This window comes from Tamandua tetradactyla, chromosome 8 (assembly GCF_023851605.1).
Source record: "Tamandua tetradactyla isolate mTamTet1 chromosome 8, mTamTet1.pri, whole genome shotgun sequence".
NCBI classification, from domain to species: Eukaryota; Metazoa; Chordata; class Mammalia; order Pilosa; family Myrmecophagidae; genus Tamandua; species Tamandua tetradactyla.
In genome coordinates this window covers 1,374,967-1,517,000 of record NC_135334.1, presented here as the reverse complement: position 1 = coordinate 1,517,000, position 142,034 = coordinate 1,374,967, and the positions used below count along the sequence as shown (strand labels likewise).

The 142,034-nt window shown below is 45.3% G+C and overlaps 3 protein-coding genes across 22 annotated transcripts in view; 2 read left to right on the top strand and 1 right to left on the bottom strand.

Moving 5' to 3' along the window:
* Window positions 1–44,334, top strand: part of GLB1L3 (galactosidase beta 1 like 3) — a 45,582-nt gene extending 1,248 nt beyond the window's left edge. For 4 of the 13 annotated variants that reach the window (XM_077112379.1, XM_077112378.1, XM_077112376.1 and 1 more), the window contains exons 3-20: window positions 1–185; window positions 5,660–5,728; window positions 6,329–6,424; window positions 7,651–7,759; window positions 9,199–9,291; window positions 11,140–11,221; window positions 12,190–12,254; window positions 17,256–17,340; window positions 17,597–17,734; window positions 18,389–18,469; window positions 19,129–19,235; window positions 20,071–20,211; window positions 21,344–21,415; window positions 23,103–23,181; window positions 23,964–24,051; window positions 25,052–25,163; window positions 43,704–43,820; window positions 43,940–44,334. The exon at window positions 1–185 is cut by the window's left edge and continues 28 nt beyond it. In XM_077112379.1, coding sequence (XP_076968494.1) covers window positions 1–185; window positions 5,660–5,728; window positions 6,329–6,424; window positions 7,651–7,759; window positions 9,199–9,291; window positions 11,140–11,221; window positions 12,190–12,254; window positions 17,256–17,340; window positions 17,597–17,734; window positions 18,389–18,469; window positions 19,129–19,235; window positions 20,071–20,211; window positions 21,344–21,415; window positions 23,103–23,181; window positions 23,964–24,051; window positions 25,052–25,163; window positions 43,704–43,820; window positions 43,940–44,005 — 1,785 coding nt within the window. In that variant the 3' untranslated portion in view covers window positions 44,006–44,334. The other 9 variants (XM_077112377.1, XM_077112380.1, XM_077112381.1 and 6 more) reach the window with 9 other exon arrangements.
* Window positions 44,335–55,283: 10,949 nt separating this feature from the next.
* On the top strand, window positions 55,284–110,003 carry LOC143643992 (beta-galactosidase-1-like protein 2). 8 transcript variants are annotated; one of them, XM_077112369.1, is made up of 23 exons: window positions 55,304–55,415; window positions 58,034–58,118; window positions 58,773–58,897; window positions 67,809–67,856; window positions 68,101–68,146; window positions 68,289–68,474; window positions 70,044–70,112; window positions 70,714–70,809; window positions 72,751–72,859; window positions 73,992–74,084; window positions 86,272–86,353; window positions 97,141–97,211; window positions 100,689–100,773; window positions 102,029–102,166; window positions 102,641–102,721; window positions 103,148–103,254; window positions 104,765–104,905; window positions 105,181–105,252; window positions 105,533–105,611; window positions 107,327–107,414; window positions 107,736–107,844; window positions 108,214–108,330; window positions 108,848–110,003. In XM_077112369.1, exons 3-23 carry the CDS (start codon window positions 58,864–58,866, stop codon window positions 108,932–108,934), a joined length of 1,938 nt encoding a protein of 645 aa, XP_076968484.1. In that variant the 5' UTR covers window positions 55,304–55,415; window positions 58,034–58,118; window positions 58,773–58,863; the 3' UTR covers window positions 108,935–110,003. The 8 variants fall into 8 exon arrangements, with proteins under 8 accessions (XP_076968489.1, XP_076968484.1, XP_076968482.1 ...); XM_077112367.1 differs by having other exon boundaries at window positions 68,026–68,146; XM_077112368.1 differs by lacking the exon at window positions 58,034–58,118 and having other exon boundaries at window positions 55,324–55,415; window positions 68,026–68,146.
* A 2,714-nt stretch (window positions 110,004–112,717) lies between these two features.
* On the bottom strand, window positions 112,718–120,040 carry B3GAT1 (beta-1,3-glucuronyltransferase 1). Its single transcript, XM_077111925.1, has 6 exons — window positions 119,953–120,040; window positions 119,658–119,804; window positions 116,379–116,887; window positions 115,574–115,870; window positions 114,781–114,880; window positions 112,718–113,613 (listed from the first exon to the last, which is right to left on the bottom strand). Exons 1-5 carry the CDS (start codon window positions 119,954–119,956, stop codon window positions 114,794–114,796), a joined length of 1,044 nt encoding a protein of 347 aa, XP_076968040.1. The 5' UTR covers window positions 119,957–120,040; the 3' UTR covers window positions 112,718–113,613; window positions 114,781–114,793.
* Between the last annotated feature and the right edge of the window lie 21,994 nt (window positions 120,041–142,034).

Sequence of the window (142,034 nt, the reverse complement as noted above, 5' to 3'; positions counted from 1 at the left end):
ACCCTGAAGAACCGGTATTTGGGACTTGAGGTGAAAAGTAGATGCAAGGGTAACCCATACTTCACGCTGGAGGGTGACAAGTTCTTGATTTTCGGGGGCTCCATCCACTACTTCCGGGTGCCCAGGGAATACTGGCGGGACCGCCTGCTGAAGCTGAGGGCCTGCGGCTTCAACACGGTCACCACGTGAGTGCGGGCGGAGGGTCACCCGGCAGGGTGGGGTGGCTTGGGGTGGGGCGCAAAGTAGTAGAAGCCCAGTTTCGTCCAATAGAAGGATTTAGATGTAGATGAGCTTGTTATTTCACATGACCAAATGTGCAGTAACAGAAGGTAACATAGTTTTAGGGCTTAACCAACGGTGAGGCATTTTCTAAGCATCTTCCCAGTCACTCGACTTCATACCTGCCCTGTGAGATGGACAGACACTAGAGCACAGAGAGGTTAATGGACTTGCTCAAGAGGACATTGAGGACCACCCTTGGGGATCTGGCTGCAGATCCCCTGACCTTAGCTGCTGGACTAGGTGTCCTTCCTGTGCTTTACTCCAGATGCGGCTGTGAGCTGTGAATGAGGACAGCTGCGGGAGTTCCACTCAGAATGAGAACACATGTTCAAAGCCAAAGTCATATTTGAATGAGGACCAGGACACTTCCTTCATAACAGACCCATTTTCATTGTGGTTAACTTTAGGGGAATGATGATCCTACATTTTAGGGGGACTGCAGGGAAGATCACCCTTAGTATAGTGATTCTATCATGGTCAGAAGACAGACATTAATTTAGATGTATCCACCACTATAAAATAATACGACGAATTTTAGCTTTTCAATAGACTTTCATATAATATTTATTGCATTCCAGGAAGCCCTAAGCCCCAGATATTATTAATTTTCTCAATCCCCAGAGCAGCCTATGTGGTGAGTAGTGTAATTTATTATCCCCATTTTGCAGGTGAGAAAACTAAGACGAAGGTCAAACAATTCAGCTGTTTAAACTTTATTTAGAGATTGAGGATTGTGTTCATGGGATTTTGCAACAACTTGTAAGGTCTAAATGTCCTTTGCAAGGACATTTTATGGTGCAGAGTATTTTTTCTGTTTCTTGATTATATTTTTGTCACCAGCAATTAGAAAGGCAGTCCTTTGTTTCATTGTTTCATGGTTAAGCAGTGGAATTCTATTAATATCTGGAAAGAATAGAGGCAGTCCTGAGAACTTCAAAACTTACAACATGGGAAGAGAAAGAGCAGAAAGTATTAGCAAAACACCATGGAGCATACAATGTGATATTTTATGTTATGTTAATTCCTAAATATTTAAGTTCCTTTGCCTTTCTGGGCTAATTTAACATTGATTGTAATGGATGATACTCCTAATGTGTTGAATTTTTAAAAAATAAAACACCATCAGCTGTCCTAATAAACCTACATTTCTGAGCAGCCATGTAACAGGAGCACAGAATTGCAAAAATGGTGCACCAGCAACAGAAAGAGAAGCCTCCTTAATATCCTTCCACAGCCCTCTAGTAGCAAAGCTTAGCATCATACTCACTGTTAAGGAGGGGAACCTTAGCTGCCCATTCTGTGATTGCAGAGCAGTTAGTGAAGGGTGAATTTGAAGCTCGCAGGCAATACATCCATAGCTGTTACACCCTATATGCAAAGAGCTTAATCTCGAATGATTACTGAATTGTATTAAAGCCTATTTTCTGCATCTTTTGAGGGAAGCATGTGTCTTTTCTCCACCCTTGTTGAAGGGGTGAATTATTTGACAACTTATCTGATATTCACCCAATTTTACAGTCCTGGACAAAGCTCTATTTTTCTATGAGACATAGAAAAAGCTCTATTTTTCTATGAGACATGCACATGTTGCATACATACACACACTCAGGTGCACACACACATGTAGATTGCTAGACTTAATTTGTTAGTGTTTTCGTTCAGACACTTCTATTTTTATCTATGTTTATAAGGGAGATTGCTTTACATTTTTTATTTCTATTAGTGTTCTCGTCCAGTTTTGCTATCAATGTTATAATAGCCCAAAAGACTGATTATACTTCTTTTTCTATTCCCTGAAAAAGTTTATTGATTTTTATGTCTGTCTGGAAGTCCACACTGTTTTGAAAAGAAAGAAAAAAAGCAATAGTTTTCAAAGTGCTCTTCGACAAGTAGTTACAGGACAGATCCCAGAGTTTGTCATGGGATATCAGTCTATCATCTCAGATTTTTCCTTTTAGCTGCCCCTAAACATTGGAGGCTAGAAGGAATAAATATTTTTTTTATCATCAAAATCGACTTTTGTGAAAAATAACATATATACAAAAAAGCAATAAATTTCAAAGCACAGAACAACAATTAGTCGTAGAACAGATTTCAAAGTTTGATACAGGTTTTGCTTCTAGCTGCTCTAAGACATTGGAGCCTAAAAGAAGTATCAATATAATGATTCCACCATTATGCTCATTTATTAAACACTACCTTCTCTGTATAACTCCACCATCACCTTTAATCTTTTTCCCACTCTTTAGGGGTATTTGGGCTCTCTTTTGTTACTATTTTCAGGAAATATTCTTTTCCATCCTTTCACTTTCAGCCTAGTAGTTGAATGTAAGGTGAATCTCTTGCAAATAGACTTGCAAATATGGTTGGGTAATGCTTTTTTTTTTCCATTCTGCCAATCTCTGCTTTTTGACTGGAGAATTTAACCCTTTACCATTTGAAGTAGCAACTGATAATGCTGACTTCCTCTGCCTTTTGCTATTCAGTCTTTGTAAGTCATGCCTTTACTGTCCCTCAATTCTTCTATTAATGCCTACTTATATATACATATATTTTTTGTATGCTGTATGGTGGAGTCACATTTCTTTCTTTTCCCATGTGAGTAACCTGTTATTGCAGCATCGTTTGTTGAATTTTTTTGTTTGTTTCTTTGTCTTTTTGTTTGGGAAGTACATAGGGTGGGAATTGAATTCGGGGTTCCCACATGGCAGGCGAGAATTCCACCAATGAACTACCCCCCACCCCCTACTTTCATATTTTTAAAAATTATTTGTAGTGTATCATTTTTATTCACTTCTCATGTCCTTCTGTACATATTTTTCAGATATTTTCTTTGTGGTTACCATGGAACTTAAATTTAACACCTAAATCTATAACAATCATGTTTAATTTGATACCAGCTTAACTTCAGTAGCATACACAAATACTTCCTGTACCCCACTTTTACTATACCTAGTATTTCTTAGAAATTATATCTTTATATATTGTGTGTCCAAAACATAGACTTAACATTTTTATACACTTACATTTCAGAACCTGTAAGAAGTAAAATGTGGATTTATGTACAAAAAAACCTCAACAAAACAATACTGGAATTTATAATGATCCATGTGTTTATGTTTACTGTGGACCCTTATTTCTCTATGCCACTTCAATCCACTGTCCAGTGTCCTTTCCTTTCAGTCCATTTCAGACTCTGTAAAAAGTGGATTTATATACAAAAAAATTTAATAGCACTGGTATTTTAAATTACCCATATATTTTCTTTTACTGTGGATCTTTAGTTCTCTATGCTATTTCGATCCACTGTCTAATGTCCTTTCCTTTTCCAGTCTGAAAAATCCCTTTAGTATTGCCTGTAGGTCAGATCCAGTGAACTCCCTCAGCTTTTGTTTATTTGGGAATATTTTAATCTTTCATTTTTGAAGGGCAGTCTTGTCAGATATAAATTTCTTAATTGACGGTTACTTATTCTAGCACTTTAAATATTTTATCCCACTTCCTTCTTGCCTCCATGGTTTTGATAAGAAATTGGAAGGTAATCTTACTGGGGCTCCCTTCTCCATAACACATACTTTTTCTGTTGCATTTTTCAGAACTCTCTCCTTTTCCTTGGCATTTGATAGTTTACAATATGTGTGGTTGTGGCTCTCTGAGTTTTTTTGTGTTTGGGGTTTGTTGGGATTCTTGAATGTATATTCATGTTTTCCATTATTTGGGAACTTTTCTGCCATTAAAAAAAATTCCTTCAGACTTCCTTCTCTTTTCTTTCCTCCACATTTCCCAAAATGCTTATATTGAAATGCTTGATGTTGTTCCACAGATCTCTATATCTCTGTTCCCCCTTTCATTCATTTTCTTTATGTGCCTCACCCTGAATTATTTCAATTATTGTATGTTCTTGTGTATTGATTCTTTCTTTGCTAGCTCTAATCTGCTGTTACTGTATTCAATTTCAGTATTTCCATTTGGTTCCTCTTTAAAATTTCTACCTCTTTATTGAAATTTTCATATTCCTCATTTATTGTTTTCTTGTTATCCTTTAGTTCTTTCTCCATGTTTTTTTTCCAATTGTTTGAGTATATTGAAGACCACATTTTAAAAAAGACTTTGTGTGGGTATGTCCAAAGTCTGTCTGATATTCTTTTCTGATAGTTTCTGAAATTTATCTTCTTTATCTTGTTTTTGGATGGGCCATCATTTCCTTTTTTGGATGGGCTATCATTTCCTTTTTTCCTTGTTTGTCTTTTGCAATCTTTTTTGCACACTGTACATTTTAATATTTTAGTGTGTTATTGGCAGTCAGTCCTTGAGTTTTCTTTTCCTTAAGCTTACATCTTGCTTGTGATATGACAGAGATTTCCTTGAATACCAGGAGGTAACAAAACCAAGGAAACCAACGCAAAAAACCTCACTTTTCACAGTCTTTGCAAGTTGGCTCTGTTTTGGCTGGTGTTCTCCTTTCAGAATTCTCTCTCCTGTCAAGAAGATCAGCCTGAGGAGAAAGTGTTGTGTACTATATCTTGGGTTTGTCTTCCTGGCCTTAGGAATTCCCCTATTTATAGGAATCCAAATGCTCTCTGTATTCCCTATGAAGTAGACTCCCTCTCCCCTATTTTATGTCTTACAGCTGGTAATCCTTTGCTCCAGGATTGATTTAATTGTTTCTTACCCTGCTTTTGCTGTCCTCAGGCTACCTGCAGGTAAATTCTGGGAGCACGAGCCAAACATGCGTGTCCTGGTTCAGTCTCAGATTGCCACCAGGTGGATTGGCTCCAACATACGAGTACTCCAGTGCACAGAGAGGGGTCAATGTTCTCTTGACCAGGCCTAGAGACCCACGATAGAGGCACCATGTTGGGTGGGGGGAGAGGAGGAACTAGGGTACCACATGTTTCTCCTACTGATTTAATAGTGTGTTTTGTTGATTTGGGACTTGTTCAGCTACTGCAACCCTTTGGCTGTTTTCTGGAGTTTTGTGGAAGATAGCTCTGCCAGTTTTTGATAGTTGTTCAATGATTCTGTGATGGGACAGCATCCTGGCAAATCTTATGCCACCATCTTTGTCATCCCAAAGTTCTTTTAAAGAAAATATCCACAATTTCCAGTTTACTGAAATAAAGATGTCTATAGACATTTTTAGTCTCTAGCTATATTTATATTCTATGTTTTGTTCCTATTATTCTTTACTTGTGCCTTGTTTTCTGTGTGAATGGTTTATGTATTCATTGGTTATTTTATATAACAAGTTTAGGGGGAAGATAGAGTTTGGAGTACAGTAGTCAAAAACTTTTGTCTGGCTTAGGGTTGAGACTGATGTAGGAATTTGGAGGAAAGAAATAAGATGCTTATTCTATTTTTCTCTTCTCTAATTCAGCTATGTTCCGTGGAACCTCCATGAGCCAGAAAGAGGCAAATTCGACTTCTCTGGGAACCTGGATCTGGAGTATGTGCTGGTGCTGCTTCCTTGTTCGGACCCTGGGGTGGGAAGCGGAGGCAGCTTTCTGCTTTGAGAACCACAGAGAGATCAGAGTGTTCTGACTGTTGGCTCTCAGGACAGGCTGGAAGGCTCTGCACTCAGTCCCACACACCCCCTAGCCGTAAGCTGGCTCCTCCCTGTGGGGGCTGGACTGTCTTCTCTGTGCCCAGACTCGTCACTGCAGCTGAGAAGCTGCTCGTTCCCAGGATTCGGCCCCACCTTGAGGAGGTCCTTCTCGCGGTGGGTTAGCAAAGCCGTAGGGGTCACACTCACTGTTAGGGTGACTTGGGCACCCTCATAGACAGCCCAAAGGTCCCCGGAAGACTCCTTATGCTGGGAGTTAGTGGAAACCCAGCCCCAGGCCTCTCTGGCTTCTGACCTGTGGGCTCTCTGCCTTGTTGGTGGGAGGGCCTGCAGCTTTCCTCTCCTCACCCCAGTCTCCCTGACTGAGCGAGGAGGGTGGGGAGAAGAGCTGAGTGCCTTGCTGGGCTCCCTTCCCATGCCCGCCCTGGCTTAGCACCCTGGCCTTGGCTCTGGGCTGACACTATGGCCTTGGTCTCTCTCCAGGGCCTTCATCCTGCTGGCTGCCGAGGTTGGGCTGTGGGTGATCCTGCGTCCAGGCCCCTACATCTGCAGTGAGATCGACCTGGGGGGCCTGCCCAGGTAAGCAGGCTGAGAAGAGTCCAGAGTTGTGGTTGTAGTAAAATAGTTTTCTTTAGCTTAAGTAAAACTTCAATCTAATAAAACCAATCATCATTTATTGAGTACACCCTCCTCTTGCTTCATGCTGAGTACTTGACTCTGTCACCTGACGGAACGCTTGTGTGAATGTCCTGAGGGTGCTAACGCAGTCCTTGTCTTACAGACCAGGACCATGGATCACGGTGTTGGCATGTGGCCGTGGGTGTGAGTGGGGAGAGAAATGGCATTGCGGTGGCCTGAGTTCCTTTCTCTGCAGAGGGAGCTCTGCTTCCTTTGTTCTTCTCAAGTGGTGGAAGAAAGGGAAGCAAAGGCTTTAGAGATGGAAAGGCTTGTTCTGATGACTTCTGCTCCATTCAGTACACTTTTCTCTTTATTTTGTTAGTGGAGGGCCATGTTCTCCCTCGCACTGAGCACTCCTGGCTCCCCTTCATTCCATCCCGTCCTCTTTGTCCTATTCTCTTGTCTGTGTGCTGATTCTCAGCTCAGACTAGGTGAGCATCCATCAATCTGTTTCTATTGCCTTTCTGAACCAAGAACCCCATTCAGCCCAGACCTGACTCTGTGAAAGCACTTGGGTCCCTAGAGTCAGACCAAGGTCTTTGCTTTCCTGCAAGATGAGCTCGTCCTCCCATCCCAGTTCTGGAGCAGAGCAGAGGAGGGCCTCTCAGAGAGAAGTAGGGCCTTAGAGAAGAAGTGCCTTCCCATTGGCTTGGATGCCTCACCCTGTGCCCTCCTGGAGACATGGGCATGTGGTCACTGGCTCCAGGTTCTCTTTCCTTGAGGACATGTGACTCAGTGCCTAAAGTGCAGAGGCTATGCTCAGTGAAGATGCTTCTCATGAACTGAAGGGAGGTGTCTGATGGGACACAGCTTCCATTGATGTGGGCCTGCAGTGGAGTCAGAGCAGAAGGAAAAGCACTGCCTATCTCCTAAAGGGTCCTGGAGAGGTAAACCTGTCTTTTAAATCCCACTAGTCTGTTGGAAAGATCCAAAGAGCTTCATCCTGCTGGTTTCTAAGGTCAAGTCTCGATTTCTGTTTCAAGAATCTCATGGGACCCTGGGTCACGGCATGAGGGCAGAAGAAGTAAATCTCGGCAGGCGGGAGCTCTGCGGAGGGGCTGGCTGCTGGTCAGATCTTTGGTGCTGCCCTCCAGTCTCTAACTCTGAGTCTGCCCCTTTTCCCCCAGCTGGTTACTGCAGGACCCTACGATGAAATTGAGAACAACCCACAAGGGCTTCGTTAAAGCGGTTGATAACTATTTTGACCATCTGATTCCCAGGGTGGTCCCCCTCCAGGTAGAGTCACATTACTTTTTTCTTCTCTCTTGACATTTGCTGGAGCAAGTAGCCTGTTCTGGCTCATTTGTGGCATAGGATGTCCGACTCCATTAGAACAGAGGCTGACGTTTGCTGCTGCTTTGAATTCTAACCTCCATCTTACCACAGAAGCTTCTCTGTGTTCCAGCGTGGGGCAGGGGGTCTCATCTGCTCTGCTAGCTTAGGACTTGTTTTCATTCTTCTGGATGTGCTTGATGTGCGCGAAGCTTGCTGATCTTCATGCTGTTTAGTTCTTTTCTTAAATAGTATTTATTGTTTTAAACACTTAAAACTTGTACTTAGTAAAACCCTCAAAATGTACAAAAGAATTTATGGTGAAGTAGAAATCCTCCCTCTATCCAGTCCCAAAGCCACTCATTTGCCTTCACAGGAGGCGACCCCCTTTACCAGATTTTTGTGTGTATTTCCAGAGATTTTTCCACGCACATGGAAGCAAATTAGTTTATAATAATAATAATCACGTTAAGGTAGAAGGAGAATAACTTCTTAAAGAGATGGTGAGAGAACTGAAAAAAAGGCTATGACAGTCAGAGAGCTAGGAGGGAGCCCAGGGGAGAAATGTGACTGAGAATGAAGAGACAGGAATCCAGAAGGAGGGGACGCACTTGAGCATGGAATGATATTGGACGACCAAATTAAAAACTGAAAAGTGTTTGCTTTTTACTTTGATGCAAGTGGTGGTGTGATAGGGTAGAAGATTTACCACAGTGGGTTGAAAAATGAGTTCAAAGTGAGAAAACAGAGCCTTGTGAATAGATTGCTGATAACTATTTCAAGAAATTTGACTCTTAAAGAGGAGAGAGGAAATGTCGTGTGGTTGGAGAGGACATTCTTGGAGGAATCCTTTCCTCTCTCTCTGATTCTCTGTCTTTCTCTCTTTTTCTCAATCTCCTTGCCCCCCCCCCCCCATGGCCCCCCGATCTCTGATATGAAGGAGGTTTTGGGCAAGTTTTCTTGATGATGGAAGTCAGTCTGTCTGGGAAGAGGGGTTGAAGGTAGAGATGAGAAGGAGCTGTGGAAAAAGTCCAGTCCCTGAGCAGGGGTGAGAGGCAGTGCCCCCCACCCACAAGTGGTGACATTACTCTAAGACAGAGGGTGAAGGTGGTTCAGATAGGAAGGTGGTTGGGATGGGTATGGGAGCAGGTAGGTCTGAAGGTTTGAGGTTACATGTCTAAGGAGCTAATTAGTGTGAGAACTAGAGGAAACCTATGGGACATGCTTACCTATGAGGTCCCAGGTAAGATAGGACTCCGGCAGCCATTTAAGCCTCCGGGGAGAGAGAGTGCCAAAACGGTAAGGCAGCCACACCAAGACTGTTATTTTTAGCAGCAAATCCAGAACCTCTAGGTTTTTACCACCAGAAGGCCACTCTCAAATCCTCATGGTTTGTTTGTCAGTATCTCCAGGGCGGCCCAATCATTGCAGTGCAGGTAGAGAATGAATACGGTTCTTACAATATGGATGAAGAGTACATGCCGTATGTTCGAAAGGTAAGGAGCGTGGGGTTTGTCTCCAGATTGACATGCTGCCTTCCTCAATCCATCTCTTTTCCCAGCACACACTTTCTGGGTCCCGGCTGTTTGTGTGACGCTATGCTGAAACACTATGGAATAGGAGATCACATAGTGTCGAGCTCAGTTTCTCTGTAGCTTTGCAACATAGCTAAGGAGATGGAGATGGACTCAACTTTTTTATTATGAGACTAAATGTGGTGTTGCAAGGGTCCTCATTTCTGCTACTGTATGTTGGTGAAGGTACATCACTAGTAACTAATGCTCTGAGAACTTACTGATGAGAACTGCCATTAGCATTAATGCAGCGTCTTCCATGCCTTTTACTCCTGCACATGAGGATGTCTCTGGCCAAGGTAGACTGTGGTCCTCTTTGGCGTCCTATTGGCAGGTCAGGGGCCTCCCTGCCCCTGAGTCCCTCCTCACCAAGCCGATGAGAGTCCAAACTGAACTGGAATCCTTACTCAGGTGGCTGAGCAGGATACAGGGGCCACAATCTGGCCTGACCCCTCATGGCCTCCAGCCTGATCCACTCAACTCTGGGTTCAGTGGTCCAAAGAGCAATTGGAGGTGGTCTGCTGGGCAAGGAGTGGTTGAGTGAGAAGAGAAGGGCAGGGCTGGGCTCTGTCACCATGGCTGGATTCTCACCTGCAGCTGTGGCTTCTGGAGTGGGACAAGATCCGTGAGCCCTGAATTTTCTCTAAAACCGACACTACCCCTTTCAATCAATCTTCTTCAGCTAAGGAGTAAGCCATTTAAGTCCCCTAAGGAGAGAGAGTGCCAAAACTGTAAGGCAACTGCACCAAGATTGTTATTTTTAGCAGCAAATCAAGACTCTAGGCTGTTGCCAGCAGACCCAAACCCAGATATGGGTAAGGAGAGTTGATCCACGAACATGTAAAACATACAGACAGGCACTTCTCGCTCTCTGGTCACCTGTTGGCCACCTATGTCCTTCACAAATGCTGTTTTCAAAGCAGAAATTTCTCTACCTTCCCTGCAGCTGCGATATACTTCATTTCCTTTGATAGTTGGTGTCTGGGTTTGACCCAAGTTTTGTGCATTTTATCTCTGGTCTGTCTTTTTTCTTTTCATTGGTTATCACTTCTTCATTGTAATTACAGTGTGCCAGCAGAAGGGACAGGACCCCTGTTTAAAGTATCTAACTAAGAAGGTTCCAAGACAGATGTAGTAAGTCCTGTGACTTCTCTGTTGTCCCCACCACTAGCAAGGGGAGCATGCAGCTGCAGTGTCATTGCCCTGACATCATTTAATTGTCTCACGCATGGCTTTGATGACTTTTCTGATCTATTTGTCTTATTCTGGCCACTAGAACATTACTTGCGTTCTTCTTCCTGTTTGAAGGACTGAATGCCTTCTCTCCAGGGCATGGCTTTCCCCCTTCACCCGAGGTGGATGAGCTCATGCTATGCACATAGCTCCGTAACTTTCCCATAACTTCACAGTGTTTAAAGCTGGGAAATTGGTGGAAATGTGCTTGTTAGAAAAAATAATGGCTATTTCTTTGGTCTTTCTTATGACTGCACAGCCTCAGTCTCTCCCTTCCGAGCTCAATATGTCCTGTAAGTCTTTTTCCTCTCATGGGTTTGCTTTCCCTGGAGGCCGTGGCTGTGATTGAGCCACGCTGGGAAAGACAGAGATGGGGGATCCCCCAATGCACTAAACAACAGACAGTCAGAAGCAGGATTTAAACCTTTTTCTCTAGCACATCTGAACCCAGTTGTATTTATTTCTTAAATTCTTTATATTTCATTTTTCCCTTGGGATCGAGAGAGGCAGTTTCATTCTGTTCAGTTTTCTTAACAGGCCCTGCTGAAAAGAGGGATCCGGGAGCTGCTGTTGACCTCAGATAATGAGGACCGTGTTCTAGAAGGCCACGTCAATGGAGGTACAAATCAGGAGGGAGGATAGTTTAAATCTTAAACAAGTCTCAGAGAGAACCAAGTTGTCTCTGATGCCTGTCTCTCTCACATACCTTGAAATGGACCACAGAGATCTGACATTACAATAGATGAGGACTCAGGATCAAAACCGATAATTCACTAGTCAACCCTATCAACTTTCCCTTCTTCCCATCCTCTTTTAAAAAGGCTGTCACACCAGAGGAGTAAGAGATCTCTTCTGTCCTCAGTCTACTCTCCCATCTTCCATAATTTTCCTGTGCTCAGAATCCAGGAGGGTGCTGGGTATGACTTATAATCAGGATCATCTCTGGCGACATTATAGAGCCAGATTCAGAACTAGAGATATGGTGCTGTATGTAGGGAATCTGGCCTCAGCCACGTCTTCATCCTGGGGCCTGCAGCTTGAGAGTTAGTGTGGACATGGCAAAGATGCTAGAGAACAGAGTAGCAGAACAACTCAGAACAGGCTCGTAGTGATGACATTGAGGGAAATGACCAAGGTCATGAGTAGACGATGGGTCCAGAGGAGTGTCTGTCAGGTCATCTTTTGCCCCAGGTGAACTTCTTTTATGTACTGCTGTTCTCTGCGTTTTGGTGCCCTTTACCTGCATTAATATGGCATGGTGGAAAGTGAGCTGAATGAGGGATCAAGAAGTCTGCATTCAGTTGCTAGGCCAGCTCCAGTTATGTGACCTTGGTTTGTTCTACTTCTCTGGGCAAACTGCCTAATTTTAACTGTCCTTCTTTCTCCATGGTGTCCTAGGAAGTGTAAGATGGTGGGACAACTAGGACATCTCTATGTATAGTACAATAAGTGGGGTGTCAGTAGCATGTTATTATTTCACCTTTAAGCACACCTCCTTTCTGTGTGTGGGTGCAGGCCTCCATCCCTTCCCCTGACAACACTTGTAGCAATGCTTTATTATACAGCCTCTCTCCCTTCCCACCATAGCATTGGCCACAGTCAACATGAAGCTACTTCACAGTGATGCTTTCAAAGAGCTCAACAAAGTACAGGTAAGGACATCTTAGGGGTAAAGAGTATTTGACCTTTTGCCCGCCAAGACCTCCCTGGCCTGCACATGGTCTCTGCTGAAAACAAGGAAGTATAACAGGAAGAGGGTATCCCAGCTTCTATCACCTCATAGAGATGGCTGCTTCCCCTGCCCTGGTCTTGCTTAATGAAGGGTGGGTGAATGTTTCTTCAACCTTAAAATATACCCCACAGAGATTGTGTAGTAAAAATTCTATGTACTAAGGTTACTTTGAATAGTTTCTTTATTTTCTTTATTTTACCAACTTGATGTAGTGATAAGTTCATTCACTTAAGGTTCATTTCAGTTCTTAGGTATTGTTCTTCATTATTGTTTTAGTTTATAAGCTGTCAGAATGCAATATACCAGAAACAGAAAGGCTTTTAAAAGAGGGAATTTATTAAGCTGCAAGTTTACAGTTCTAAGGCCATGTAAATGTCCAAATTAAGGTAAGGCTATAAAAATGTTCAAATTAAGGCATCCAGGGGAAGATACCTTGGTTCAAGAAGGCCAGTGATGTTCAGGGTTTCTCCTTCAGCTGGTAAGGCACGTGGTAATGTCTGTTAGCTTTCTCTCCAGGCTTCTTCCATGGCTTCCCAGGGGCTCTATCTGTTCTGTTGATTCTGTCGGTTCTGGTGGCTCTAAAGCTTTTTCCAAAATGGTTCCCTGCTAAAGGGCTCCGGTAAGCAACCCTACCTGGAATGGGTGAGACACGTCTCCATGGAAACCACCTAATCAAAAGGTACCACCCACAATTGGGTGGGTCACATCTCCATGGGAACAATCAAGAAGATCTCACCCAGCAACACTGAATTAGGATTAAAGGAAGTGGCTTTTCTGGAGTACATAATAGCTTCAAACCAGCACAATTTTTATTTTATTTTATTATTTTAATTGAATTTAATATTATTTTTGTGTGTATGTCCTCCCAATGGTTAAGCTTTTAAATGTCTCGAGTGTCTGCTAAGGATGTATTTTGCACTATTGGTCACTGTATTCTCTGTAAGTTTTAATGTCAGTTTAGTTTATTGTGTTCTAATTTTTTATTTCCTAACTGCTTTCTTTTTTGGCTGTTCTGTCAGTCACTGAGAGAGAGTCTTCTGTCAGACCAACTGTTGTTCTTTTGAAGATAATTTTTCCCACTTTGTCTCCTATTAAGAGCTTTTCTGTCTTTGGTTTTCTGCATTTGGACTGTGACTTGTCTATGTGCGTATATCTTTTAATGTACTATTCTTGGGATTTGTTGGGCTTTTTGAATCTGTGTATTCTCAGTTAGTGTCTCTTCAAATATTGCTTCTGCCCTATTGTCTCCCTCCTCTCACTCTGGGATTCCAACTAAAGTTGTTAGACCTTCTCACATATGCTTTGTGACTCTTTAATTAGTTTGTATATTTTTGTCTCCTTGGGCTGCCTTCTGGATACGTTTTTTCTGATCTATGTACAGATTTACTGACTCTCTTTTTGGCTTTATCTAAGATGATATTATGGTTTATCTAGCTCCTTTACTTGTCTTCCATGGGCAGATTTGTCCAAATAACATAGTTCATCATTATTGGAAATCATTTGTCTCATATCTTTAGGTTTTGTTGTTGTTATTTGGTGTGTTCTTTTCAGGGATACAGGTTATGAGTAATGAGAAATTCTTTTCTCTGTCTTTCACATTTCATTCATCCAATATTCTTTCAAATCTTTTCTACTCTATATGTTTATTTCCATTTCATTTAACTTTTCACTACCTTACTTTTCATATTCTTTATGGTATGTATTTTTCCTTTAGTTGCTTCTGGTTTTAACTTAATTTGTTGAGATTGTTGTGTATGTTTTCTGCTTATTTTACAAATTCTTCCAGGTTATATTTTAGCTCCTTATGTTTTCTTACCATTTCTTCCTCAAGCCCTTTTAGTTGTGTTTTATGCTCTTCACTTATATAGGTGATTGCTTCATTGATATTTTAAATTTTGCAAAAAATATATTTAGGCCACAATTTTGACCTGTCCCAAGGAAAGTATTTGTGTGTATTTCTCCTCTATAATTTCTTTACCTGTTTTTTTTCTCCCCTTTTTCTTGTAAATACATTTTACAGACTCTGTTCTTATTCCAATCTTTGATTGAGATGCGTTCTTCTTGCCCCAGATAATTAAGAGAAGTTCATGTGTGAGAGAGCACATGTCTGTGCTTCTGAGCAGCAGTGCAACTTGGTGGCACACTCCTGATGCAGAGATGAATTCTGATTTTTCTCTGCTCACCTCCCTCCTCCTCCTCTGCTGACCCCTCTTCTGGGAAAGTTGAGATTGGCAGGAAAGCTTTGAGATGTTTCACAAGCAAACTTCTTCCTGTAGATAGTTCTAATCTATGATTCCAAGTTTCTGCTACATTGGGCAGAATGTACTTCTTTTCCCAGCCTGTGCACCCCATTCTGTAATTGCAGACTAGAAGTTGTTGGTATTACACTGTAGATTATGCTTCTTACTTGGAAGAAATCTGCGATGCTTATTTTCCTAAACTCTTCAGCATGAAACATCTTCTCTCTGCATTTTTCTATACCCCTCGTAGACTTAGTGTTCTGGTATTCCCTCCTTCTACTACTTTATATCTTGAGGTTTCAGGTGCATCTTAGATTTATGAAGGATGTTGTTTGTTCTATTTCTCATTCCTCATTTTGATGTTGAGGATTTCTGAGAGGAGAACCTCAGGCACTGACAGTATAGTGCCACTTCAAGACCAGAAGTCAGTCTTCCTTCTTAAATATAAACAGAAAACCAGGGATCAACATTCATTTAATTAAAGATACTAATGAGAAAATAATTAAACTACAAATAAAGAAGAGAAAGGAAACCAGGGAATATCGTTGAGGAAACAGAACATACTATAAAAATGCTCCTTAATATGCACAGATAGAGAATTTAAGTTGTTTATCCATGAGGTGAGCAGATTACTAAGAAAAAGCAATAAACAGAAAACCAAAAAGCACTCTTTGAAATTAAAATCTGATATTGAGATTAAAGTTAAATATAAGCGGGTGGTTCAGTGGTAGAATGCTCGCCTTCCATGTGGGAGACCTGGGTTCATTCCCGAACCATGCACCCAAGAAAAAAAATTAAATATGAGTTGGAGGGAAAAGTTGAGGAAATGTTCTAGAAATAGTACAAAAAGCTAACAAGATGTAAAAGGTGAGACAAGGAAAATGTCTTGGTGGGTCAATTCAGGAGGTCCAACATCTTATTAATAGTAGTTTCCAAAGGGGCAACAAAGAACACAGAAAAAAGAAAATTTCAAAGAGGTAACTTAAGAAAATGTGCTGCAACTGAAGACTCTCTCTAGAATGATCGAAAAGACCCACATTATGAAATTAACACCCTGTAGATAGAGAATATGATAGGCTCATATACCAAGCAATGGGTATCAGAAAGGTATAGGGTTTTAAATATCAGCACTGGATGATAGCAAATAACGGAATGTTCCTGTAACTTCCTGAGAATAAGTGAATTTCAATTTAGAATTTTATACCCTGTCTAAATATTAATCAAGTGGAGGACCAAGACATTTTCAGACTACTTAAGAACTTAGAAAATTTATTTCCTGTTCACCATTTCTTTGGAACCACGTGAAGAATGCAGGAAATGAGGGAATAAACCAAGACGAAAGATGTTGGATGCAGGGGACAATGAATCTAACCCCTTGGGTCAGCTAGGGAGAGTGCTGGAGGGGGCAGCTCTTCAGACTTACATTCAGCTGCAGGAACTTTGGGTCCCAGCAGGGTTCCAGGGGCTGAAAGAGTAGTGTTGAGAATGCCAAACAAATGCAAATTGTGGATGCCTGAGATGTCACCTTTTCCTGCAGCCTTGAAAATGCCAGGCTAGAAGTGAAATGCAGGCACCAGGCTGAATTTTAAGAGAAAGAAAGGCCTATGGCTTTAGGCAAGCCTTCATTTAGCTGTTTTGGGAAATATATTGCTTTGGTACATGTTCTTTTAGTTTTAGATAATACACCCTTTGCAAATAAGAAACAGTATGATGTGATGTTTGAGAGTATGGATTCTGAAGTGAGGGTGCCTGGTTGAACATCCCAACTCTGGCTTTTCCTGGCTTTGTGGTCTTGGACAAGTTACCGAAGTTCAATGTCTTCATTTCTAAAAAGGAGACTGATAGCACCTTCCCTGCAGGGTTTTTACACGGAGCAAATTAAATGAAGTACTTAGAACTGTGCCCAACACATAAGCATTGGTCAAGTTGAATGTGGTTGTCATTATTTTATATAAATAAAATAAGTAATCTATAAACACATGACATTTATAGATTATTTGCAAAAATATACAAGGGAAGCACCATTAGAAATAGAAAAGAAATTAATAGAAACACAACTGCAGTGGACACTCCAACACGTATGATATGGAATAAAATGAAATAGAGAAACAGAGAAAATGCAGTATATAATAGACAACTTAACCCAGTGGCTCACAGGTTAGGCTCAGACCCGGATTGAATCTTGATTCTGCCTTGACTGGGTAGACATCCTGCAGGCCTTAAATGAAGTGAGTGCCACCTGGTCCTGGAATGGGCGTGGCAAACAGAGAGATGGGGGAGAAGGCTTAGATCATGGGGTAGAGATTCCCTCATGGAGCCTTAGTTCCTGTAGAAGGAATTTCAGTGAACTTTTGAACCCAATTCTTTCAGGCCAGCCTCAGAAAGGTAAGGCTGAAATGACTGTGATGCTATCAAGGCATTCAAGGGAAGCACAAAAGCTAGGAGTCTAGAGGCCAGGCTTGTCAAGGAGGGGTGGTATAACCAGAGATATGCATGATGGCATGGAGGGAAGTGGGAGGGCGAATAACGAATTTTGGGTCAAAAGGGCAAGTGCTAAGTTGGGAAAGAGTTGGAAAGCCCATGCTCTTCAAATTCTCATTGGTTGGGTTCAGTTTTTCTGATATGTCTTTTTGTTTCTCACCTGGCTACCAGATTTAGTATTTGTTTTAATCTGTTTCTAGAAGAATATGCCTATTATGGTTATGGAATTCTGGGTCGGTTGGTTCGACACATGGGGAAGTAAGCACTTAACTAGGAAGGCGGAAGGTAAGTATTTTGCAGTTTTTGCCCTGAGATAGACCTGAGCCATGGCTCATTCACACGTTTCTCTGATAATTATCCCTGGGAAAAACCATTAAATGGAGGTTCTTGGTGTGATAGGGCTTGGCCTTCTTATATAGTTTTAGTCCCTTGCCCCCATTTCCTGGTTGGAAACAGTGGAGTTTGGATGAAAAAACAGTTGTTTGTGGGGAGGGGTTGGGAGTTTCTCCTCGTAAGTTTTAATTTTCTCCTCCTTCCACAGAGGTTGAACAAACTGTGTCTGGATTTATCAAAGCTGAGATCTCCTTCAACACATATATGTTCCATGGTGGGACCAACTTTGGTTTCATGAACGGGGCCACCCACTTTGAGAAGCACAGAGGTGTTGTCACCAGCTATGGCAAGTACTTACTGGCCATCACCTCCCTGGCACAGGTGGTATGGAGCTTTCTGGAGGAGGCTCTAGCAGCATGTTCTGGCATCTTTGGGTTCTTCACCAATGTTGCATCCTGGGGTTTGGAAGATTTTTGTATTGATTTCCCTTTCTTTTGTGAACTGGATGCCCCAGTAGCCTGCCATTTACAATACATGGGGCTGCCTAGGACATTCTGCTTTTCTCCTCTGGCACATCAGTTTCTAGTCTTGAGTTGGTCACTTTTTACATTCCAGTGGAGACAGGATATAGTGGTGATTGTGTATGGGCCCAGATTGGCACAGCTGGGCAATCCAGCTGGAGGAAAGAAGTGAGTGTGATTAGAAAGTGAAGTGAAAGGATGAGCCTGGTCTCATAGCGTCCTCAGGTCCCAGCAAGGGTTGAAGGAAGCATTCCTGGAGGGGCTTTCCAGCTTGCACCCCAACCTGGGATGCAGAATTCCCAGAAGGGAGGTGAAAGGTGGGGCTCCTTCTGGTCTAAACTGTGCCAGAAGTGCTTGTCTCCCAAGGTGTGAGGTGCTGTCCTGCTGCCCAGTTCCAGAGCTTCCCGTGGCTCTCTGCCATGGCAGGAACTGCTGTGGAGGACTGGGGGGCCAGTGACAGGTCCCTGGGTGTCTTACAGACTACGATGCTGTCCTGACAGAGGCCGGGGACTACACGCAAAAATACTTCAAGCTTCAAAAACTCCTTGGATCTGTCTTAGGTACTTGGTGGCCATGTACATGGCTCCTCAAAAGGGGTCTATGTTGCATGGAAGGGTGAGGAAAGGGGAAGATATAATAGCAGGCTTAAGAGCACAGTGACTTGAGTTCAAAGTGTTTTTCCCCCTTAAATGCTGCGTGGTTTTACATAAGTGGGATTAAGTTCTCTCAGCCTCAGTTTCTCCTGAGGCATGAAGATAATAATATGCACCTCCTAAGGTGAAAGGAAGAGTATGTTACTGTCTGCAAGATTCCAGGTACAGCATGTGATATGGCATGCAACAACAAAATCATTCTGTTTAATTTTATGTATTCAAATAAAACTAATTCACCATGTACTATGTGTTAGAAATTGGGTAAACAGAAATGTTGCCAAAAGTTATAGGGCAGAAGTTTTGCTCACGAGGAGGCCTTGTCTGTGAGTAAAACCAGCATAACCCCTTCAGGTGTCTGTCTCTCTCCGGTATCTATGGTGATGGAAAGGTACCACCTTAGTTATTGCCTGTCTGTCGTCACCCTTGGAGAGGGAGCCCTGTGTCCCAGGAGAGGCACTTTTTTCCCTTTGCTCTGGGACATGGAGTTCATGGATAGGAATGGGAGGCTTGGCGGAGAGATGGTGACTGTTTCACACACTTTTCACCCATCTCTGTTGTCATTGCAGCCCTTCCGCTGCCCGACTTGCCTCACCCTCTTCTCAAGGCTGTGTACCCTCCAGTGAAACCAGTGCTCTATCTGCCGCTGTGGGACGTCCTGCAGTCCTTAAATGAAGTGAGTGCCACCTGGGCCTGGAATGGGCATGGCAAACAGAGAGATGGGGGAGAAGGCTTAGACCATGGGGTAGAGATTCCCTCAAGAAACTTTATTGAGGAGTATGAAAACTACCCCTCTGCATTTTTGTCCATATTCAGAATGTGGGGCAAGAACTACAAGTTCTTTCAGAGTGGATGGTGAAGAGGGTTGAACTTGAAGAGTAGGTAGGGAGGTAGCAGGGCATTAGAGAAGCCCATTTCCCAGCTCAGGTAAACTGAAGCTCTACCATTGGGGTGAATGTTGTTGTGTGGGACTGAATGGTCCATGCGGAAAGGCTACTGAGCTAGGAGCCCATGAAACTGAGTTCTGTCTTCACTTCAACAACAATTGGGCCAAACCACTGAACCTCTGTTGTCTCCTGCTTCCCCTTGTCCTGTTTTGAAAAAAAAGGTGAAAATTGTCTGAAAAATGTAACTCTTGGATTCACATTGGTTTCACTTCCTCTATTACTGCTTTAGATATAGATGCTAATTAAACATTTATCTAGTGAATTGAATTATGTGTCCCTAGACTCCAGGTATCTTAGCATATGATTCATTTACTCTGTTTGCCAAGTCTCGTGATTGCAACAGTTGGTCCCCCTTCACTATTCCCTCACCATCCACCTAGTTTCCTACTTAGTTGAGACATAAAACACAGGAGCATTATTACATAACATTTGTTTTAGTATTTCCCATCCAAAGAACTCTTGGGGACCATTAAGTGGTACAATAAAAAGTGACAAGTGTTTTGGAAAGAAGATGTTGGACTTCTCATCTCTCTGTCTCCTGTTCCTGCCAATTTTCCTTTCCAGATCGTCAAATCTAATGTACCAGTCAACATGGAGAATCTTCCTATAAACCAAGGAAGTGGTCAGTCCTATGGCTTCATCCTTTATGAAACGTCCATCTGCTCTGGAGGTCTTCTCCATGTTCGTGCTCATGATACAGCCCAGGTAGGGGTCAGCAGGCTGTCTGGTGGTATGCAAAATTTTAGCCTCACTCTGCTGCTACAAAGGGTTTTTCGTAACTGGTCAACTTTATTATTTGATAGTATCTTTAAGCACTTTCTATATGCTAGCATGAGGAATACAAAGTAAGCCAAGAAGGCGTACTTTCAGATTGATCATTGCCTAAGTCTGATTGATAATCTATGTCAGTAGGCAATGCCAGTGTCCTAAGTGCTATGACAGGAAGAACTGGAGACTACGGGCACCCGAGTGAGTTCCTAACCCGAGTTCAGGGTTAGGACAGGCTTAACTTTGACATCCTGCCTCCATGGACACCTGATGATAAGCCAGAGTTGGAGAAGTGAAGAAAGCGAGGAAGCGTATTCCCAGCAGGTGAACACTGTGAAGCCTTAGCTGAAACAAAGAGCGTGGCTGGTTCATGGGCCTGGAATAAGTTGGTGGTGACTGGCACTTGGAATGCAGAGGGAAAAGGAGCTCTGGTTGAGGCTCCATGGCCAAACACATCTCAACACTGTGAGACTGGCCAATAGTCAAGGAGCCTCTGCTCATGCACTGCCAGCAAACCCATCCGTCAGTGATCATGCTCACCAACAGAAATGGCAGAAGCAGCAAAATGTAGTGCCTGCCTAACTTTTGCCTTTAAAATGCCCCACATGCCCGTCTGATGAGACAGCATGAAGTTCTGGGAAGTCTAAATGTGGTTTTCAGTACCCCAGTCTCTGCAGACACGGTGTCTCATGCTGAGGGCCAGTCCACTCCATTCATATTTCACATCATGCAGGTGGGAGTCCTAAGTGTCACACCCTTCCCCATCTGGGTCTATCTTTTATTCTTTCTTTTCTTCCTTTGTCTTTAGGGCCAGCACAGCCTTTGAACTTGAGACAGTAATCTCAGTTCCTGACCGGACTGAGTATAATGGGAAGTCAACCATTAGTCCCATCTTTGTGTTGACTTTAATGAGAGTCCATGATCATGGTCTCCTGGTCAGCCATTAGCTGTCTGCGAACACCAGGAGTAGTCACTCCCTTCTGCCTAAACCGGAACCTCCCTCCTTTCTTTCCTTGGGGAGAGAGGGAGTGGAGGGGCTATCAGTCTCAGTTTGGCTCTTCTTTTGCAGGTGTTTTTGAATGAGACAATTATAGGCGTTCTGAAGGATAATAGTAGGCTCTTGCACATTCCCAATTTCAGGGTAAGTTATTCAAGAGTCTGGGTGCTGCTCTTGACCTCTGCACAGATACATGTGCACCAGGTACTGATGTGAAAAATCCCTTTTCTCAATCACTACCCTTTTGTACAGCTCCTTATTTATGGTCTTAGCAGAAAGTGTATAGGGATATAAATGTATTGCATTCTCCAGGCCTGGGCGCATCAGGAGTTGCAAGATAGACTGAGCAGAACTTCCCCATCGGATGTTGTTCTGTTTCAACCATCATTCTCAGTTCTGGTCTGTGCTAAAAGTCTCCCTGCCTTTCCTAATAGAACAAATGGGGGTTGGGGGAGGAGGCATACAGGAACACAGACAGGTCCAGAAGAGCGCTCAAGGATTACAGGGTTCTGAAGCTTCTTAGTCCCTGTTTACTTGTCTTGCATCTTGGGATACAGAGAAAAGACTGGGTTCTATGGTTGTCTTAGTTTGCCAGGCTGCTATGATAAATACCACACAATGGGGTGGTTTAACCACAGAAATGTATTGACTCATGGTTTTGGAGACTAGAAATCTAAAATCAAGCTGTTGGTAGGTGTATTAGTTTGCTAAAGCTGCTGGAATGCAATAAACCAGAAACGAAACAGCTTTATGAAGGGAATTTAATAAGTTACAAGCTTGCAGTTCTAAGGCCATAAATATGTCTGAGAAAGACATATAAGGCATCCAGAGAAAGAGAACTTGGCTCAAGGAAGGCTGATCTGGGAAGGCATGTGGCTGGCATCTGCTGGTCCTTGTTCCCGAGTCATTACTTCCAGTTTCTGATGCCAATGATGTCATCTCTAAGTGTCGATGAGCCTTCACTTAGTTTCTCTGGATTCTGGTTTGCTTAGCACCTCATGGGAAGGTACCTGGTGACCTTTGCTGGGCTCTGCCTGAGTCTGTGTATCTGCTCTCTGTTGACATCTCCAAACATCTGTGTCTCTGTTGGCTTGGAAGCAATTGTTCTCCAGCATCTGCATCTGAGGTTTTTCCAAAATGTTTCCCCTTTTAAAGAACTCTAGTGAACTAATCAATATCCACCTTCAATGGGTGGAGTCACATCTCTACCCAATCAAAAGGCCACACCCACAATTGAGCACCTCATATCTCCATGGTAACAACCCAATCAAAAGGCCACACCCACAATTGAGCGCCTCATATCTCCATGGTAACAATCCAATCAAAAGGCCACACCCACAACTGGGCATGCCACAGCTCCTGAAGATAACCTAATCAAAAGCAAAGAAGCAGCTGCCCCCCACAAGATGGACCAGGATTAAAACACGGCTTTGCTGGGGTACATGTTAGTTTCAATCCAGCCCAGGCAGGAAATGCTTTCTCCCCACAATCTGTGGAGTTCTCATTCTGGCTGGCTGTAATCAGTGGGGTCCCTGGTCTTGCATCAGAGCGTCCTGTCATGTGGCCATCATGTGTCTGCTTTCCCAGTTTTTATTGACTTCCAGCTTCTGGCTTCATCCTCTGACTTTCTCTGACTCTTGGCTTCTGGTTTCTTCTCATATTAAGGCCCCCAGTAATCCCTAACCCTTAATTGGATTAAGGCCCACCCTCTTTCAGGTGGGCTTACACCCACAGGAATGCTGATTAAGAACATGTCTAAATTGGGGTACATAATTCAGTTCACCACAATAGACAGAGCTCTAAGTGGCCCTGACTGGTTTGTTCTGAGCAGGGCTGCCAGCTTCTGAGGATCCTGGTGGAGAATCAAGGACGTGTAAATTTTTCATGGAAAATTCAACAGCAAAGGAAAGGTGGGCTCTAGGCCTGGGAAGCAGGCTGCAACTTCTCTTCACAGTCGCTCAGACCTTTGGGCTGCTGGGGCTATGTTGTGGTTGGGAGGAAAAATAGGGCCCCTGAAGCAATGGATATCTGTGTCCTAGGACTAAAGATGCAGAAACTTTCCCTACCCTTCTTTTGCCTCCTCAGGTTCTCCAGGGCAGGAAAGTAGAGCAGTTATGTTGGGTGCTACTTTCTCAATTAAATCATTTAATTTCCTTCCCCACTAATTTTGTCATCATTTAAGTCATAGTGAAAAAGCTAGTTTTCCTTTCCTTAGAGGAAATTTGTAGCTGTATCTTTGGGGTAGGAAAGAATTGAAGGCTCAGTATCAGAATTTTTCTCCATATGCGTTATTCCTTCCATGCCAGGGGTCTGTGCACCCTGTGCTGCCCTCCTGCCTTATATAATGCTGCAGGGATATTTCCTCATGTGTACCCTCCACTCCTGTCTGCCCTCCTCTAGTGCTCTGCAATCTTTGAGAAATGGAGCCTTCTTAGACTTTTTATGCTGCATTGTCTTGGAGCAGTGCCCAGGCTCCTTTTGGGAGCTTCAAGGAAAATTCTTCCACTAAATGAAGAACTTACTTGGTAGTATGTACTCAGAGGGGACAGGCAGTATGAACCCTTGGCCATTGGTGGGACAGACTTGCATTAGCCTTGGTGGGTGACCCTTAACATGAGGTCCACTTCTTTGTCCCAACGATGGAGACAGTCCAGGACCTGCTCACTTTCTTTTTCCTACTTCCTGCCTGCAGGATTAATAGGATCTGTTCAGATCAATAATGTCACCTTGGAGGGTTTCACTATCTATCCTCTGGAGCTGAAAATGAACTTCTTTGAGAGGTATGTTCCTACTTACCCCCCAGTGGACACTTAGAGTAAATGCAGAAATCTTAAATTGGTTTAAAACCCTACAAGTGACAAATTAGGAATCCAAAGACAAAAACTTACTCAAGATGTACTTTGATGGCAGGACTTGAATACTAGAACAGGTCTCCTAATTCCTATTTTAATATGTTTAGTCTAAACATCTCACAGAAACCATGTTATGGAGCAAAACACTGATCCCTGAGAGGAAACCTGCAGTCACTACTGGGCCTAAGCCTAACCCTAACCCTAACCCTAAACCTAACCCTAACTCTAACCCTGATCAAACCCAAACCCTTAACCTGAACCTAACCCTGACCATAACCATAACTCTAAAACTATCCATAACACTAACCCTAACTCTAACCCTGTAGGTAACTGTAAGTCTAAATCTAAACCTAACCTTAACCTAGACCCTGACTTTAAACGTGACCATAACGCTAAACCTATGTGTAACCCTAACCCTAACACTAACACTATCTATCCATAACCCTAAACCTAAAGCTAACCCTAACTGTACCCATAACCCTAACCCTAACCCAACCTTACCTGAAAACCTGACCCTAACCATAACCCTAACCCTAATTCTAAATTTATATTTAACCCTAGCTCTCACCTTAAGTTATAATCCTAACCTTAACCCTATCCATAAACCTAACCCTAACCTTAACTTAAATCTAACCTTACCCTTAACCAAAACCCTAACTCTAACCTTGAACCTAACCCTAACTCTAAACCTATCCTTAACCCTAACCCTAACTCTAACCTTATCTATAATACTAACCCTACCCATAACCATGACCCTGACCATAACCCTGACCTCAGCCCTAACTCTGAAACTATCAGTAACTCTAAAATGACACTAACACTATCCATTAACCTACTTCTAAAACTAACCCTAACCCTAACCCTAACTCTAACTCTAACCCTATCCATAACCCCAATCCTAACCCTCACTGCTTGGCTCCTCTTCCAGACTCCGCTCTGCCACTTGGAGGCCAGTACCTGAGCAATATTTGGGTCCTGCCTTCTACCTTGGTACCTTGCAGGCTGGGCCGTCTCCCAGAGACACCTTTCTAAGACTACCTGTACGTGAGTTGCCCCCTCCCACTCCAGATTTCCAATGATGTCCTTGTAAAGCGCCCTGAAGCACAGCCTTAGTGTTCCTCTCAGGGACATTCTTTCTTGCCTTCCTTCCTGTATTCCTCACTTCCAACCAACCTTCTAACTTTTCTCAGTCTTCCTAAGAAGATTCGTCGTGGTTTGAAAAAGACACAGTTGGAAAAATTCAAATATCTCTAGACATAGAAAGTAAATGCTGGAAGTTCTCCACCAAACCCCGCCACCCCCCTTCCAATCCTTCCGTACTTCTTAGAGCTAAATATGCCAACAGGTTTCATGTACAAAGTTTGGCTGTGGGTTTCTAAACAGATGCACAATTAGTTTTTACACCAATACCATAAATTATATTCTGTAACATATATTTTTTGGGGGGGAGGTGAGGGAAGTGTTAGTGTTTAGCTAGTATATATTTTTATGTCTAGACAGACATAGATAATGTAAATGCATGAAATATGAATATATAGATCAATAACTTATCACCACTTGAAAACCATGTAACTACCACTAAGATAAAATAAAAACAGAATATTGTTGGCACTCCTCATAGTCACTTTCCCCTTCTCACCAAAGATAATCACTGTCTTGATTTCTAACAGTGTTCTCCATTTTGACTTAATGTAAATGGAACGATACAGCATGCATTCTTTTTTGACGTGGCTTCTTTTGTTCACTTTGTTTCTAAGAGTCATCCATTTAAGGATGTCACTGTGAATAAAATTTCATTTTATGAATATATTGTAATTTACTTAACCATTCTACTGTTGGACATTTGGATTATTTCTAGTGTTTGTCTATTATAAAAATTAAATTATAGGGCTTTTTTTAGTTCTTTTTGTTACTGAGATATCTTTCTCAAGTTTTGTACCAAGGTTTAGAGAGCTCATGAAATGATTTGTGTGAGAATGGTATTGTTTCTTCCTTAAGTATTTGGTACATTTCCTTAGTAGAAACTTCATGGGCCGGAGTTTCCTTTGTGGGATGGTTTCTGAATATGCATTTGAGTCCTTCAAGATTAAAGTACTATTCAGATTTTCAGGTTTTTGAAAAGTTAGTTTTTTTAAAAAAATACAATTTTATTGAGATATATTCACACACCGTACAATCCATACAAAGTCTGCAATCAGTGGCTCACAGTATCATCACATAGTTGTGCATCCATCACCTCAATCAATTTTAGAACATTTTCATGACTGAAAAAACAAGAAAACCCAAACATACTATACTCCTTTATTCAATGCCTGATCCACCCCCCATTTCTGACCTTTAGTATTGAAGCAGTACATTTGTTACTGTTGGGGAAAGAATATTAAGATACTACTGGTAACTATAGTGCATAGTTTGCAATAGGTACGTTTTTTTCTAGTTCATGAAAGAATTTTTAAATATTTGTACTGTTAATCACTGTCATTGTCCACTGCAAGATTCACTGTATACACATTCCCATGTTTTAAGCTCTAGTTTTCCTTCTGGTGACATATATGACTCTAAATTTCCCCTTTCAACCACATTATACACAATACAGCATGTTAATTACATTCAAAATAACATTCTATCATCACCACTATCCATTTCCAAATCTTTAAGTTCAACATAGTTAAAATCCTGCACATATTAAGCAACTGCTTTCCATTCTTTAGCCTCATTCTATCTCCTGGAAATCTATATTCTAGATTTTGTGTCTATGAGTTTATTATAGTTAGTTCCTATTAGTGAGGTCATACAATATTTGTCCTTCTGTGTCTGGCTTATTTTACTCAACACAGTATCCTCAGGGTTCATCCATATTGTCGCGTGCTTCAGGACTTCATTCCTTCTGAATAATATTCCATTGTATATACCACATTTTGTTTATCCATTCATCGGTTGATGGACACTTGGATTGTTTCCATCTTTTGGCTATTGTGAATAATGCTGCTATGAACATCAGTGTGCAAATGTCAGTTCCACATTGGCTATACTATTTTACATTTCCACCAGCAATGAGTAAGTGTTCCTATTTCTCCACATCCTCTCCAGCACTTGTAGTTTCCTGTTTGTTTAATAACAGCTATTCTAGTAGGGATGAAGTGATATCTCTTTGTGGTTTTGGTTTTCATTCCCTATTAGCTAATGAAGATGAGAATCTTTTCATGTGCTTTTTAACCATTTGTATTTCCTCTTTGGAAAAATGTCTATTCATGTCTTTTGCCCATTTCTAATTGGGCTGTCTTTTTATTGTTGAGTTAAAGGATTTCTTTATGTATTCTGGATATGAAACCCTTATCAGATATGTGGTTTCCAAATATTTTCTCCCATTGAGTCAGCTGTCTTTTCACCCCTTTGATAAAGTCCTTTGAAACACAGAAGTATTCATTTTTGAGGAGGTCCCATTTATCTTTTTTTCTTTCATTGCTCTTTGGTTGTAAGATCTAAGGAACTATTGCCTATCACTAGATCTTGAAGATGTTTCCTGCAGTTTCTTCTTGTAGTTTTATGGCACTGGCTCTTATATTTAGGTCTTTGATCAATTTTAAGTTAAACTTTATATAGAGTGTGAGTGAGGGGTCCTCTTGCATTCTTTTGGATATGGATATCCAGTTCTCACACACCATTTATGGAAGAGACTGTTCTGTCCCAGTTGAGTGGACTTGAGAACCTTGTCAAAAATTAATTGACCATAGTAAGATCTGAGGTTCTATTTCTGAACTCTCAATTTAATTTCATTGATCAATATGTTCTGTCTTTATCCCAGTACCATCCTTTTTTTGTGGCTTTATAGTAAACTTTAAAGTCAGAAACATGAATCCTTCTGCTTTATTCTTCTTTTTCAAGATATTTTTGGCTATTCGAGGCCCCTTACCCTTCAAAAGGCTAATCATCATAAAGCCTGTTTGTACAATGTGTTTAATAAAATTTATTTAAGAAAACAAACAATACACTTAGAACCCTTCAAAATAAGTTTGATTATTAGCTTTCCCACTTCTGCAAGGTTGGAATTTTTATTGGGATTGCCTTGAATCTGTAGATAAATTTGGGTTTAATTGTCATTTTAATAACATTTAGCCTTTGATCATGAACATGGGATATCTTTCCATTTATTTAGGCCTTCTTTCATTTCTCTTAGTAGTGTTTTGTTGTTTTCTGTGTATAGGTCCTTTACATCCTTGTTTAAGTTTGTTCCTAGATATTTGATTATTTTAGTTGCTAATGTAAATGTAACTTTTTTCTTGATGAATTCCTAGGATAACTCACTACTTATGTATTGAAATGCTACTGGTCTTTGCATGTTGATTTTGTACCACGACACTTTGTTGAACTCATTTATTATCTCTAGTAGCTTTGGCATAGTTTTTTTCAGGACTTTATAAATATAGGATTATGTCATTTACAGATAAAGTTTCACTTTTTCCTTTCCACTTTGGATGCCATTTAATTCTTTTTCTTGCTTAATTGCTCTGGCTAGAACTTCTTGCACAATATTGAATAAAAGTGGTGACAGTGGGCATCCTTGTCTTGTGTCTGATCTTAGAAGAAAAGCTTTCATTTTCTTACTATCAAGTATGATGTTAGCTGTGGATTTTTCACATATGCCCTTTATCATGTTGAGGAAGTTTCTTTCAATTCCCACCTCTCAAAGTGTTTTTGTCAAGAAAGGATGTTGAATTTTGTCAAATGCTTTTTCTGCATCAATAGAGATGATCATGTAGCAGTTCCCTTTTGATTTCTTAATGTGGGTGTATTACACTAATTGATTTTCTTATGTTGAACCACCCTTGCATACCTGGAATAAAACCCACAAGTCATGGTGCATTTAAATGTGCTGTTGGATTCGATTTACAAGTATTTTGTTGAGGATTTTTGCATCTATATTTATGAGAGATTGGTCTGTAGTTTTCTTTTCTTGTAGTATCTTTTTTAGAAAAAAATTATTTAAGAAAACAAACAATACACTTAGAACCACCAAAACTGGATATTTTAGTTAGCTTAACCATAGGAATATTTAAATAAAGTATCCATATCATTGTAAAGCCTGTGTTTGTGCAGTAAATTTCATAAACCAATTTAAAATTAAGGCAACAAAGAAAAAAAAAAACCCTACAAAATCAGATAGCAAAAACAAAGTTCTTAAATTTTAAGTATTAAATACTAACATGTATACCATTTGATCAGCTGTCAAAACTGTGAACGTTCTCAAAATATCAAGTAGAATAAGTTCTTACAAATGTCTGCATTGCTTAGTAATGACCTATGTTATTAAATATTTTCCTGATTTCAGGAAAATATGAAGATACATTACAATTAACATATGAAAACCTTAACCACTGAAAATGGGTATCTTAGTTAGCTTATCCATAGGCATGTTAAAAAAATATCAAGCTAATCATCATAAAGCCTGTTTGTACAATATGTTTAATAAACCAATTTAAAATTAAAACAAGGAAGGAAAAAATCTATAGATACAGATACCATAATTTTCTTAAATTCTAAATTTTAAACACTATCTTAAATACCATTTGATTAACTATCAAAACTTTGTGTGTTCTCAAAATATCAAGTAAAAAGTTATTACAAATATCGACTTTGCTATAGTAGTGAGCTATGTTACTAAATATTTTCAAATTTTTGATTTCAGGAATTTATCTAATTTTACTATAATTGTCTATAGTTTTTTTAAAACCATTTTTTGGTCATAAAATATAACATATACATACAAAGAAAAGAAAGAAAAAAGCAATAATTTTCAAAGTATACTTCAACAAGCAGCTACAGAACAGTTTCCAGTGTTTGTTATGGTGTACCAGACCCTCATCCCAGATATTTCCTTCCAAAACACTGGAGGCTTTATTGGAGTGATAATAATGGAATCATATGGTATTTGTCCTTTATTGTCTGATTTACTTCACTCAGCATCATGCCTTCAAGGTTCATCCACGTTGTCATATGTTTCGAGACCTCATTTTGTCTTACTGCTGCATAGTATTCCATTGTATGTATATACAACATTTTGTTTATCCATTTGTCTATTGATGGGCACCTGGGTTGTTTCCATCTCTTGGCAATTGTGAAAAGCGCCACTATGAATATCGGTGTGAAGATGTCTGTTTGTGTCACTGTCCTCAATTCTTCTGGGTATATTCCCAGTATACGTATTGCCAGGCCATACAGGAACTCAATATTTAGTTTTCTGAGGAATTGTCAAACTGACCTCCACAGTGGCTGGATCATTTTACATTCCCACCAATAGTGAATAAGTGTTCTAATTTCTCCACATTCTCTCCAACAGTTTCCTGTTTGTTTAATAGCAGCCATTCTTATAGGTGTGAGGTGATAAGTCATTGTTGTCTTAATTTGCATTTCCCTTATAGCCAAGGAAGAAGATCAGCTCTTGTGCTTTTTAACCATCTGTATTTGCTCTCCAGAAAAGTGCCTATTCATTTCCTCTGCCCATTTTATAGTTGGGTTGTTTGTCCTTTTGTTGTTGAGCTGTATAATTTGTTTATGTACACAGGATATCAAGCCTTTATCCAATATGTGGTTTCCAAATATTTTCTCCCATTGAGTTGGCTGCCTCTTCATCTTTTTAACAAAGTCCTTTGAGACACAGAAGCTCTTCATCTTAAGGTATTCCCATTTGTCTATTTTTTCTTTTGCAGCTTTGATTTAGCTGTAAAGTTTAAGAAGCTACCTCCTATTACTAGATCTTGAAGATGTTTCCCTACATTTTTTTTCTAGAAGTTTTATAGTACTGGCTCTAAAAGACATTTGGGTCTTTGATCCATTTTGAATTAATTTTTGTATGGGGTGTAAGGTAAGGGTACTCTTTCCTTCTTTTGGCTATTGAAATCCAATTTTCCCATGCCCATTTATTGAAAAGACTATTCTGTCCCAATTCTGTGGATTTGGGGGCCTTATTAAAGATCAAATGTCCATAAATTTGGTGGCCAGTCTTTACACTATTGATTTTATCCGACTGGTCAGTCCTTCTGTCTTTGAACCAGTACCCTGCTGTTTTGACCACTGTGGCTTTATTGTAAGCTTTAAAGTCAGGAAGTGATAGACTTCCCAGTTCACTCTCTCTTTTTTTTTTTTTAGGATATCTTTAGCTATTTGAGGTCTCTTTCCCGTCCATATAAATTTGATAACCAGCTTTTCCAAGTCTTTAAAATATGTTGTTGGGATTTTTATTGGTATTGCATTGAATCTGTAGATCAGTGTGAGTAGAATTGTCATCTTGACAATATTCAACCTTTCTATCCATGAGCATGGACTAGCTTTCCATCTATTTAAGTCATTTTTCATTTCTTTTAGCATTGTTTTGTAATTTTCTGAGTAAAAGTCCTGGTTAGGTTTATTCCTAGATACCTAATTCTTCTGGTCACTATTCTGAATGGAATTTTTTCCTTAGTTGTCACCTCAAATAGGTCATTGCTTGTGTATAGAAACATTACTGATTTTTTTTTTTTTTTTTTTAGCATTTGGGGTAGTGTTTTATTAACATATTTTTTTTTTTTAATTAACGGAAAAAAAGAAATTAACCCAACATTTAGAGATCATACCATTCTACACATGCAATCATTAATTCTTAACATCATCACATAGATGCATGATCATCATTTCTTAGTACATTTGCATTGGTTTAGAAGAACTAGCAACATAACCGAAAAAGATATAGAATGTTAATATAGAGAAAAAAATAAAAGTAATAATAGTAAAATCAAAACAAAACAAAACAAAACAAAACAAAAACCTATAGCTCAGATGCAGCTTCATTCAGTGTTTTAACATGATTACTTTACAATTAGGTATTATTGTGCTGTCCATTTTTGAGTTTTTGTATCTAGTCCTGTTGCACAGTCTGTATCCCTTCAGCTTCAATTACCCATTGTCTTACCCTGTTTCTAACTCCTGCTGAACTCTGTTACCAATGACATATTTCAAGTTTATTCTCGAATGTCTGTTCACATCAGTGGGACCATACAGTATTTGTCCTTTAGTTTTTGGCTGGATTCACTCAGCATAATATTCTCTAGGTCCATCCATGTTATTACATGGTTCATGAGTTTATCTTGTCTTAAAGCTGCATAATATTCCATCGTATGTATATACCACAGTTTGTTTAGCCACTCTTCTGTTGATGGAGATTTTGGCTGTTTCCATCTCTTTGCAATTGTAAATAATGCTGCTATAAACATTGGTGTGCAAATGTCCGTTTGTGTCTTTGCCCTTAAGTCCTTTGAGTAGATACCTAGCAATGGTATTGCTGGGTCGTATGGCAATTCTATATTCAGCTTTTTGAGGAACCGCCAAACTGCCTTCCACAGTGGTTGCACCCTTTGACATTCCCACCAACAGTGGATAAGTGTGCCTCTTTCTCCGCATCCTCTCCAGCACTTGTCATTTTCTGTTTTGTTGATAATGGCCATTCTGGTGGGTGTGAGATGATATCTCATTGTGGTTTTGATTTGCATTTCTCTAATGGCCAGGGACATTGAGCATCTCTTCATGTGCCTCTTGGCCATCCGTATTTCCTCTTCTGAGAGGTGTCTGTTCAAGTCTTTTTCCCATTTTGTAATTGGGTTGGCTGTCTTTTTGTTGTTGAGATGAACAATCTCTTTATAAATTCTGGATACTAGACCTTTATCTGATATATCATTTCCAAATATTGTCTCCCATTGTGTAGGCTGTCTTTCTACTTTCTTGATGAAGTTCTTTGATGCACAAAAGTGTTCAATTTTGAGGAGTTCCCATTTATTTATTTCCTTCTTCAGTGCTCTTGCTTTAGGTTTAAGGTCCATAAAACCGCCTCCAGTTGTAAGATCCATAAGATATCTCCCAACATTTTCCTCTAACTGTTTTATGGTCTTAGACCTAATGTTTAGATCTTTGATCCATTTTGAGTTAACTTTTGTATAGGGTGTGAGAGATGGGTCTTCTTTCATTCTTTTGCATATGGATATCCAGTTCTCTAGGCACCATTTATTGAAGAGACTGCTCTGTCCCAGGTGAGTTGGCTTGACTGCCTTATCAAAGATCAAATGTCCATAGATGAGAGGGTCTATATCTGAGCACTCTATTCGATTCCATTGGTCGATATATCTATCTTTATGCCAATACCATGCTGTTTTGACCACTGTGGCTTCATAATATGCCTTAAAGTCAGGCAGCGCGAGACCTCCAGCTTCGTTTTTTTTCCTCAAGATGTTTTTAGCAATTCGGGGCACCATGCCCTTCCAGATAAATTTGCTTATTGGTTTTTCTATTTCTGAAAAATAAGTTGTTGGGATTTTGATTGGTATTGCATTGAATCTGTAGATCAATTTAGGTAGGATTGACATCTTAACTATATTTAGTCTTCCAATCCATGAACACGGTATGCCCTTCCATCTATTTAGGTCTTCTGTGATTTCTTTTAGCAGTTTTTTGTAGTTTTCTTTATATAGGTTTTTTGTCTCTTTAGTTAAATTTATTCCTAGGTATTTTATTCTTTTAGTTGCAATTGTAAATGGGATTCGTTTCTTGATTTCCCCCTCAGCTTGTTCATTACTAGTGTATAGAAATGCTACAGATTTTTGAATGTTGATCTTGTAACCTGCTACTTTGCTGTACTCATTTATTAGCTCTAGTAGTTTTGTTGTGGATTTTTCCGGGTTTTCGACGTATAGTATCATATCGTCTGCAAACAGTGATAGTTTTACTTCTTCCTTTCCAATTTTGATGCCTTGTATTTCTTTTTCTTGTCTAATTGCTCTGGCTAGAACCTCCAACACAATGTTGAATAATAGTGGTGATAGTGGACATCCTTGTCTTGTTCCTGATCTTAGGGGGAAAGTTTTCAATTTTTCCCCATTGAGGATGATATTAGCTGTGGGTTTTTCATATATTCCCTCTATCATTTTAAGGAAGTTCCCTTGTATTCCTATCTTTTGAAGTGTTTTCAACAGGAAAGGATGTTGAATCTTGTCGAATGCCTTCTCTGCATCAATTGAGATGATCATGTGATTTTTCTGCTTTGATTTGTTGATATGGTGTATTACATTAATTGATTTTCTTATGTTGAACCATCCTTGCATACCTGGGATGAATCCTACTTGGTCATGATGTATAATTCTTTTAATGTGTTGTTGGATACGATTTGCTATTGAGGATTTTTGCATCTGTATTCATTAGAGAGATTGGTCTGTAGTTTTCTTTTTTTGTAATATCTTTGCCTGGTTTTGGTATGAGGGTGATGTTGGCTTCATAGAATGAATTAGGTAGCTTTCCCTCCACTTCGATTTTTTTGAAGAGTTTGAAGAGAATTGGTACTAATTCTTTCTGGAACGTTTGGTAGAATTCACATGTGAAGCCATCTGGTCCTGGACTTTTCTTTTTAGGAAGCTTTTGAATGACTAATTCAATTTCTTTACTTGTGATTGGTTTGTTGAGGTCATCTATGTCTTCTTGAGTCAAAGTTGGTTGTTCATGTCTTTCCAGGAACCCGTCCATTTCCTCTAAATTGTTGTATTTATTAGCGTAAAGTTGTTCATAGTATCCTGTTATTACCTCCTTTATTTCTGTGAGGTCAGTAGTTATGTCTCCTCTTCCATTTCTGATCTTATTTATTTGCATCCTCTCTCTTCTTCTTTTTTTTTTTTTTTTTTTTTTTTTTTTAAAGGAAAGACAGAGAGAAGGAAGGAAGGATAGAAGGAAGGAAAGGAGGAAGAAAGGGAAACATCTTTTAAACATTTTCTTGTTTTATTGTATTTTGTTTCTCCGTTTTTGTTACATGGGCTGGGGCCGGGAATCGAACCGAGGTCCTCCGGCATAGCAGGCAAGCACCTTGCCCGCTGAGCCACCGCGGCCCGCCCTCTTCTTCTTTTTGTCAATCTTGCTAAGGGCCCATCAATCTTATTGATTTTCTCATAGAACCAACTTCTGGCCTTATTGATTTTCTCTATTGTTTTCATGTTTTCAATTTCATTTATTTGTGCTCTAATCTTTGTTATTTCTTTCCTTTTGCTTGCTTTGGGGTTAGCTTGCTGTTCTTTCTCCAGTTCTTCCAAATGGATAGTTAATTCCTGAATTTTTGCCTTTTCTTCTTTTCTGATATAGGCATTTAGAGCAATAAATTTCCCTCTTAGCACTGCCTTTGCTGCGTCCCATAAGTTTTGATATGTTGTGTTTTCATTTTCATTCGCCTCGAGGTATTTGCTAATTTCTCTTGCAATTTCTTCTTTGACCCAGTCGTTGTTTAGGAGTGTGTTGTTGAGCCTCCACGTATTTGTGAATTTTCTGGCACTCTGCCTATTATTGATTTCCAACATCATTCCTTTATGGTCCGAGAAAGTGTTGTGTAAGATTTCAATCTTTTTAAATTTGTTAAGACTTGCTTTGTGACCCAGCATATGGTCTATCTTTGAGAATGATCCATGAGCACTTGAGAAAAAGGTGTATCCTGCTGTTGTGGGATGTAATGTCCTATAAATGTCTATTAAGTCTAGTTCATTTATAGTAATATTCAGATTCTCTATTTCTTTGTTGATCCTCTGTCTAGATGTTCTGTCCCTTGATGAGAGTGGTGAGTTGAAGTCTCCAACTATTATGGTATATGAGTCTATTTCCCTTTTCAGTGTTTGCATTATATTCCTCACGTATTTTGGGGCATTCTGATTCGGTGCGTAAATATTTATGATTGTTATGTCTTCTTGTTTAATTGTTCCTTTTATTAGTATATAGTGTCCTTCTTTGTCTCTTTTAACTGTTTTACATTTGAAGTCTAATTTGTTGGATATTAGTATAGCCACTCCTGCTCTTTTCTGGTTGTTATTTGCATGAAATATCTTTTCCCAACCTTTCACTTTCAACCTATGTTTATCTTTGGGTCTAAGATGTGTTTCCTGTAGACAGCATATAGAAGGATCCTGTTTTTTAATCCATTCTGCCAATCTATGTCTTTTGATTGGGGAATTCAGTCCATTGACATTTAGTGTTATTACTGTTTGGATAATATTTTCCTCTAACATTTTGCCTTTTGTATTATATATATCATATCTGATTTTCCTTCTTTCTACACTCTTTTCCATATCTCTCTCTTCTGTCTTTTTGTATCTGACTCTAGTGCTCCCTTTAGTATTTCTTGCAGAGCTGGTCTCTTGGTCACAAATTCTTTCAGTGACTTTTTGTCTGAGAATGTTTTAATTTCTCCCTCATTTTTGAAGGATAATTTTGCTGGATATAGGAGTCTTGGTTGGCAGTTTTTCTCTTTTAGTATTTTAAATATATCATCCCACTGTCTTCTAGCTTCCATGGTTTCTTCTGAGAAATCTACACAAAGTCTTATTGGGTTTCCCTTGTATGTAATGGATTGTTTTTCTCTTGCTGCTTTCAAGATCTTCTCTTTCTCTTTGACCTCTGACATTCTAACTAGTAAGTGTCTTGGAGAACGCCTATTTGGGTCTAATCTCTTTGGGGTGCGCTGCACTTCTTGGATCTGTAATTTTAGGTCTTTCATAAGAGTTGGGAAATTTTCAGTGATAATTTCTTCCATTAGTTTTTCTCCTCCTTTTCCCTTCTCTTCTCCTTCTGGGACACCCACAACACGTATATTTGTGCGGTTCATATTGTCCTTGAGTTCCCTGATACCCTGTTCAAATTTTTCCATTCTTTTCCCTATAGTTTCTGTTTCTTTTTGGAATTCAGATGTTCCATCCTCCAAATCACTAATTCTATCTTCTGTCTCTTTAAATCTATCATTGTAGCTATCCATTATTTTTTCTATGTTTGCTACTTTATCCTTCACTTCCATAAGTTCTGCGATTTGTTTTTTCAGTTTTTCTATTTCTTCTTTATGTTCAGCCCATGTCCTCTTCATGTCCTCCCTCAATTTATCGATTTCATTTTTGAAGAGGTTTTCCATTTCTGTTCGTATATTCAGCATTAGTTGTCTCAGCTCTTGTGTCTCATTTGAGCTATTGGTTTGTTCCTTTGACTGAGCCATATTCTCAATCTTTTGAGCGTGGACAGTTATCTTCTGCTGCTGGCGTCTGGGCATTTATTCAGATTTCTCTTGGTGTTGGACCCAGCAAGGTTGTAATATTTTTCTGTGAAATCTCTGGGTTCTGTTTTTCTTATCCTGCCCAGTAAGTGACGCTCGTGGCACACGTTTGTCTGCGGATCCCACCAGTAAAAGGTGCTGTGGGACCTTAAACTTTGGAAAACTCTCGCCGTCCTGGGGGTTCGCTAGCCGAAGCGGCTTGAGCCGGCCCGGGGTCCGAACGCAGGGAGGGTGTCCGAACGCAGGGAGGGTTGCTGGTCGCCGCAGCCAGGGAAAGAGCCCGTCCGAATTTCCTAGTCGGCCCTGGGCAACAAGCGTGGCGGGAGGGCGCCAGCGGCAGCGGCCCGCCCGAGAGAGTGCACGTTCCCCGGGAGTCACGGGGTCACCGTTCTCCGCGGCCTGGGGGTTTCCGATCCAATTCTCTCAGTTGGTCCGGGGGCTGCGCGTGGTGTGGGCGCCAGTCGCCTTGGTTTCAGGGGACCACCTCTCCAATTCTCCCAGCCGGCCCGGGAAGGGGGAAGGGAGTAACTCCGGCCGCTTCCCGCCCCGCCCTGTAAGGCCCGCGCGCCTCGGCGATCTCACCCGAGCTGCTTCTCTCAGCCAGCCAGCCGTTCCAGGATGGGGTACGCTGTCTTTTTTATCTCTGTTGTGGCTTTGGGCGCTTTCTGTATCGTTTCTACTCCCCTAGTAGGTGTCCTGGAGAAGAAACTATGATCCGCGCGTCTTACTAAGCCGCCATCTTCCAGGCAGTCCTCCATTACTGATTTTTATACATTAATCTTGTATCCTGACATTTTACTGAATTTGTTTATTAGCTCAAATAGTTTTGCTGTAGATTTCTCAGTGTCTTCTAAGTATAGGATCATGTCATCTGCAAATAATGAAAGTTTTACTTCTTTCCTATTTGGATGCCTTTTATTTCTTCCTCCTGTCTAATTGCTCCAGCAAGTAGTTCTAATACAATGTTGAATAACAGTGGTGACAATGGGCATCCATGTCCTGTTCCCCTTGAGAATGCTTTCATTCTCACCATTAAGTATAAGGCTGGCTATGGGTTTTTCATACATGCCCTTTATGTTATTGAGAAAGTTTCCTTCAGTATCTAACTTTTGAAGCGCTTTTATCAAGAAAGGATTCTGGATTTTTTTTTAAATGCTTTTTCAGCACCAATCAATATGGTCATGTGATTTTTCCGTTTTGATTTGTCAATGTGCGGTATTTCACTGATTGATTTTCTTACTTTGAATTACCCTTGCATTCCTGGTATGAATTCGACTTGATCATGATGTATAATTCTTTTAGTGTGGTGTTGGAATCGACTTGCTAGCATTTTGTTAAGAATTTTCACATCTGTGTTCAATAGGGAGATTGGTCTGTAGTTTTCTTTTCTTGTATTTTTTTTATCTGATTTTGGTATTAGAATGATGTTAGCATCATAAAATGAGTTAAGTAGTGTTCCTTTTTCTTCAAATTTTTTAAAGTGTTTAAGCAGGATTGGCAGTAGTTCTTTTTGAAATGTTTGATAAAATTATCCTGTGAAGCCATCTGGTCCTGGGCTTATTTTGTGTGGGAAAATTTTTGATGACTGATTGGATCTCTTTACTTGTGATTGGTTTGTTGAGATCTTCTATTCCTTCTCAAGTCAGTATAAGTAAGTTGTGTGTTTATAGGATTTTGTCCATTTCATCTAAGTTGCCTAATTTGTTGGCATATAGTTGTTCATAATATTTTCTTATGATTTAAAAAATTTTCTTCACAATCTGTAGTAAACCCCCCTATCATTTCTGATTTTATTTATTTGTGCTGTCTCTCTTTTCTTCCTTGTTAGTCTAGCTAGGGGACCATCAATTTTAATAATTTTCTCGAAGAACCAACTTTTAGTTTTATTGATTCTACCTCTTGTTTTATTGTTTTCCTGTTTATTTCTGATTTAGTCTTTATTATTTCTCTTCTTTTATTTGTTTTGGGCTAGTTTGCTGTTTTTTCTCTAAATTCTCAGGTGGGCAGTTAAATCCTCAAGTTTTGCTCATTCTTGTTTTTTAACATAGGCACTTAGGGCAATAAATTTCCCTCTCGGCACTGCCTTTGCTGCATCCCATAAGTTTTGATATGTTGTATTCTCATTATCTTTCATCTACAGATATTTATTGATTTCTGCAGTGATTTCTTCCTTGACCTACTGATTGTTTAAGAGTGTGTTGTTTAATCTCCATATATTTGTGAAAGCTCTGGTTCTTTGTTGATTGTTAATTTCCAACTTTATTCCATTGTGATCAGAGAAAGTGCTTTGGCTAATTTCAATCTTATTAAATTTATAGGGCAGTGCAATGGTGGTTCAGTCGCAGCATTCTCACCTGCCAAGCCAGAAACCCAGGTTCGATTCCCAGAGCCTGCCCAAGCCAAAAAAAAAAAAAATTATAGAGACTCAGTTTATGTTCCAGTAGATAATCTATCCTGGAGAGCATTCTCTGTGCACTAGAGAAGAATGTGTATCCTAGTGTTTTTGGATGTAATGATATATATATGTCTATTAGATCTAATTCATTTATCCTGTTGTTTAGGATCTCTATTTTTGTTGATCCTCTGTGTGGTTGTTCTAACTATAGTGGAGAGTGGTGTATTGTAGTCTCCCACTATTACTGTTGATGTGTCTATAGCTCCAATATGTGCCTCATGTACTTTGGAGCTCCTTGATTGGGAGCATACACACTTATGATTGTCATTTCTTTCTGGTGAATTTTTCCTTTTATTAATATGTAGTGCCCTTCTTTGCCTGTTATGTCATCTTTACATTTAAAGTCTATTTTGTCTGCTATTAGTATAGCTACTCCTGCTTTCTTTTGGTTACAGCTTGCATAGAAAATCTTTTTCCATTCTTTCACTTTCAATCTGTGCCTTGAGTCTAAGATGTGTCTCTTGTAAACAGCATATAGATGGATTATGTTTTTCTGATCCATTCTGTAGTATGTATCTTTTAATTGGTGAGTTTAGTCCATTAACATTCAAAGTAATTACTGTAAACGTGGTTCTTAACTCTACCATGTTGTCCTTTAGTTTTTATTTGTCAGATCTGTATATTATTTTCTCTCCCCCATATTCTTCAAATCTGTGCCCTCCTCCAGACCTCCCTCTCCTGTCTTTTTTTTATCAGCTGACAGGGTTCCTTTAGTATTTCTTGTAGGACTGATCTCTTTTTGACTAGTTCCCTCAGTCTTTCTTATTGTTGAAGATTTTAATCTCTTCTTTAACTTTGAAAGATAATTTGGTTGGATAAAGAATTATTGGGTGAAAGCCTTTCTGATTCAGGATTTTAAAAATATCATACCACTGCCTTCTTCATTCCATGGTGCCTGTTGAGTAGTCTGAAGTCAGTCTTATGTGTTTTTCCTTGTATGTAGTAGATTGGTTTTCTCATGCTGCTTTCAGGACTTTCAGTTTCTCTTCAACACCTGACAGTCTGATTAGTATGTGTCTTGGAGTGTGCCTGTTCAGATTTATTCTGTTTGTAGTTTGTTGGGCCTCTTTGATTTGCATATTCATGTCTTTTATAAGTGTTGGGAAATTTTCTCTGATTATATCTTCAACTAATTTTCTCAACCGTTTACTCTTCTATTCTCCTTCTGGGATACCGATAATTCTTCTATTTGTGCATCTCCTGTTGTCCATCATTTCCCTAAGATCCAGTTGCATTTTTCCATCTTTCTTGCCATTTCTTATTTTATGCACTCTAGGCTATTGTTCTGTCTTCTAGCTCACTTATTCTTCCTTCTGCTTCTTCGAAGCTGCTATCATGTGCCTCCGGTATATATTTTTATTTGGTCTACTTATCTTTCATTTATGTGAGATCTGCCATTTTTCTATTTAACCTCCCAAATTCTTCTTTATGCTATTCTAGTGTCTTCCTGATATTCTTTATTTCTTTATAAATACCTATAAGTAGTTGTTTCATTTTCTGTGTCTCCTCTGGAATTTTGATTTGGCCATTTGGCTGGGCCATTTCTGCTTGGATCTTCTTTTGTGTTCAGGGCATTTGATTATCTTGATATGGTTATTTTGCAAGTTGGCTTCCTTCACTCTTCTAAAGCTTTGTATTTACTTAGTTTTGCTGAGTGTTTTCTTTTGCACTTTGTCGGTTATTCTCTGCCAAATCAAGGTCTGGATCTCATGTAGGGGATACAATTAAACTTAAGGGTCTATTAGAAGGTAGGCTGGGGTTCATAGGTACTCCAGGGCAGAATGGTTGCACACCACCTGGGAGATCCAGCCTTGACTCCAAGCCTATGCACACACTATGCGCACACACACACACACACACACACAAAAGAATGAGGAAAGAAAAAAAAAAGATAATAATAATAATAAAGTAAAATGATAAGTAAATGATAAGTAAAATGATTAGTCCCTCTTTATTTTCAGTAATGCTTTTTGCATTTAAGTCAACTTTTTTTTTTTTTTTTTGCTAAGAATAGAGTTAGAACAACTTCCTTTTGGTTAGGGTTTCTATTTTATATCTATCCATTTTCTTTCTTTCCTTCTATTCAATTACCATATATTTTAGTTTGTTAAAGTTGTCAAAATGCAATATACCCGAAACAGAATGACTTTAAAAAAAGGAGAATTTATTAAGTTGTAAATTTACAGTTCTACGGCTGTGAAAATGTCCAAACCAAGGCATCCAGGAAAAGATACCTTGATTTAAGAAAGGCTGATGGATCCAGAACATCTCTGTTAGCTGGGAAGGGACATGGCTAGATGCCTGCTAGCTTTCTCTTCTTATTACATTAGGCTTCCCTGGGGCATTTTCCTTCTGCATTTCCAAAGGTCTCTGGCTGCATTTGCTCTGTCAGCACTGAAGTTTTTTCCCAAAATGGTTCCTTCTTAAAGGGCTCTAGTAAGCAACCCTACCTGGAATGGGTGGAGAGACATGCCCATGGAAATCACCTAAACAGAAGTTAGCACCCACAATTGAGTGGGTCACATCTTCATGGAAACAATCAAAGAGATCTCACCCAGCAATATTGAATAAGGACTAAAGGCCATGTCTTTTCTGGGGTACACAACAGATTTAAACTGGCACAGTGATGCTTCTTGCCTTAAAGACAACTTTTTTTGTAAATAATAGAATTACAGCAACTTCATTTTGGTTATGGTTTCCATTTTATATTTATCCATTCTTTTTCTTTCATTTTATTCAATTACCATATATTTTAGTTGTTTCTCTTATAGCATATAACTGCTTTTTAAGAAAAACGAAGTCTGGCAATCTTTGTCTTTTAATGAGAATATTTCAAAGATTCCAGTTTTATATGTTAGACTGTCTTGCTTTACGCCTTTTGTCTCATACTATCTTCTGTATTTCCTGTTCTTCTATTTCTTTGACTTTGTTTTGGAAATTTTCTTCTTACTTAGTATGCTGATTCTCTATTTAGCTATGTCTAATATAATATTCAAAGCATCCATTAAATTCTTAATTTCAGTGATGACATTTTTTAATTCTAGAAGTTTCATTTCATAACTACCTGACTTCGGTGTTTTTTTTGTTTGTTTGTTTTTTTACAGTTTCTATTTACCTCTTTGAATATGTTAATTTATGAAGCATAGTTATTTTAAAGACTTTATCGGATAAATCCATTATCCAGACCATCTGTGAATCTGTTTCTGTTGTCTGTCATCCCTGTAGGTTTTTAACCAAATTGTGTTTTTCTCCCTATCTGCTTATTTTTGGAATGCCAGATATTATATATGAAAAATACTCAAATTCAAGTAATTCGAGGCCTTTGCGTTGGCTTCTGGAGGTGAATAGGGACACCAGCAATCCTAGGTCACTGTAGTCCAGTGACAAGGGAGGAAATGGTTTGAAACAAGCTTTCAACCTTATGAGATTCATCTATTTCTAGTTCATTCTTCTCCTAGAGTACAGCCCCTCAGGGTCCCAACCCTGAGTGTACCATATTGAACAAGCCTCCATGCTGTACAGTTTTTTCCCCATTAACTTTGTGAGGCTCTGCAAAGTTCTGCTCTATCTTCGGCCACCTGTTCCTGAATAGGCAGATATGTCTCATGGAAGAGCTGCTCTGATGTCTCTTTGTCTCTGGATTTTCTTTGCTTAGATCTTGGTCCTATAATTATTACCTAGATTTCAAGCAGATTTTTAAAAATTGCACAGTTTTTCTAGTAATCGTCAGCAGTGAGTTCATCTCCATTACCTCGTATTAAATTCTGGAAGCTGAAGAGCTGCTTTAAAAAAAAGAGGACATTGTATATCATAGGATAGGAGCAGCGGTAGCTTCACCATTCACAGGATGGTTCCACTGGCATTTTTCTCTGTCCCTCCTAGGTCAGGGCAGTAGGATAGAACGTATAAGACACATCCCATTCTAAACGCACTTCCCCGTTCAGTGCATCTCATTCACATCGTCACTCCCGAAGTGCCTCAGGTTGTGCCTCGCCAGCATCAATCTGTTCCTACATCTCAACCCCCCGTGCCTTCCAGACCTGGAATTATGGAGTTGTATTCATCAATGGGCGTAATCTTGGGCGATATTGGCATATTGGACCTCAGCAGACGCTGTACCTTCCTGGTGTCTGGCTTCATCCAGAGGACAATGAGGTGAGCCAGCCCCACCTGCCCCGATGTCTCATGAACCTTTATGAGAATTTCATGATGCTTACCACCCTGTACTGAAAAGGCTTACTGTTCCTTCCTGTTGACTTTTCTTTTCTTCCCAGATCATTCTGTTTGAGATAATGAAGAGTGGCTTAGACATCCAAACCACAGACAAACCCAAGCTGTAAGACCCCATGCTAATACATGTCTTAGAATGTTGGAGACCATCTAAAGCTGGTTTTTTCAAGACGATTTACATCAAGAATATCAAACACAGTGCTACCTGCAATAGCAAAAATTGTGAAAATAACCTAAACAAATCAAGAGCAGGGAATTTTTTATGCAAGTTATAGTGTACCTATATGATGGCTGTTTTTGAGAGAAGCTTTAAAAATGTCTTCAGAATTTTTAATGAATGATATTTTTAATATAGCCAAAGTGTTATCTCTTACCAGGTTCTTAGTCTCTAATCAAATGCACCTTTAGGTAAATATGAATAAAACAAAATCAAACTTAATTTCTGCCTCACTATACTCAGTTGGGGAGAAGGAAAGGGTTTCCAGATAGGAGGAGAGGAAGAATTACCACCCTTTGCATCCCAAAGAGAATATTGCACATGCTGACTAGCAAACTCGGTGTGTGTCTAGGGAGGTGATGCTGGAGGGGCAACAAAACGTGTTTCTCGGCATTGCTGTGTAGCCTGTGTATCTCCTATGTGACCTGTGGGTCAGATTCAATCAGAGAAGGAACAGCAGTTTCATTGTTTGGTTTCAACATGGTCAAAACCTGGCCTAGATTGCATATTCTCTCTCTTATTACCTCTTGGTGGTCTGGGTTGTAGTCAAGGCTCTTATGCATGGACAGAGATTAGTGAATGTTTTAGTTTGCTGGGTTACCAAAAGCAGATAGCAGAAATGGGTTGGCTTTAACAATGGGAATTTTAGCTCAAAGGCTTAGTTTTGAGGCCATGAAAATGTCCAAATTAAGGCATCATCAAGATGATGATTTCTTCCCAAAGACCAGCTGCCATCAATCTTTGGTTTCTCTGCCACATGGCACACGGCAGCAGCTGCTGGTCTCTCCCTTCTCTTCCGGGTTTTGTTGATTGCAGCTTCTTGCTTCATAGTGCTCGCTCTCTCTCTCTCTCTCTCTCTCTCTCTCTCTCTCTCTCTCTCTCTCTCTCTCTCTCTCTCTCTCTCCCCCACTGTATTTATCCCATTTATAAAGGACTCCAGTAAGAGGATTAAGACCCGTCCTGATTGAGGTGGATTAAGACCCGTCCTGATTGAGGTGGGTCATAAACTGAAGTACCCTCATCAGAAGGTCCCACTCACAATGGATCCACACACATTTAAGGACATGTCTTTCTAGGCACATACAGCTCTCAAATGACACCGTTGGAAACTAACCACATTCTTCTCATTAAAATACAGTACCTGGCCTAAATAGAAACCATCGCTCTATAAGAAAATCTCATTACCTTGTAAAATATAGTGCCTAGGGCTGCAAGTAATTTAGGGAATAAACTGGTGTCCAAAGGGAGGAAGGAAACTTCCTGTTTGTGATGAGTGCAGAAGATTCAAATGATCTTCTCTCCCACTTATTTGAATGGCTGTCTCACTGAAGGAGGATTCTTTCATATACCCACAATTCCTATGTAAAACTTTATTTTCTGGAATGCTGGTTTCAAATCCGTGAATTCTGAACTCTATGGAACTGTAAAGGAAGGGAGTAAATGATCACAATAATCATAAGTATGTATTATATTTCAGATGTAACATATGCACCATTTCTAAAGTTAACAAGAACTAGGCAACATATCCATTTTATAGATGGGGAAGCCAAGGTTCAAATATGTATTTGAATACATGTCTCTTTTTTTGCTATTATGCTACAGCTCCAAACCCATGTCAGGGTTTTCCAGTGATGATTGCATCAATGCTATGCAGAGACAGCAAACTTTCAGTTTGTTTAGAGGAAAAAAAAAACTTTATCCAGCACAACTCTCTCAAGAAAAATAAAACTAAAGAAAACAAAGTATAGAACTTTCAGACAAATAAAAATCGAGAGAGTAAATCCTAAAGCATCTTTTCAACTGGGGTTTCATAAGAAAATGAAATCCCAGAGAAACTGTTTGCAGTGATTAATTTCTTACTGTGCCAATTTGCATGCATATCAGAGAAGCCAATTTGTTATGAACTAATCATGGATGCTGTAGGGCATTACAGCTTAGTTCTCTCAGAGAACCCTAGTCAATAAGAGAGAGCCTAAAGAATATATTGCAAGAAAAAAAATAAAAGAATATATTATAAGGAGAAAGAGAATGATCCTAGATGGAAGGTGTGAGATTCAAGAAGGAATGTGGAACAAAAGAAGGATGCTGACAAGTATGTGGGTAAATGTGAACAAATAGTAATTCAGTAAAAATAGTGCCAATGTCTAATTGGAGGGTAAATTAGTATAGGATTGCAAGATTAGACAAAAATGTATATTTAGGTGAGAGGTGTGTGACAGCAATAAAAGTATTCTAAACTTTCAATAGTGCTCAGATACTAACTTTAGACTTAGTTAAATATGCATGTTAATAAACGTAGCTTAACCACTAAAACAATATGGATTCCATATCTGTGAATCTGCCTACTTGCTAAAATTAATTTGTAACCCCAAATCGATACGCGCAGCACTTTTGTGGTCATTTGTGGACATGCATAGAGTGGCAAAAATTACAAGTCGCCTGAAGCACAGGTCAAACAAAGCAACACTCTGCCTTCTTGTTTTAGGTCTCGTGCTGTAAACATCTGTCCCTGTCATGGGCTATTAGTGCCATGTTTTCTATATTCTTGTGCCTTTTGTGGTTGATTTTGCTGTTTAAAATCTCCCCCAAGCAGAGTGTTGAAGTGCTTTCTACATTCTTGAGTGCAGGGATGCTGCGATGTGTGTTCTGGAGAATATGTATGTGTTAGGTGAGCTTTGTCTGGGCGTAAGTTAGAAGGGTGCTGGCTGTGAGTCTAATGTTCATGAATAACCATATATATAAGTAACAACTCTTTAAAAAGAAACATACAAACAGTAGTATGTATTGATTAGTTGGCAAAATTTTGTGACCGGAGGCTCAAAGTAACCTAACCCTATATTTCCTTGAGGAAGAAGAGTTCGGTATTCCCTATTTCAGATATCAAGGCAACTTTGTAGAAGATAACTACCGCGGATTATAAGAATTGATTGGACACAGCGCTCATATCTTTCCAAAAAGTGCGGTGGAAAATAGAAGGCGTGAAAACAACAGCATAAACCCTAACCACTACCAGGCGTAAAGGGAGTAGTTGATAGAAAACTAGAAAAATCAGTATATGTGGAAAGCACTTATAAAGACTGTAGAAATAAATATAAATATAATCAGCAAAGTCAATAAATTTATGTGGAGAAAGCCCTCTAATTAAAAGGTAAAACTTGTCCGGCTAGACTGAAAAACAAACAAACACCTAAATATATAGTTTGCAAGAGGTACATCTTTAACATAAGGGTACAAGATGATTGAAAGAATAAAAAATGTACCATGCAAATTCTTACCAAAGAAAGCTGTGGTAGCTATATTAATTTCAGGCAAATAAATTTAAAGGCAAAAGGTATTACTAAATATACAATTACTAATAGTGATAAAAGGTTCAGTTCACAAGAAGGATGTAATAATTCCAGACCTGTAGGCCTTTAACAATTCAGTCCCTAAATACATAAAGCAAGTGTTCCCAGTTCTATAAGTAGAAACAGATAAATAGATATACTTTATGTTTGAAATTTTTTTCTACTTTTAAAAATTGAGAAATAATTCATATACTATAAGACTCACTCTTTTAAAGTTTACAGAGCCCTGGTATTTAGTATATCAGTAAGATTGTGCAACCATCACCACTTTCTAATTCCAGAATAGTTTAATCGCTCCCCAAAGAAACCCTGTGCACTTCAGTAGTCACTCTCCATTCTCTTTCCCCCCCAGCCCCTGGAAACCACTAATCTTCTTTTGTCTCTATGATTTACCTACTGAACATTTCATATACATGGAATCATACAATATGTGGCCTTTTATGTCTGGTTTCTTTCATTTAGCATGTTTTAAAGGTTCATCCACCATGTTATAGCATATATCAATATATCGTTCCTTTTTTATAGCTCAATAATGTTCTATTGTATGAGTATGCCATATCTTATTTAATCATTGATGGATATTTAGGTTGTTTCTACTTTTTTGGCTATTATGAATAATGCTGCTATGAACATTCATGTACAAGTTATTTTATGCACGTATGTTTTCATTTCTCTTGTCTATATTACTAGGAGTGGAATTTCTGGGTCATATGGTGATAATTCTATGTTTTAATTTTTTGAGGAACCACAAAACTGTTTTCCAAACTATTTCAAATTCCCAATAGCGGTGTAGCGGGTTCCAATTTCTCCACATCCTCATATCAACACTTGTTGTTTTCTCTCTTTTTGATTACAGCCATCCTTGTGGTATAAACTTCTATCTCGTAGTTTTGATTAGCACTTCCTTACAAGTTTGTCCTCTTAAATATTGAATCTAGGAATATAGCAATAATGTAACTGGATTTCATGATAACAAAAGTCATCTCTGGGTTTTCATCTGCATATATATATATACACACAGCGTAGGACAGCAGTTAATTTCATCAGGCAACATGCAAGGATCACATTTCCTCTAAGGCATGTCAATGTGTTTACTTCTTCAGTAAATTCAAGCAGATAAACCATTGTTGCTTGCAAGTCCTCCTATGTTGCTACTATTCTTTGCAAATATGCAAAGTAGATGGTCAAGATCTGGAAGAAGCACGTTGAGTAAATATCATTAGCCATTTGGTATACAACAAAATATAATTCAGGAAAGAGTGTTTTAGTGACATGTTTTGTAGAAAGGAATTTTCATCTGGGATTCACAACTTTGGCAGATTTTTTAAATCCCTCAGGAGTTGGAAAAATATGGGGAAAAAGCAGGATATTGCACTCATTTTGACAAACTTTTAATTTACCCTACATAGTCTCAAAGTCAGTCCTTTCAGAGTTTCACTAATGAGAACAAAATGTGCCTAATTTTCCCCTAACACTTTCATCTTTTCATCAGGTTTTTTTAATTCTTATTTGAAAATTTGTCATAGATGCTGCTGTACATAATTTTGGATATTTTCTTCCTCTTGAAATCTTAAGGTGGCAAGAATTCCCAAACATGACTTTTTTTTTTTACAAAGATTCATATCATGAATGAAATTAAAGAATAAAACTAAATTCAGTTAAGGTGTGTTGCTTAATGTTATGAAAGATATACATCAAACAATCCTAAAAATATTAAGATTGTGATATAGCAAAATCCTTGTAAATATGCTTCAATTATTTATATTTAAAATTTTTTATTACACAAACACATAAAGCATATATATATTTAAAATATTTATATTTTTAACATTATATATTTTATATATACTTGTTGGCTCAAAAAGGATATCATATTCTTTCTAAAGTTATATAACTAGTGCACTCTTTTAATATTAGTATTCACTATCAATCTATTAATAGTTTTCATAATAATCTTTAATCACTGCTTTATTTTACTTTACTGATAAAATGACAAGTTTCACTTTATATCGTGAATGCATTGTCAATGCTGGAAGTGAATATTCAGGTATTAAGCAGTGAGTTCAGATGACATGTCTGGTTCTCATTTCTGATGTTGTTATACTGCTTATATTGAAATCAACCTAAGAGCTCTCACGGTCCCTGAGCGCTCACAAATCCAGTAATGCCCTACTTCGCCATATATGTTCTTCCCTTCTCTTCCATGGAAGATCCATTTCTTCATCTTCTCAAGGACACTGCTCCAGAAACTCTTCAGGGTCTCTCCCACTGCATTAATTTCTACTCTCTACTAGTCACCTTCAGTATACAAGCATGCTGTCGTCTCCCATCTAAAATCAAAATGGAAATAAAACACCACTCTTGACTCAACTCCTCCTGCCATAGCTTTCGTCCCAGTGAGGCCGCAACTCCCCTTCTAGCAAACCTTCAATAAGTTGCCGATATTCATCATCTTTATTCCAGTCAGCCTCCGCCTCCCAACTCCTCCCACACTGACTATGCCGAGTTTACCCATCAACTAAATCCACAGGTCAATCCTCAATCTTCCCGGAACGTGACCTGCCTGTTCACTTATCACAGTTGACCACTCAGTGCCTTTTCCCTCTTCAGTGTTTAGGACGCTGCACCTCATTAGTTTTCCTCCTTCCTTACTGGCTGCAACTTCCTAATTCACCTTGGTCTGTTCCTTTTCTTTTCTCCCCTATTCATTTCTTAGTGTTAGATCCCCCAGAGTTCATCGGTGGTCCTTTTTCTTTGTCTGCACTTCATTGGCGATCTCACTCAGGTTTATGGCTAGAAACACCAACTCTGCCAATCCCTAAACTTATATCTCTCCTGAACCCAGGCTTGGATATTCAACAGCCTCTGTGACAGCTCCACTTGGAGATGTTGGGTTCACAGATAGGTCAAACCCAACCAGACCCCCCTGAGCTCATGATCTGCCTCACAACCCAATCCACCCACAGCCTCCCCGTCTCAAGAAATGGAAACTTATAGTTTCTTATGCCCAACATGTTGGAGTCCTCTTCGACTCCTCTCTACTTCTCTCACCCTACAAACAATCCATGAATCCTAACATTCTTGATTCTGCCTGTAAAATATTCCAGAAATCCAACACTTCTCACCACCTCCTTTGCATGAACCAACACCATGTCTCCCACCAGTACATCCATAGGCTCTTCTCTGCTCTCCTTTCTCCCACTCTTGCCCACCCCCAGCTGTTCTCAGTACAGGGGCCAGAGGGATCCTTCTAAGGCATGTCAAAAGCCTGCAATGACTCCCCATTTCATTCAGGGTAAAAGCCCTGCCCTTACAGGCCCTGCTAGTTCAGACCTTTTATGTATCTGACCTCATGTCCTGAGGTTCTCACCCTTGCCCCTCTCCTGGACTTAATGATAGCCCAAGTGCTGCAAGAATAGCACAGCACCTGAGATGTGTTTTGCCGAGGGGCCAAGATGTTTGCTTTTTAAAATATGAGCAAGAGACTCCTTCATTTCCCCTTTCCAACATGTTTAATGATCTTAATCCAAAGCAGATAAAACACCCAAACCCCTGGAAAAAGGAGCCACCACTGCAGTGAACTGGTACAGTACTGATTCAAACAAAAGTGGGCCTGGCCAGGGGGCTTGGCTTGGGTTCCTGATGCACAAATGTCACAGACTGGAGTCAAGACTTCTGGTTTAGAAACAGCAAGAAATACTTTTGAAGCATGAAGTCCTGCTGTGATGATCCCTACACCCCAGTGATGTTCCTGCCTTGGGGTCTTCACTTTAGCTGTTCTCTCTTCCTGAATGACTCTTCCTCCAGATATCTTCATGCCTAATCTCTTCCAGGTCTTTGCTCAATTAACATCTCTGTGAGACCTATTTTCTGCAGCCTCACTCCAGGCATCCACCACAAATCCCAACTGTCCTTACCTTAGCTACTTTTTCTTTCTGCCACAGCACTTGTTACCTGTGAACATACTCTACAATTATCCATTGTGCAGATTTGTGTTGCTTCTCTCCCCCAGCTAAAATATAAGTTTCAGCCAATACAAGCTTGTGTGTTTTGTTCAAGCACATCGAATGTAACCCCAAGCACCTACAACACTGTGTGGCATATAGTTGGTGGTTATTTAAAATGTGTGTGTTAGTTTGTGAGCCACTGATTGTACACCATGTATGGACTGTATGTGTGAAGGTCTGTCAATAAAAATATTTTAAAAAGGACAAATCCATAATTAAAAAAATGTGTTAGCCACTTTTGAGCAAATAAAATGGTGCCGAATAGACCTTTGGTTATTCAGCCTTCCAAAGGCTGAAGCTGAAGCAGGCTATTTTTGTAGCACTACGGCCAAAGGTGCAGTTCAGCACATGGCTCCTTCCAGTTCCATTACTTCATCTTACAGGCTAAGAAGCCTTGTCTACTGCTCTTAACTTAAATCTGTTTTCCCTCTCCTTCCTCCAAGTCCAAAGTCTCCTGCTTTGATATTTTCCTTTGCCTAGGTTACTCCCATTTGTTCCCAGAAAGTCCCCCATGATCTTAATTCATTTGCTCAAAATGCCTGGCACTTGCCTTCCTAACTTGACTTTCTCTTGTAGAACTGAACAAAGGAACTGGTGAGGGGAGCCGGGGGGCGTGAATTGTAAAAGATGGCAGTCTTTGTGTGTGTGTGTGTGTGTGTATTTTCTGATTTTAATATTTTTATTGTAAAAACAGCATACAGGGCAGGCAGTGATGGCTCTGTGGCAGAGTTCTTGCCTGCCATGCGAGAGACCCGGGTTCGATTTCCTGTGCCTGCCCATGCAAAAAAAAAAAAAAAAAATATATATATATATATATATATATATATATATAAAAACATACAAACATTCTTGACATACAAACATTCCATACATGATGTACAATCAATGGCTCACAATACCATCACATAGTTGTGTATTCATCACCATGATCATTTTTTGAATATTTGCATCACTCCAGCAAAAGAAATAAAAAAGAAAAAAGAATAAACTCATACATACTGTACCCCTTACCACTCCCTCTCATTGATCACTAGTATTTCAATCTACTCAATTTATTTTAACCTTTGCCCCCCCACTTTTTGTTTATTTTTTTAGCCATATTTTTTACTCATCTGTCCATACCCTGGATAAAAGGAGCATCAGACACAAGGTTTTCACAATCACACAGTCACATTGTAAAAGCTATATTATTATACATTAATTACACTATTATTTACTAATAATTATACATATATTATAATGTATAATATATAATTATACATTATATATTATTAAGAAACAAGGCTACTGGAACACAGCTCTACAGTTTCAGGTAGTTCCCTTCAGCCACTCCCATACAATGGCAGCCTTTAAAGGGACAGTGAGGAGGGTAGTCTCACAGGGGGCCAAGTGACAGTACTATCATAAAAGTCACATTTCACATCTCATCCTCATGTCCTTCAGAGGTTTGGTCGAACACTTTCTTAAAAGTCACATATGCTATAGTTGAGGTGTTAGCACAGTGCCCTCAAAAATAAGTCATGTGAGTGAATGAACGGATAGATCAATAAACCTGTTTACATTAAAAATAAAAACGACAAATGAGGTAGTTTGTGGATTCTTGTTTCTATTGAACCCACTATACTGATCCTCAATGACTGCAGCTCCCCGCCCTCCCCACCCCGATCCCCCATGTACACCTTTGGGGACCCTTCTATTTCCCGCTGACTGCCATCTACAAGCATCCTCAAGGAGGGACCCAGCCCTCTGGGCCTGCTGGAGCTCTGACCTAGAGCAGTGGCACAAGGGTCTCAGCAGGACTTCACGCTTCAAAAGTATTTCTTGCCGTTTCTAAACCAGAAGTCTTGACCCCAGCCTGTGACATCTGTGCATCAGGAACCCAAGGCAAGCCCCTGGCCGGGCCCACTTTTGTTTGAATCAGTACTGTACCAGTTCACTGCAGTGGTGGCTCCTTTTTCCAGGGGGTTGGGTGTTTTATCTGCTTTGGATTAAGATCATTAAACATGTTGGAAAGGGGAAATGAAGGAGTCTCTTGCTCATATTTTAAAAAGCAAACATCTTGGCCCCTCGGCAAGACACATCTCAGGTGCGGTGCTATTCTTGCAGCACTTGGGCTATCATTAAGTCCAGATGAAGTGAAATTAATCTTGTTCTAAAACTGTGGGTTAAGGTTAAGGGTGATGCTTTGTTTGTTTTTTTTAACTCTGAGTTGTTTACATTTTCTCATTGAATAAAACTGAGTATCACAGGGGTGGTTAGGATTTCAGGGTTTCTATAGGCCATGGTAACAAATCTTTACTAGTACCTGAAAAAAGTGACTTGAGAATACCTGATGTTTAATAGAATCTTTCCATGCTCAGTAAATAGACCAAGGATGAGGGGGTGAATGTGGGGTGCATATCTTTGGGGGGGGTGCATATCTTTGGGATGGGCCCCTCAGGGAGAAAGAGGGCTAACCTTTAACACCTTCTCCATAAGGTCTCCTGGACTAGCTTTTATTGCAATAACACGAAATGATTTTCAGCATAATTTTAACAACCATCAAGCAGTCATGTTTCTTTGTTTTTTTAATGGAGTAAAGGTGTGGATTTTGGAATGTGCCCTCAGGGGAGCTATTGTACTGCTCTCTCAAAATGCACTCCCCCCATCCCCCAGTTAGGATTCTGCCCTTGCTCTCACCACTGTACCTGAGACCCAACCTCATCCCTCTGATTCTGGCAGTTCTCCCCCCGCCCCCCCACCTCATTTGTTTGTTTTTGCCTCTCCTTGGTTTAGCCTTTGCTACTTGACTAAATATTTGCTTAATGCTAGAAAGAGGAATCTTCAAACCAAACTCTGCAAGCCTTCTTTCTGAGCAGTAAAATCTCACCTTGTTTTTGTCAGCTTGGCAAGGTCAAAACTATGTACAAAGGCAGGAAAACAGATTCAGAGCCGCTCCGGGGGAGATTTTCTAGAATCCCTGATGCTCTGGAAAACATTTGCCTCCCTAAAGAGCTTCTTTTGGTAAAAACTGAATTTTGTTCCTGGGAGGAGCTGGGTTCGTGATTGCTAGGAAGTGTAAGTTGCTGAAGCATTACATGATGTCCCTTGGGACATATTTCTGTGCCAGAATAGGAAGCTGGCCTGTGCCGGTTCAGATTAAGACTTGCAGGCATCAAACACAGAAAAGATTTTTGGTGCCCATCACAGCAAGCCCCCTCCCTGTGCAATTCAAATACAAACTAAACAGAGCCATAAAGTTTGATGAAGGAAATCCTACAATGTCCTGACTTTTCACACCAGTCATCGCTTCGATGCGTTTTCCACTTTCTCAATTTCAATTATTTGACCTTTTGGGCAGGGAGGGGGTCCCAGATTCAGCAGGCGCCTTTAACGCAGGTTCCCCACCGCAGAGCTGAAGGCGCGACTTTCCCTGGGGGCTCGGCGTTCCACTGCCAGGTGTGCAAGGCTGGGAGCACGTGCCCAGCAGCACTGCACCTGTCTGTACATTGCGTGCAGAAAAAGCAGCTTCAGAAACTTAAGGCGCCAATCTGCGATCGCAGGGGAGGTTGAAACGCTGCGAACGCCGACCGCCGGCCAGCAGACCCGCTGCGGCAGAGCGGTCCGGGAGCAGACAGGACGCCGCTCGCGGGGCGGGGTCGACGGGGATGGGCGGGATAGGCCCTCTGGCGGGCGGGCGGGCGGGCGTCGGGACCAATGGGTGCAGGCGGAGCGGGCGGGGCCAGGGGGGCAAGGCGGAGCGGGCGGGGCCAGGGGACGCGGGCGGGGTGGGCGGGGTGGGCGGGGAGGGCGGTTGCCTGGACAACCGGCCGGGGCTGCGCGGGCCGGAGCCGGAGCCTGGTAGCTGCGCGCTCCCAGACGCGATGAGCTCGTGTAGCTGCCGGCGCAAGCCGGGCCTGAGGCTCGCTCTGCTGGTGTTGGCGATCCTGACCTTCTTGGTGCTCCGCAGGTGAGCTGACGGCGAGCGTCCCGGGTCCTCCGGACTCTGGGGATGGCGAGGGGCTCGCTCTCACTGGGGGTTTTCTCCCTTGGGGTTACCGCACTCCGGGAATTCCCGAGTTCGCGCGGGCGCAGCCCTTGGATCTCTTCCTTTCTGAGGCGTCTGGCACTCCGAGCTGTGCCGGGACGCCCCTCGGGTCCCCTGTTCCCCCAGGCGCGCGCCCATCGGCCTGCGCTCCTCGTGCCCAGAGCTTTCCCGTCTCCTCCTCGGCGCCTGGCGAGCGCCGCTAGGCGTTCCTCGTACATACCCAGGACTCTAGGGAAGGGAGCAGGTCCCCCTGGAGGTCCCATGACGGCCCCCACCCAGCTTTCCTTGTAGCGCTCCGTTCCGCACTTCCCCGGTCCCCACATTTCCTGCCTAGTCTGTTGAGACAGTTCTCTGTTCCGCAGAGGCGAAGCTGAAGTTTGGGGACCGTTCGCACCTGCTCCAGTGCCCCTAGACGGGCTTGGCCCGTCCAGCAGTCGTAGGGACGCGGGGTTCTCCAGGCTCCTCGACCCTGCATATATTGGCGGCTTGCTTCCGTTAAAATGTCTGCTCCCGAGACTTACCCTATGTTCACCAGTCACTAGCCCCCCCCACCCCCAAGCTCTCCCCCAACAAAATGCTTTTGGTGTGCAAGTCATTGGGTTCAGTGAGGAAATGATTTACCCACAACCCCGGGCGAAAGTCTTCTGTGAGCTCTCAGCCATTGTTTTTGTGAACTGTACCCGTTCATAGGATTCCAGGGCCTGATTTTTAGCTTTCCAGCCCTTTGCATATGCAAAACCTCCTCTGTTGCTGGAGCTGCAGGCCAGCAGCATCAACCACTTTGCCACTGAAAGAGTTAATGTTGAAGAATCTGAAGTCTGAGTTGTTAGACCTGGCCTCAGAATACCAACCCTCAGCTTCACCTTTTGCTTCTTTCCTACCCACCATCTTAGTTTCTTTGAACTTCCCCTAGGAGGTAGGGGCAGTTCTGATGGAGAAAAATTTTTGAACTTTTTTGCTGCCTCAAGAACACATTAAGAAATTCTTTCCACTCATGCCTTTTCTTTATTTCTGAGATAGTGCAGATGTCATATGTTGTTTCAGGGAAAGGAAGGGTGCTCGAATCACTGTGGGGCCCAGAAAACCTAATAGGCATTTCATTTCTCCAGTTGTTCCCAGGACTTCCCCATCTGGCTGTGAGTGCTAACTCAGTCCTGGTCCTGACCCTGCTAGGGTGCTCAGCCTTCCTCCTGGTCCACAGCTGATGCAAACCCTGGGCACAGAGGGTAGGAGCCCGCCTGATACAGGAGCATATAGTGTTGGATACATGTACATGTATACATGCACATATGTATACATGTACATATGTATACATGTACATATATATACATGTACACATGTATACATGTACATATACACATGTATACATGTACATATGTATACATGTACACATGTATACATGCACATATGTATACATGTACATATATACATGTACATATGTATCCATGTACATGTACATGTCTGATGAGCAGACATCAGCTATGAATCCAGAGAAAGACCAGATTTGTGCAAGCAGCATGCTATTTGTCCTTTGAGGTCAGACATATAGCAGTCCGTGCAAGGGACACAGCCTGACATCTTTATTGAAGGGGCATCGAGGAGGGTCTGGAGATCGAGCTGTTAGCCCACCCCCATTTGCTGTATTCTGTAGTGGTCCAGAGGAGAACGGGTGGGAAGGAGGCTGTGGGCTTGTTGGTGTTGTGTGGAACAGAAGATGATGTGTCAGCGTCCCCATCTTGCTGTGGGGAAACCTGCATGTCTTCTCGTATTTGGGCTCACCTTGCCCTGGCCAGGTGAGGTGGCCTCAGGAGGTGACAGCCAGGGCTGTGGGCACCCTGGGAATGGCAACAGAGAATGCTAGTTGTGACTCAGGCCTATGGAAATAATTGGCAGTACTTTAGAGAGTCACCATTTTGGCTGCTGCCCCTTTTCTAGCAGGTCAGACAGGACAGAGAAGCTCAGGACCCAGGTTCAGGGTCATCTCTTAGTGTCCTTTAGATTTCATATATTTTGGGCAACATTTTGATTGTGTTACTCTTGTGGGCAGGCAGTTTCTGTTCAGTTCTTCTGTCCAGTTTAGGCTGGATACCAGGGTTGCAGAGTTTGCTTGAACACCTCTGGAGCCCAGAGGAGAGCATGCCCTTTGCCTCTCCTTCTTCCTTCCTCACTCCAGCCTTGGGCTGGGTGATGAACTGAGTGGGAGGTGGAGGCCTCTCCCAGCTGTTTTGGGACAGCACATGTGGCCAGTGGCATGTAGGTCACACGGAAACCGGCTACTCAGGGTAGACTGAGTTGTCAGGACCAGCTCTCTTTGCGTACCCTGGAAAGCAGGTATGTGGATGGCAGTTGGGAGTGGGAGGCTGTTTGGAGGTGTTCTAGTTTACTAGCTGCCAGAATGCAACACACCACAGATGGATTGGCTTTTAATAAAAGGGGATTTATTTAGTTATAGTTCTTCAGAGGAAAGGCAGCTAACTTTCAAATGAGGTTCTTCCTTACATGGAAAGGCACAGGGTGATCTCTGCTGGCCTTCTTTCCAGGCCTATGGGTTCCAACAACTTTCCCTGGGATGATTCCTTTCTGCATCTCCAAAGGCCTGGGCTGAGCTGCTAGTGAGGAGATGAGGTAAGCTGGGCTGCTTTGGCTGTGCTATGTTGAGCTCTCTCATTTAAGCACCAGCCCATTAAATCAAACATCATTCATTACAGCAGGCATGCCTCCTAGCCTGCAGATATAATCAGCAACAGATGAGGGTCGTATGCCATTGGCTCATGTCTACAGCAATAGACCTAGGGACCTTCATTTGGCCAAGTTGACACCTGACCGTAACTACCACAGGTGGCAACCTTTCTTTTTCTCCATGAACTCTTCCTTGGGCTGATTTGTGGTCAGTCATGTCTGTTCAATCACATTGTATCTAAGAAACAAGACCTTTGGGGAAGATCTCAACCTTAGGTTTGTTTAGTTTGATCCATAGGTCTTTTCTTAAATTATTTTTAATTGAAGTATAATTGTTACATAATAAGCTGAACATATTCATAGTGTATAGTTTGATAAGTTTTGAAATATATTTCTCCCTGTGAAGCTACTGCAGTTAAGAGAGTGAAAATATTCATCACCCCAAAAAGATTCCTTTTGTCCCTCAGTAATCTCTCCCTGCTGCCCCTCTCTGCACCCCATCAGACCACTGATATGCTTTCTGCCATGCCAGATTAATTTGCATTTTCTGGAGTTTTATATAAATGTGATCCTGAAGTGTCTGTCTGGCCTCGTTCACAGCATATTATTTTGAGATCTGTGTGGTGTGTGTCAACAGGAGCCAGAAGTCTTTGAGTTAGTTGCCTCCTATCCTCTTTGCTCCTCTCAGTCCATGAACACAAGAATGCGCACTTCATGGAATCAAGGTATGATTATCCCTTGTGGTTTGACCCCTAATATGAATGCGTCACTGAGCAATACTCTAATAAATACTGTATCTCTCCTATCTGAAATTTTGCTGGCAACAGTAAGGAGAGAGAAGAGCCTCAAGAGTCACAAGTCATGTTCTGTCAAGGAAGAGTTCACTTCTCTCAGCTCAGAGGTACTCCCTGGTCTTGCACTGGCCCCACCTGCATCCCAGATCCCAACCACTGCCTTTGGGAAAGAAAAAGACATGGCTTAACAATTCTGGTTACTTTTATTTGTTCCAAATCATGGCTAGTCCTGTCTTCCAAGGTGTGATGGTTTGAAGCTGTTCTGGGCCCCAGAAAAGATCATGTTCTTAAAGCTAATCCATTCCTGTGGGTGTAGACCTGTTGTGGGTGGGACCTTTGATTAGGCTCTTTCAGTTGAGACATGCCCCAGGTGGGTCTTAGAGAAACAGGCCCAGCAACTGACAGAGAGAGAAACACACAGAAGCTCAGAAAGAAAACCACAGATGGAGCAACCAGAAGCTGAGGGTGACGACATTTGGAAGAGAAGGACCAGCAGATGTCCTTATGTGCCTTCCTTTGTGACAGGGGGCCCCAAATTGCCAGCAGCCTTTTTTCAGGTATCATCCTGTTGATGTCTTGTTTCGGATATTTTCACAGCCTTAGAATTGTAAACTTGGAAGCTAATAAATCCCCACTGTAAAAAGCCAGTCCATTTCTGGTGTATTGCATTACATCAGCATTAGCAAACTGAAACACAAGGGTATGTGGAGAGATTGTCCTTCTCGTCTTGTCCTTTGAGGCAGTTGGTTTTATGAGCTTTGCATATTCTGGGGCTACTCTACTTGAGACCTGAGTCATATTCTCTGGAATATTCAATCTCTTTGAACTCTGTACCTTTGATCTTCTCGTAGTAATGATTTCAACATCTGGGAAGGATCCCTTTCAGCAGTTAATCACCTCTGTGAGGCAAGTGGAGAAGCTAAGGCTTCTAGGCAGGGTTGTGTTGTCAGGAAGACATGGGAGTGCTGAGGCCCTCTGCACCCTGGACTGAGAAGAGGGAGTTGGCCCTGGACTTCTCATGCTGCCTTGCCAGCCCGCAAGCAAAGGAGCCCTCAGCTGCGTGGGAACAGGAGTGCTGCCATTATTGGTGCATTTGCCATGAAAGTGGCTGGATACCTGCAGCACTGGGGCAAAGAGCCACATGGTCTTGGCAGCAGAAGCAGCAGAAAGTTGACCAAAAAGATCTCTGCCCCTTGGGTTAAGGAAGTAGCAAGCAAAATAAAGCATTTAGACTCTGATGAAATGACTTTGAGTTCCATGTGTCACCTTGACTGCTCGTCCAAGGAGGAGTAAGAATGCTGGAGCTGCTGGAGGTTGGAGAGGAGTGTTCAGAACATTTAGTACTTGGAAAGGACTCAAGTCCAGCACCCTTCCCCTACGCCACCTCCGTCTCCATCATCTGGCTAGTTGTTTTGGTGTGGGGCTATTTCTTGCCTCCTCCGCATTCACTTTTAACTGTTGCCTGTTCTGGATATTAAAGGCTATATTGGGAAAGAGTCCCCATCACGCACAACTTCTCCTGGGATAGAAGGGCAGGGAGTCTTTTTAGAGGCTCATGTAACAAAGCAAAAACTTCTTGACTAGCACCTGTGCCTTCGAGTCTGTTAGCTGACACTACTTCTGTGTTGTGAACTCAGCAAGATTTAATTAGCTGGCTGTTCCCTTCAAGAACGAATTGTATTTATGTTAAAAGTTTGTGTCTCTGTGTGGGTGTGTTTATAGGTAATATATGAACATGAAGAAATTCAAACAGTACAAAGGGGAACACAGTGAAAAGGCACTCCCACACTTGACATCTCATTCCCCTCCCATACCTCCAGAGTGGCCTAACTGATGGTGCTTTCTTTCCAAGATATTCTGTGCATGCACAAGAATACGGGTATACATATTCCCCCAGCTGTCCATTAGACACGTAATTTATTTAAGCAGTCCCTACTGATGGCCATTGATTGTTTGCAATCTTCTAGCTACTGCCAGAAAGTTGCAATGACTATCTGTAGGATATATTTCTTTAAGTAGAATTGCTGATCATTAGGAATATTCATTTTAAATCTTGGATAGACATTTCCAAAATCACACATTTTGTTTTTATTGTATCTGTGCAAAGGAGATTGTGAACTCAACTCTGTAGTCTGGGGGGAGAAAAATCTGTTTAGTCTGTGGAGAGCAATATAGATTCTTTATGTTTGAATTAGCCCATCTCTTATATGTCTATATAGATAAGTCCCAGGTGGTGGATTTTAAAAAATATTGAACATTTCTTTTGTTCCTTGTTTTATTTTCGTCTCCATTCAGTTTTTACATTCTATTTTGTATCTGTATATTGCCCAGCCTATAACATAAATAGGGCATGCCCCTTTCCCACATGCCAAAAGGAAATTGCTGGGTCTGGGGGGTTGGGTGTAGCTGGTTTGTTATATTGTGGGGATTCCCATTGGAAATCCTGAAATGTGTGCATCACTGAGAAACCTCACTGAAGACTGTGGGGACTGACGCGCAGCTTACCTAGGTGGGGTTGTAGAGAGGGACTTGTGGCAACCCAGGGACCAAGTGCAGGTCAGTGACTAAGACCTGCTTCTTAATTTATTCTAGGTCAATAAAGGGCCAGTTATCATAAAAATAAAGCAAAGCTGCAAAGGCAGCATGAATTCCGGAATAAAGTGTTAATATAAGCCCCAGTAGAAAGAAGGCAGGTATACCCGGTTTCATTTTACACAGAAAGTTTCAACATGAATAAATTGCTCACTAGGAAAAGCAATTGAAATGAGCTGGGCTTCCTCAGGATTTGGTTGGTGCCGTGGTTACAAGCATAATTTAGAAGGAAAGCTCTCCAACCTTTAAAGCAACCAGGTATAACCACACCGTTTTTCTTCCTTTATGTTATTGTTAGTAAGTTTATTAGTCAGGAAATTATGTGGGTTATTATTAATATATTTGATCATGAATATTAATGGTCAATATCAATATTAATAACCATCTTCATAGTGCTTTGCTGTTTATGAAGTACTAATGTGTATCATTTCATTTTCTCACCTTGAATTCCTTTGAGAAACCTAACATTTATCATCCTTATTTTCTCAGTGAATTCTTCAGTCCATTTACTACTGTTTGGGAACATGTTTCTCTAGTAACCTCCCAAGGAAGGTAGGAAACAGTTGAATTCCCCAGAATTTGATAACAGCTTTTTTTGTTTGTTTGTTTGCAGAACTTACTCTTGGCTCTAATAAACATTGGGAAGAAATATATATATTTTTAAATCTAGGGTAGGGTATAAAGGGACAAGCAAAGAGAAGCTTTGTCAAGGAAGAGACTATATACTTGTATCAGAGGAGAAGCTCTGTGGATTAGTGTTTCTCAGATGTAAACACTAATCTGCTTAAGATGCCAATTTTAATTCCAGTGAGCTCAGGTAAGGCCTGAGCATCTGCGTCTCTAAAGCACTCCAGATGCAGATACTCTGCTGTGTGCAGACCACACCTGGCGAAGTCAACCTGGATGAGATTGCCTAATGTTGAATCATCAGTGAGGAAACTATGTTAAAATAAGGGGTCAGAGAGGCCCCCTCCAACCCCACCTGCTGTCCCCTCTACACTCGGGTGGTGGGGAGAAGATGCTCTCACAGTGTGCAGGGAAACACACAAAGAATAGTTGGGGTCTGTAATGTGTGTTTTGGTAAGGAACTGGAGTTTGTTCTTTGGAATTTCTGGTCATTGACTGTAGATTGTTACCTGGTGGAGTGATTGCTAATTTTTATCAGAACTTTAATGTTATTAAAGTTCTTTCTTTTAATAACAGTGAGATTATGTGTGTACATAATCTCATTGATGTGTGTGTGTTTTTACCACCAGACTGCCAATATACTCTGTTTTAAAGAAAGGAATGTGTCCAACCAATTATTTCTCCTATTAGCCTGGAGTGTGCGCAGAAGGTTGCCTGAAGGGGAGACCCTGGTGGGGAGGGGTATCAGGTGAGATGCGTGAGTCCTTGGAGCTGAAAGGGCTAGAGGAGGTCAGGTTGTATTCTTTGGAGCAGGTGTGTTCAAAACCAAGGGAGATACAAACTCTCCTGTGTCTAAAGTGTTGGAAACTTTAGACAGTGCAAATCAGATGGTCTCTGTTGCAGCTACTTAACTGTGCCAATGGAACTTGAAAGCAGCCATAGACAGGACATAAATGAATGAATGTGGCCCTGTGCCCATAAAACTATTTATGGATGCTGACATTTGAATTCCATAGAGTTTTCAAGTGTCACAAAATATTATTGTTTTGAATTTTTCAACCATTTACAAATGTGAAATGCTTGCGTTGCTTGCAGGCTGCATCAGAATTGGAGACAGGCTGCATTTGGTCAGCAGCTGTAGTCAGCCAGTCCCTGGCCAGAAAATGTTATTGCAAAATTTTAGTGATTGGAATAAAATAACTTGGCACAACGTCTAGCACATAAAATAGAATTAGATGGTAAGTCGAATGGGGAAAAAGAATGGAAAAGTAGGGATTATCCCTTATCAAGGACATAAAAATCCGTAAAAGTTACTTATATAAAAGCATGCTAAAATAAGTTTATTGCAGAGTGATAAGAGTCTTTAACATCACATGGAGCAGCATTCTACATTTCTTCTTAGAAAGCCACCTTTGTAGCCCCATTTTACAGATGAAGAAACTCCTGGCAGAAATCCAGCATCACTAACCCTAGGTGACACTGCTTTTGAGGGGCAGAACCAGAATTCTGTCCACATCTCCCCCTCCTAGATACTGCTTTTGTTTTCACTCCCACTCCTGCCTGGTATACAGTAGTCCTTTGGAGGAACTGTGCTCTAAAATGTCATTTGTAAGTCACTTGTTGGAGCATGGAATGTTTTCCCTTAGAAAAAGAAAAAAATGGTGATTAGGTTTATAGAATCTCCACAAATGACTCTTTCATGTATAATATAGCAGAATTGTAGTTCTTAACTTTGGTGTGAATTTTGGGTCCTGGGAGTTCTGAGAAGTAGGAAGGAGTAGGCAAAAATAATCTTTGCACATGGGTGGCCCTGGACAAATTCTCAAAGTGTGAGTCATGCCAGAGACACATGTTTTCTCTTGACTTCTCCCCTCTAGGTTCTGGCCATCCAGGCCCCTCAGACTCCCGAAGGCTCTCCTGGGAACCCTTTCTAGGCCAGTGGCTCTCAACATGCATGTTAGAATTCACTGGGACGCTCTTAGGGAATTCTGATAGCCAGGCTTCACCTCCAGATGTAGTGAGTTACTCAGCTTGGGCCTGGGCCTTGGCAGCTTATGAAAGTTCCTGGGTATAGTAGTTAGGTTCAGGTGTCAGCTTGGCCAGGTGATGGTGCCAGTTCTGTTGCTGTGGACTTAAATCATCAGCATGTGAAATTCATCTGTGGCTGATTACATCTGCAGTCTGCTAAGGTGAATGCCTTCTGCAGTGAGTGATGTTTAATTTAATTAGCTGGAGGCTTAAAAGCAGAGCTCAGCACAACTGTGAGGTGCTCAGTACAGCCCAGCAGATGCCCAGCAGATGCCCAGCACACCGCAGCTCACTTCAGCTCACAGCTCAGAGGAGCTCAGGCCCAGATGTTTGGACATGCAGAAAGGAATCACCTCTGAGAAAGATGTTTGAATCCAGAAACCAGGAGGGAAGGCCAGCAGATCTCACCGTGTGCCTTCCAGTGTGACAGAGGAATTCAGATAAAATGTCTATCTTTTGCCCATTTTATAATTGTTTTTTTTTTTGTAGTTTTATTGCTGATTTGTAGGTTTTCTTTATATGTACTGGATCTCAAGCCCTTATCTGATATATGATTTCCAAATATTCTCTTCCATTGAGTTGACTGCCTTTTGACAAAGTCTTTTGAAGCAGAGAAGTGCTCAGTCTTGAGGATTTCCCATTTATCTATTTTTTCTTTCATTGCTTGTGCTTTGGGTGTAAGTAAGGTCTAATACCTCCTATTATTAAGTCTTGAAGATGTTTCCCTTCATTTTCTTCTAGGAGTTTTATGGTACTGACTTATATTTTAGGTCTCCGATCCACTTTGAGTTAATTTTTGTATAGGGTATGAGGAAGGGGCACTCTTTCATTCCTTTGGATATGGATATCCAGTTCTCCCAGCACCATTTATTGAAGAGTACCCTAGTTTTTTAAAATTAAATTGACCAGACATAAAATCAAGTCTCATTGCTAAAGAAGTATCTAAGTGCCTACTCTCAAGTTCTGTCTGGATTTTGGTGAGAATGAGTTTGTGAGGAGGTCCTACCCACGGCCCGTGCTTTTGAGCAGCACTGGCCAGAGTAGAGGGTAATACAACTCGCTAACCAGCCTGTTCGTCTCCATTTCTCTTTTTTGTACCCTCTTCTCAGGTTTATTTTTCCTCAGTCTTCCTGCTCTCTTGAAGCCCGTTTATGATGAGCTAATCTGTTCCCTGAATCAGTTCTGCTTTCATATTCTTGTGTTTTCACCCAAGTCTCCACTGCCTAAAAACTCTTTCTTGTACTCCCTGCCTTCAAGACCCAGTGAAGAGCCACTCTCCATGTGAAGCCTCCTCTAATACCACCTGGATGATTTAGATAATTTCTTCATTCAACAATTATTCATCTCTCTTTATCTGTTGATCTGTTTACCTATCATCTGCCATTTCTAAGACTGGCTGCACCATTTGCAGGGCCCAAGGCAAAATAGAAATGTCGGAACCCTTGTTTAAAAGTTATTTAAGATTTCAAGATAGCGAGAGTAGAGTATTAAGCCAGGTGTGGGGCCTCTGAGTGTAGGCCTTGCAGGTTGCATGCTCAGAAAGCCAGGCCTGGCCATCCCTTTGCTCCTGAACCAACACCTAGGACCCAGGGTTGCGATAATTAGCATATGCAGTGGGATGAAGAAGACTGTGTATATCAGAACTCCTCATAGGGACCATGTAACATACATGGTCTTAGGGAGCACTTGGGTAGGAGGGGATTGAGGTCCCTGAGGAGCACCAGCAAATTGCCATGGCATTTTTTTTTTTTACTTTTTTTATTGTATAATAATATAACATAAATACAAAGCAAAGAAAGAAAAAAAGCAATAGTTTGCAAAGCACTCTTCAACAAGTAGTTACAGGACAGATCCCAGAGTTTGTCATGGGCTACTATACCATCATCTCAGATTTCCCCTTCTAGTTGCTCTAGAATATAGGAGGCTAGAAGGCTTAAATATTTTTTTTTTATCATCACAATCGACTTTTTTCTTTTTTGTGAAAAATAGCAAAAGCACAGCACAACAGTTTGTAGAACAGATTTTCAGAGTGTTACAATTCCACAATTTTAGGTTTTTACTTATAGCATTTCTAAGATACTGGAGACTAAAAGGAATATCAATTTAATGATTCAGCACTCATATTCATTTGTTAAAACCTCCCTTCACCATTACCTTTGATCTTTCTGTTCCTCTCTTGGGCTATGCCCATTCTAAATATTTCATGTTGGAAAGGGCTGTCCATAATATGGGGTAGGGAGATGGAACTAGCTGATGTTCTAGAGAGGCTGGGCCCTCTAGGTTTCAGGACTTATCTGATTCAGGGACCCTTCTGGAGGTTGTGAATTTCTAGAAAGTTACCCTAGTGTATGGAACCTTTGTAGAATCTTAAATATTGCCCTAGCTATTCTTTAGGATTGGCTGGAGTGGTTTTGGTTGGGGTTTGGCAGGTTATGATAGGTAGCAATGTCTAACTGAAGCTTGTATAAGAGTGACATCCAGAGTTGCCTCTCGACTCTATTTGCACTTTCTCAGCCACTGATGCTTAATTAGTTACATTTCTTTCCCCCCTTTTGGTCAGGATGGAATTGTTGGTTTGTGGTACCAGTGCTGAACTCATCCCTGGGAGTCATGTCCCATGCCACCAGGGAAACTTTCACCCCTGGATGTCATGCCATGGCTTTTAACTAAATACCATTTAAAGCTGGTGGTCCCAAAATAGCAGGGCTCCGGCTGCTTGATGAAGAAGGGCATGCAAGTTCAGATCCAGAGCTGAAATACCGGGAGCTGTTGGTGGAAGAGAAGCTTATGGATGTATAGGATGAGGGCCATAAGGGAAGAGACCATGGTAGCGGAGCTGGAAGGAGAGCAGGGAGGTCCGACAGCAACCAGAGCCTGCCTGGAGGTTGGCTGTGGGTGTGCAGCATGATCTGCCCACGCTCCCCTGTGCCCACGGGGGCTTTTGGGAGGGCTGCCCCTCTGGAGGGGACAGGGAGCCTCTGAGCGTCAGGTCACACTGGCTGCTCCCTGCCCCCACTGGGATCCTTCTAAGAGATGACAGCCCCCCACAGTACATGTAGATAATTGCAGGAATGATAGTCAGACCTTAATCACGTCCCCAGCAGTTGCGGAGCTGTTGCAGGCAGCTACTGTCCCAAGCATCTGCAGCTGCCGTGAGATGGGCTGAGGAAGCAAGCACCAACCAGCATGACTTCTGTCCCACACTCACTCATGCTTTTGTTGTCTGTCCCCAGTGGCCCTGACCTTCCCAGTTGGCAACTTTGTGGCCCGTGGCATCTCTCAGGCCTTCTCTCTCTGCCTTCTGGAGAGGGCTTGGTCTCCTATGAGTGACTTGTGTCCCAAGTGAGGATGTGAGGGAGGGAATTCTATGAGGAGTGAATTGCTGGGACCAGTCTGAGGAGGGTCCACTGGCTCCACACAAGAGGTACTCTGAGACACCTTTACAAAGGAACTAAACTTTCCAATAGCCAATCCGGGTGAGCTGTCTGTCATGCTGGAGTATCTGTTGGCTAACATTTGATCTTCAGAAAATCCCTAAGACCTGGAGATGTGGTCAGTGAATAGATTCTGTGTCTAACCAGATGCCTTTTTCCAGGTTTCTGCTCCTGGAGTCGGGCCGCTGTGACCATAAGCCGACTCAGAGGTACAATTAGAAGTAGCTACTACTTTAGCATTTAGCCCAGGAGAGCTGGCCATCTTAGAAACCTGTGTGCTCTGCCTTTTGTGTCCCAGTAACAGTGTACAGCTCCCTCGCTCTCTGAGCACCCCCTTCCCGTGTCTGAGTGACCCCACTGTGCCCTCTCTCCTTTTAGCACACACCATCTTCATGTTGAAAATTGTGTTTGTCTTGTTCCTGACTGCACCGTCAGCTTGCTCTTGCCCCACAGCTGGGCCCAGCCGCATGAATGGGGCTGAAGATAGACGCCTTCCAAGGTTTGACCGAGTTGGGGGGTGGGAGCTTTGAGTACCCTTTCAGGGCTTGTGAAGAAAAAGAGGAAACCCATTTCTTCTCTGGGCCTCTGCTCACTGCCAGAGGGTGAGCCTGGGGTTTCATAACTGTCTTTTCTCTCTCCAGATTGAATTGGTATCCATGGCTAAGACATCGGCAGGAAGGGTTACAGGCCAAAGGCCAAAACTTTGTGCTGGAGGACTCCACCTTCTGGATCTTTGGGGGCTCCATCCACTACTTCCGGGTGCCCAGGGAGTACTGGCGGGACCGCCTGCTGAAGCTGAGGGCCTGCGGCTTGAATACCCTTACCACGTGAGTGCCATGCCCTGGCCCACCCGCCCGTCTGCATCCTGCCAGTCTCAGCGTTCTTCCTTGTGTTTAGATGGGTGAGCCCCATCAGATCCTAAACCCGCATAAGCCCTGTAAGCAAAGCTTGGGGCTAAGCTCCGTGAGGAAAAATATAGGAGGATGAGATAGCGCACACCCTCTGCTTAGGTCTGTTGGGCAAGTCAGCATCCCTTCCTTCCAGCCCTTCAAATTACGGGGCGATAGGATGTGCAATGGCTCTAAGGTCCAAGGAGCAGACAGAACAGGGTTGTGTAAAAGAAGATAGTGAAGGCAGTGAGTACAGGTTTGGGAAGTGATTAAATTATCACAAATAATTGTTACAGGCAAGCAAACCTCCCTTCCCCCACAAATTATACAGTGAATGGGTATGGTCAGCTACCTGAGGAAGCCCCATCCCAGCAGTGCTCAGCATTTCTCTTTTGGAATTATCTTCAGCTGCTGTGGCCTATCATTCTAGCATCAACAGCTGTGATTTTAAAAATATGCTCAGTGAAAAATCTTGATCTTTTTGTGGATTGCTTTTTTTCCTTGAAAATTGCTAATAGATTATTTGGATCCAAGTCTATGAAATAAAGTGGGCTTTCAGGCAAAAATATGTGGTTGTAAATCAAGGAGATAGTTTTTGTTGGGTGATTTATCAACTGGCTTTGAAGACACCTTTTAAAAAGAGTTATGGAGTATTCTGAGTTATGACAGCATGATTGAAATAAATGTGTATAATCTCCCAGAAAGACTTCTTAAAAAACGAACTGTTTAATTGCATAGTGAGTTCAGATACATCCACACCTTATAAGACTCCTGAAGGTTGTCAGAATATTGCAGGGTAAGCATTTGGCCTTACAAAAGTAAGACAATCTGTATTTGCTGAAACATGAAGCTCTTAGCTCTGGATTGGAAGCACTAAGGCTGTCCCTTCAGCTGTGTGTGTTTTTTGCAGTTGGAGAGAGCTCCCCTAAAGGCCCAGGGTGGGTGGGGAGCTGGGGAGAACAACAGTTCTCATCACTATTCTTATACGTAAACTCATAGCTTCTGCCTTCTGCCTTCCGAGTCAAGACCTTACTTCATTTCCTTATCTTCTCTTTATAGTAGAACCTCCCTTTTGTTCCATGTTTTGAAATCCTGGATGCTTCCATAAAAATAGGACTACTTAAAGGTCTGTCTTCTTACTCTGTTTTTCACTTGTTTCTTCATTGAGGTTACTCCTCCTTGCAGAGCGAGGCAGTGCACTAACAGGGTGGGTGACGTTTCACCCAGCAGGTCATAAGCTTCCCCCAGCGCTTGTAAGCGTTCCCTCCCTTCTCCTCAGGAGAGCAGACATCAGTGCCCCAGGGGCTTGCCCTGCATTCTTGAAGCCCCTAGATCTTTTCCATGAGTTCTTGGTTCCGGTCCCAAAGTCCTTAAGATGACACACCCAAGAAGCCCATCTTCAGTCATTATTACGGATTTTAGGGATGAAGAAGGAAACCTGGGAGAGGAGGTAAAGCAGGAGATGAATGGAAGGCTCTTGGCCTGCAATTATCTTTTCTTTCACAGCTATGTTCCATGGAACCTCCATGAGCCAGAAAGAGGCAAATTCGACTTCTCTGGGAACCTGGATCTGGAGTATGTGCTGGTGCTGCTTCCTTGTTGGGACCCTCGGGTGGGAAGCAGAGACGGCTTTCTGCTTTGAGAACCACAGAGAGATCACAGAGTGTTCTGACTGTTGGCTCTCAGGACAGGCTGGAAGGCTCTGCACTCAGTTCCACACACCCCCTAGCCGTAAGCTGGCTCCTCCCCGTGGGGGCTGGACTGTCTTCTCTGTGCCCAGACTGTCACTGCAGCTGAGAAGCTGCTCGTTCCCAGGATTCGGCCCCACCTTGAGGGGGTCCTTCTCGCTGTGGGTTAGCAAAGCCGTAGGGGTCACACTCACTGTTAGGGTGACTTGGGCACCCTCATAGACAGCCCAAAGGTCCCCGGAAGACTCCTTATGCTGGGAGTTAGTGGAAACCCAGCCCCAGGCCTCTCTGGCTTCTGACCTGTGGGCTCTCTGCCTTGTTGGTGGGAGGGCCTGCAGCTTTCCTCTCCTCACCCCAGTCTCCCTGACTGAGCGAGGAGGGCGGGGAGAAGAGCTGAGTGCCTTGCTGGGCTCCCTTCCCATGCCTGCCCTGGCTTAGCACCCTGGCCTTGGCTCTGGGCTGACACTACGGCCTTGGTCTCTCTCCAGGGCCTTCATCCTGCTGGCTGCCGAGGTTGGGCTGTGGGTGATCCTGCGTCCAGGCCCCTATATCTGCAGTGAGATCGACCTGGGGGGCCTGCCCAGGTAAGCAGGCTGAGAAGGACTCTGGCTGTGGCTGGTGTTGTCCTGTGTGCCTATGCACAATGCACATCACAACAGTAGATTTAGATCTGCTTTTAAATTCTATTTTTCCCTTATGTACTAGATTTCCTTTTCAGGAATAAGGGGCATCCAAGAGGGATCATTTAAAATGTCATAGTTGTTGCCCTGGTAAAAATCAGTGATTTATTATTATTTTTTTTTGGCAAGCCACAGGAGGAAGATATTTCACTTCATCAGGATCTTACAACTTATAGGGGATCTCAGATTTTAGTCAAATTACTTAACTTCACTGGACCTTACTTTTCCTGTTTGTAAAATGTGAAAAATCAAACCTACCCTGTCAATTTGTTTAGAGACATTACCAAGCATTTTTGGAAAGGTCCAAGTATTTTTGATAAGTAAAATACAAGAGAAACACATTATTATTATTGTTTTAGCTTCAAAGCTCAGACATTAATTTATTATCCTTTTACATGTGGTGTCAGCTGAGGTCAGTAAAACGATCTGCTCTTGGAATAGAAATCTGGACAAGAATTAGTTGGTGCTAATTTAGTCATTCTGATTTTACCAGTATTTTCCAGCATGAAGGTTTTCTTGTGGATTGGCGTAACCTCTTCCTCTCCGCACGCTGTACCTGATGCTTACATACTCTTCCCCACCCCACAGCACCCCGGGAGGAAAGAAAGCTGATTTCACTTGTCCTGAGGTCTCCTGGAGTAGGGGATAGCCTCTCCTCATAGTGCCACTGAGGGCGCTTGTTTTCTCTTTCCTGTTCCCTGAAGGGCAGGCAGGCTCCCTCCATCTCCATCTTTGTGCCAGTTGGCCTGGCAGTATACCCTGGGGCAGGCTGTGAGCCCCAGGGATTAGACCAGGTGTGCTGCATCAGCTTCCTTCCCACTCAGCAGGGACCAGAGCACAGCAGGAGGGTGGGACTTGCCCTTCTCAGTTCAGAAGCATGCAGTGCCGACACCCAGGCCCCATCTGCCCCTGCCTCCTCGTCCAAACAGTGGGTGCGTTGGGAGGTCTGGGAAAGCAGGCAAGTTCAGAAGTAGGAATGAGACATCAGAAGCATCTTACAGGAGGTGCTGTGTGAAGGTGTGAATCTCTCCTTGTCCATTTTTCCCCTAAATAAATGGATAATTTTTGGACCCTGTTCAGGACTTGCCAATCAGGGTAAGAAAACCATCTCAGCCTTTTGTTAAAAATTATAAGTATTTTCTCAGCCTGTAAAGTGAGAAGGGAACACACCTCGACTCTGGCTTTGGAACTCATCCAAGGTGTTCTCTGTTCATCTATAGAATTTTGTGACCACAGCATAGAGGTAAAAAAGAAAACTCTTCTTGTTTCCCTGTCCCTCCATGCATTGGGCTCTGAACAATCATCCACATCAGTGTCAAGAATTCTAGAACTAGAGGCCGAGGAGAAGGGGGCTGCAGAGTTAGCCTTTCCCAGTCTCACTTCAGGCTGGTATTTTTGGGTCCCAGTTGAAGGCATGGGCTAAATCTGCCCTTTTCCATCTCCAGTGATTCCTGACTTTTGGGGTCCCCTTTTGTAAGTAGGTTGTAGAGTCAATGCTTGGAAACTGGGTTGGAGAGTTTCTCTCACTCTTGGCCTGCAGCCGTGACCTGTAGCCATCAGTAAAATTCCTGTTGGTGCTGGTGTGCCTTAGGAGGTGGCAGCAGCAAGTGGAGGGCAGCAGCTGCATGTCCTCAGGCTTTGTCAGGTTTTGCTTCTGACTCAGTTGGGATAATCTTGCAACTTTTTGGCTAAGTGGAGGTATTGTGGTGGGAGTGAATCTAGGCTTGCTGTGGTCTCATGGCTTATCCCAGGTCACTTTGAAGCCACTTCCCTTTTCTCCCCCAGCCCCCTGCTCAAATCAGACTCACAAACAGTAAAATGAACGCTCCTTCTCTTTACTCCAAGCTGGTTACTCCAGGACCCTGACATGAAACTGAGAACAACTTATAAAGGCTTCACCGAAGCGGTGGACCTTTATTTTGACCATCTGATGTCCAGGGTGGTCCCGCTCCAGGTAAAGGCAAACTCACTCTACTTTTCTCTTTACCTGTCTGATTCTACATTCGCTCTCAGGCCAAGGGCCCACAGTTCTTGTCAACCCCAAAACACATTCTTCCTCATTACCTATAAAAAGTTCCAAAGTTATCATTGGAAGGACTTGTAAGAGGTATCTTTTAAAGAGATCTTTGCATTTTATTGTGGTCTCAGGCAGTAAGTGCTGAAAGGACAGGCAAGAGTAAGGAGTTTCATGCATTGTGCCGTCCCTAAGCTGCGACACTTGATGACCATCCAAAACTGCGCATCGGTGTACCAGCCTCAGCGACCCAGCCTGCACAGAGAAGAGCATGTGGGAGTGGGCTCTTGCCTGTCAGACAGAGGGATTCTGGACTTTTTGTAATTGTAAAACACAGTCAATGACTTTTCAACGTGCTCCCTTCTGCTGCCAGCACGGGGCTGCATGGTATATACATTTGTTAGTCAAAACTTATGTGTTAAAGTCTTCTTTTGCGTGTGGGAAAATTATCTGAACATCTGGAATCATTGGAAGTAATGAAAAAGCAAGATTGGGAATAATTAACCCAGTTGCTTATATAAAACCAAGAAAAGTGACATTGTATGTGAAATTTGTACATTACTGAAAAATTAGTTTATCGATTAAAAAAAATTGCCATTGAGTCACTGGTTTGGAATGTTCATGCCACACATAGATTAAAGGGCAGTGCTTGCTTCTGTGTAAGTCTGGCAGATGAATCAAGGAAACCCATGTAATATTTGGGACATATTTATGCTAAAAAATTATTCATTACTTATCTGCAATTTAAATTTAACTGGATGTCTTTTTTTTTGCTAAACCTGGCAACTCTAGTCGTGCGGGGATGAAGATGTTAGGAGGTTATTGCCCTACATTTTTTCAGGCAGGGGGTAATTCAGCACGTTGCAGTCGTAAGATGGGTAGTGGAGGCAGAGGTGTGGGTAGTGGGGAAGGTCACGACAGGAATTTGGCTCAGAAGCATGTTTAGGCATGAACATGGCACACCTGGACTTTTGAGGCTTTTGTTTTCCAGTGGGACATTTTGTTAGTCATTGGTGTGGTGACTTCAGATGATCCAGTTCCTAATCTGCGTCTGATGGATTCTTCTTCCCAGTACACGCTCGGGGGACCCATCATTGCTGTGCAGGTGGAGAATGAGTATGGTTCCTATGACAAAGACCCTGCCTACATGCATTACGTCAAGAAGGTAAGAGTTGGCACAGGCCACGTCCCCTGGGCCCTTCCCTCCGTGTCATTTCAGCACCACAGAGCCTTTTGCCCCTCCATGGATCTGAGTTCTTCTCCCAGGGCTCTTCCTAAGAGAGAATGGTCTGTGAACTGGCAGAAAAGGGCCCTACTCAAGTTTAAGCTTTGTCTCAGATTTGCCCTCTTTGATTGCACTTGAGTAATTTTGGTCAAAACAGGGAAATCAGTTAGCATCAGTCAACTAACTCATATTCGTGTGTGTAGTATGAGACTATGGGGAATGCATGGAAGACAAAAACTTAATCTCAGCAGTGGAAGAAGGCAGATGGACAGTGAAAGTAGAGCTCCAAAGAGCCACAGTAAGAATAATAAAAAGGGACATTTATTTAGCATTTTACTACCTTCGCATTGTAGCGCTCATGTATAGTTAATCAATTTAATGATAAAAGTTGAGAAGAACATGTTCTTACAAATATGTCTCATATATTTTTACATATATAGTACTCTTAGCTGTAAAATATATTTAGGTTGTCAATATCATTGGACAAATATGTTTTTAAGAAAATTACTTTCTTGGTCTGTAGTCTTAAAAGTGGTATTACTTAGACACTCTCACCATAAATTGCCTAAAAAATTACACAAGTTTAGAAAATTGCCAGAACTGTATGTATTTCTGTTTCTTCATAGTCTGTCAACATTTTTGTTATATATATGAATTTTGGTATTTTGATGGATAATAGAATCTACTTTAATAAATTATTAAAGCTTGTAAGTCAAGAGTTCATTAATTCTTTTTATTTTTTGTTTGCTCCGTATGCCCATTCATATTCTTTGATGATTTGCTGTTGCTTTCTTGACCTTTCTCAATTGCCTATTCTGGTTGGATCTCAGATTTACAGATGCTGAATGTTTTGGATAGCACCTATTTTCCTGAATGTGATTTGCCAACATTTTTTTCTACTTCATTAGTTTTTTCTTTATAGAAATCTATATTTTTCATCTATTTATTCCTTCATTTACTCATTCAACACATAATTTTGAACACCTACTATGAGTCAGGCAATGTTCTAGATTTAAGAAACACTCCAACTTCTTCTTTTTTTTTAACTTTTTTAATCATATAACATATATACAAAGCAAAGAAGGAAGAAAGCAATAGTTTTTAAAGCGCTCTTCAACATGTAGTTACAGGACAGATCCCAGATTTTGTCATGGGCTACTATCCCATCCTTTCTTTTCCTTCTTGCTCCTCCAGAATATAGAAGGCTAGAAGGAATAAATATATTTTTTTATCATCATAATCTATTTTTTTCTTTGTATAAAAAATATTATATATACAAAAAAAACAATAAATTTCAATGCACAGCACAACAATTTGTTGTAGAACAGATTTCAGAGTTTGACATGGGTTATGATTCCACAATTTTAGGTTTTTACTTATAGCTGCTCTAAGATACTGGCGACTACAAGAGATCAGTTTAATGATTCAGCAATCATATTTGTTTGTTAAACCCTAACTTCTCTATATAACTCTACCATCACCTTTGATCTTTCTATCCCACTCATTAACACCCCAACTGCTTTTTATATTATCTTTAAAACTGATCTGCTTTGTTTCCAGTTACTTTTCTCTTGCTTCAGATGTCAGAAGTTGCCACCTTTCATGTTCAAAATAGGCAGCAATCCAATTCTTTAGTGATTTTAGCCTATATGGGGTATTATAGGGCTAGGGTATGAGGTGTATATCCAGTTCTTTTTTTTTTTTCTCAGACTGAAACCTCATTTCCCAGCAACACTTATTAATTAGTGGATCCTTTCTCCATTGTTTTATTTCAACAGGATTGTCACTGGTTTCACCTTTATCGATTGACTTTAATTTAGAGATTGTGCTTCTTTCGGGTTTGTGCTGTAATTTGCGATGTTTTATTGAGTAGGAAAGTTGAATGCACCCAGGTGTTGCCAAGTGGAAAATGAAGGACTGCCCAGTAGTGACAGCTACTCAGCCCGTGGTAGTGATTAGAGACCCTTCCTGTAGGGTATGCCCTCCTTCTGACTTCTCAAGCTGTGGTTCCCAGGCTGGCTGCACATTACTTCATGGGGTGGGAGTGGAGTGAAAACCCCTATGTATAAGCCATCCTATGTCCTAATTAAATCAGAACCGCTGGGTGGTACTCAGATATCTGTATTGTTTAAAACTCCCAGATGATTCCAAGGCATGGCCAAGGTTGAGAACCAGAGATTTACTATGTAGGCAGACTGAGGAGAGGCAGGGATTGAGAAATAAAGATAAGAACAGGCTTCTGTAATCAGAGCTGGCTTCAGAGTAGCTGTACTTTGAACAAAGGACTTCTCTGTGGTGGGACTATGAGAACATCTGCTTCTGAACTGCGAGTATTATGAGTATTATGTGAGAGAGTGCAGCTCAGTTCTGCTGCAGGCTCACCGAGAGGAGGCTGTCAATGAGATGGGGTGGGGTCCAGGAGGGTGGGCCTGGTGAAGTGGAGGAAAGGTTGGTGACCTCTGTGAATTCACCTCCATGGCTTGGGCTTGGTCCTCGGTGTCCTGAGCTGCATTTTGCTGACACCTGCAGATTCATTTTCTATCAGGCAGCCCCATCTTGTAGGATTTCATCCACCCTCCCTCCTGCTGTCACCTCCTCAAAGTATGCGCTGTCTCTGGAAAGGATGGCACTCCTAGAGCCCAGAACTGTGTGCCTCCGGCTTTCTCCCTTCTTGTCTTCACATTAGCTAGAAGAAGCCCAGCCCACAGTTACCTCGTTGTTCCCTCCACCTTGTTCCCTCCACTCTCCCCTGGGCTTGTCAGTGGTTGTTTACCTAATTACCAAGCTGCAGAGGAGAGAACAGGAGTAGAAGAGGATGCGTGCAGCACCTTCAGGGACCTTTCTTGCCTGGATACGCTTCCCTGGGGCCTGGGGAAAGGTGTGTGTATGTGCAGTTAGGTCTATCGCTGGTGCCCTAGTTACCCTTTCTAATGTGGAGTCAATAATCGGAGTCTATGAAAAGCCAAGTGGAAAGAATCAAGCTATGGTTATGTGCTCCTGACCCACACATCTTGGAGACATGGGTTCTGTTCCAGGCCACTGCAATAAAGTGAATATTGCAATAAAGTGAGCCAAATGAACCTTTTGGTTTCCCAGTGCATATGAAAGTTGTATTTGCACTATAGTGTAGCCTATTAAGTATAGAAGAGGATTATATCTTTTTAAAAATGTACGTACTAGTTAAAATGTGACACAGATCTGAAGTGAGCACATGCTGTTGGAAAATTGGCACCAATAGACTTGGTCACCATACACCTCCGATAAATGGCAGTATCTGTGAAGCACAGTGAAACAAAGTGCAGTAAAATGAGGTATGTTGTATGGGGAGCTTCACACACCCTAGGATGTATATGGTGGGAGCTTAGCTCAGCATTTGTTGAATATAAATGAGAGATGGGTTGGAGAACTCGGAGGCAGTTGACCAGGTCTGTTTAAAAAGTCCCACCTGTTCTCCTGGTTTCCCTCCCAGAGCTTCAGTCCTCCCTAAGAATTCTGTTCCTTTTGCGCTTTATCAGTACCTAGGATCACACATGAGCTTAATTCACGTGTAGATTCTTTCTCTGCCTCCCCCAATTCCAAAAGAATTCAGCTGAAGTAAACAGTCTTGTCATAGTTCTGTAAAGGTAACTACAGGACAATGCAATAGTTTGCTGGGGGTTCTGATCCCAAGGGGAGCATCAGAGCCCAGTCTTTGAAAGTAGACAGACTCAGGGGTCTTGTTAACTCTGCATCTGGTTAGCTCTGTAACCCTTACTGTATCCTTGAATCTCCCCAACAGTCTTTTTGTCTGTAAAATTAAGATATTAATGGTGCAGAAGGAGCCAAGATGGTGGCTTAGTGAGGTGTGGGATTTAGTTTGTCCTCCAAAGCATCTAGTAAATAGCCAGGAACAGTACAGAACAACTGCTGGGGCCACATCAGTAACTGGACACCTAGTGTACACCAGTCTGGACAAGCTGGACTAGCTGCGAGCCCACCCAGAACTGTGAGTCCCCCAGGCTGTGGAGGCCGGTACCCTTCCTCCACAAGCTGGTTCCCAGAGGAGAAAAGGAAAGGGACTTTACTAGCAGCAAGGGGCTGAGCTCAACCACACTCAAATCTGTGGAGTTAATTAACAAATTCTGACTAATACAATTGGGCCCCAGCTCAGCTGATCCTCAGGTAAAAGCTGAGGTTGCTGGTTTTTGCCCTGTGAAGAGGGGGCACGGCTGACGGAAAAAGAAATAAAAAAAAAAAAGAGTTTTTTTGGATCGGACAGCACAAAGTATTTGAAAGGGTCTGGCCCTGAAGAAAAGAAGGGGGCACATAGGACCTGGAGATATACAGAGCAACGTACCCATTTAAGATTTGATTGGCAAACCCAGGGGCTGCTGCACTGAAAAGGAGGATTTTTTTTCTTGTCTTTTTTGTGGCTGTGTTTCTACAGCCTGACTGTTCTTTGGATACAACTGCAAGGCTTCACAGGCTCCATCTGCCCCAGGCAAGGGTGGAATTGAGCTTGTCTGGAGGCTGTGCCTTCCCCTGGAGAGAGGTGGGGCCCAGCTCAGGTAGAATCCCCCCCTCAAGGAATTCAGACCCCCAGGGTCTGGAAAACTGAAGCAATTAAAACCAGCCTACACACTTTCCTCTGTCTGGACCACACCCCCAGCAGAGAGAATCTGTTGAAGTTAAAGGTACCACATCACCTTATGCTGGGGGGACCCACAGGCACACAAGCGCCACATATTGGGCAGGATAGCAAAAACACAGAGTCTAGAGGCTTCATAGGAAAGTTTTTCAATGTGCTGGGTCTTGCTTTCAGGGAAAACTGATGCAGGTGATTCTTTCCTCCTGAGAAGAGGCTAGTTTGGTCTGGGAAAATCTGACTGGGGTCTTTAACACCTAAGTAGACCCTCCTAAGGGAGGAAAAAAGGTACCATACAGGCAGGGCAAGAAACAAGAAAACAAGAACTGAAAAATTCTGATCTGTTAAACAAAACCTAAGGTAGAGGTCTAGAATAGCTGAACTGAATGTCAAGGAACAGATAGACAACAAAGTCATCCAGTAAGAAAATCCTAGGTAAAAAAAGCAAAACGATCTCCAGAATAAATGAAGTAAGGAAAGTAAATGCCTAGATACCAGCAAAAAAAATAATGAATCATACTAGGAAAATTGGAGATATGGCCCAGTCAAAAGAACAAACCAACAATTCAAATGAGATACAGGAATTGAAACAATTCATAGCATTTGCACAGACATGGAAAACTTCATCAGAAATCAAATCAATGAATTGAGGAAGGATATAAAGAAGGCAAGGGGTGAACAAAAAGAAGAAATCGAAAGTCTGTAAAAACAAATCACAGAACTTATAGGAATGAAGGGCACAGTAGAAGAGATGAAAAAAAAAACGATGGAAACCTACAGTGTTAGATTTTAAGAGGCAGAAGATAGGATTAGTGAACTGGAGGATGGGACATCTGAAATCCAACAAGCAAAAGAAAATATAGGGGAAAGGATGGAAAAATATGAGCAGGGACTCAGGGAATTGAATGACAACATGAAGCACATGAACATATGTGTTGTGGGTGTCCCAGAAGGAGAAGAGAAAAGTAGACTAATGGAGGAAATTATCACTGAAAATTCCCAACTCTTATGAAAGACTTAAAATTATAGATCCACGAAGTGCAGCATACCCCAAACAGAATAGATCCAAATAGATGTACTCCAAGACACTTACTAATCAGAATGTCAGGTGTCAAAGAGAAAGAGTGAATTTTGAAAGCAGCAAGAGAAAAGCAATCCATCACATACAAGGGAAGCCCAATAAGACTATGTGTAGATTTCTCAGCAGAAACTATGGAGGTGACAAGACAATGGTATGATATATTTAGGATACTAAGAGAAAAACTGCCAACCAAAAATTCTATATCCAGCAAAATTATCCTTCAAAAATGAGGGGGAAATTAAAACATTTTCAGACTAAAAAATCAGGGAGAATTTGTGACCAAGAGACCAGCTCTTCAAGAAATACTACAGGGAGCACTAGAGACAGATAGGACAAGACAGAAGAGAGAGGTGTGGAGAAGAGTGCAGAAATGAAGACTATCAGTAAAGGTAAAAGGAAGAAAAATTAGATATGACACATAAAATCCTGAAGGCAAACTGGTGGAAGAAAATACCGGCCCATACAGTAATAGCACACTAAATGTTAATGGATTAAACTCCCCCAATCAAAAGACAGACTGGCAGAATGGGTTAAAAAAACAGAAGTGATCTGTATGTTGTCTACAGGAGACACATTTTAGACCCAAGGATGAACATAGGTTGAAAGTGATGAAAGGTTGGGAAAAGATATTTCATGCAAACAACAATCAGAAAAGAGCAGGAGTAGCTATACTAATATCCAACAAATTATACTTCAAATGTAAAACAATTAAAAGAGACAGAGAAGGACGATATGTATTAATAAAAGGAACAATTCAACAAGAAGACATAGCAATCTGAAATATTTATGCACCGAGCCAGAGTGCTTCAAAATACATTAGGCACACACTGAAAAGAGAAATAGACACCTCTACCATAAGAGTTGGAGACTTCAATTCCCTGCTCTCATCAATGGACAGAACATCAAGACAGGGGATCAATAAAGGAACAGAATTTTGAATAATGCGATAAACAAACTAGACATAACAGGCATTTATAGGGCATTACACCCCACAACAGCAGGATACACCTTTTTCTCAAGTGCGCATGGTTCATTCTCAAGGATAGACCATATGCAGGGTCACAAAACAACTCTCAATAACTTTAAAAAGGTTGAAATCATACAAAACACTTTCTCCTGTCATAAAGTAATAAAGTTGGAAATCAATAATAGACAGAAGGCCAGAAAATTCCGAATATATGGAGGCTCCACAACATGTGCTTAAATAACAGTGGGTCAAGGAAGAAGTTACAAGAGAAATCAGTAAATATCTTGAAGCAAATGAAAATAAAAAAACAACACATCAAAACTTATGGGATGCAGCAAAGGCAGTGCTACAAGGGAATTTTATTGCCCTAAATGCCTATATAAAAAATGAAGATGGCAAAATTTGAGGAATTAACTGTCCACTTGGAAAAACTAGAGAAAGAACAGCAAACTAACCCCAAAGCAAAAGGAAAGAAATAACAAAGATTAGAGCAAAAGTAAATGAAATTGAGAACATGAAAACAATTGAGAAAATCAGCAAAACCCGAAGTTGGGTCTATGAGAAAATCAATAAGGTTGATGGACCTTTAGCGAGGCTGACAAAAAGAAGAAGAGAGAGGATGCAAATAAATACAGTCAGAAATGGAAGAGGAGACATAACCATTATAAATAAAGGAGGTAATGAGAGGATGCTATGAACAACTTTATGCTAATAAACTCGACAATGTAGGTGAAATGGACAACTTCCCAGAGAGGCATGAACAACCAGCGTGGACTCAAGAAGAAACAGATGACCTCAACAAACCAATCACAAGTGAAGAAATTGAATCAGTCATTAAGAAGCTCCCAAAAAAGAAGAGTCCAGGACCAGATGGCTTCACATGTGAATTCTACCAAACATTCAAGAAAGAATTAGTACCAATCCTGCTCAAACTCTTCAAAAAAATTGAAGAGGAGGGAAGGCTACCTAACTCATTCTATGAAGGAAACATCACCCTCATACCAAAGCCAGACAAAGATATTTCAAGAAAAGAAAATTACAGACCAATCTCTCTAAGGAATATAGATGCAAAAATCCTCAGCAAAATTCTTGCAAATTGAATCCAGCAGCACATTAAAAGAATTATATACCATGACCAAATAGGATTCATCCCAGGTATGCAAGGATGGTTCAACATAAGAAAATTGATTAACGTAATGCACCATATCAACAAATCAAAGCAGAAAAACCACATGATCATCTCGTTGATACAGAAAAGGCATTTGACAAAATTCAGCATCCTCTCTTGTTGAAAATACTTCATAGGATAAGAATAGAAGGGAACTTCCTCAACATGATAAAGGGAGTATATGAAAAACCCACAGCTAACATCATCCTCAAGGGGGAAAAACTGAAAACTTTTTCCCTAAGATCAGAAACAAGACCAGGATGTCCATTATTACCATTGCTATTCAACATTGTGTTGGAAGTTTTAGCCAGAGCAATTAGACAAAAGAAATACAAGACATCAAAATCGGAAAGGAAAAAATAAAACTCTCACTGTTTGTAAATGATATGATACTATATGTTGAAAACCCCCAAAAAACCACTAGAGCTAATAAATGAGTACAGCAAAGTGGCATGTTACAAGATCAACACTCAAAAATCTGTAGTGTTAAAAAAACAAAAACAAAACACACAAAAATTTGTAGTGTTTCTATACACTAGTAATGAACAGTCTGGGGGAAATCAAGAAAAAAATTCCTTTATAATTGCAACCAAAAGAATAAAATATTTAGGAATAAATTTAAGGATACAAAAGACCTATACAAAGAAAACTACAATAAATTGCTAAATAAATGGAAGCGCATACCATGTTCATGGATTGGAAGACTAAATATAGTTAAGATGTCAGTCCTACTTAAATTGATTTATAGATTCAATGCAATATCAATTAAAATCCCAAAAACTTAATTTTCAGAAATAGAAAAACCAATAACCAAATTTATCTGGAAGGGCAGGGTGCCCCAAATAGCTAAAAATATGCTGAGAAAGAAAAATGAAGTTGGAGTTCTCACACTACCTTACTTCATGGCATATTATGAAGCTACAGTGGTCAAAACAGCATGATACTAGCATAAAGATAGATATACTGACCAATGGAATTGAATATAGTGTTCTGACATAGACGCTCTCATCTATGGACAATTGATCTTTGATAAGGCAGTCAAGCCAACTCACCTGCAACAGAACAGTCTCTTCAATAAATGGTGCCTAGAGAACTGGATATCCACATGCAACAGAATGGAAGAGGATCCATATCTCACACCCTATATAAAAATTAACTCAAAATGGATCAAAGGCTTAAACATTAGATCTAAGACCTTAAAACTTTTAAAAGAAAATGTAGGGGAATATCTTATAAAACTTATCATAGGAGTCAGCTCCCTAGATCTTACACCCAAAGCATGAGCTTTGAAGAAAGAAATAGATGAATGGGAATGCCTCAAAGTTAAAAACTTTTGTGCATCGATGAACTTTGTCAAGGAAGTAAAAAGACAGCCTACACAATGAGAGACAATATTTGGAAACAATATATCAGATAAGAGTCTGATATTCAGAATATATAAAGAGATTGTTCAACTCAACAACAAAAAGACAAACAACCCAATTACAAAATGGTCAAAAGACATGACCAGACACTTCTCACAAGAGGAAATACAAATGACCAAAAGGCACATGAAAAGATGCTCAACTTCCCTGGCTATTAGGGAAATGCAAATCAAAACCATAATGAGATGTCATCTCACACCCACCAGAATGGCCATTATCAATAAAACAGAAAACGAGAAGTGTTGGAGAGGATGTAGAGAAAGAGGCACACTTATCCACTGTTGGTGGGAATGTAAACTGGCACAACTGCTGTGGAAGACAGTTTGGCGGTTCCTCAGGAAGCTAAATATAGAATTGCCATTTGATCCGGCAATACCATTGCTAGGTATCTACTCAGAGGACGTGAGGGCAAGGACACAAATGGATATTTGCACACCAATGTTTATAGCAGCATTATTTACAATTGCCAAGAGATGGAAACAGCCCAAATGTCCATCAGGAGATGAGTGGCTAAACAACCTGTGGTGTATACATGAGATGGACTATTATGCAGCTGTAAGACAGAATAAAGTTATGAAGTATGTAACAATATGAATGGACCTTGAGGACATTATGCTGAGTGAGATTAGCCAGAAACAAAAGGACAAATAGTGCATGATCTCACTGATATGAATTAACATTAACGAATGAACTTGGAGAATTTCAGTTAAGAACAGAGGTCATCAGGAGATGGAAATAGGGTAGCTATTGGCTAACTGGAGCTGAAGGGATACAGATTGTACAACAGGACTGATTGTAAAAATTCAGAAATGGATAGCACAATACTACCAACAGTAATACAGTAGTGTTAGTACACTGAATGAAGCTGAATGTGAGAACGATAGAGGGAGGAGGGCTGGGGGCCCAAATGAAATCAGAAAGTAAGTAGACAATAAAGACTGAGATGGTATAATCTAGGAATGCCTAGAATATACAATGATAATGAAAAAATGTACAACTTAAAAAATGTTTTTGCATGAGGAAGAACAAAGGATTGTCAATATTGCAAGGTGTTGAAAACAGATGGTAACACGTTTAAAATTTTTAACTTATAGGTGAGACTAAAGCAAAAAATGTTTATTTGGTACAAGATTTATAGTTTGCCTAGTACATCTCCTAATATAACTTATGTGGACAGTTTAATTGAACACCATAAGTGCATGGAACCATGAGTAGGGCATGAGATTTTGTAAGTTTGTCCAGAGTGATGTCCTGATAAATCCCAGAGTGATTTGAACAGGAAATAAAAAAGTATTTGCAAAGTCCCCTTAGGGAAATCGTGGGAAGAGGGAAAATTCAACTTCCACATTTGGAGAAGGCCTGATATTCTCATAAGCAGGGAGGACAACAAAATTGATATCCCGAACCTCAGTCTTGGGATTTGTTCATATGAAACTTATCCCTGCAAAGGATAAGCCTACTTAAAATTAGGCCTGAGAGTCACCCCCAGAGAACCTCTTTTGTTGCTCAGATGTGGCCTATCTCTCAGCTGACATGACAAGCAAACTCACTGTCCTCCCCTTCTTTATGTGGGACACGACTCCCAGGGGTGCAAATCTCCCTGGCAACGTGGGACAGAAACCCTAGAATGAGCTGGGACTCAGCATCAAGGGATTGAGAAAACTTTCTCGACTGAAAGGGGGAAGAGAGAAAGATTGAGAAAACTTTCTCAACTGAAAGGGGGAAGAGAGAAATGAGACAAAATAAAGTGTCAGTGGCTGAGAGATTTCAAATAGAGAGGTTATCCTGGAGGTTATTCTTACGCATTATATAGATAACCCCTTTTAGTTTAAGGTGTATTAGAGAGGCTTAGAGGGAAGTGCCTGGAACCATGCCTCTATCTGCCAGAGCTCTGAGAGTGAGGATAGACTCTGATGTGTTCCAGTAGCCAAGCTTCTTTAAGATGGTTATATAATGATGAAGTGACTGTGATTGTGAAAACCTTGTTCTGATGCTCCTTTTATCTATGGTATGGGCAGATGAGTAAAAAATATGGATTAAAAATAAATAATAGGGGGAGCAAATGTTAAAATAAATTGGGTAGAGGGAAATACAAATGGTCAGTGAGAGGGAGGGGTAAGAGGTATGGTATGTATGAGTTTTTTCTTTTTATTTCTTTTTCTGGAGTGATGTAAAAATTCTGAGTGTTAAAAATGTTTGTGTTGATTGGTTTTATTAATAAAAATAAAAAAAAGATATTAATGGTCCAGACTGATGAGGACAACCAGGCTGATACCACATGCCCCAGAAATGCTACCGGTAATCACCATTACTGTCTCCCAAGCATGGTATGTATGTCTGTCCGTTCCTTCCTACCTTGAGACCTGTCTTTTCCACAGTGCGTTTCCTGCTGTGTTTGGCGAGGCAGCATTCTGTGGGCATGGGATTGGCATGGCCAAGCTGAGTTTGCCCTTGCCCAAGGTGGCCTGTGCTGGTACGGGCAAAGGGAAATGCTGGGATTGCACCTGAGGCCCTGACCTGCCTACAGGAACTGGCCATCAGTTGCCAGTGACAGCCTCCAAGTGGGCCCTTCTCAGGCCGGCCCCCAACTACTCCAGGCACTTTACCCAGGGTAGGCACACATAAGGCCCGCCCAGGACTCACATGCCCTTGCCCATGGCTGAGGCTGGAACCCAGATGTGCTGGAGTTTTGCTGAATGTGGTGAGCACAGAGAGGGTGGTTGTCTCTGCTCTCTGGGAGGCAAATGAATTCATTGTGTTGAACTCCCCCCTCTTTCTCTGCAGTCACCTCACCCCCATGCCTCTATCTGCCAGAGCTCTGAGAGTGAGGATAGACTCTGATGTGTCTACTTCTGCCCTGCAGGCCTTAGAGGATCGTGGCATCGTGGAGCTGCTCTTGACTTCAGACAACAAGGACGGCCTGAGAAAGGGGGGCATTCATGGAGGTGTGTGCCTGCAGTCCACGGTGGGGAGGTGGTCAACTGGCCTGGCTTACCTGCTCCCCTGGACTGGTCTGTGGTGCAGCAGGGGTTTCCTGATGCCTGTTTCTCTCCTGGTTATTGGGTTTGGACCCTGAAACTTTGTTCTGAGAAGGGCTGGAGGGTCCACGTCGGAGATGAGCAGACTGGAACAGCTTTGTGTCTGGTCTTCTGTTCCTGCCAACCACTCCCAGGCTTTTAGTTGTGGGTTGCTGAGAGTGTTCTGTAGACTTGGGGAACAGCTGGGTTGGGATCTGTTTCAGATTCCTTGTTGCTAAGGCAGATACTGGATAATATATTAGGTTAAACAGTGAGAATTTATTGGCTCACTGTTTTGAGGCTAGGAGAAGTCCAAACCAAGGCATCAAGGCAATGTTTTCTTCCTTAAGACTGGTGTTCAGGGGCTGCTACTGGTGATTATTGGTCCTTGGATTTTTTTTTCACATGGCAATGCACGTGGCGGCCTCTCCTGGCCTCTCCTTTCCCTTCTTGCTTCCACTGATTTTCTGCTCTGTTCATGGCTTTCTGTCTATATCTAAATTTCTTTCTGCTTATAAAGGTCTGCAGTCATTATAAAGGTCTGCAGTCATTGGATTAAGACCCATCCTGATTGAGGTGGGCCACACTTTACCTGAATAACGTCATCAATAGGTCCTTCTTACAATGGGTTCATACCCGCAGGAATGGATTAGGTTTAAGAATATGTTTTTCTGGGGTCCATAGCTCCAAACCATCATGGGATCTGAGAAGGTCACTGCTGAGCCAATGTGAGAGACCCTTGGCTGGGCAAGAATATGCAGAGTGGATGGTTGCTACAGCCCCACCCACCAGCACTGCACCCCTCAAGCTGCCTGCTTCCTGCTACTCCAGAGGACCATGCCTACTCTGGACAGGGTGCTACACTTTCTCCTCTCACTACCTACTTGAGCCATCACCCCATTACATCAGCACGCTTTCTCTTTCCCAGGTCAGCCCATTGCCATATGAACAACTTACCCTTCGAATCCCTTTTGAAAAGCCCATCGTGAGCCCTCCCTGTTTCTGCTGTGTTTCTCTGCTTCCCCTTCCAGCACATCTCCTTTACTGTCCACATGTAGCACCTCCAGCTCCTTTCCTCATACTCTTTCTCAAGCTATCACCCTCACCATTCCATGAAAGTCCCTCTTTTTGAGGTCACCAGTGGCTTCCAGGTTATACATTTCAGTTTTAGTCCTCATCACCTGTGATCTGTCTGCTTTTTTTGTTGTTTTTTTGGCAGGAACCTAAACTCTTTTCCTTGGGTCTTGGCCCTCTCTTGGCTTCCACGTGGCAGGGTTTCTTCTTTAGTGTTTCCTACTGGTCCTGTCTGGTCTCCCTGAGTCCTAACATTGAGGTTTTTCTCTTCCCCCTCCCTCCCCGCCCCTGCCCTGATGGCCTTGTGCAGGTTCATGGAGTTCTTGTGTCAACTGTGTGCAGATGGATCAGATCTGAAGCCCAAGGCTCTGGTTGGAACTTTCCCTGAACTCCAGACCCATAGGTCCATCTGCCTACTGGGCATCTTTGCTGGGATGCCTGGCCAGCCTCCCAAGCACAACATGATCAACTTGAGCTTCTGGCATTCCTTCCTCAAACCTGCCCCACCTGCCACCTTCCTCTGATCCATAACCCACATTCTCCATCTTCCTAACTGCAGAATCCAAACCTCATCATCATTCTTTTTCTATACATTTTAAATTTATTATTGTTATTTCTGCTACAGTCATTATAGGATTCATCATACATTATCATTCTAGTTGTTTGTATGGCTGTGAACTCTTGAAAACCAGATTCTTTCTTTCTTACTAATTTTTCTCTAGTCCCATATGAACAACCTAAAATTTCCCGTTAAGCACATTCACATATATAATTCACTACAGTTACTTTCACAATGTTGTGCTAGTATCACCACCATCCATTACTAAAACTTTACAATTAACCCAAATAAAAACTGTATAATGTAAGTATGAACTCCCAGTTCCCTACTTCTGAGTTAGCCCCTGATAACCTATATTCTAGATTGTGACACTGTGAGTTTGCTTATTCTAATTGTTTCATGTCAGGGAGATCATACAATACTTGTCCTTTTGTGTCTGGCTTATATCACTCACATGATGTCTTCAGGGTTGATCCATGTTGTCTCGTGTTGGGACTTCATCCCGTTTTTTCTTTATTAGAGAAGTTTTGGGTTTACAGTACAATCATGCATGAAATACAGGATTCCCATACACCACCTGTTCTAGTTTGCTGGCTGTGGGAATGCAGTATACCAGAAATGGAATGGCTTTTAAAAAGGGGGATTTTATCAGATGCTAGTTTATAGTTCTAAGGCTGAGAAAATGTCCCAATTAAAACAAATCTATAGAAATGTCCAATCAAAGACATCCAAGGAAAGATACCTTGGTTCAAGAAGGCCTATGAAGTTCAGGGTTTCTCTCTCAAGTGGAAGGGCACGTGGCAAACACAGAGTTTCTCTCTCATCTGGAAAGGCACATGGTAAATACAGTCAGGGTTCCTCTCTCATCTGGAAGGGCACATGGCAAACACGGGGTCATCTGCTAGCTTCTTCTCCCGGCTTCCGGTTTCATGAAGCTCCCCGGGAGGCATTTTCCTTCTTCATCTCCAAAGGTCGCTGGCTGGTGGACTCAGCTTCTCGTGGCTACGTCGTTCTTCTCTGGCTCTCTCTGAATCTCTTTCATTCTCCAAAATGTTTCCTCTTTTATAGGACTCCAGAAACTTATCAAGACCCACCCAAATGGGTGGAGACATGTCACCTAATCCAGCTTAAAAACACTCTTGATTAAATCACATCTCCAGGGAGATGATCTGATTACAGCTTCAAACATACAGTATTGAATAGGGATTATTTTTCCTTTATGAAATGGGATTTAGATTAAAATATGGCTTTTCTAGTGGACATACATCCTTTCAAACCAGCACACAAATATTCCCTTTATCATATTGAGGTAGTTACCTTTGATTCCTATCTTTTGGAGTGTATTTATCAGAAAAGGATATTGAATTTTGTCAAATGCTTTTTCAGCATCAATTGAGATGATCTTGTGATTTTTTCCATTTTGATTTGTTAATGTGCTGTATTTCATTAACTGATTTTCTTATGTTGAACTACCTGTGCATACAAGAAATAAAACCCTGTTTTTCATAATGTATAATTCTTTTAATGTGCTATTTGATTTGATTTGCTAGTATTTTGTTGAGAATTTTTGTATCGTTATTCATAAGAAAAGTTGATCTGTAGTTTTCTTTTCTCATGGTCTCTTTATCAGGCTTTGTTATTAGGGTGATGTTGGCTTCGTAAAATCAGATAGTGTTCCCTCCTCTTCAGTTTTTTGGGAAGAGACTGATCAGTATTGGTATTAATCCTTCTTGGAGTATTTGTTAGAGTTTGCCTTTGAAACCATTTGGTCCTGGACTCTTCTTTCTTGGGAGGATTTTGATGATTGAGTCAATCTCTTTACTTGAATTAGTATGTTGAGGTCTTCTTTTTCTTTTTGACTCAGTATAGGTTGTTTGTCTGTTTCTAGGAATTTGTCCATTTCATATAGGTTGTCTAAATTTGTTGTTTACAGTTGTTCATAGTGTCCTCTTAGGATCCTTTTTATTTCTATGGGATCACCAGTAATTCCTCACCTTTCATTTCTGATTTTGTTTGCATGCTCTTGTTTTTCTTTGTTGGTCTAGCTAAAGGTTTGTCAATTTTATCGATCTTTTTAAGGAACCAACTTTTGGTTTTGTTAATGCCCTCTATTATTTTTTCTCAATTTCATTTATTTTTGTTCTAATCTTTTTTATTTCTTTTCTTCTGCTTGCTTTGGAATTAGTTTGCTGTTTTTTTCTCTATTCCCTTCAGGTATGCAGTTAAGTCTTTGATTTTAGCTCTTTCTTCTTTTTTTCAATGTACAGATTTAGAGCTATAAATTTCCCTCTCAACAGTGCTTTTGCTGCATCCCATAAATTTTGATATGTTGTGTTCTCATTTTCATTCATCTCAAGATATTTACTGATTTTCTTTGCAATTTCTTCTTTGAAATCGTTTAAAAATGTGTTATTTAACTTCCATTGCTTTACATAATTTCAATCTTTATTGAGACTTGTTTTGTGACGCAACATGTGGTCTGTCCTAGAGAATGATCCATGTGCACTTGAGAAGAATGTGTATCCTGCTGTTTTGAGATGCAGTATCCTTTATATGTCTGTTAGGTCTAGTTCATTTATCTTATTATTCAAATGACCTGTTTCCTTACTGATCTGTCTAGATGTTCTATCTATAGATGAGAGTGGGATATTGAAGTCTCTCACTTACTGTAGACACTTCTTTACCACCCTTCAGTGTTGCCAGTGTTTGCATCATGTGGTTTGGGGCACTGTTAGGTGCATAAGTAGTTATGACTGTTAATTCTTCTTCGTATATTGCCCCTTTTATTACTATATATTGATGTCTCTTGTAATAGCTGTTTTTTGTTTTTTTTTTTGCATGGACACCTGTAATAGCTTTTGACTTAAAACCCATTTTGTCTGTTATTCAGCTTATTAACTCTCTCTCTCTCTTTTTTTTTTTCATGGGTGGGCACCGGGAATCGAACTTGGGTCTCTGCCTGGCAGGCAAGAACTCCGCCACTGAGCCACTATGGCCTGCCCCCCCCAACTCTCTCTTTTGACTGTTTGCATGGAATGGCTTTTTCCAGCCTTTTACTTTCAATCTATTTGTATGTTTGGTCTAACATAAGTCTCCTATAAACACCATATAGTTGGATCATGCTTTTTGGTTCATTCTACCAATCTGTCTTTTGATTGGAAAGTTTAATCCGTTAATATTCAGTGTTATTACTGTAAAGACAGTACTTATTTTGCTGTTTTGTCCTTTGATTTTTATGTCATATGTTTCTTACTTCTTTTTCTGTATAATTAATCTCCTGAGATGTAGCTGACTGATCCCTTCCTCATTTCTGTTTCTATGTATATTTAAAGTATTTTTTTGTAATTTAGTAATTCTTGCAGGGCAGGTGTTTTGGTGATGAATCCTCTCATTTTCTATTTATCTCTGAATATTTAAAACTCTCCCTCATTTTCTGATGTACATTTTTGGCAGATAAAGAATTTTTGTTTGGCATTTTTCTCTTTCAGTGCCTAAAATCTATCATACCAGTGCCGTTTTGTCTCCATGGTTGCTGATGAGAAGTCAGAGCTTAGTCTTATTGAGGAAACCTTGTGTGTGATGAATTACTTTGCTCTTGCTGCTTTCAGAATTCTTTCTTTATCTTTGGCATTTGACATTCTAATTAGTATGTGTCATAAATTAGATCGATTAGGGTTTATTCAGTTTGAAATACATTGCACTTCTTGGACAGGCATATTTATAACTTTTCATAAGAGGTGGGAAATTTGGGGCATTATTTCCTCAAATATTCTTTCTATTCCATGTCCCTTCTGTTCTCCTTCTGGGACATCCATGATGTGTATGTTTGTGTGCTTCGTGCTGTCACTCACATCGCTGAGACACTGCTTAGATTTTTCTGTTCTTTTCTCTATCTGTTCTTCTGACTGTATGAATTCGATTGTCTGTTTTTTAGTTTGCTGATTCTTTTGCCTTCTTAAATCTGCTGTTGTATGACTGGTGTATTTTTAATCTCCGGCATCGTGCCTTTCATTCCCATAATTTATTTTGTTTTTTATTATGCTCCCTACATATATGTGTTTCTATATCTATACATGCACACACCTGGAGGCAGCTAGGTGATATGTATATTATAGAGAATTTTGTTCACAATGTTTTTTTGGGGGTGGGGTACGTAGGCTGGGAATTGAACCCAGGTCTCCTGCATGGCAGGTGAGAATTCTACCACTGAATTACCCGTGGTCCCTTGTTCTGTTTCTTTTTAAACTTTCCAATTCTTCATTTTGCTCAGACAGTATTTTCTTAACTTCCTTTTGCTCTACATCCACCATTAGTTTATTTCTATCCATATTTTCCTTCAACTCCTTGAATTGATTTAGGAGATTTGTTGGAACTTCTTTGACTGATTGTTCCAAATTCTGTGTCTCCGATGAAATTTTATTTTGTTCCTTTGAGAAGTATTTCTTAGTATGGCTTGTAATTTTTTGCCGGTGTCTGGGCATCTGATTATTTTGATGTAACTCTGAAGGTCAGTTTCTCACTTTTGTGTAGGGTTTTAATGTAGATTGGCTATGTGTTAAGGCTCTTTTTTGACGCTTGGTCCAACTTATACTGGACCTGTGTTCAACTGTTCACACTTTTTCCACTTCTCTGCACGTGATTCTTGCCCTGGCTATGTGGTACAGTTTTCAGAGTTGCTCTTTTTGCATGCCATTCTTTCACTTTCAGGAGAAAGCTTCCTTTCCTCTGTTCCTTTTCTGGGAAATTTGATCTGTTCTGTTTGTTATTGTACGATCTTTTCTTCTCAGAGTCTCTGATTTGTTTAATTTCTCTCCCTTACTTGGTGCCCCCTTTTCATTACACTTTTCAATTCTGGGACCCGTCCTGTCTTACAGCAAGCAGTTCCGCCCCTATGCCCTCTTTTCTCCCACGAAGCTTTTCTGCTCCTGGTATCTCCTTGATAGAGTTTCTCGCCCCTGGGAGCTAGATGGATCACTCCAGAAAGACCCTTTTCTCATTTAGGTGATCCAGCAGTCAGACACCGTGGTCTCTTTTTATTCCTGGAACACTTTTGTATGCTGTACTCCTCAGCCACTTGTGCTCTGCCTTGGCCTCTGCAGACTTGGGTTCCTGTGCCAGGATACGTGGGAGGCTCTAACTTGCTGCTCTTTGTGGCTTTATGTTTTGAACCTGCAGCAGGAGGGACCCAGCCATACTGCTTTCGTAGGACCCCCAAGCTGTGCAGGATTGGCAGGCCCAGGATATAAATTTTTCCTTTGATTCAGCATCTGTGGAGTTCTTCTCCATTCTCTGTCCACCTCCAGAGTTCCAGGCAAGCAGGATTTGTCCTCTCATTATTTGTTGCTGAGGGGAGACTTTTCCAGGGAGATGTCCTATGCCATCATGTTGATGACGCTACTTTCATCATCATTCTTGGCCCCTCTTTCTTCAACACTGGCACATCCATTGGCAGATTCTGTGGGCTTTATCTTCAAAATATCTCTGAGCCCAAATATGTTTTTCTGCCCCGACTCTCACCATCACTTCTCACCTGGGTATTGCAGGAGCACTTTAGCCATCCTCCCTTTTTTCTGCTGTTACCTCCTGTACTATTTCTCAGCGGAGCAGCTTATGTCCCTTTTGAAGTATAATTCGGATCATCTGTTAAACCCCCTTGTTACGCCTCAAGGGCACCTGGCTCACTCAGCCTGAGTCCCTGTCTTGAGAGTGATCGGACAAGGCCACTAGCGCCTTCTGCCTCCGGTGCCCTTCTGGCCCCCTCCCACCTCCTCGCTGCTCCTCGGGCACATGGACAGCCCCCCACCTCCGTGACCTCACCAGGAGTGCAGTCTGCCAAATGCTGCCTGGCTTGTCCCCTCTCCTCCTTCCTGTCTCTGCTGAAAGGTCACCTTCTTAGTGAGGCTTCTTTAAAGTCAACCCCTCCATGCCCACCCAGTTCCTCTTCCCTACCCTAGTTTTCTTCAGTCTCACTGCCTCTCACCATGCTCTGTGTGTCTGTGCTGCAGCACACCAGGGCTTCCTCTGGGCACTCCGCCCCCCCCCCCCCCGCCCCACACTGGCTTGGGTTGCTTCTGTGTGTGCCTCCCCTACATGCAGCTGCTTGGCGTTTGGGCCTTTGGTGAAACCTCTGCAGAGCAGCTCCTAGTTGAGGAGTAGGAGTGGGACTTGAGTTACTGGCCCCTAGGATGCTGCTGCTGGGGAGAAGTGGGCTTCCACCGTGCACACCTGGGGGCACTGTCCACCAAGGCTGGCCCCCCGCTCTGGGGCTGCCAGGCTACACTCCTGTCCACAAGGATGTCATAGTCTGCACATTAGCCAGATGTGGGGGTCTCCATTCTGCTCCCTCACCTGCCCACACCCTGGTTCCCTCGCCTGTCCCTGCTGCATGGATTGTGTAGAATTAAACATTTGATGGAAGGAACACGTACCCATGGTCTGTGCACAAAATGGAAAAGTGCTTAAAAATAAGTCGTGTTGCCTTACCTTCTGGTACCTCATCCCAGAAATGGCCACTTGAACTCTTTTAACTGTTTCTTCTGGCATTTCCCTTCACATTTATAAACAGTAAGCACGTAGGGATCTGTATTATCAGTTCCTGATTCTGTCTGCTGCCTTCCTGCTACCCCAGAAGCGGCCTTCACTCCTCTTGCCATCCTCATTGCTCCCTTGCCAGTTCCATTCCTGATTAAAATCGGTAGTCAGTGTCTCCGTTATTAATTTGTAAATGCTGCTCGCTGCCAGGCCAACGGCTATGTCAGAATTATGCTCTGCACACTATTTGTGAATCACTATTTGTGATTCTTGGAGTTCCTGATTGACTTACTTTTTAGTCTTCGTTTTCAGTGAATTATCCCATTTATTTTTCTTTCCTTTATAATTTTTCTCTTTTTTGTCCCTCCTCTCTCGGTCTTTTCTCTTATAAGTGCTTTACCAGAGATCTGCTGGACAGCTGTCACTGGTGTGTCTTACATGACTGTCTATCACATAGCGTGTATCTGCTTTCTGGGGGCCTTGCTCTCGGGTCTCTCATCTGCCGCATCCTGAGACGGGCCCCCAAGTTCTGGCACCGAAGCCCCTGCTGCCTGGAATTTCGGAGCTCTTGTTCCATTATTTTCTGGCATCCATTGTTGCCGCTGAAGTACGATGGTGTTCTGATTCCTGAGCCTTTTAAATGGCCTGCGTGCTTTGTTTTTTTCTCTCTCCTGTTCTTAGAAGCTTTTAGAATTTCCTCTTTATCTTTGACATTCTTATGTGAAGCTTTTTCATTTTCATTGCACTTCTGTGGATCCTTTGACTCTGAAGAGTTGTGTCCACCCCTGGCGGGAAATTCTGTCACTGTCCTTCTCTGATAGCGCTCCCCTCTTTCTCTCTGATCTTTGGTAATTAGCAGTTGGATTCTCATGTGGATTGGTCTTTTCTGTTTTCTATCTCTTTATCTTTTAGTTCAGCTTTCTAGGTGGTTTCCTCAACTTTATCTTCCAGTCCTTCTGTTATTCCTTGGATTATAGAGCATACCAATAAATCTTGAATATATTTCTTTTCTCATAGCATGTTTTAATACGGTTGTCTCGTATCTCTCTCAGAATATTTTACTTAAAAAAAGTATTTTATTTATTCCCTCCACTGTGTATTTTTGCTCCACTTTTCTGTGTGTTCAGCTCAGTCTTCCTCATGAGACCTTTTCAATTTGTGAGTCTTGTCTGAACAGTCATGTCTAAGAAAGGGGCACTAAGAAGCTGCTTGGGAGCTTCTAGTGTTAGGAGAGGATGTGCCGGGCTTCATTGGATGGCAGCTGGCTGTGCTGGGCTGTTTCAGGAAGGGACCCCCAGATGTTGCTGTTTGGAGATGTCCTTAGGGTTGTAATCTTCACCAGCCTCTTGCAGCAGGTGTCTGGGAGCAGGCAGGGACCCCACTGTTCTGAATGCCCTGACCCCATTTCGAGCCCTTCCACCCCCTACTCATTCCCACACTATGCTGGCCGTGGCTCTCCCTGGAGGGGACACGGCAGGGGTACATGAGACTGCGCCTGACCACCCGGCCACTTCAGTGTCCCCTCTGGTGGAGGCTTTGGAGGGGTGCCAGGCTTGGGCGAAGGCAGGGAGTTGGCTGCAACTTCTGCTCTTCTGAACCATTTCCCACCCTCTGCCCTTCCTCAGTCTGCCAACAATGTCTTGAATTCTCATCTCTTCCAGGTGTCTCCTCTCTGGTTCTCTTCCTCTGTGACCTTGTACCTTTGCATCGTTTACTTTTTTCTTAATGGGTTGTCAGGCAGGATTGGAGAGAGATGTTCGTGATCCCTTGGCCACAGGAACCTTGTTGGCTTTCAAGGATTCTGCCTGATTAGTTTCAGCCAGGCCTCTGTCTTCGAGGAGTTTCCACCGTGGTGTAAAGATGCCTAGGTGCAGGCTTTTGGCCGTCGGCTTGCAGCTTCATCCCCTTGGGAAGGTGGTTGTGGGGTTTGTGCCACCACAGGACAGTAGCTTGGGTTGGCACCTCTGCTCTGTTGGTGGTGGGAAATCCCAGTGGTGGATTTTCACCCTTCCTGGGCCTCAGCTATTGCTTGTTTCCAGTCCCCAGTCATGATGTCTCCATGTGACGCCTGCAGGAGCATCAGGGTGGCTGGACTATCTCGGTCTATCCCCAACCTCCCTGGGCCCACTGGAGCTCAGGCCAAGGCTGGGGCCTGTGATGCTGACTGTCAAGACAGAGCAAACAGGCCAGGAGCTTATGGTCAACTTCTCAAGCTGGGGTAGTTCAAGAAATCCATGGCATCAAGTTTTGTAAATGTGTTCAGTCCACCAAAGAACTGTGAAAAGAAGTGCACACTCATGTTGTAAAAATGACAGTGAGTCTCGAGTCTCAGCGAATGACCGCTCTGTGGGGTCTGTTGCCGGGCAGTGGGTCCCCAGGGGGCATGCGGTAAATCTGCCAATGTCGAGGAGCCATGTCCAGTTGGAGAAGGGGGGCAGTGTCAGGGCCAGTCGATTCATCATGCTGGTGGGTAGAGAATGGTGTGGAATAATTCAGCTTCTTCCTGGCTGTGAGACAATGTTTTCTTTCTCCTTCCCCCTTCCCTTCCCAGTGCTTGCCACCATCAACTTGCAGTCACAACAGGAGCTGCTGTTACTGACTGATTTTCTGCTGCATGCCCAGGTGAGTTGAGCCTTGCTCCACACAAGAGCAACGGTTTCCAGCACAAGAAACTGAGCCTCTTTGTCAGGAAGGCTGCCGTGGTTTGGAATGCCCTGAGTCACGCTTGGTATCCCAGGGATGGGAGGGAGGGACTTCTGGGTGCCGCAGCCTTTCAGCTTGTGACCACCCTTCGGAACTTGCTCCCTTCGTGACCCTGAGCCCGTGTACTGGACCAGCAACGGAAGGAGCTCTGAAGTGCCAGACCTGCCTCTTCTGAAGCTCCGGGGTGGCCCGCTCACAAAAGGCTCTGAGTAGACTCGCGGACTCAGTTAACCCGGGTGGCTGTTCTGTCCCCAGGGACTCGGGGAGAAGCACCTCCTGGCCCTGAGCGTGTCTGACTTTGACTTGTAAGGCCCCTCAGGTGTAAAAAAGATTAGTGTTGTCAGCAAGACGGAAGGAGAGCTTGTCTCTTCTGGGTGTGTGTCAGCGTCCTTCGGATGGATGGGAACTCACAGCTCAATCTCCTTTGGATTGATTTATTTCTCCCACGTCCATGTGTCTCTCCTGTGGGGATGGATGTGGTCTGGGCCAAGGCATCTGTGCTCCCCACAGAAACCATGCATGGACTGTCTTCTTGAGGGGGGGATGGGGTAGGGGGTGAATGTCCCACACGGCCCCTGCCTGGCTCCAGGGTGGCACCGCTGGAGCATCTGTGCGCGTTTTAGAGCAGAGTTTATGCCGTGAGACACATCCATGTGGAAGCTCTGGGGCAGTGAGGCAGGGGACGGGAGGGAGAGGGAATCTAGAAGGACCACCAGAGCAGAGACAGATTCAGGGAGGAGGCAGGAATGGGGAGGGAGAGGGGTGTGGGGCTAGGAGCTAGGCTGACTTCCATTACACACATTGTGGACAAGTAACTTCCGTCCCCCATTCCCGTCCCCCCCTTCCCATGCTTTCTGTCACCTCATATTCACTGGGTGCTTACTCTGTGGGAACTGGACGAGGTTCTGTTAAACTATGGTGGATAAGACAACAGGTTCTCTGCCCTCCAGAGTTTATAACCTACTAGGATAGAGAAAAGTTAAATTTAAAAATGCACAAATAACTAAGCACAGTTGTGCACAGTGCTGTCACAGAGACACAGGATGCTGTGAGCCCTCCATCTGCTCTGCCTTCCCCTGGCGGGACTTTGGATGAGTTGCTTGATATCTCTGTGCCTCTTTCCTCCTCAGCAGGGTGAGGGGCAGGGTATGGCAATTGTTCCTGTGTGTAGGTTACTGTGAGAATTTAATGAGGTTGTATTTGGAAAGTACTGAAGATGGTAGCTGGGGTGAGAGAGCACTTCGTGTTGGTTCCTTCCCTCTGTCCTTGGAGAAGCAGCTGTTCCTGTGCCATTTCAGGCCTCACTGCCTGGTGACAGAGTGTTCGCTGCTAAAATGCATTTCTTGCCCTCAGTGCAAAGCTTTCTGAGGCTTACCAGATACAGTTTTCCTCAAAGGAGACTTGGAGGCTCCTTATTTATTTAAGACTTCCCTTGAATGGACAAGGCTCTAGGCACCAACTCGGCATAGCTGTGGAACAGCCACTAATGCCTCCCTCACTTGTGACCACTTGCTGCAATATAGATGTTAGTGTTTTTGAGTGCCCTCTATGTGCCAGGCTCTGTGTACTAAGTGCTTTGTGTCTGTTATCTCCTTTAACCCTCCCAGTAGCCACATGGGCTATGTCAGGTTACCACTGTTTCACACTTAGAGCAGATGAAGCATCTTGCCTGAGAGGACACAGGTGGTGGACAATGGAAGACAGCATGGTCTGGCTGATCCTGGACTTTGTGCTCTTAACTACGGAGCACAGTGGCTGGCCCTTCAGGGCACCCCCTACCCTGGGCCCTGGCACCCTCTGGCCTGGGACCCCCTTGGCACTAGAGACTACTGAAATATGGGGCTGAGACTCTAATTTCCCCTTTTAGTGGTGCAGCCTGTCCCCTTCATGGGGCGTAAACAGCTTGTGCAGAAAACCAAACCACCTGTTTTCCTAAAAAATTACAGTGACTTCTCTGGCCTTTACGTGGGTGAGGCTGGTGCCACCTACTAAATGGATGGTAAATTTGCCCCATTGTGCTGGATCTGTTCACCTGGATTTAGTTATGTGGCCCACTAAATATAAGGTCCTCACTAACAGAAATTGCTTGCTAAATCGTCACTGAGTCAGTGAGTTAGCATCTGCTTTGGTTTGTTAAAGCTGCTGGGATGCAATGTACCAGAAATAGATAGGTTTGTATATAGGGGATTCATTAATTAGCAGGTTACAATACTAAAGCCATGAAAATGTCCAGATTTAAGGCACCAACAAGAGGATGCATTCATGGAGGGAAAGGCTGCTGGCATCTGGGGTTCCTCTGTCATATGGGAAGGCATTTGGCAACGTTTGCTGGTCCTTCTCTCCAAAATTTCTCTGTGGGCATTTTCTTTCGCTCTTAGCTTCTCTCGGCTCTGAGCTCTCTCCAAAATATCTCCTTTAAAGGACTCCGTAAGTGGATTAGGATCCGCCTTGTATGGGCGAGGTCACATCTCCATGAAAACAACCTAATAAAAAGGCCCACCCAAAATTAGGTCTTTCCCCACAGGATTGGATTAAAATAACATAGGCTTTTCTGGAGTATGTAACAGATTCAAACCAGCACAGGTGTCTTTGTCACAGTACCTGGAGTTGTAGAGTATTAGTGCTTGCACTCCCTACCAGGAGCTTCTTGGAAACAGGGCAGAGTCGAATGGGGTTGAGGTGATGAATTCTGCCTTCTTGGTTTAATAGATCCCTAAGTAGATCAGTAGTATTTGTAAATACTTTAAGATACATTGAGTGTCCCAACCACAGCATGAATCCAGACATCCTGGTGGTAGAGCCTGTACTGGGAAAGGATACGCTGTAAGGTACTGTCTTCCAGCCCAGTTTTGCACAGCTTGTTTCAACTGAGCTGAACCTGTTACAGGGACATGCCATATTCATAGGCTTCTGGTTCTCCTGGCTAAAGGAAAGTGGCAGCTTAAGGACCTGCGCCCTTGGTGTGCCCCTCAGATACTGAGTCACCGTGTACCCGATGTCTCCTTCCTTGAAGAGGGTGGGCAGAACTTGGAGAAGGCTCCTGAAGCAGGAGATGGATCCTAAAGAAGATGCATTTGAACAGCCACAGGGTTTCCCTGCTGCTGTAGTAGGCAACATTAAATCAAGTTAATCAATCCAGGTCTACTGGGAAACTTCCTTCACCTTACTCCTGCAGGTGTGGGAGCCATACCTGATGGGCATATGGGTGCTGAGGCCTCTGGCCCTCACCTGTGTTCTGTCTTTGATGGCCTTGAAGGCAAGGGGTCTGCAGCCAGGGAAGAGTTGGGAGGATTGGGTCCTGGGCTCCCTTCCTCCTCTACTGCCTGCCTTAGGAAGAGCTCCCCTCCTTCTCTGTTGTCAGCCTGCCCCTCTAATCCCTGGTTCTGTTGTGCTCAGGGCATTCAGCCCAGGATGGTGATGGAGTACTGGACGGGATGGTTTGACTCATGGGGAGACCCGCACCACATCCTGGATTCTTCTGGTGAGTGCCGTGGCTTCCTACATCCAGAATGCAGGCAGAGCCGAGGAATAAGAATGTTTCAAGTAACCGGAAAATTAGTGGAAGCGCGGCGCATGGGGCAAGGCCTCTGCAGTTATCTGCATGTAATAATCCGCTCTTGATATTCCAAAGCCATTTGTATCAATACCCAAAGTAAATGGCAGGACTTTTAATATTGCCTTATTATAGTTCTCTTTGATTAGGAAAATAATGCATGCCTACTGCAGACATTCACAAAATGCAGAGAATGTGTAAAGAAGTAAAGAAAAAAATCCAAAAGCCCAAAGAGAATATTTCCAGCACCTCATTTACATAAACAGGGAGCTAGAGATGTTAGTACAAAAATGGGGGTCTCTCTCTGTGAAGCCTGCTGTGTCAGCTAGTGCCATATTATGGACAGCGGTTAATATACTATTAAACGTAGTGTAAATAAAGATTCACGTGATAGTTTAAAGAATGCACAGAACTCCCCTGAACTGATGACTCGTCTCTTCTTTGGTTTCTTATGGATGAACACTTAGGTCATTTGCAGTGTTTTATGCATATTTTTTTGGAATTGTTAACTTAAGTGCCATTTCAGTGACCATCTTGAATTTCCATTTTTGCATACTTTTCATATTATTTCCCTAGAAGTTCCTAGAAATAGACTTGCTTGATCAGTGCCACTTTGATGTAGATTTACTAAACTGCTCTCCAGGAAGATCATGGCAATTTTCCCTCACCCATGTTGAAGGAGACTACCCATGTCCCACAGGCTCAACACTGAATATTAGAATTATTTTTAGTACTTGCCAAGCTGAGAGGTGATTGTTTAGTTGGCATTTCTTTGATTACCAGTCAGGTTTTAAGATGTGCATGCTTGCAATCAATTTCTATTTCCCCTTCTGAAATTATTTTTTCATGAGATTGGCTCATTTTCTGATACAGGTAGGCTTAGGACAATGGTCAGTTATATTTCTGTTTGTAAATCCTGTCTCACTGTATTGCACTAAGTGAGAAGGTTGCGGGTCAAGGGGGAAGGCCAGTCCTATGCCGTTTCCCCATGGAGCTGTGACGGTGATGGAAAGAGCGTGAAGACACAGGCCCTGGGGGCCAGGAGGCTGGATCCACTGGCTTTGGGGCTTTAGTGAAAGCTGAAGGACCAAGTGATGAGTTGAGTTTGAGGCGGGCCTGTGCAGGCTAAGAGAACCAAAGAACCTCCTGGCTCATCTCAAACTGCCGTCTCTTCTTCCTGCAGAGGTTTTAAAAACGGTGTCGGCCATCATCAATGCTGGCTCATCCATCAACCTCTACATGTTCCATGGAGGCACCAACTTTGGTTTCATGAATGGGGCCATGCATTACAATGAGTATAAGTCCGATGTCACCAGCTATGGCAAGTACTCCCCAAGATTGCCCCTCCCTGACATTTGTAGCATCTTTTCTGGGTAACGCCCCTAGGGAAGGTAAAGATTTTGTCTGATGATGACTTGTAACTCCTGAGTGGTAGGAAACAGATGAAGTGTCCTTAACTGCCCACCCTGCTGGAAGTCCACTAGGAAGTGGGTTGAGGCCCTGCTAGAAGGTGCAGGAATGGCCTCTCCCAGACTCAGGCCCCTGCAATGGTGTGACCTCTGTCCCCTTAGAGTGGTAGGAAGGATGCCCCGTTTTAAACCACCGAAGCTAGAAACACAGGCATGCTGGGATCACTAGGAGAGGCATTTTCTCCTTCTCGTTGATGACATGGCTCAGGCCAAAGTGTTTTCTCTCCAAAACTGCTGGGATTATGCCTCTGCTGCCCTACTTCGATTTGTCCCTTCTCTTCCTGCTTTCTTGGGGACATGAATGACAGGTCCTGGGTGTCTTGCAGACTATGATGCTGTGCTGACGGAGGCCGGAGATTACACAGCCAAGTACTTCAAGCTCCGAGACTTCTTCAGCTCCTTGTCAGGTACCCAGCAAACAGCAGATTCAAGCACCAACGTAGGCCCTTGGTTTTTCTGTGAGATTCCTAAGGAGACGTCTTCATTCCCTTACCTCAACCCCAGTTCATCTGTGTGCAGATCACACGGGGATTCTGGACAGGGACAAGAATGCTTGAAAGATGAAGTGTGTGTCTGTGGTAGTTCATTATCCCTCCACCTTCACCTTTCTATTTTACAGATGTTGGAATGCTGGGGAATATTACAAGTCTCCCCTTACGCCCCGCTCCCAGGCATTGCCTTTCTAGAGTTCTAGACGTGTCCTGAGAATGGACCTGCTTGCCCTTTTGCTTTTGGATAAAGGAGTATGTTGAGCCCACATATTGGAGCTGGGGTCTGGGGAGGCCAGAGGAGGTGATGACTCTTTTGGGTCCTTTGGCCTGTGTGTGTTGCAGGTGACCCCCTGCCTCCCCCACCTGGCCTTCTTCTCAAGACCACGTATGAGCCAGTGATGCCGGGTTTCTACTTGTCCCTGTGGGATGCACTCAAGTACCTGGGAGAGGTGAGGACTGTGGGATGTGGGAGGTGGTCACTGGGAAGGGAGCAGGAAACCCTTCCAGGATGGGATTTTTGGGTGGGAGAAATACCAACTTGTGGTAGCTTTGAGGTCCGTTCTCTAGCTTGAGCACTCAGGGAAGGAGAACAAACTCATGATAGAGTACGACGTGAGAGGGAAAGTAAGAGAAACGTGGAGAAAAGCCAAGTACCATAGCAGTCATTCCCCTTCTCTAGCCTTCGTGGCAGGACCCTCCAAGTCTAGGGAAGATGAGGAGGCAGGAGATGCAGCTGGAGGCAGGTGTGGCTAACTCAGGGGGGCTTGGGCTGAGGGATTGACAGTGGCTTAATAAGGTTAAAACCCCACCCCATTTCAGGGACTCATTCTGCTGTTATTTATTTTGCATGTACCCCTCTAGCATCTGCTTATCCTTCTGATCTAGGTTCAGTGTAACGAGAATTCAAAATCAGAATTTTTTAAGTTCCTCAGATTATTTTGTTTTATTTTATTTTTTTACCAAATGCATATAATACTTGTCCCAAATTAAAAAGGAATAAATAAGGGCGGGCAAGTGGCTCAGTGGCAGAGTTCTTGCCTGCTATGCCGGAGACCTGGGTTTGATTCCTGGTGCCTGCCCATGTACAAAAAAAAAAAAAAAAAGGAATAAACAAAATGCAAAATCCTTTGCCATTGAAAGGGAACTGCAATTTTAAGATAACATGCTTGACAAAAAATTTTTATGAAGAACTCTTCCATTAAGGAAGGCTGATATAGCTGCCTGTTCTAGAAAAATATCTTAAGAATTCCAGGTGCAGGACTAGCTGTTTATATCAGAGACAATGGTTCTTTCCTCATCTCTCTTTAGCTAAGCTACTCAGCGGTACAGAAACCAGAAGTTAAATTAAAAAGAAATATTTTTCTTTTTATCCCATAATAAGTGGGCTCAAGTCTAAGTATAAAAACTCATAAAAGATGCAAATGCAGATGCGAAACTATTCCAAGGTAGAGTGCCAGTACTTAGAAGGAAACTACAAGTCAAATGAGGAAATGAGCTTTTTATATATGGCAGAATAAGGGAATGCCTCATGGTAAGATCAAATTGTACATACCCTGAAACATGGAGCATGTTGGTCAGTAACCAGTGTGGTTTCACTTGGTATATAAAAGTGAAGTGGTAAGAGTAATCGCAATTGACTGGAAAGGTCATAGATAGGTAGGGAAAAGCTGGATGCCTATGAGCTGGTACGATTTTTCTGAAGAAATAAACTCAGATAGGCCCAAAATCAGAATTTTGAAGCTTGGGTGGTCAGTTAGCTGGATTGGCTTCTCATATGATATCATATGTGACGAGAAGTCCAAATGGAAGCATCCCCCCCCCAAGCCCACCCACCTGTGGCATGCTGACCCCCAGATGAGGACCTTCTACTCTCCCACAATCACCACAGTCTCATATACCTTTGCTGCTTTTCTTCTCTGCCTGCCCCCTGCCCCTCCGCCTTGCCTCTGCGCTGTCCAGCCCATCATGGCTGAAAATCCAATCAACATGGAGAACCTGCCGGTGAATGACGGGAACGGACAGGCCTTTGGGTATACTCTGTATGAGACCACCATCACCACCTCTGGCATCCTCAGTGGTCGGGTGTGTGACCGGGGACAGGTAGGAGTGCCTGTGCTTGACTCCTCCAAATGTCCCCCCAACTTCACCCTTGGAATCTGACTGGTGTTTAAACAGTGTGTAAACACAGGACCCTGGTGGTCATCTGGGCTGAGCTTTCCAGCCATCGTCACAGTGTTCACCCCTACGATGCCTGGTAAAGCCCTCCTCAGAGGACATACCCACAGGGGTTACGTCTTCCTTGGCAGAGCAGAGACCCCTCTCTCTCTTCCCATCCTACTGACTGATGGGAGATTTCTACATATTCTTTTTGGCAGGTATTTGTGAACAAAGTTTCCATAGGATTCTTGGACTATAGCAATAAGAAGATTGTTGTCCCCTTGATCCAGGTGTGTTCTCCTAGGGAGCTGGGTGATGACCTGCATCAGCTGCTTTCTGATCCAATTTAGTGGGAGTCAAGAGGACAACTAGAAGAGAGGACGCTCCTTAACCACAGAGCTACAGGGTGGAGAGAGGGGCAGGCTTGCTCTCTGGTCTACTGGGACACTTCCTCTCCCTTTCTCAGAGCTCAGGGAGAAACTAGGGTTCCACAACAGAAGTCCTGAGTGGCACTTGTGACCATAGGGTGGGGTAATCAGGCAGTCCTCATGGCCACTGTGTTCCTGGCAGGGTTACACCGTGCTGAGGATCTTGGTGGAGAATCGTGGGCGAGTCAACTACGGGTTAAATATCGATGACCAGCGCAAAGGTGGGTCATAGCATACATGCCAAGAGAAGCCTGCCTGTGCTCAGCACATGTGGGGCTATCCTTTCTCCGCATCAGCACAACAGCAGGCAATGGAGGCCCATGGAGTAAGGAGGGAAATGGAGGTCCATGGATTGAGGAGTCATGGAAGACCATGGAGTGAGGTGGGTAATAGAGGCCCATAGGATTGGGGAGCCATGGAGGCTCATGGAATGAGCAGGGGTCATGGAGGCTCATGGAATGAGCAGGGGTCATGGAGTCCCATGGAGTGAGGAGGGTTGTGGAGGCCCATGGAGTGAGGAGGGTCGTGGAGGCCCATGGAGTGAGGAGGGATAACAGGGCCCTACTGAAGTAAGGCAGAGTCACAGGAACCTATGGGAATGAGGAGCGATCGTTAGGGTTTATCCCAATATGTGAAGAGTGAAGAGTCAGCGGCCCATTGTAGTGGCCAGAAAAACTGATTATGACCTCCCAAATCCTTCTAGGATATTTGCCATTTTAGTACAAGACCTTTGTATATTTCTTCACTGGTCAAAATTCCAGCATAGTCCAAGAAGAGTCATTGACCAAGAGCTTTCTGGTTATTTAGTGAGGGAAGCAAAACTGCCTAGCCATCGAGGGATTCCACGGGCTGGGGATTTGACCTCTCCAGCAGGCCCACCTGGTTTCTTCTAGCATTGTTCAGGCTTACCTTCCGTTTCCTAATAATTCCCTAGTATGGCTCTCAGCCCTCAGCACTTCCCCAAGGGAGCTCCCTCTCCAGGCACAATTTTACTTCCTTTGCTCTCCTGGTGAGTAGAAGAAGTTCCTAGCACAACCCTCATTCCAAGGCCTGGCTCCCCGAGGTCCTTGGTCAAGGGATGCTCTGGCCCCTCACTGTGGAATTCCTGTCTTCTGGATCACAATTCCATATTTTATGGGTCACAGACCTGTCCAGAAATGTATCCACCTGATACAAGCACTTGTACCTACAATTAAAGAAAGTCTTTAGGGCCCATGAAGCCTATCCAAACTCCCAACCCATCCACATTTCTGCTGGCAGCCCCGCACTTGCATGACAAGACAGTCGACTTCCATCAGGATGTTCCTGGGAGCAGCTCTGGGACCAACAAAGCCAACTCATTCCCAAAGGCACTAATTAATTGCTGTTCAAGTATGCTCAGTTCCTCAGACTTGGATTCCCAAGAAATATTGCCATCTGCTCACAATTTAGACACTTTTAGAAAATATCTTTAATCCTCGGTGATGTAGGACATTTCAGGCTGATTTATTCGGTCTTTAGGCTGGCACCATGCCTTAACGCCACAACCCCAGTGACCTCTGATCACCCACTGTTTTGGCCACATTTCCTTCTGTCTTGGAGCTGTCAGTCCCCCAAAGGGAGCTGTCATCTCCTTTGCTCTGAAAGAAGCCAGAAGACAGTTCTCCCCACCTTAACCCTCCTCCCTGACGCTCTCAGCCCTGTACCTACCCTCTGCTGCTTCTCTCTCCCACATCAAGTCCCTGGGCCTGACAGACAGTGGTATGACTCATTTCCTCCCCGTTGGGGCTGCTAGAGGAGGTGTGATGCCAAGTGAAGAGCTCCATAAGCAATGTATACTTAAGGCGAAATCTCACTTGAGTTTTTCAGAAACTTCCCACCTGTGGACCTGGCCATCACTGGGTCAGCCTCCGCACCACCTATAGCCTTACTCAGACTCGTTTCTTCCTTCTGACAGGTCTCATCGGCAACCTCTATCTGAATGATGCTCCCCTGAAAAAATTCAGAATCTATAGCCTGGATATGAAAAAGAGCTTCTTTCAGAGGTGGGCACCTGCCCTGTGCCAGAGTGGGCGGGCTTGTAGATGTATCACAAAGAACCAGGAAGGCCCTTGCAGCGCTCCAGCATCACCCTTTTCTCCTACGGGTGTAAACAGGCCCAGAGAGACAAAGCGCCTGGGCCCAGGTCAGGGGCAGTAGCAGCCCCTGGAAGCCAGTCGTCTCAGATGGGGGCATTTCTGTCACACCGCCCTGCTGGGTTCCCGGGTCCGGTTACAGCGGCAGGAGGCAACCCGGAGACCTTGGGCGGCACATGCCTCTGGCGTTAGAGGCAGGCCCGGGACTAGACCCCCCCCATTTCACCTTAGGTTTGGTCTCAACTGGAGTTCTGTCCCAGATGAACCTACATTCCCGGCTTTCTTCCTGGGAATCTTGATGGTCAGCCCTTCCCCTCTGGACACCTTTCTGAAGCTGGAGGTAAGTGAGCCACCCTTCCCTGGCCAGGCCCTCCCAGCTCTCCGCAGGGGATTCTGAGCCTATAACCTCTGCTAGGTCTCGTCTGCAGCCCTCTGTACCCGCCGTGACCCGAGGACCCCGTGTCTACATGGCTCCTCTAGCACGGCTCCTGTGGGGGGAGCTGTGGACCTCAGGGTGTCTGAGCTAGGGCCTGCCTGCCAGTGGGTAACTCCCCACCCACTGCCCCACCACCAGTGGAAGCATCAGACCTCTTCGGGTCTTGGGAGCCGAGAGAATGCATGCTCATATCTAACCGTATCTCTGTCTTCCCGTATGGCTGTATTTTTGGTGGCTCTCGTGGTGGATTGACACCCCTTCCTCTGCCTCAAGGGCTGGCAGAAGGGGGTTGTGTTCATCAATGGCCAGAACCTTGGACGCTACTGGAACATTGGGCCCCAGAAAACGCTCTACCTCCCAGGTGTCTGGTTGAAGAAGGGAGTCAACCAGGTAGGAACATACCCATCCCCTGGCCTTCTGCCCCCATGACCACATTGTGCTTTCCTTTAGACATGGGGAACCCCTGTCTGGGACCTTAGATACGTCTGAACTGCAGCTCCTTCCCTCTGCTTCCAGCATAGGAGAGGGCAGCTGCTCTCTCTGGGCTGGGGGAGGCAAGGGCAGGCATTTCTAAACATGGGGCTGTTCCTTTGGGAATGGCGTTGATCCCCGGATAGGAAGTTTAGTCTGCTTGATCCACCTTACCCTCCATGGCGTCAGGTGCTCTTATGGGTATAGGCTCCCTCTTAGGGCCCGTGAGTGTCTGTAAGTGCTAGTCCGGGTGGGCGAGAGGGGCTCGGCCTCTCCTCGTCCTCAAGCAGCCGGGTGCCCTCCTCCTGCTCCTTCCAGTCGGGCACCCACACCCTTCCCTTCCAGCCCCGCAGCCTCCAGGCTCCCCGTCACCTCCCCGAGGTCCCTCTGACTCCAGGGTGCACTGGCTGCCATCACACCCACCCTCTCTCCCCAGGTCATCGTTTTTGAGGAGATGATGGCAGGCCCAGTGATACAGTCCGTGGAAGTCCCCCACCTGGGCAGGCAGCAGTACATTGACTGAGCAGCACTGTACCACCTCCGGCTGTCCAGCCCCTCTGGTCTGGAGCAAGGAGGGAGAATGCCCACCCTGCCCCTGCTGGACTCCAGGGTCTGGCAGTAGCTCCCTTCTGCCCTCTGGTGGCAGGAGAGTCTCCTTACGTAGCAACCTCAGGGAGCCATGTGGCTGCATGTCTACCTGTTTCCCCCGTTCAGGGCCCCAGACCTGGGAGAAGTAAAGAGTGGGAGGGTAAGGGCGGGACACATGCTCGGGGTGCTGGGCCTGGCATGCCTACGGCACCTTTCCCACTTCCCCTGTCTGGGGATGGAGTATCTGCCCAGCGCTCCGTGGGATGAAAACCTGGGGCCCTGGAAAGTGGGGGCCACAAGCAGTCAGGCCCTAGTCCTCAGTGGGGTGTCACAGTCCTCCAGGTCCGCTGGAGACTCGTGTGCGGCTTCAACTGAATATTCCCAGCTGGACCTTGCCTGTAATGCAGGGCCCCTTTTGTTTCTGAAGTAGTGAGTTGAGGACCATTTGTAGAAGGTAGAGAAGGGGAGGTGATACCCACTTCGGCTTTGTTCTTTCTTCCCAAACTCAACCCATCCTCTGGAATTCTGAGGAACCGCCACTGGAGGGGCACGCACTGTTTCCTCCTTTATGTCCCCATCTGACGGGAAGACAAACCAAAGCCTAGAGAAGCAGAAATAACCAACTATATATTTTCCTAGATTAGAGACTATTTCCATTTTTTCCCCGTGCAGATAAATGGGACATAAATAGAGGAGGAAACTGTACCCCCTCCCTGTGCCTCCAGGGAGGAGAGGGACAGAAGGCTCAGCTCAAGTGACAACGGGCAGGACCCCCCTGGGAATGTTGGGGTGGCTGTGGAGTCTGGAGGCCCAGCCTACGCTTTCCTCCAGCCCCTGCCTCCTCCTCCCACCTCCCATAACCACTAGGGAGGAAGTGGTGGCCTCCCTTCACCGTCATCTCCGTGGTCCAGATTTGAGGTGGTTGATCTGGAGAGTATGTTCAATGATGGGCTCCATTCATTGTTCTGAATTACAATAAAGCAATGAAGTCCTTTTCACTGAAATGCCTTTGATCTCATTTGGGCACCCACTATCAGCCAGAGGTGAAGGTAGTCTGGGGTCGGCCACAAATGTACCCAGCTGGCACGCGTTTCCAGAAACTTGCTTCACCCCAGGAGTGGATGGTCCTTGCCCCTGGCTTCTCACCATACCTTCCTGACCTGGATCCCCCTTAAAATGTCCCTGTAGGTTGGAAGTGGCCCTGAAGAAGGGGGGTCCAAATACAAATTCCTTCTAGGTGCTAGTAGACTGGGGCAAAACATCAGTTGGGCAGCCAGGAGCACTCCGTATGGATTAGCACTAGGGGAGAATTATTTTTCACAAGCTACATCAGTTTCTCTTGCCAAAGCCAGGTTATCTTCAGTGATAGTCAACGTCAAATAAGAGACTTAGCCCAAGACCGCATCTACACCAGGAGCTCAATGAGATGGGTTGGGGGCTTGTGAGCCATGAGGTTCATACAGGTCCTGATGCACACAGTCTGCCTTTTGCTTGGAAAGGAACCTGCACTGGCGGGTGAGCGGAGCTGGGTTAAGGACAGGGGTAGCCACAGAGGAAGGGCTGGCCCAAGCGTTCCTCTTAGGGGAGAGGAATGGAGCATATAGTCATCTCAAGGCTTGGACCGTGGCTGGGGAGTGGGGGGTGGAACAAACCCCCGTTTTGCACGCACACAACAGCTCTTCTTACACTGACCTCAGGGCGGAAGGCCCAGAGCTAAGGATGAGCTGAGACCAGGGCTACCTGCGCATGGCCAGGGCAGGAACAGCGTAACCACAGCTGGCTTCCAGGGTTCGCTTTCCCATCCCACTTCCAATCCACTGGTGGATCCTACTGGCTCTGCTGTTCACAGACAGCTGGAGCCTGCCTGTGTGTCCCCATGTGCCATGCACATCAGCAGAGGGACTCTACAGGGCCCGTCATAGCACCTGGGACCTCTGTTCCACATCTGCTGACGGCTTCCCATTTCTCAGGACAAACGCCAAAGTCTGCTGCCCGCCAGGGCCAACATGCTCTGTGCCTCCAGGTGCCCCTCACCTCCCACCACAGCCCCACCCTTTCCCACCCCTTATCTTTTTGCTCATCTTTAAACATGCTGAGCCTTTGCGTGTGGGGAAGGTCTTCTTACCAAAATGCTCTAACCCAGATGCTAGTGCATTTCCTTATTTCGGGGTGTCTTTCTGAGCAGTACCCCCTCCCACACGCACATACCTACACCTGTGTCCCCCCCTTACTCTGCTTCCTTCTCCCCCTAGAATAGAGCTCCTCTGAAATGTGACACTTGGTTCGTAAACCAATTGGAATGTAAACTCCCTGAAGGCAAGTGCTGTGCTCTCCACAGCTACTATTTGTTGCATCGTTAAATTAAATAAATGTAGAATAAAATAAGGCAGGGCTGGGGAGGATGAGGACTGTTAAAAACCATATTTGACTTTTAATTTTGAAAACAAATTAAATACAGTTAAATTAAAACAGACCAGATGGTGTAGCAGCGTGGGGCTCTACCCTCCTCCCCAGTCCAGGTTCCAGGGACCTCTAGCTCCTGCTGTCACTTCTCCAGGGGAGCATGGCCCAGGTAAGGGAGCAGGGAGCAGAGAACATAAACTGTCTTCCTGGACCCATCTGTTCTGATTTAGAACAAACTCCTTCCCAAAGATGAAGGCTGCAGTCCACCGGGGTTATAATTATAAATAAATAATACATGCAGCTAAAAGAGGGTATTAGGTAAAAACAAGTGAACTAGCATCTGCAAAAAAAAAAAAAAAATCTTTCTTAAAAAAAGAATGTCCCATGATGTTGTTCATCATCGAGTTCCTGAAAATGAGCCCTGGGTTTTGGCTAAGAAGGTTACCTGTGGGAGATCGGGCCTGCTCGGTGTTCAGGGCTGGTTTCAGTCAGTGAGCGAGGCTGGGGAGAGTGCTGGGCATGACTCCATTTCCTGGAGGGCCCTGTGTCCACCTCCCCACTTCCCTCCTAGGCCACCCCACTTGAGGCCGAGGAATACCTTTCCAAGCAACCACAAAAGACTAAGAAGTGGGGGCAGGCTTCTGAGATCCAATTCCATCAGGCGATTTCATGAAGACTGCGGGAAACTCAACAAATTTCCAAGTCAGCAGCCCATGTGACTGACCTGTAGGCCTGCTGGGCCGAGGCCCAGCTGCCTGGAGCGGGTTCTGGATGACCCTGGAGCCTGGCCTGTGAGTTTAGAGTGGGGGCTGTGAGCAACTAAGAAACAGGCCCCTCTTTGGAAAGAGCGGGCACTCTCCTCTTCCTTCACTCAGCAGAATTGTGCTTCCGACTTTCAGGAACCCGAGCTTGCTGTCCAGCAGAGGGTCACCCACCAGAGTGGGGCCTGCCGCAGAGGGATGAACTGAAAGCTGCACAGGCGGCAGGGTCTCCGGTGCAGCAGGGTGTACGCTGCACTGTTCCTTCTCCAGGGCAGGGTTCAGGGGGGTGGGGGTGGGGTTGGAAACTCCCAGCCTCGGGAAAGGGATTTCCTTTCCCATTTTGGGTTTTACAGTGATTTCCAAAGCAGCACGGGCTCAGATCTCCTCTCCCCTTGGTGTCCAAATGATTTCCACCCCTTCCCTAAATCCTGCTAATCCAAACCATGTCCCCCATTCAGCGCCCCCCCACAAGAAAAAAAACAACGGGCAGGATGAGAGTTGTGGAACCCCCCCCACCCTCCCCCCTCGTAGCCACCTCCCCACCTCTGTCCCTTGTCCCCACCACTGGTGGCCAGAGCCCCAGGTGTGTTGCCCTGTGGGAGCCCGAGCAGGGGCCTCTCTAGCCATCCCTGTCTCCCCTCTGGCCCAGGCGAGGGGTGCTAGGGCCCCAGTGGGTGGCAGGAGGCAGTGCTGTGCCTTGTGGGTCTCTGGGTTTCTTAGTTCAGGTCCAGTCTGGGGCCTGCATTGGCTCAAGTGCTCGTCCCTTCCCTGGAGTGGGAGGAGAAGGCTGGGGGGCGTGGGGCCAGGGGGCAGGTTCCACTCCCACCACAGCCTGAGGTGCAGGCAGGCCTGTGGCAGGCCCAGGCACCCCCCACGGGGTGCTTACCTGTTGGGATCAAAGACAGCTTCATGTTCTGTAAACGTGAACAGGGGAGAGCAGAGAGTATGTGGGATTGGGGGTAGCTCGTGGGAAAGGGGCAGCCAGGGGCTGGAGTTCTTCTGTGTCTTCCACCTCCCTGGGTGGCTGTCCAGTGGGGCTGGCCTCAGTCCCTGAGGCAGGAGCAAGGTGAAGGCCAGGGTCTCTCCAGCTGACAACCAAGGCATTGCTCCAAGGGTGGCACCTGCAGTGTCTGGTCTTGTGGGCTAGTTCTGTGCTGGAAGCTTCTTTGGGAGGTGTGTTGGCTCTCTCCTGGCCGGACTGGGCATACAGATGGATGCCTGGTCTTCAGGGTCTCTCAGGCTCTTGGTCATGTCAGATGGGAGAAAACAACAAGCCTAGGATTTCTGTGCTTTAAGTTTTCTGTTCTTTGTCCTGGCACTGGACTGTGCTCTCAGAAGTCTCCAGAACAGAAAAGAGGGAGATGGTGATTCCTTAGGAGTTCGCCTTAGAGAGACCATCAGCCATGGGGGAAAGGATGAAAGGCCAAGGACAGGGTCAGGGATGGAGGTCCTGTGAAGGGAGATGGGAGCTAGTGAGGCCTGGAGCTGGGGGGTGGTTGAGCAGCTGGGGTCTGGCTGAGCCCCTACACACCCGAATCCGTCAGAGGGCCACCCGGTAGCTCCACACAGCCGAGCCCTCCAGGGTCCTCTGTCCATATGCCACTGAGTGACGGGATGTGCTGCAAAGTTTCAGTGACCCTGTGATGGCGAGAGGCAAGGCATGGAGCTTTACCCCTGCTGTGTTTTATGAGGCCCTGTCAAAGTTGGGTTGTTTTAGGTTCAAGGGACCAAAATAGGTGCAGTGACATTCTGTAGTCCCCTCTGGAAGGCAGGACGACTGCAAACCTAATTCTGAAGCTGAAGGTTAACTTTGGGGCCAGAAGGACAGATGTATGTCCTTTGTCCAAGCTCCCATCTCTGTCTAACACAACCTGGAGTAGGGGCCACAAGGGTAAGGGGTGCTTTCAAGGGGTAAGAGGGAGATCATAGAAAACTTCCATACACATATCCTGGCTTTGCCAAAATTCATTACATGCATGCTCTTGGACAAGCCATTTAGCTTTCCTGAACTTTACCTCCAAGTGTAGACAAAACCCGTGGCCACTTTTAAAGAATCAAATAAAAAATAGCGACACTGCCAGGGGATTTTAAGATGTGCCAGAGACTCTTCTCAGTGTCCCCAAGAGCCCATTTTACTGATGAGGAAATTGGGGCACAGAGAAGTTAAGGTCAAACAGATAGAAGGGGGAGCACAGGGAGCTGGAGAGGACCCTTGGAAATACCTGATTAAGTGAAAACAGTGTGTGAACGGTGACAGCCACGTGATGAAGAGAGGAACAGGGGAAGAGGCAAGCCGGGGAAGACGGGGCCCAGAAGACTGAAAGCTTAAATTATGGTTCCTGGAGACAGTATGGGCGTCATTGCCAGAATAGTAGCAATAACAAAGAGTTGTTGAGAGTTGGTCTTTGGAAGGTGGCAGACCCATCCAGCTGTGTGGGTGCAGGATGGCACCTCTCAGCTTTTGGAAAGCACAACCGAGGGGGAGAACTGAGCTGCATGTCTTTCATTCTCTTGCCCACCTTTGCCCTGCCCTCCCACAATAAGAGAGCATGAGGAAGAGCCCGTGGAGATTTATGCCGAGTCCAGCTGCGGTGCCTTTCCCTCCTTCCCCTCGTACCTGGTCCCGAGGCTCAGACCTCCACGCTGGGGTCCGTGAAACCTTTCTTTCCCTCGTTCACCAGCACCGGCTTTTCTGTCCGCGTGTGCCAGACCAGGATCTGTGTGTCCGGGAGACACAGAACAAAGTGGATGGGCCCCCGGCTGTGTGTGGCCCTTCCCTGCTCTTCCCACACCTGTCCTGCCCCACTCCATCCTTGCTCCATCAAGTTTTTCTGGATTGTCCTTTACAGCCAACTGCCCCCTTGTTCTTGCTATTTGTACATGTGGTGCATCCAAGAGATCTACTGGAAGCATTAAATCTGGAGCTACTTAAAGCATACAAAGAAGGTCCAAGGTTTCCTCTTGCTTTTGTTTCTCCCTGGGAGAAAGTTCTTAGGGGCCCTTCAGCTCAGCCAAGAGCTAGCCCTGGCCCTAGGCTGAGGAGTTGAAACTGAAGGAGGTGGGTATATCTGTGTATGTGCACCTGTGCATGCATGTGTGCATCTTTGTGCATGTGTGTGTATCCCTGCATGTGCATGCAAGTGCGTGTTGGCAGGGAAGTCATGCAGCACAGCTGGCTTGAGAGAGGGGAACAGTCCTTCACTGTGATTTTCTGATGGCCACCCCTTCCCCATTTCCCTACCTGATTTTAGTATGGCTGCTTTACAGGTGACACACTGCCTTCCTGGGAGGATGCTCCAGGCAGGTTCTTATTTGCAAGACCTTGATTTCCCTCTCCTTTACTGTTGGGAGGGTTCTGATGGGCTTGGAAATGCGTACATCACTGTGGTCAGTTCTGCTGAGATTCCTACCTTGGTGCAGTTGGCTGCCTTGGGCTCCAGGTCACTGAGGGTGACAAGTTCCCGGAGGAGGCTGCTCTCCTGGTAGCCCCCCTTCACACCGCGGAGCTTGAAGTAGGCCTGGCTGCGCTGCAGAATGAGCCGTAGGTTGACGGCGAACCCAGCCATGTCTATTGCAAAGGGCCGGTGGGGGTCAAACACAGTCTTCCAGCCGACCACCTTCCCTGCCCCGTTCACCCGAGGGGCCTCGTACCGAAGGCCGCCCACGAAAGCCACGGGCCACACAGACACCCTCCTGGTGCTGCGCATCTGCAAATGGGGACGGACAGTCAGGACACCAGCCCACCCCATGCAGGGGCACTCAGCTGAAGCCAGCGGGGGCACCAAGCCCCGCGCCTGCTCCTGACACCACCCTACTCGGCAGACATCCATGGGGGAAGCTGCAGGCAAGACTCGGCCTCTCATACCAGCTGACCTTCCCTGTGATAGCACTTCCCATTTCCCGCCTTGCTGCAGATCCTTTCATCTTCCAATGTGGACTCTGACAGGAAGGAAGGCCAAACCTTTCCACCAAAGAGTCTGGGGTACTTAAACCCTCACGGTCTCCAGGACCAGAACCTGGGAACACCTACTTTCTTTCCCACAAACCATGGATGCTGCTCAACCTGCGGGGAGGGTTACCATCGCCTGCGCGGACTCCCCACCTGGGGGCAGTCCCTCTAGGTCCAGACGCACGCGCCCCCTTCACGCCACAACCCCTGGCTCTGGCCACCCCCTCCTGCGACCTCCCTGGTTCGCCCCACCTCCCGGCTCCCACCTCCTCGAAGAGCTCCAGGCTGTAGGTGTTGTCGTCATCGGCAAAGTAGACGACGCCGGGCTGGCTGGCGTTGCGCGGGAAGGTCTCGCGCAGCCAGCGCAGGGCTAGATTGCGCTGCATGGTGCCGCGTGGGATGCGCGGGTCGCGGGCGTCGCCGCGCAGCTTGTAGTTGCGCGGCGTCTCCACGTGCAGGTGGGTGTAGTTGAGGCCCGTGTCGCGCAGCAGGCGCGCGGTGAGCGGCGAGCGGCGCGGCGCGTCCTCCACCACCAGCCAGTGCAGGTTGGGCACGTGCAGCAGCGTGTTGGCCATGCGCGTCAGCTCGGCCTTCTGCACCGGGCGGCTGTAGGTGGGGGTCACCACGTGGATGGTGGGCAGCGTGTCGGACCAGGGCGGCGGCCGGCTGTACACGTACTCGGTGCGCACCACCTCCACGATGTCGCGGTCCGACATGCAGTATTCGCGGGGATCCGCGCCCGGCGCCCCGCCGCGACCAAGGTCACTTCCATCATCTACGGGGACAGTGTGGGCGGGAGGGGGTGCTGGGCCTGGGCACTGACCAGGCCAACCCCACCCACACCCCACCCTCCATCCTCGCTGCCTCTGTACAACGGCCGTCAGCCCCTGCCGCCTGCCCTGGAATGCTGGGGGGATTTGCCTGATTGGGTCTCCCAGAATGACATAGAAATAATGTTTCCGTTCTCACATTTGACAGCCCTGCCACTATTTGAAGGGAGCTGCCCATATCCCAAGGCTGCATTCTGAGACCTTAAATAGGACAGTGTACCTGGGCTATAGACATCCGGTTTCCCAGACCCTGGCCACCACAGTGCCATCGTGCCATAGGGTTGGATTGGCAGTGAATGGCCACCTCCTGGGTCATGGGGGCTGCCATGCTTTCCCTGCCCCGCTGACTCTCTAGTGGCTGCAACCCACCATGGGCCCTGACAGAGCCTGAGATCAGCTTGCCAGATCTGTTTCACTAGTCAAGTGGGGCTCTTCCCATCCTACCTGACTTCTACAACTAATTCTTTGAAACTTGGTGCAGAAATTCATCTTTAAACTTTGTGTTTAATTCATATGCTGCATTTTATGCCAGTGACTTTTGCCCAGCTGTCAATATAAGTTTTGCATCCTGAGTCTATAGCTCCTGATTTTAGCCATTCTTACTTTTGAGATACACAAGACAGCTGGAGACCTGTCTTAGCTTTTTTGCTGCTTTGCATCCACCCCCTAGTGGGCCACCTGGGATCGGGGTGGTGCTAATTGAACCCAGCCATCCTCTCATCCAGCTCACGCTTACCTGTCTTCACCCCCGAGGAGAGCATGGAAGCCATTGCTAACTTGCAGGAAGTCTAGCCTCCAGCAGAAGCCCTCAGGGTGTGGGAAACACAGGCCTGGGAAAGCCTGAGAGCAACCTGGTTCCATGGCCACAAAGTTCTTTCCTGCATCTTGCATTAATGCTAGTTTCACCCATGAATCCTGGAGTCCTCTTAGGGCCAGGGGAGTCTTGTTTCAGAGCCCCTTTCCATCTGGGCATTCACTGTTTTCTGTTTGAAGGAAGCAGGTACCCCTGACCCCCAGCAAGAGGTCCTCCATGCACAGGCTTTAGAGTTGGGGTTTCTGGGCTCAGAGCCCACCCTGCCACTCACTATCTGTGGGACCCTGAGCAAGGCACTGAACTTCTGGACCTCCCTCTCTGCAACTGTAAAATGGACTGATAATAGTGCCTGCTTCCTAGAATTATTGTGCAGATTAGGGATGCAATAACGTGTCGGGCTCAGAAGGCAGCTGGGCCATCTCTCCACTTAGAGGAGGAACACCGCCAAGCCTGATGCACGTATGGCCTCGAGCATCTTGGAAAGGATGGAAGGAGCAGTTCTCATGGAGGCTTTAAAGAGCAGTCCTGGGGAGGTTGTCTCCATGCTTTGGGGACCTGCTCTTTGTCCTTCTCCCCTGGCTTCTGCCATCGTTGAGTCACCAAGTATTCCCAGCTCTCCTAGTTCATTTAACTGCAGCTTTCATTCACTTACTGTTGGCAGAACCTGGCAGAAGTGAATGCCAGGGCCCCTGCCACAGGCATTTACATCAGTGCTTTGCAGACAGACCTGAGGTCTCTGAGCCTAGAGCTCTGCAATGGACTTGATAATATAGATGCAGAAGTGAGGTGGCTTTAACATCTGTGGAATGACAGTCACTCCAAACTGATGAGAGCCAGAGGGATTTGGCAGTGGAAGGAGGATCCAGGCAGGAGCTGAGGAGCTAAGTGGCCAGCACTGGGCAGGGGACCTGTGGCCTCTAGCTTGACCTTTCCTGCCCAGGGCTTCGAGACTCACTGGAGGTGACAAGGAGATGACCGTTAACAGGCGACAGATTTCATAGGCACCTTGATTCTTGGGTGCTGCTGCATCAGAATCCCCCAGGGCCACTGTCTCTCCCTGGGATGGGCCCAGCATGTTTGCACTTTACCAAGCACCTCATGTGCTACTGGGCACATTTCAATGTGAGAAGTGCTACCCTAAAGTACTGAGTCTGAGCAAGAGCTGGGGGAACAGAAGAGACAGAGACTCTAAAGACTAAGGAATGAGGGGTCAGGCCAGATGAGTGGGCAGGTGAAAGGTTTTGTGGTTCAGGAAGCTCAGGTTTTCGGGGGGCAAGTCAGCCTGGTGGAGGGAGGCACGCTGGCCTCAGGGTACCAACCCACTTCTTGCCCTCAGAGGCCTATCCTCTCTCTCAGTCTGCTTCCACAAGGCAGGGCTGGGTTAGAAAGGGAGGAGAAAGCAACGTATTATCCTAGCAAATTTTGAAAATCCAATACAGCTTAAAATCCTATGCATCTATCCCTCCTTACCAGCTGCTGAGGGTTCTCTGTGCATGCATATCCTCAAGTTGCATGCAAAGTTGTGGGTGTGTGTGTGTGGATCCTGAGTGTGTATCTGTGTATGTGACTATCTGTGTCTGTGTGTCTCTGTGTGGTGTGTGTGTGCCTGTGTGGATGTGTCCCTGTGTGTCTATATGTGTGTTTATGTTTGGAGCGTGTGTGTGTATGTGACTATCTGCGTCTGCCTGTCTTTGTGCGTCCCTGTGTGTTTGCATATGTGTGTCTGGGGTGTGTATGTGCATGTGTGAATGCTTTCACCAGATTCTCAAAGGCGTCCATGACCCCAGAAGGAATAGGGTGCCTGGCCTGGCTGCCCCTGCCTCTGCGGCCAGCTCTGCGTGCTTGCACCGAGGCTTGTGGCTGCCAGCCTCCTAGGGGCAGTGCTGGCCGGGGGCGCTCACCCTTGTGCACAGCCAGCAGGGGCGCGATGGTGCTCTGGTGCCAGACGGTGATGAGCAGCGTCCAGGGCAGCACGATGAGCACGATGGCGAGGATGTCCCGTCTTTTCGGCATCTCCAAGGCTGGCTGGGCCCACAGCTCCTCATTACCTGAGTGGCAGGAAGGTCAGGAGAGGGGCAGCAGAAGGAGGTGGCGAGCACAGGGAGAAAAGAACAGCAATGGGCGGCAGGTCAGGCACAGAGGGCGCAGAGAAGCAGAAACGTGGGCCAGCAGATCTTACCGGCGCTCACAACCCACCCATTGCGGAAGCAGCCTTGGAGGGTCCGGCCGAGTGGAGTCTGGGAAGGAGTGGCTGTACAGGGGCGGGGTCAGGAACCCTGGGAGGTAGACACCTGCAAGAGAAAGGAGGGGGACATAGCCAGCTCAGGGATGCAGGCATGTGGGTGGGGCTTTCACTGCCTAGCTTGAGGATGCCTTGATTGGGTGCAATGAGCCTCTGTCCTCACCACGAGTGCAGGGACCAGCAGGCAGACCCGGTACATTTACGACCTCCAGCCAGGTGCAGCGGTTGGGGCTCCAGACCTGGGAGGCACACTGCCTTGCCCAAATCCCAGCTGGGCCACCCGTAGGCTGTGTCCTTTCCAAGCTACATCTACTCTCTGCCAAAGTTCTCCATCAATAAAATGGGGCGATATCGATCCCTACATCACAAGGCTATATCCATGGAATCCCAATACATGGCAAATGCTCAAAGAACGTCAGCTACCCTTAGGTCCAAAAATGTGGGCCCATGTTGGATTATTCAGAGTCTGGATAAAGTGGTCAAGGGGTGGGGGAGCTTCTTTGCTGACAAAGAAGAGAGGCTTTAGGGTGGACACTGGCAGGGAAAGCCACGAGTCACCCTCCTTTGACACTGTCAACAGGAAATCTGTGAGCCTCATCTGCACAGGGAAGAGCTCCAGGCTCTGAGGCTGGTTGTTGGCAGGGAAAAGGGGTGGTCCCTGCAGGATCTTCCATATGGTGCAGGAGCAGCACCCTACCAGGGCAGTGAAACCTGTGTGCAAATGAGCTGGACGGGGATTTCCTCTGTCTTGCAGGGAATCCATGGGCAGCATCTCCTGGGGGGTCTTGTCCTCTTGAGTGACAAGGGTCTGGGGAGAAGGTGCAAAGACTCCATGCAGAGCCCACTCCTCCTGGCCTGTCACACAGTATTCTCCTTTATCTCTGCTCTTGTGCTGAGCCCAGAGCAGCATGCAGATTATACCTGTGGGGGGTCAGGGGACAGGACCCCAGTGGTTTGCAAGGACAGCTCTTCAGCAGCCAGGCAGCTGGACCCAGGTTCTTTGGAGCCAAGAGCAAGGGACAAGGAGGCATTTTGGCCCCACAGTCTTGGAAAATGTCTTTTCCGATGGTTGGTGGGTCCTTTCTATAAGTTATTCTAATATCTTTCAGAACAATTGTGGATGAGCCAGGTGTGGTCTTCTATTGAAAGAGTATCAGCCAGCACCTGGCCCCAGCCCTTACTCTGAAATGCCTCATTGGCTCTGGTTCCCTACAGGCAGCTGGTGTGCAGACCTGCCTCACTCCATGAAATAGAAGGCCATGGGGTCACATGCCACACCCAAGGCAAAAACCAACACATGCACACACACTGTTCTTGGGTGTGCATGTGCGTGTGCCTTTGGCGTGTGCATGCTTGTGCACCTAGGTATGCACATATGGGTGGGTGTTCATATCATGTACACATGTGCTTGTCCATGACCATGTATGCATGCTTGTGTGCTCAGGTGTGCATGTGCCTGTGTGAGCATGTGTGCACACATCCACTATGCATGCAGGCATCCTTGCACATTTGAACAGATGTGCATATGCCTGTACATGTGTGTGGTGCATGTGTATGTCTCTGCCTTTGGCACTGTGGAATCAGAAGAGTCACTTGGGGTCATTTACATCTTACAGGAAACCAGTTCCCTGACTAGGGACAGCCTTCCTTTTCATCCCTGTTTGCTAAGAGTCAGAGCTGAGGAAAGCTTCAGCGGTTTTAGAAATGGCTCTGTGGGGTTTGTGTGGGAGCCAGAACAGCTTGGCCTTTTTAGGGTAGGACACAGGGAGGCATGGAGACCTCTTGGCATTGTGCAGCGTGCTGCACAGGAAAGAACACGAGATGGGGGACTGGAGGTGATGATGTATCCCTGAGCCTGCTGCTGTTCTCCTTAGCACCCCTTCTCTAAAATGCAGCAGGGCTCGGGGCCAGGTGGGCTCCTGGGCTCCCTCCAGCTCCAGACAATTTGTGCAAAAGTGTGGGCTTTGAGGTTGGCCCTGGGTTGGCGCCACACGCTAGTGGAATTTGGACAAGTCACTTCACCTCTCTGAGCCTCAACTCCCTCTCTGTAAGTTGGGACAGTGAGGCCAGTCAGAGACACTATGAAGAGTGGAGGACTTGACATGCATTTGTCTACCAGTGGCAACTGTGTGGCAGACATGCCAGCACACAAGGGGTGGGCCCTGCTGGGCACCGAGCAGAGTGGGTGTGCAGAAAGGTGAGGACCTGCATGGCTGCCTGGAGGCCACATCCTGCATGCACACCCACAAGACAAAAGAGGATCTAGGAAAATCAAAGTTTCTGCCCGTGGCCAGTTTGGGAAGGGCTTGCGCTACAGAATTCCCCTCCTCAGATAAACAGGTTGGCCTGTCTTATTTTATCATTGTGGTGCTGGTTGTTGAGATTCCCCTTTCCTTGGCGAAACTGTTCACACTCGAGTCTCATATACAGCCGTAGGAGAGGATCCCAGGAGCTCGTGTAGGAAATAACAGACCATAACTGAGCCCAGTGGGTGACTGAAGCAAGCTGGTAGGCCTTCAAGGAGAAAAGGCGAGGATGCTGTGAGTGGCTGAGGTGGGTGCAAGTGGACTCAGGACTCTGCTCCAGGGCCTCAGGAGGTGGGCTTGGTCTCCACTGTCCTCCTTCCATCTCAGGTGGGGTAGAGACCAGTGAGTTCCAGTGCTGCTTGTGTGTTTGTACACATGCATGTGTGTATGCGTGGATGTGCATGTTTGCAGATATGTGTGGTATATGTGTACGGCTGTGTTTATGTGTCTAGGCTGTGTATGTGTGGGAGGGTGCACATGTGTGCATGTTTGTGTATGTGTGTGACACGTGAATGTGTTGTGTGTGGTGTGTAGCATGTATATGTGTGTGCGCACATGCTGTCTCCTACAGACTCCTCATCCATGGCCCCAGCTGTGGCTGAGCCCAGTACCCCAAGGGATGCCTGCCTGGGTCTCAGGGGTCCACACCTGGATGGAAAAGCAGAGTGACCTCAAGTCACACTCCCAGCACCTGCCCCAGCCCCAGGGCCACTGACAGGGCTTAGAGTGGTCTGGGTCAAAGCCACGCTTTGGCTGGGAGAACTTGGGCCACATCTGCTGAAGGCTGTAGAGAGCTAGGCTGGGGACAGTTGCTTCTCTAGGATTCGCAAAGGAGCATTTTCACAAGTCCTTGGTCTTGGCAAAGGTTCTCATTCCAGCTTGGAGGATGCAAAGGACCAAGGGTGAGCCTCATACCAACTCAGTATGTACCATCCACGCCTTCTGGTTGTACATTTTCCAGCTTTTCCATTGTTGACTGCTGGGCCACTGCTTTGCCCCAAGCCCCTACCTCTGGCCCCTGCTCACTCTTGCTACTCTGCTGGGGCTGCTGTTTCACAAAAAATAGTGTTTTAGCTCCCTGGCTGCTAAAAAAAATCACACAGTGGGTAGGTTTTACAACAGGAACTCGTTGGCTCATAATTTCAGCAGCTAGAAGGCTTGCTACCTCCCCAGGTGGTATCTTCTGGCTGGCTGCCAACCTTTGGGCTTCCTTGACTTTCCCGTCGCATGGCACTGCACATGGCGGCATCTTCTCCTTTCTCTGCCAGGTTCTGTTGCCACCCAGCTTCTGGCTGCGCCTGTGGCTTCTCTCTGTGTGCCCACTTTCCTCTGTGCATAAGCACTACAACCATTTTTGATTAAGGCCCACCCTCTTTCAGTTTGGGCACACCTTAATTAACATTTTCAAAGGTCCTACTTACAAATGGGCTCACACCCATTGGACCAGGAGTTGAGTCCCTGACTGTGCCTTTTGGGGGACATGATTCACTCCCCAATGGTCTGCCCTCTTGACCCTAAAAAGACAAGTTCTTCCCTTATGCAAAATACATTCATTCCATCACAGCATTCCCAAAGCCTTAAGTCATTTCAGCAACAATGCTAAGTAAAAAGTCTCTGCAAAATTAGTTACGGGTGGTTCATCCTGGGGCACGATGTTCTTCTGTCTGTGACCTGCGAAGCCTAGAAAACAAGTTATCTGCTTCCAATATACAATGGAGGGACAGGCAGAGGATCAACTTTCCCATTCCAGAAAGGAGAAATTGGCAGAAAAAAACAGTGGTCATAGGTCCCAAACAAGTCTAAATCCAGCCTGGCAAACTCCATTAGCTCTCCACACCTGAACACCATCTGTGGATAGATGCTTTGTCCTCTGCGCCTGTTGGAGCAGCAGCCTCACCCTTTCCAAGCACTGCACCGTGGTCATGCTCTCCCCCAAACACTGGGGTAAAAGCTCCATCCTCTCAGAGCCCTGGGGATGGGGGCCAGGCTCTCTGCAAACCCCGGGACACAGGTCCCACCATTTCTAAGCACTGGGCTGGCAGCACTCTCCCAGGACAACGGGGCACAAGGTCTGCTCCTTCTAAGCCCCAAGGCAGCTTTGCCCCTTGCACACACATGGGTGGGCCACTGGCCTGAGATATCTTTGGTGCAGACCTCAGCTTCCATCGTTCTATCTTGAAGGCATTCTTTCTTCAGTGCCTGCCTTCTCTGTCCCTTTCAGTCCAGGCTGCCAGAGGTTTTGTTCACACAGATTCTGCAGGAAACTTGCTGGCTTTGCATGCATGCAATTTAAGTGAGTCCAAACCATCAGACAATAGAACTTCCCCTGGACCCTTCCTGGATAATTGCATTTCCAGTCTTAACTTCTGCTGAAATGGCTGACAGGACCTATGTTCAGCCCCACCCACCTTAACAAAGGATTTGCTGTTCAGCCCTCACATGGAGCCCTGTCCTCTGGGGACTCACTCTCCACGAGCTCAGGGAGGTCTCCAGTAGAGCTGCCTCTGGCCCTGGGCTCAGAGCATGCTAACTAGTAGACTGAGAATTCTCCAAATTATTAATTACTTGTTTCTTTGTACTTAACAGTTCAGTCCTCACTTTATTTCTTTTCTCTTTCATTTCATTAACAGCTGCAAGAAGAAACCAGGCAGCACCTTCCACCCTTAACTTTGAAACCTCAGTGAAATATCCAAATTCATTACTTTCAGGTTCTGCCTTCCATGCAACATCAGAGCTCAATTTCTGAGTTCTCTGCCATTTTATAAAAAGAATCACCTTTCTTCCAATTTCCAGTGGCTCAGTAATCATTTCCTTCTAAGGTCTCATCAAAAGTACCTTTAATAACCATATTTCTAGTAATGGTCTCTTCAGAGCAATCTAGGCTTTTTCTTTCAAGCACCTCACAATTCTTCCAGCCTCTATCCATTTCCCAATTCCAAAGCTGTTTCCACATTGAGGTATTTGTCATAGCAACATCCGACTCTCGGTACCAAACACTGTTTTAGTTTTTTAGCTGCTAAAACAAATACCATGCAATGGAATTTATTGGCTCACAGTTTCAGAGGCTAGAAGGCTTGCTTCCTTCTGAGGTTGATATCTTCTGGCCAGCTGGCAATCTTTGGGGTTCCTTGATGTTTCCTTTACATGGCAATGTACATCGTGGTGTCTTCTCTTCTTTCTCCTGGGTCCCATTGACTTCAGCTTCTGGGTGCCCCCCGTGGCTTCTTTCCATGTCCAATTTCCTTTGCTTCTCAGGACTTTCACCATATTGGATGAAGGCCCACCCTCATTCATTTTGGGCACACCTTAACGAATAACATCTTCAAAGGTCCTGTTTACAAATGGGCTCACACCCACAGATCAGGGGCTGGGACCTAAATGTGCCTTTGTGGGGACACAATTCAATTTCCAGAAATGAGTTTCTGTGTAGCACTCATTATGTGCCATAGTCTTAGGCGACATGCTGTGCGTAGGTGTGCTCTCAACAATCCTGAGAGGTGAGGACAGCTACTGCCCATTTTACAATTGAGTTCACTGAGTCAGAGAGGGAAGGTGACTCGCCCAAGGTAGACTCTCAGCAAATGGTCTTGCCGAACTAAATCGAAGCTGATGTGGGGATTCAGAGTGAGAGGGCTCAGGCCCCAAAGCCCCCAGGACCTGGGTCAGTGGGGTGGGGGGCACAGGCCAAACCCTCTCTCTGTCCTGGACTAGAGGTGGCTCAGAGCCCCGCTCGTCTGTGAATGCTGTCTGCTCTCCCAGGTCCCAGTGCCCCCTGGAGGCTGGAGCAGAAAGAGGATTAGGAAAAGAAGGGGAAAGAGGAAGCAAGGGTGCAGGGAGGCATGGGGAGCAGTTTAGAGCCCATCTAGTCTTCCTGGTCAAAACAACTTGTGAAAGGAAAGGGAGGGAGAAAGAGGGAGAAAGCTCTAAAAATAAACTTAGCAATAAACCCAGTTGTGCATTAATTACTCTGGAAGCCATAACGGCTTGAAAATCCCATAACTTTAATGGAGGCTATTATAAGCATAGTAGCAAAATTGTGGAGCTAATTACCAGGCGGTTATTAAGCAGAACAGAAAGGGCCCCGAGCCTTGGAGAAAGCCAGCTGGCCAGCAGGGAGCCGGGGCATGGGGAGCTGGGCCCAAGGTGAGGGGACCTGGGGTGGGCAGGGCCCCAGGACGAGAGTCAGGGCTGAGCAGGTGGTACCCCACGCCACTGCTCCCTGGGCGAGCGGGAGGGGTGCTCATTTGGGAAGCAGAGGCTCAGCCCTGCAGGCTCTGTCCCCAAGGGCCAGGCACAAGACACAGCCATACTGAGCCAGTTTCCCCACAGGGAGTTCAGGTGGGGACAGGGTCAGGACAGGCAAGAACAGGTAGGGTGGAGGCAGCCAGGACTGGTGGGAGGGGACATGGAAGGGGCCTCTGTCCAGATGAAAGCTATGCACGTGTGAGAGAGAGTGGGGCAGGGTCTGCAGACATTAGTAAGACCTGTCACTTGGTCTGTGGTATGGCAGATGTGGCAGCCACAAGTAACTTTCCCTCAACAAGCGCAGATGTCAGAGGCCCTTTCGTGCCAGGTGAACTCCCAGGGCCACCATCTAAGAGAAACGGCCAGGTGCATGGCCATTGCAGGAGAGGGCTGAGACACTGGATGGCAGGATGCTGTAGGAATGGGGGTAGGAGGAGCTGGTTAGCATCACTTTCTGGTGTTCTGGCTTCCTTCCCTCCCCCGAGATGTCCTGGCCTCCCTTCCCCTGGGTGTCCTGACCCCACCCTCTGGGGTTCTGGCCCCACCCCCTGGGGGTCCTGGACAAACTAAACCCTTCACACCTCCCCCCTTCATCTTTAAATTATGGAGGTAGGGTTAGATAAGTTCTGAGGAATTTTCAGTTCTACCATTTTAGCAACCACAAGCAAGGCCCATGAGGGTGGTGAGGTAATTGGAGATTCAGGTGTCAGGCAGGTTGTGCAAGACAGCAGCCTGGCAGAGAACGCAGCCGTGGAGGTCGACCCCCCTGGGGAAGACCTGCTTGGAGAACCAGGTGTGAGGGTGCTAGGGTGTCCTGGGATCAGAAGGAGCAGAGGGGCCTCGTACCTTCTTCACCTCTGTCTTTGTGAGCGTGCCCACATGTCCTCTCACATGTGTGCCTAATAAATTTTCTATCTGTTTATTCTGAAAAAGAAAGAAAGAAAAAAGAAGGAAAAGTAGTGGAGTCTGGGATGTAGGAGGGAAGGCTCTGCTGTGCCCAGGGGGCGGGCAGGCAAGTCTGGCTGACAGCTCAGGAGCAACCACTCCCGAGGCAGCAAGTTTGAAGGAGCTGGGCTTGGAGGCTCGTGGTTCCAGGACACCTGGAAAGGGTTCCTCTGAGCCTGCAGGTGTTCAAAGAAACTAACCGTGCTGCAAGGTCCTGAGGATGGGGCTTATTTAATCCCACTCAGCAGATATTAACTGAGCATCTGCACTGGGCCAGGCCCTGCATCAGATTTTTTCTAAACGGGGAAGAGACTCCTGCTGCTGACCCCAAGCAGGGTGGTGTGGGATATGGTGTCTCAGAGAGTGTGTGCTCACACGTGTGCGAGCACATTTGTGTGCACACATGGGTGTGTGTGCAGATGAGTGAAGTGTGTGTGGGTGAGGATGTGTGTCTATGTGTGCGTGTGTGTGCACACGTGTAAGAGCTGTGCATGTAATGCCAAGTTAGGCTACAAATAAGCTAAGAAATTGTAACACTGGGGACAGGAGTTAATTGGTTAATCAAAAATTCCCTCAAAGAGAATTCTATAAAAGTGATACACACACGCATCAAAAGAAACATTTCAACTTAACACACTCATGACTTTCAAACTTTCAAAGAGCCAGCTGCTCAATGGATGATGTTTCCCAAATTCCAGCTGGCCTGCGATCAGTGGCTCTGTTTTGGGGCCTGGCGTTGCAGCCTTTTCCTGGATCTGGGGCGCTGGCCACCTGCGATTTCCAGTCCAGGCTTCTTGAAAGTGATCAAGGGAGGGCACTGGAGACACGCTCTCCGAGCAGGGTCCTCTCAGGACCTTGGGGACTTCCACACCAGCCTTCACCTAATTTGGAGAACGTTTTTGCCGAACACACCTTATGGAGCCTTTTGAGAACATTCAACTTAGTTTTCATAGAAACGACCCACTGGTGGCCTTCACCCCAGACTTCACAGGTGGGTAGGCAGGTGCGAGCTGGCAGTGCAGGCAGACCTGGCGTAAACCGCTCTGGGGCTGAATGTGACTGTCCACGGGAGCACAGACTGCCCAGCTGCCGGCGGCCTCTGCTCTGAGTGTCTAGGACCGAATGGAGATCAGCAGTCCCTTTGCTAAGACCACCAAGCACAGCTTGGGCTGTACATCTGATGGAAATGGCGGGAGCACCCCAGCTTTGGGAACCTCAGCCAGGCCAGGACATGGGGACAGGTGGGCAGCCGGGCGGCTGTGGGAGGCACCCAGCCCACTGGGGTGGGTGTGGAGGTGTGGCCACCAAAAGCGTGCAGCTGCAGTTAGAAGGAGAGGACGTAATGCAGGAAGACAGCAGGGAGCCCCAGGCAAGGGCTGCCAGAGAGGGAGGTGCAGACTTTGTCCCTCAGACCTGCAGGGGCCCTGATGGGATCAAGGAATTACTGTTGATCATGTTGTCACGGCTCATGAAAGCCTGATGCCAGGGCCACATCAGCTCTGGTCAGCCATCCATACTTCATTAACCTGCCTCCCAGACTGGGTCCGCTGGCTCTCACTTCCGGTTCTTTCTGATCAGAAGGGCAGGTGTAGATCCAAGATCTCATTCCACCTTGTTTCCTCTTAACTGGGAAAACCCAGCCAGAGACCCAGGCAGAAGGAAAAGAGTAGGTCAGCCTAGACTTGGCATGAAGAACATTTTCGTACTTTGGTTTTGTTCCAGTCGAATGGCTTCAGAAACTGTAATTCATTGATTTTTGTTTTTTCAAGGTAGATCCTTTGGTTTTTCTTGTAATTTTTCAGAAATAACTTTTGGATTAGAGTTGGATTGTGAGTTCAGAAATGAAAACTGAGAGTTAGTTTGCTGTGGCACTCTGTGAATCAAAGTCTGTTCCAGTTCATTCTGGGTATCACACTACCACTGGGCCCTGTGGATTCTACCCCAGGCCCTGGGACCATGCAGCTGGTGCTCTCCAGACAGCAGTTCTTCCATTCGGCCCCAAGCCCCCCAGGCCAGAATTTCCAAGGCCAAAGGCGGGACCCTCTCAGGGTCCTCCTCTCTGCTGGGGTGTTGGGGGGTGATGCCCAGGGAGGCAGCGGCTGGAGGGCTGGGACCTGAGAAGAATGTGGATACCTGGAGGGTGGTCAGTCAGGCCCTGGACGGCAGGTGGTGCTGCACCCTGGGGGAGAGTCTGCAGATGGCTGTGTGTTCTCGTGGTGTGTCCAAGCCAGCGAACGGTCACAGACTGGTGGGGACAGTGCATGGCTGTGTGGTCCTGGCTGTGTGGGCTGAGGGTGGTAGAGAGGCTCTTGGGCACCTCGGAGGTGGTGGGATGATGGGGTTGCAGCCTGGTCTTTGGCGAGAATGGCACTGTCCAGGTTCTGGCATTTCACTCAGGGCTGGTGCGAGGGGAGAGGAGAGCCACTGCAAGGGGCTCCAAGTAACGCACATGTGTGCTCTCAGAGTTCCTAGGGGGCAGGAGGCCAGGCGTGATCCTGTGGGTTCCTCGGCATCTCAAGCAGCAATCAGTGTTGGCAGGACAGCATTCCCCCTGAAGGCACGATGGTGGGGGATCTGCTGCCAAGCCCAGGCAGGTGGTTGTCAGGATTCAGTGCTTTTGGTGTAGGATTGAAGGCTATGACCTCTTGCAGGCTGTTGTTGGAGGCCACATTAACTCCAGAGGCACCCTCAGCAAATAGGGTACACTCAGTTCCTAGGGTGCCCTTGGCTCCTAGGGTGTCATCTCCTAGGGTGTCCTCGTCTCCTAGGGTGTCCTCGGCTCCTAGAGTGCCCTCGTCTCCTAGGGTGCCCTCGGCTCCTAGGGTGCCCTCGGCTCCTAGGGTGTCCTCGTCTCCTAGAGTGCCCTCGTCTCCTAGGGTGTCCTCGTCTCCTAGGGTGTCCTCGTCTCCTAGGGTGCCCTCGGCTCCTAGGGTGTCCTCGGCTCCTAGGGTGTCCTGATCTCCTAGGGTGCCCTCGTCTCCTAGGGTGTCCTCGTCTCCTAGGGTGTCCTCATCTCCTAGGGTGCCCTCGGCTCCTAGAGTGTCCTCATCTCCTAGGGTGCCCTCGGCTCCTAGAGTGTCCTCGTCTCCTAGGGTGTCCTCGTCTCCTAGAGTGTCCTCAGCTCCTAGGGTGTCCTCGTCTCCTAGGGTGTCCTCGGCTCCTAGGGTGTCCTCGTCTCCTAGGGTGTCCTCGTCTCCTAGAGTGTCCTCAGCTCCTAGGGTGTCCTCGTCTCCTAGGGTGTCCTCATCTCCTAGGGTGCCCTCGGCTCCTAGAGTGTCCTCGTCTCCTAGGGTGTCCTCGTCTCCTAGGGTGTCCTCGTCTCCTAGGGTGCCCTTGGCTCCTAGAGTGTCCTCAGCTCCTAGGGTGTCCTTAGCTCCTAGGGTGTCCTTGGCTCCTAGGGTGCCCTCGGCTCCCAAGGTGTTTTCACTTCTTAAATTGCCCTCAGCTCCTAGGGTTCCCTCAGCCTCCGTTCTCCCTTGGTTCCTATTGTGCCCACAGCTCCTGGGGTGTCTTCAGTTTCTAAGTCGCCCCCCAGCTCCTAGGGTGTCCTTGGCTCTTTGGGTCCCTTCAGGTATTAGGGTACCCTCAGCAACCTGTTTCCTCAGCAATTAGGGTTCCCTCAGTTTCTAGGATTCACTTGCTCCACGTGTTCCCTTAGCATCTATGGTGCCCTCAGCTTCTAGAGGCCACCCTTGGCTCTATGCCACCTGGGATTCTCCAACGTGGCCACTTCCATCTGCAATCCACAGCAGACTTCTATAACATATGCAATCATGGATGAGATCCACTCACCTTTTCCGCATTTTACTGTTTGTAGCAATGCCCAGTTGCCCTCCACACTCAGCAGAGAGGATGACGCAAAGTCATGAGCCCCCGTGATAGGACCATAGGGGCACCCATGGTCTGTCCACCACAAGGCAGGTGCAGCACCTGGCCAGGTTACCTCCTGAGCCTCAGCTCCTCTAACCCGTTTGGCCCCATACCTCTGGAGCATGATAGAGGAGTCTCACCACGGTACGTCCTTCTCTCCCTGAAAAGGGCCTGGCATAGATCTGCTTGGCCCTGCTTCCAACTGGTTGACCTTCTGGCTGCTGGAAGGCAGGGTGGAACTCACAGACCCTGAAGACCCCACTTAGCCCCAGAAAGAAGAGTCAGGCGAGGAGAAGGGGTGGTAGCCAGAGGAAACCGTGTCCTGTCATGAGGCCTAGCCTTGGCTTACCACACGGTTGTCAGACCAGTGACAAGACCTGCTTTCTTTTGGCCTCAGTTTTCCCTTCACTGGTTTGAAGCTGTTGTGCCTCCTTTATTCCCTGGACTGTTTCATTGTCACCTTAAATACACATTGATTAAGATCCATCCCTCATCTTCCCAGATTTCCTTCTTCCTGTCACCGTCTGGGTGCAGTCAGCTCCAGGACAGCCCTTGGTTCCTCCTCCCTCCACTGGCCAGGTACCAGGCCCCCAGTGTCCCCAGGCCTTGGGCTCCATGCTGCAGACTGTGCTCCAGATCAGAGCTTACCTGCAACAGCCTCCAACGTTATCTCCTCCACCCCATCTCTGCTGCTTCAATTTGGAATCTGTCCCATGGCAGATCTGCTTTACTAAACTGCTGGTTCGCTTCTGCGCAAGAACTTTCTGGATCTCATCAGTGACTGCAGCTTGCTTCGCCTGGTGTTCCATGTGGCCAGCCTTCACCTTCCCGACCCTCCCCTTCTCCTTGGCTCTCTTCGCCCCATGACAATCTGTCTCTTTCTTCCCTGGAGCATGTAGGAGGACCTGCCTAGTCGGGGTCTGATGGCGGCTCTCCATTCCCACCTGGGGCCAGGGACTGGGCCAGCCCCAAGGAAAAATGTCTTTAATTTAGTCACGGAACATAGACAACGAGCCAGGACTCACCCCTTATGTGCTGTCTTCCATCTCATTGCCTTCCAGCTGCAAACCTGTTCCCTTACTTTGGCCTCTGAACACTGCCTGCTCATCTTTACCAGAATTTTGCATTGCTTGGCCATGTGCGTGGTGTGTTTGGATCAGAGTGTGTGTATGTGTGGGGGTATTGCACAGTATGGTGGTGTGTTTCCATCAGTGTGTTTTGCGTGTTTCCATCAGTGTGTTTTGCGTGTGCATGTTTGGATCAGTGTGTGTGTGCACATGTATTTCAATCAGCATGTGTGTTTGGATTAGTGTGTGTGTGTTTAGATGAGTGTGTGTGTGTGTGTGTGTGTGTGTGTTTGGGTCAGTATCTGTGTGTGCTTGGGTCAGTGTATGTTTCGTGTTTTTGGTTCAGTGTGTGGGTCAGCGTGTGTTTGTGTCAATGAGTGTGTTTGGATCCGCGTGTTCTGTTTTGGTCAGCGTGTTTGTCTCGGTGTGTGTCACTGTGCAGTGTATGTGTGGATGCGTGTATCTGTGCTGGAGGGGCTGTCATGGGCCGTGTCCCAGGTGGGTCTCAGCATCCCTGTGAGGTCTGTGCCCTCTGCCTGTTATGCTCTGGGATTTGGAAAGACCCTGGCTTGGCCGAGACCTCTGAGCCCCTGCTCCACTCCCTCCCGGGCACGGTGTCTATAACCTGACTTGGGACCGGTGCTCACCGAGGCTGTCCCAGCACAGCAAAGCCCCGTCTGCCTTCCTGGGTGCAGCTACTCCTTTATGTATTTCTGCACACACGTGTGCCCCATCAGGATGCACAATGCAACTGCCTGTGCAGGCACACCTTGGAGACTGCTTCTGAGCCGTGTTGGGAAATCCTGCAATGGACTCTCAGTTCCTATAAAAGGTTTTCTCATGTGCCGTGGGCACCCGCAGCCTCGGATATTAGGAAGGGGTGGCATGGGGAAGCCGAGTCTCTATATCCGTGGGGCTGGGGGTACTGTACAGCCCGCCTGAAAACATCCATCCTCCAACCACCGCTCGGACCGAGGGCCACTCCCCAAACCATTTGCATGGGTTACCTCGTTTTCTCACCAGACCCTTGGCGTGCCAAAGTTTACGTGCTGTTTTACAGGTGAAGAAGGCAAGGCATGTGGAGGTGGGCTGGGAGTCCAGGTCTACTGCCCCAGGTGTGCTGCTGCTCCCTGCTGGGGTGTGGCCTCTGGCCTAGGGCCACTGTGGGTGCCCTTCAGGAGCAGTGGGTGGAGGACTAGCTCCGCCCAGGGGTGCTCCCTCTCCCGGCTAGCCATCCCTCTGCCCTCTGTGCAGCCTAAGTGCCATTTCCTCCGGGACAGCCTGCAGGGCCTGGCATGCCCAGCTGGCATTTGGGGCCACCCTGCCCCTCTGCTCATTAGCGCTAGTGCAGCCGAGGACTTTAGGATCCAAACTAGGACACTCTGTAAAGTGAAATGTGGTGATGAGGTAATTAACAGAGCTAACGGTTCAACCACAGGCATGAACGGGATGTTCTGGGCAGAGTGGGGCACTGGTTGCCCTGAGTGGCCCCTCGGCCACGGGGAGCAGGCTGCCTCTGCTGTGGCTCACCCTAAGCGGAGGTCCTCATGCTTGCAGAGGCTCCCAGACCAAGCAAGGTCCCCTCTACCTGGGGAGCTCTGGGAGCAAAGGGGGGTGCTGCCTTCTGTGGAGCCTCCCTACCGGCCCTGTGCTTGTCAGGCCAGCCCCCTGCACGCGCGGAGCTTGCTGAAGAATCTGGTTGCTGCTGAGGCTGGGAAAACTCCAGCTGGGCACCCTGAGTCGGCCCTGCCATGGGGCCCACCTCGGCTGACCCCAGGAGGAAACAGCCAGGGTCAGTTCTACTGATTGTAATACGAGACCAGGAGCAAGGGCTGACAGCAGAGAGGGCGAATCACCAGCTGCTAAGAGAGCTGGAGCGTCGTGGCCACACGGCTGGTCCCGCTGTCAGCCCTGCGCTCCGCCAGGCAATCAGGCACAAAGACTGAGGGTTGGAGAACTGTCCAGAACTGAGAGATTCCGGCATCCCAGAGTCCTCGATTCTCAGCCCTCACCTGATCCAACCCTCTGCACAGAGGAGGCCCAGACAGGCTGAGCCTGGGCTTTCCCTGCACAGCTTGGGATGAAGCCCTTTTAGCTGTCCAGGGACCAGGGCAGGTGGTCTCAGCAAGGCCTGGGGTGGGGGGTGGCAACCAGACCAGATAATCCAGCGGGGCCAGACCATGGAACTGGGTGTCCAAGGTTGGCTGGGCCAGGACAAGGAGCAGGAGTGCAGAGCTTCTGAGGCCGTGCAGGGGCCTGGGGCTGAGGTGCCTCAGAGTAGCTGCGTGGGTCTGTCCCCGTGCACTGTCCCTTCCACGCCCCGTGACCACAGGCCCTGCCCTGCCTTGGTGTCTGTGTGGATCTCCGTGAGGGTGTCAGCAGGTCACCACCTGAGCTGGGCACCTCTGGACGTCTCCTCACAGGTCAGTTCTCTGAACTGGGCATCTCTGGGACTCTCCCCATACATCACCTCCGCTGAGCTGCACATCTCGGAGCCTCTCCCCAGTCGAAGCCCTGACTATGCTGCTCTCAGCCCCAGCCTTTGAGGTGCCCATGTAACACAGGTGTCAGCAGTAAGCCTCCTGGGCTGTAAGCTCCTGGGGGACCCCGGGCTCATGCACCTCGTGTCCTCACACAGCATGACATTGCACCAACGAAGCTGTACCAACATCTCTGTTTCCTTATCTGTAACTCATATGGGGCTATTTTGGTGATCAAAGCAGGGAATCCATGGGAATCATCTAGAATCAGGCCTGGCACACAATTAGCTCTAAAAGTGTTAGATAATATAAAATGTAAGAGGCATCACAAATAACAACTCCCACCACTCTGTTTTAAATTTCAGCCAGACCCACATGTCTGGGAAAGGGAAGAGGGGAGCACTCAGCTCCTTCCTCAAGGAGCCCTGACTGGCCTCTGGGGGAAGTTTTTCTAGAAGATTCTTCTTCCCAAGGACATAGCTGTGCCCAGGCCTGAGCTCCGTGGGATGGGAAAGGCGTGGGGGTGAGTGGCCGTGGTGGGCAAAGCTCCTGGAGAAGGCAAATTCGGCCCCCCAACCCTGAACTAGAATCTTCGACCCTCATTCTCCCCGCCTTACCCCCTGGTCTCGGGGCCAGCTCAGGCTCCTTTCAAGGGCTATCTCAAGATCTTGAGGCCTTTTCACATGTATTTCCCTGGCAGCCTCAGCACAGCTGTCTCAACTGGACACCGGTTTTGTCATCCTGCTTTTACAGGCTCGTAATGCAAGGCCCTGCTGGGACCTGTACCTGGTGCCCTGACCTCAACATTCGTGCAATACTGCAACCCCAGTGTCTCTGTGGGACCCCCACACCACCCCAGACAGGGCAGAGTTCATCCTATGCCCTGGCCCAGCTCCCTCAGGTGTGCATTTAGGGAGGGCCTGCAGAGTCTGACAGGCCAGGGGCCCCTCCCTGCCATCTTCCCTTCTGCCTCTGCACAGAGCTCTTGTGCCCTTGGGGCTGAGACCCAGCCAGGAGCTCAGGTTCTCCTGGTTCCTGTCATTTCCTGCCTTGGATGCAAGGGCTCGGGTTCCTAGAACCCTTCACTCATCCCTCTCAGCCCAGAGGCTGCTCTGCTCCCTCCAGCCACTCTCCTCCACCACCCGTAACCCCTGGGGACAAGTCAGCTGAACCCATGTCCCAGGTGAGAAGCAGTTAAAGTGAGGTGTAAGGGTGCTGGGTGGGAGGGCCGTGAGAGTCCCGCTCTGCAAGCTCGGCGGGCTGAACGTACTGAATCGGGAGGCCCCTAATTTTCGGTGTGCAGACGGTAGACTGTGCTGACACTATTTATGTGTTTTCCAGGCCGCATGCTACCCAGCCAGCTGCAGGTGGCTATAGATCCCCGCCGCCGAGCTGGGCTGCGTACAGGCCCTTGCTAATGGCAGGTGGACTGGCCCCAGGTCCTCCTTGGGCCCCGCCCTGGAAAGATTCCCGGGGTAACAGACCGATTTCTCTCCCAGGGTCCTGGGGGAGGTGGCAGTGGCCAGGAGGGGGTTGGAGCAGGATGAAGACAGGTCTTTGCCGACCGGCCCTTCTGCCTGAGATATGCTTCCCTGACTATCCCTCCACTTCATGACCTCCAGCTTAGACTTCAAGGTCAAGGTCTTACCCTACAGAGTGTCCCACCCAGTGCTCAGCTCCTGATCGATGCACTGGTTGAATGAATGGATGGAACTAGAAGCTACACTCCCTTGAAAACGGGCTGCCGGCTACGCTGTGCTCCAGCCGCCTGGCACCTAGCTTGACTTCAGGCATAGAGGGCTTCCCCCACACTGGGCACTCCCAGAGGGGAAGGGCAGGTGGGAGAGCTACCATGAATGCAGCCAAGACCCTGTCATCCATGCAATTCAAGGGGCGTGTGCTGCCCCTCCCGCCACACTGCTGCCTGCGGACTGCATGCAAGTCATGTACCACGGCCACGGGCCTGGGGGTGGAGGGCAACCCCGACAGTGCCTGAACGCTTGTTCCCAGAGAGAGATAAATGGGTGGGAAAAGAAGTTAATATTGATGCGTGTGATGAGTTAGGAGAGCAATACTTCAGCTTCAGTTCAGAAACTCTCAGGCTGAAAAAGCAAATTAACTACCACGGGAGAGAACGGACATACCCCAAGCTGGCTGGGATAGAGAGAGGGCCTGCCTGCCTGGGATGGGGTCCCTGGTGGGAGCTCAGGAGTCACTGCAGCCCTGGGGTCTGTGGGAGAAGGGAAGGTGAGGGAGAGGAGAGAGCCCTGATAGGGAGTGGGGGACAACAGCACAAGGGCACTAAGCTGTAGGGGGGGCACTAAATATAGGCCCCAGGGACCACCTATGACCATAGTCTCAAGTCTGGCCCTGACACCCTGGCCGCATGGCTAAATTCATTGTGCCCTTCTGCAGACACATTGCTGGTATCCTTTGGGGGTCTAGACTTATCTCCAAAGATGTTAGGACAGAAACCATGGGGGCAGTGGGCTGAGAGCAACTCCCAAACGTCCTCTGCTCAAGGAGACAGCCCAAGGGGATCCCTGCAGGGTTTCAGGTCTGGACGAGGCCTGGGGTAGCCTCAGACCCCAAGTTTTATGTCACAGAGGTTCCCTGACAGCTCAGCCAGCCAGATTACTTCCAGGCTGACCTTGCTTCTTGGGTCAGTCCGTGCATGGCCATATCATAAATCAGGCTAATGATTCACCCTGATTTAACTGAAGTTCTGTGTGTATTTTTAATTCGTCACTTGGGACCTACAGGATCTGACCTTCCCCAGAGCTTGTCATGGATAGTTTAAGTTGGTTTTCCTGAGCCCTGCTGTCAGAAAGAGAAGGGAGAAGGCCTAGCCCAACCTGGGAGAAAGGGGCCTCCACCTAGGGGGAGAAGCTGCTTCTGCTGCTTCCTGAACATATTTGGCCCCAGAAGAGGAGAAGGGACTTGAGCGAGAGCACAGGACAGGGGAGAGAGATGCAGGCTAGAGTCCAGGCCCAGCACCAACCTGCTGTGTTGTGTCCACCCATTATCTCTCTGATCATCTGTTTCCTTTTCTATAAATTGTATGAAGCAGCCTCAAGCCACAGAACCCCGAATCTGGGAGAAGCCTTGAAAGCCAATGAGTCTGGGGTTCTTGCCTATAGAAGGTGACCACAGATGGCAGATTCTGACCCTTCAGACCCATTTCCTTTCCTCTTCCACCTCCCAGCACCTTAGCTGGAAGGCTCCCCTCCCTCTCTTGCCTCTTGCACCTGGGGCTCTTTGTAGAGAACTTAAAGAGTTAGGTAAACTTTGGGCTGGGAAATGTTACCATGGTCTATTTCCCTCATTTTTGATGAGGAAACCAAGGCCTAAGGCCTTTCCTTCCCACCGTGATTACTGACCTGCCAGGCCTAGACCCTCCCCTGGCGCCTTCCCTCTGCAGGAGCTCAGGACCAGGAAGAGGTGAGCCCAGCTAGGTCCTCTTCCACACCCTCCTCCTTCCCTCCCAGCAAGATGCTGTGGCCCCTAGCTGGGACCCCCTTGGCTCCTTTTATATGAAACAATGGGAGCTCAGGAGATGCTCTTTAAGGGAATAACTCCAGCACAGACCAGCACACATCCCTCTTCCCGTTTTATCTCACTGGGGTGAGCAGCTCAGCGGTCACCATCTGACCATATTCATTCCCTAAAGAGGATCAGAGACATAATGGGGCCACATGCTGGTGACTGACAACCCTAGTGTCAGGCTCAGTGCCTGGCCCAAAGCCGGCTGCTCAACCAGTGTTTATTGGGTGAACTGTTAAATCGATGATTAATAAAAATTGCTAAGCACTCACTGTTGCATGCTGTGAATGACTCATTCACATCTCACAAACATCTATTATTATCTCCATTTGACAGAGGCGAAAATGGAGGCACAGAGAGATTAAGCATTGTCCTAAAACCACACAGCCGGTGAGCGGCAGGGCCGGGATTAGAGTTCTGCCAGTCCGGCTCCAAGAGTCCACACTCCTAGCCTCCTGGCCTCCTGGCCTCATTAAACCATCTGTGTAGCTTAAGGTGCAGCAGAACTCACTGGGATGCTGGAACGTTCTTTGTGCTGTGCAATAGGGTAGCCTTGGTGGAAGCCCTGTGCAGCTGTAGGGCTGACCTTAGAGAGGGAGCACAACCCACCTTGTCCTCTGCCTGGGGCTGAATGGCATTCGTGTCAACAACCCAGAGCCCGGGGCCTGAAAAATTTGGTCCATGGGCTGTGAGGATAGGCCTTGTAGGGAAGGAGGCAGCTGGAAAGCAGGGAAGGAACTCACCTCCCTGAGCCAGTCAGCTGCTGAGGGCCTGGTGGACCCAGTCCCAGGACCAGGCCTTCTGCACTCTGCTCCTCTCCAATCCCATCTATTCTCCCTCCCTCTCCCTCCTCCCAGCAGGGAGCAATGGTGTCCGGCTCAGAGCCCCACGTATAAGACAGAGAACCTGCCCACACTGCCTCCTTTATCCCGGAACCCAGTTGGCTTTCAGTGATGTAGACTTAGATTCTCCACTCTCGGGCTTATTGGGGGGCAAAGCCTTAATCCCTGCCTGGCACTTTCTCAGAGGCCTGCCCGGCTGGCGCTGGCGTGTGCGCCAGGAGCTCAGACTCATTTTGATATTGGCCCCAAAGCTAAACCTTATTAGAAAAGTAAATTTGCTGTAGCTGAAAAAAAAAAAAAAAAAGCCAACCCACATAACCCTTCCAAAGCTAGACAGAAAACAAGGGCTGTGGATTCTCTGATGCTTTCTGTTCCCAGCACCTGGTGCCCAAACTGGAGCACAGCCGGAGCTCCTTCGTATGAGGGAGGGAACTGAGCTCCGAGGGACCCCTTCCCTGCCTTCGGCACGGATAATAAGGTCACAGATCTGAAGTGTCCATGTCAAGAGAATTTTTTAGACAACCATTTGCTGAGGAGACAGGCAGGGATGACATTGACTCCAGTGTGATTGCTTCCAGGCTGGCCTGGCCAGAGAATTTCGCTCCCAATTCTAGTGCATAAAATAATCACGCTGAATTAACATTCACATGACACTTCATCTACAAACCAGCCTGGTGAGATGAGGGTTCCCTCAATTTACAGACCTGCAGGAGGCCAGGGCTTGGAGGGTTGCTGTTTTCCCCAGTGCACTCAGGGAGTCGGGGAGAGCCAGCCTGGACCTGGGGCCTGGCCCCTGCACTTATGGCTCCTACGGACCTGCGGTCTTCATAGGGGCCCCTACGGACCTCCTGCCTGGAAGCCTGGCAGAGGTTATATGAAGACGGTTTTTCTTTTTCCTGTTTCCCCAGATGCCAGCCTTCTTTCCCTACTGTATTCCAGGACGAGGGTTGTAGCAGGGGCTAAAAATGGAAAGAGGAGCCCCCAGCACGGGAGTGGGCATGTGAGAGGGTTCCTGCATGTGGCCATGCATGCTCCCAGTGCCATGTCCTCATACCCACCTGTCTCTGCTTGGGGTTCTCCTGAAACTACCCTGCCCTGCCCGGGGAAATTCTCTTCAGCAGACAGTTGGACCTAGGGGCCTCCAGGCCAGTGCCAATGGCTGCCTGGTGCTGGGGAGGGCAGGCACCAGACCTGCCGAGCCCACCATACTTCCGGACCCTGTCTAGTTGTCTCTCTGTCTTTCTGTAAGTGGGCTGGGCATCTTTGTCTTACTATCTCTCTCTGCCTCCTTCTCTGTCTTTCTCAGACTCTCTTTTCTCCTCCAGATCTCGGTAGAGGGGGCTCTCAGATACTTCTGTGCCATCTCCCTCTCTCCCAGCCAGACTGACCCAATACACCCCTTCCCCTAGACCTGACTCCCCTTTCAGCTTGCCCCCTGCCTCTGCCTCAACATCCTGGGCTTCAAGACCGGGGAGAACATGGCTGATGGGTTCTTCTTGCCCCACAAAGGATGGTGGAGAAGTCTAGGTCTATCAGAGGGCCGTGCAGGAGACTGGGCTAGCCCCTGGCCTGCACCTCTGGAACCTTTGAGTTTATCATCAACTCCAGTCCTACTGCTGTAGCATCCCATCTCAGTGGCTCAAGGTGGAGCCATTGGTACCTGCCCACCCAGAAACACACCTCCTTCAGAGGAGCTTCTGACAGACATGCCGTATATACAGAGGTCCCTGGCACCTAAGGGTCAGGACAAACTGCTGGCTCCAGGGCTGAGCGAGACCCAAATGCACCCCTCTCTGTTCCATCGGTGCTAGCAAGCATTTTTGCTCCCACCAAAAAGGGCAGAGTTTGGAAAAGGTCATCAACTCCAGAATCTTGCAGGGCCAGGTGGAGCGGGCAGTCTCTTTGAGGGCAATCAGGTGGTAGGGAGGGTGTCTTCATTCCATAGCAAGAAAGGAAGAGCTGGATGCTTGGTCCAGGTAAGCCCCAAAATGGTCCCCAGCTAAGCAGCTTCTAGGAGGAAATGTCCCGGTCTCTGTAGTGGCTATTGGCAGAGGTAGGGTGATGAGAGGAGCAGAAGACAAATCCTAAAGAGCCCTAAGGCAAAAGAGACCTGGGAGGATACACACCCTCACAGCCCCAGGAAATTGAGACTGTGTGCTTCTCCTTTCCACAGAATACAAAAACTTCCAGGTGCTCTAGGTAGGACTTCTCCACCCAATCTTTCTGAACAGAGCCTTCCATGCAGCCAAGCTCAGGTTCCCCTCCGCACCCCATCACAGTGTCCCCATGTAGAGCAGCCTCCAACAGCATGGGACCAGTAACTGTCAATGACACCCCCACTCCCATCCCCTGAGGACACTTCCTGATTCCCTCAGCCCCCAGCTTCCTAAAGAAGTCAGCCCAGCTCATGCCCAGCTGACATCAGGCCTGGATGGACCCCAGAAGGGGAGGGGGACAGGAGGGGCAAGGCTGGGTTTATGCACTTGTGTGCATGTGGGGGGGTGGGGGCTGCCTCTTGCTCAGCATCAGGCTGTCACCCCATATCCTAACTGATCCGGTGGCTTCCTTCCTTCTTTCTTTCTGCCTCCCCTCCAAGCTTCATATTTGAAGTTGTAGGCTCTGACTCTGTAGGATTAGGACCTCAGCCTTAGCCCAGGTGGAGTGGCACAGGGGTAGGGGGGACAGACCCCATTCCTCCTCGCTCTCTGTGACCCCGCACGCCTCTCCTGCCTTCCGTA

What these genes read in the sequence shown, in the direction of transcription:
- LOC143643992 (XM_077112367.1), top strand. Translation starts at nt 58,864, where the DNA reads ATGAACACAAGAATGCGCACTTCATGGAATCAAG. An exon ending in GAAGATAGACGCCTTCCAAG is followed by an intron (nt 68,147 to 68,288) that starts GTTTGACCGAGT and finishes TTCTCTCTCCAG; the next exon opens with ATTGAATTGGTATCCATGGC. An exon ending in GTCCGATGTCACCAGCTATG is followed by an intron (nt 102,167 to 102,640) that starts GCAAGTACTCCC and finishes GGTGTCTTGCAG; the next exon opens with ACTATGATGCTGTGCTGACG.
- B3GAT1 (XM_077111925.1), bottom strand. An exon ending in CCTGCTGGCTGTGCACAAGG is followed by an intron (nt 116,888 to 119,657) that starts GTGAGCGCCCCC and finishes CTGTCCCCGTAG; the next exon opens with ATGATGGAAGTGACCTTGGT. An exon ending in AGGCAGCCAACTGCACCAAG is followed by an intron (nt 114,881 to 115,573) that starts GTAGGAATCTCA and finishes CCGGACACACAG; the next exon opens with ATCCTGGTCTGGCACACGCG.